This window comes from Amblyomma americanum, chromosome 7 (genome assembly GCF_052857255.1).
Source record: "Amblyomma americanum isolate KBUSLIRL-KWMA chromosome 7, ASM5285725v1, whole genome shotgun sequence".
Taxonomy (NCBI): domain Eukaryota; kingdom Metazoa; phylum Arthropoda; class Arachnida; order Ixodida; family Ixodidae; genus Amblyomma; species Amblyomma americanum.
The window spans coordinates 99,631,304-99,775,482 of record NC_135503.1 but is presented as its reverse complement, the minus strand read 5'-3'; the positions used below and the strand labels follow the sequence as shown (position 1 = coordinate 99,775,482).

The 144,179-nt window shown below is 44.6% G+C and overlaps 1 protein-coding gene and 1 pseudogene across 1 annotated transcript; both read right to left on the bottom strand.

Moving 5' to 3' along the window:
* Nucleotides 1-34,903: 34,903 nt before the first annotated feature.
* Nucleotides 34,904-35,747, bottom strand: LOC144097973 (uncharacterized; annotated as a pseudogene).
* A 3,638-nt stretch (nt 35,748-39,385) lies between these two features.
* Nucleotides 39,386-105,804, bottom strand: LOC144097361 (glutamate receptor ionotropic, kainate 2-like). The gene is made up of 14 exons (XM_077630100.1): nt 104,545-105,804; nt 80,722-80,940; nt 72,345-72,608; nt 68,533-68,717; nt 67,660-67,713; nt 66,340-66,516; nt 65,568-65,732; nt 61,353-61,457; nt 52,141-52,254; nt 51,116-51,319; nt 48,468-48,976; nt 44,640-44,838; nt 42,660-42,873; nt 39,386-39,722 (listed from the first exon to the last, which is right to left on the bottom strand). The coding sequence occupies exons 1-14, from the start codon at nt 104,645-104,647 to the stop codon at nt 39,454-39,456; spliced, it is 2,781 nt and encodes a 926-aa protein (XP_077486226.1). The 5' UTR covers nt 104,648-105,804; the 3' UTR covers nt 39,386-39,453.
* Between the last annotated feature and the right edge of the window lie 38,375 nt (nt 105,805-144,179).

The window sequence follows — 144,179 nt, the reverse complement described above, 5'->3', positions numbered from 1 at the left end:
CTGTCGGCATCTGCGCCTTTGGTGTCCGTTTCTTTTCGCGTTTACAAATTTTTTCAGTCGGGCAGACTAATTCCCGTAACTTTACATTTTCTCTCACGAAAATAGCCTTGTTGTTTCAAGCGGTGCGCAGTGTTTCTCCCGAGTTTTTCTTAATTTATAAAGAATCATTTTGGTTTAGCACCTGTGATAACCCATTAACAAAATCAGCCCGGAAGTATCTGTAAAAAAATATTCGTAGAAGCTTAAAATTTGCGTTTGGCCAGTAGCTGCAAATTTTGGAAGACGCGGCGCTGAAAAGCTAGAGTGTGTTGCCACTAAGAGCCTTACGTGGAGCCCACCTACAGGAATGCATGAAAAGCCTTTCTAAACGACAGTGTTTCCGGTTTATGCATGCAGTGTCGTGCTGAGACATGGAAAAATGCCTTGAAAAACGTATTTCACTTAGATTTACGCGACCAGTGTCATGCAGTGGCATACTTCGAAATTCCTCACTAGCAAATTCGCACTTGAGTTTGCGCTGGCAGTCCCATACAGGGAATTGCACGAATTTTCTGACTACGCTATACCGCTTTTGGATTTATGCAGTCAGTGGCATTCAGAGGTCTTAGTAATCGATAATGCATTTCGGTTTATACGAGCGGAGCCATATAGGGGCATGCATGCCATGACGTACTTAACGATATTGCTTTTGGACCAATGCGGGCAGTCGCAAGTACAGAATGTATAAAATGTCTTACGTAACGCTATTTGACTTGCTTTTATGATGCCACGCCCATATAACACCTTTTATGAACTGCCTTACTAAGCCATATTGCATTTCGCTTTCTGCGGACAGCGCCTTGTTGTGCCATACTGCGTTGGAATTTACCAGCGCTGTGCGATGTAGCTGCGCTGCGATTCCACACTCACTCTGTGATGTAGCTGAGCATCTCGCATAAAAGCACAAATATTTGTATACCGAGCTCTTGTCGAACTCGAGCTCGGGTTCCAGCTCTTATCGCGTCCGCAAAACACCGGTTAGGTTAATACGCTAGCAAAACCTCTCGAAGACTGCGCCATGTATTATAATATACAAAAATTTAGAATACCGTCAGGAAACGTTCGTGGTAGGGAAACTGACGAAGTCTTAAGAGCGAAAGGTTTTGTGTGATTTTCTCTCGAGAAGCAGAACTTGCCAGTGAAGAGAAAATTGACTCTCATGAATGCACTATGTGGAAATTTAAGCTTAAGTTTCGTAAAACCCCTCTTGTTATGTATATTCCTTTGTGACAGGCTTAATGTTCTTTGTGTCGGAAGCCTGGTCCGTGCCTCGACGATTGTAAAATAGCAAGTTTATCATAATATTCATTACAGGGCAAATCCGCATTTTGTTTTTGTGAACTCTGTGCATACATTTGAAAATTTCAGTTTGAATTTCGGTTCATTTTTATAACTTGTGATAGATGCTACAATCAATAATTATATCTCTGGTGAGGGCCCCTGAGTTTTTGCTGGGTTTGACCTTTTTGACCTCTTGAAAAAGGGTTTGTTAGCCGAACGCCATTTTGTTGTAGCTCAAATCAATTTTAAATTTTACTCTTTTGTCACCTCCTTAGGGTTCATTTCTGCAGATAACCTTGCTTGTGTGACGTCACAATCTACACGCACATGATATTCGCTTTGCGCTTGCGGAAAGAAAACGTATTGAGGTTGGTTTGCCCACTGCTGAAAGATAATCAACAGAGCGTCACAGCCGCCAAATTTACAAATCACCAGGCGCTCGAAATATTTTATGTCAGTATGCATGACGTCATGCTTTGGTCTCTCATGTAGTCATATTTGGGTTAACTCCGGTATTGGATTTTTGGCTGTTACAGTTTTATATTTATTTCCATCCTTCTTTTCAAAATCTCTTCAATGACATTAAGACAGGGAAGTCGAAACAATATACGGGACAAGTCAACACACTGAAACATCTTCAAGAATCGTTTCAGCTGCTGGCAATATCCGTGTGATTCAGTGGTGTTCACTTGTAGTACTTTCATCGAGCACTCAGATTTAATCTTTTTTCGATATCACAATAGTCAAATCATGACACAACTGCCTCTTCCAGGCCTTTGCGGGCATAAGTTTTCGTAAAAACTTGTTCTGGCTCTCCAACGCCATGGTTGTAACAAGGAGATCAAACGTTGGTGGAAAATTCAATTTTTACTAGCTTACTCAACTTCTCGAGAAAGTACAGGTCGCTTTTTTATTCGCGTCTAGTGTTTTTCGAGCATACTTCTGTAAGGGCCCATGCCAGACAATAAACTGTAGAAAACATTTGTTTTCAAGATTTGAGGTCACTAAGTCTACTTTATATTCTCTTTGTCTACTTTTTTTTATGTTAGAAGTTGATTTCAAAAATACAAAAAACATTATAAGTGCATAATCTAGTATCAAAACCAAGTGTCCAGAACTTAACGCCATATATACAGAAAGAATATATGCTTTGAACACTTTGCTACCTGAGATGCTTACTACGAAAAGAGAAGACAGTGGCTGATGCTGCATTGTGCAAAGCATCGTAGCACAGCGCTTGGAATTGGAGCGTTCATCTCAGTTATGATCGTATAAGATATACTGCAATCGTTTTCCTTCCTTAACTTTGTATTTTTAAACGCTACTCAGTCGTTGCTCCCTAAGGCACCAAAATAAAGCAAACTAGGCTGTAGCAAACTTCGTTGGTTTGTGTACCTCTGGCACGGACGTAGTGAGCCCTTGTAACCTCTGTTCGCCCAAAACATCTTCATGTCATCCTGGATGACGTCTCCACTGTATCGTTTGTTACATGGACGGTTTTGCCCTTTTCGGGCACTCGGTTTTTAAATTTTTGCTCTTTTTCTTGAACGCTAGTGCTTTGTCGAGCTTTGACGAACAGCTTTGTCTTTTCATTCAAGTATTTTGTTTGGCTCTTTACTTATGTATACTTTTGCGTATTTGTGTCGGCATCTGCACCGGTGCTCTGGCATTTCACGCCTTTGTTTAATCTTTTTTGCACTTCTAATTTTGATTACATGTACCTCTTCACTTCTTTCTTTGTGCTTTTCTCTGGCGGCGATGACCATGAACACACAACCAGGACACTTTTATTGCTCCCTCGAAATATTTTATCTAAAGCTTTAGATATTTTCTTACTCTCATAGCTTTTGCAAACTTGGATGAAGAATGTTAGTCTTACTGCATAACGATCCCTTTCATTAAATTGAGGTTTCTTTATATTGTACGCCCTGTGAAATCTATGGCGTTTTTTCGAGTATGCCCATAGCGAACTTTCTTCTTCCGGCCCCTTCCTTTCCCTTTCTTCGCAGCTCTGCTTCACGTTCTTCTTCAGCGATACTGGTTGCGACAAAAAGAACCGCAAATACGAATTCTTGGTTGTAGATGTTCTGAACGTCTTACATTTTCGACACGCACTCCATTTACCCAGTCTACGCTTCTGCCTCGAAGAAAATTGGAACTAATGAAAGTGATAATGAAATGCGGAAAACAAAGCGCAAGACGAGTACTGAAAAAGCAAAGCTTCGAGAAATCTGACAACAGCTCTGACCCGCATGAACAGCTTCCTTCGTCCTCATGTGTGTTTTTTTGTTATAATATGTTATGTTTTAGCACTCGCTTACTTGAGCTGTATCTGAAAGCGTTTGTGAAAAGGGAAGCACAAAATCGCTGCGTAGGGAAATTTAACCCGTTGTCGCAAAGGACAGGAATGTCAGGAGAGTGAAGGGCAGGTAATACGTACGGTAAGCAATAACGTATGGGGTTTTGTGAAGCCCAATAGTATGTCCGGATGCGATGCTTTTCTGGGTTCAATTGCTCAGCTAGCTCGAAAGAAAAAGCACTTCGGACGGAGCAGAGCAAACAGAAATAAAGACGACCGCCTGCCCATGTTGCTGTCGGGGCGGAAGGAAAACAGGCGGCAGAGGCCTCCCTCAGGGCCAGCGTGCATAGCAGCTAGCGTACAGTTACTCTTTTGCTCCACTGAAAGGGGTACTGGACAAGATGGAAAGCCTTTCTGGAATTTTGCGCTTGTTTTCTACTTTATAGATAATAATGATAATTTATGTTAATCATTGTCCAGAAAGTATGACTAGATAATTTATCATAGTGCAGAAGTAAAGTTGCTAAATGACATATACAAGGAGATGAAGCGGCCCGTGTTGTGGCCACAATGTTAGGTGTTATTTCACAATTCACCTTAGCCATATGATAAGAATTCTCCTCACACTTTCTGGCTTCATATAGGGTCAGTGCAATGCAGTGGTCAAAGACTCTTTGCACATATGTGAAAAATTAATTTGCATCACCATCTTTTCCCGTTTAAATTCTTCTTAGGTGAGGAATCAGGAGAAGTCGTGGAGACCGCCTTATGTGCTGAGGACGACGAGAAGCAGTTGAGAGAGAAGACAAGATGGTGTATGAGGGATGAAATTATGGGATTAGCAATGTACGGCGCGAGGTTCTTCTCTAGACAATCTATTTGTACAGCACTCCATGAGGCTAAGCAGAAGTTTTTGTTGTGGCTAGTACTATGCATGCATGAAACAATCGCTATGCCTCCATTGAAACAGAGCCCATTCTCGTTTTCATTTCACGTGTGTCCTTTAGTGTGAGCGTGACTTAGTTTAATGATGAAGTGTGGCAGGGGCGGTTCCGCGGAAACAAAAGTTTTTGTTGTAAAACAGGGATGCGTTGAAGAGGTTTGGCCATTGTGTCAGGTCAAAAAATAGTACTCATAATGCAGGAATTGGTTTTAAAATCGAATTGGAACGTTCTGACCAGGTCGTAAAAGGCTCGTAACGTAGATCTCCTTTGTAGAAAATGGAAACGCTGTGGTCTGCATGTTGAATTTTAGAAGCGCGTGTTTTATGGATCGCCGAAGAAGCTAATGTTTATTGAAGTGCCAGTGTAGATTTCGATAACGTAATTATTTCAATTACATTTTGACCACCAAAAAATATCTCGCTTCTAGCTGAGTGCCGTTTTGTTTTCATGGCATTCGTAATTGGTGGAACTCCTGCACAGCACGGCAAAACTGTGCAGCTTTTTGGAGGGGCACTATGAAATTAATGTGAATGGAGGGGAAAAGCTTTTGGGAACGCATAGACCTGGTTTTTAGTGTTTCGTGAAAAAAGTTTTCTTCGTACGATTGTATTCTCACCAATAACCGTAAACACCTCATTTGTTTTTTACGCATATATTTTCAGCCACAACTAGAGACCCTTAGAAAAAAAAATGCAATTAAAGATTACCACTGTTTGCCTCATTACTTACCAGGGTTGTTCTCAGGTATGTCCGCGACGATCAATGCTTAAAAGTGCTCCATCGTACACCATAAGCGCTAATGCTTCAAAATAAAAAACAATATTTTCTATATTCACGCTCGTTGTTTGCGCTGAAGAAGTTGCCGCAGTAATCAGTGACTTTAAAGCTCGTTCCACATTGGCGGAAATCTGACCTTGAGGGTTAATGCGAGGAAGCGCCACCTACGTTTACCAGCGCACGGTTAGGCGAACATAATGTTGCTACGTAAGTTTATTTATATACGATGCCGATCTCATGCGAGAATATTGCAAGCAAGACACACAAAGGATAAGTACAAAATTCAAACAGCATATCAAAACAGAGGGTAAAAGCAACAATCTTCGTGTTCACAGAACATTGTTCATCAATCACTTTCTAGATGAGCTAGAAATATAATAAATATCAGTAAAAGCTAGCAAATAATTTATAAAATTTCTTGAAAGCTTCCTGTCTTCCTGATGTATACGGTCTGCTAGAAAAATAAATACATATGTACGTTCATTGCGAACGATAGAGCTAAATTAGGACAATTCGATAAGATAATAACATAGAGAACAAGTGATCATGTTTCGTGCTCAAGCACTCACTTTTTAAAACTAGCCATTTTTCACTTTTGCCCAAAGCTGGCGCCTTGTCCTGCTTTGTCGAACTTGAAAGAAGCGTGTTTTTTATGTGAAGTTTAGAGTATGTTCCAGGTTTACTTCTTTTTGGATCCAAAATTTAATTCTGCTGTTTCACCGTCCGCGTACGCATCCGCATGTAGTTCACATGTAGTTCAGTGGAAGAATATGTTAATATAATGTCTATTGAACCTTTTATTTTAATCCACTACAGACACCTAACATTTAGGTGCGTGTTTACTATTTTGTAATGATGTGAAAGGCAATATCATACCCGAATGAACTCGTGGAATTCGCCTCAACCCTTTAAATAACTTATAATCGATTTTTTTTCTCGTGCTGTCTCGGTTTCGGTTTCAACAGCCGACCGATGATTGACGTCAACGTGTGCTTATAGGCTACGTGAGGCATAGAAAAACTGCAACTATATCGCTGCTTCATCGTTTTAATATAGTACAGTGCTAAAGCCAGCCGGCCTCAAGTGACGGAATGATAATTAGTTTAGAAGAAGCAATTATATTGCAGTTTTTTCATGCCGTACGTGACCTATAAGCATACATTGATGTCAAAGTCATCACTCGGCTTTTGAAACCGAAACGGCATCATAAAAAATTGTATTATAAGTTACTCAGCGGTCGTGGGCGATTACCATGTGGTAATTCAGGCATAGTAGTGTCTCCCGCATCATTGTAGAGAATAAAAACGCAACGAAAGTTAGGTGTCTATGCTTCTTTAAATGAAAAGCGGGGAATGACACATTGCGCTAATATTTCCTTCTTCATTCATTCAGTATCTCTTGAACCTTTGACCTCCAACCTGTGTTGAAAAGAAGTAAGCTCCAGGGTGCACGATTGGCGCTAGAAACTTCAGATGGATGTGCGAATTTGCCGCATTTAAGTTAACATTCCTATTATATTGATTCCGCTTCTTTAACGCTAAATTCTGACAATAACAAGGTCATTCACGGGAATCACATGTCAAATCCGCGTTACTGTATTACCTGTTGCTGAAATTGCAGCGCCAAGTTCGAATCAAACAGAACAGTGCCAGCCCGCCACTCTTTATTTTTATACAAAAATTCAAATAAAAATTGGGTTTGAGCAAAGGAAATGACGCAGTAACTTCCTCACATATCTCGGTGGATACCCGGACCACGCCTTAAAGGGCTGAATAAAGGAGGGAGTGAAAGAAGAAACGAAGAAAGTGGTGCCGTAGTGGAAATCTCCAGAATGATTTCGATCACGTGGGGAGCTTTAACGTGCGCTGACATCGCACAGCGCCCGGGCGCTTTTTGCGTTTCGCCTCTTTCGAAACGTGGCCGCCGCGGTCGGCTTCGTACCCGGGCACTCCGGATCAGTAGCCGAGTGCCTGAACCACTCAGAAACCGCGGCGGGGTTTTGATGCTGCTGATTTCTTGCTGTGAGTGCCTCACAGAAATCTATTTTTCCGGCACTTATTACAGCTGTTGTTTCTTGTCCTCCTAATTGTTTTGTTTGTTTTGGAAGCAAAAAGAAGCTCCAGCTATCCTTAGTTCAGTTTACATTCATAGAATAGCATGTATAGAATATAGAATACTGGTTTGTTCTAGAAGTTTTCACTTTTTTCAAGTATACGCTATACTGGGGAACCTGGCTATATATCTAGCCTTCACGCCTCTACTTTTCTGCTTGCCATGCTTTGCTTTTGTGAAGACCCTTGAGATTGTTGATGGCAGGCGGGCTACATACCTCTCTTACTTAGGGTGACCTTCGTGCCTCGCTCGGCCTCGACCTTCGAGCTCACGTGCAGCTTCCCAGTTGAGCGGGCCGCGGGTTGCCAGCGGTGCGTGTCGTTTACAGGCCGTTAGGCGGGTGCAACACTCTCGGCTGGCTGCGAAAAGCCAGCGGCCCCTGATTAAAGAAAGTGGTTTCCCGATTGGGGCCCATTTCAGAGGAAACAAGCGGAGGCTACCCACTTTATGAGCCAACCATTTAAAAGGCACGGGAAAGCGACGCCCCAGTTCTGGGGCCGCTTCCGCAGGGAAATTAGGGGAGTCTTGGAGGTCGTTGTGGCCGGTAGGCAAGAAGAGGCTGGCCACACTTGCCCAAACAGCGCTTCCCCGCACCAAAAATTCTACCGACCGTTAAACGCCCTGAGCTCGCTGTTATCAGGTAACTAGGCGTAAGAAATGGCGCTTTTTGTAGCTCAATAAATTACTCAAAGTGAGCACCGAGACACTGCTTTTATGTCGGTTTACATCTCTTGTTAATGTGTACTTCGGTAAATTTAGGCATGTCTAGCCATGCAGCCCAACAGTTCTTCTTCAGGAGGCGCTGCATCGCACTTGTTTACTTTGGGAGATTTTTTGTGTGATAATTTTATCCGTTGAACGCTGGCAAATAGATGTGGAGCTGATTCCTGCTATTACAAATCGTGTCGCTTGCAGGTCAGTTGAAACATTCTTTATAACATTAATTTAAACTTTGAGTAGAACATTCAGTTTAAACACGCACGTAATTCGAAGGGCAAAATTTCAAATTAGTATGCAGGTAACCAAGTCACCGGGGTGCAAGCTCACTCTCGGGTAATTAGTGTTTTCCCTATCTGTAAGCCTCCTATAGTAATGCTTTCCAGGCGTAATGTGATTAGTTTTCTTTGCCGAGTGGCCTCGGCCACTCCGACACCAAAGAAACAAAGAAGGGGGAGAAAAAAATTCCTTTCCGCCGTTCGTAAGCAAGCAGTGGCTCCCATATTGGCATAAGGGGCACTCGTGGCAAAGCTCGCGTTATGTACTTTTGACTTAGCGCAGACATGCTTTATGGGCGCAGGCCAGAGAAGTCGGGAGATGCCGTAGAATGCATTCTAGTTCAGCATAGCCCTGCCCGGGGTGGACGAGAAGGTAAGCTCAGTGCGCGTAGAATATAATCTAAGCGAAAAAATATGGCTACCTGTATGGCATGAAGCATTAAACCGCGGCGAAAGTAACGTTATGAAAGAAGCAAAGCTGTTTGTGAAAGAAACAAAAACGAGACAGCAAAACATCTTTCCGCCTACCTGCAGTATACAGAACGGAGACCGGGACTAGAAACCACCGCTGACGGCCAGTTTTATGCATCCAGTAAGATTAGTGTCTCCAGGCCATTCTCAATTTAATCTGGCGTTTACTTCTTGTTTATAGCCGCGATCCCCTCTGAAATAATAGTTGTGATGGAATGTTTTTCATGGACCTTTCTTACCTTATCACCAGTTTTCACTGCAGTAAATATTTGCCCGTGTTTCAGAAACACGAAAACGCCACCAAATACAACTTCCTACCAAACTTACTCGATAAATGAATGCAAATCTACTTATGTGCGCTTTGTGCTTTCTTTATGCGTTGGGGAGACTTGATGTACAACCATTCGTCTAAATTGCCTTGGTCCCTACAGCTTGTTCGGGACCCTCGGCCATATTATTTGGGAGTGCGCACAATCCCCAGGCAGGGCAAATAAAATAGATTTTAGAGACGCCTGGGAGATCTTGCTGCATAGCCCGGATCCTGAGCACCAGCTCCTCTACGTCGAACTGGCTGAAGGGGCAGCCGGGATTCAAGAAATCCGGACCAGCATCTGACGCGGCGACCCTGTCCACCCCAATCTCTCCTGGCCCTCAACACTCGACTGAGAGGGAGAGCCGGAAGGTAGGATGAAGTCGTCGTCTTCAGTGGAAAAACAAAGTCTTGCACTCACTCACTGGATCGCAATAATTTTCTTCCCGTCATTTGCCGTGGCCCAATGCTCGGTCTTGCACTGTTGATACTTCAATGGTATCAAAAGTCGAACGAGGTGTTGCATGAGGAATCCACGCCCTCTTTCCCGAACAAGGCATCTTCTTGCATAGAAATGTAGGCTGTACCTAATACTTTTAGCTATGTTAATTTTTTTCTTAACATTTTACGATGTGGGCGGCGCCCTGAATTATAATGCGAATTGTTTAGGTCACCTCTCAACCCATTTGACTGCACTTAAAGGTCAAATAGGAGCAAGTAATACAAAATCGAGGCCTAAATTGCTTTTGCGCTTCTCGTAACCTTTTTCTGCTGAAGTCTACTGTGAAGCCGCAAATTTTTTACACCAAAAATAAATTCTTAAATTTATCCAAATAGTACGAATTTAATTATATTGCTTTGGGCCGTTTCCACTCTTAAACCTGATAAAATGGTCTTATTGCCCCTAATTCTTTCTAAGTACGAAAGAAGGCCGCGAAGATATTATATACAGCTCTATATCAAACCGCTTGTGCACCATAGCTGCGTTCCGAATTTCAGGGCAGTGGCTCAAACCTGACATCATTTTTTTATTCATACACCCTAAAAACCTTTTTCGGGCTTTACATACCAGAGGGGGGGGGGGGATATTTTGTTACGCAGTAACAAAATATCCACTCTACACTTTGAGATATATTACAAATACATAAACACAATGAAATGCATGCTCAAACTCTGTTTAATAGGAGCAACAAAAATTCAAAATCGGTCTTAAGCAAAAATGAACCCTCTCCTGAGAATTTGCATGAAACAACATTTTAGTTCCTGAGCAAAGGCACCATGATTTAATGTTGAAACGGTGTCTTCTGGTAATATATTCCAGTGATTGAGAGACATGATGTTTAATGCTTGAGAAGGTTTGTACATGCAAACATGTGTTCAATTTTGAAGGATTGCTGTAAGCGCAAAAAGATACCATGGTCTGGGCAGATATAGCATGTAGCCAATGTATATTGACTGTGGTATCACCTGTGAAAATCTAATAACTGTGCTAGCAAACGTTACTAATCACGCGATATTAAGTGCAGTAAGGATTGGTGGCAGCTATGCTGGAAACACGAATTGTTTCTAGTTATAAATTTAGCTTCTTTAGTCTGAACTGATGAAAGGCTCTTATTGCCACGAATTCTTACTAAGTACGGAAGAAGGGCGCACATTTGATGCGGATTCCTAATGAGAGGCACGTATTCTGTTATTGGAAGGACGAAGCTGCGGTATGCGAAAAGTTAAGTCGTCGAGTAAACTTGGTGCACGTGACGCCTGAGGAAACCATGTGCTTTGAATAATTACTAACAAACCATCGATATGGTGGCTCCTTGTTTGTTCAGAAAGAAGTTGAATACCTATGTTCTTAAAAGCGAGAACATATTCAATGGGCGTACTATTAATTAAGTAACAATGATTTTGTGGCTCAGGATTGGTGATAAATGCTATAGTCTCCGTTTTGAAACATTCATTTGTGGGTGCCACTGTTCACATTCATTCACTATTCTGTCGAGTAAGGGCTGCAAGGAATTAGCATCGTCAGTGTTGGTGATCTGTCTATAAATAACACAGTCGTCATTAAACAGTATAATAGTAGAAGCGAGAGTGTTATGTATCTCATTAATCTAGATCAAGAACAGAATCGGTCCAAGTACTTAGCCTTGTAGTACACCAGTTGTTGCTAAGGGTGGAGAAGAACAACGCCCTTTTACAGTAACATATTGATAATGGTTGTCAAGAAAGTCAGTAATCGAAATAATGGTATATTCTGTTTAATTTTGAGACTGTTTATTAATACTAAAAGAGTATGGGGTACGTTATCGAATGTTTTCGCGAAATCAATGAATACAACATCAGTTTATAACCGAATATAAGTGGCATAATGAAGGTGTCTCACAGGAACAACCCTGTAGAAAGCCATTCATGTTTTGGGAAAAGCTATGCTTGGTTCACTTCTTAAGGATGGCAGATGATATGTGTTCTAGTAGTCGGCAAAGTATACTGACTAGGAGATTGCTCTGTAATTTGATAGTACGGATGGGTGACCTAATTTAAAGACAGGAGAAACACTAGCAATCTTCCATGATTCACGTACGCAGCCAGGGTCAGAATATTGGTGAAACAAGGCATCAAAAATGCCATATAAACAGCTTTGTTAATATAAATAGTTTTGGTCATATACCGTCAGGACCAGGCGACGAATTAGTTTCCTGCCGGCCAGCAGCTTTTTCTGTCACTTCACGATTGATGATGACATTATTCCTGGTGGCGCCAAGAGAATTGAAGTTCAGGTAACGGGGGATTGGCATCTCCTTAGTGAATACGAAACAAAGCAATCAGTTAAATTCTGTTGCTGCCTCTGATGGCGAAGGACTTCGCCGCCACTAATGATCGGCACGAAGTTTGTTGAAGAGTGCTTGGGTTTCACTACCATCCAAAACTGCTTAGGATGATTTCTTAGTAGGGCAGATATGTCGCGAATAAAAAGTTTTTCTTTACCCCGTTCAAGTTCTCTCTTGCAAACTCGTGCATGATCCCTATAGAGCTTCCAGACACTATCCGAGGCTGACAATTTTGCTTCAGAGAATATGCTTTTTTTTGGTGCACCTTTTTACATGGGAACTCAACCATGCAGTTTGCGTCGATGAGGTGATGGAGCTTTTTAGAAATAGTTACTTTCAATTCAAGAAACGTATTGTGAACTATCCGCTAATTTTCTCTACTGTCACCGGTAACAAATTTTGCTCAGGAATTCATCAAAAAAGATGAAAGTTTTAGAAAGAAGAGGTTTACATTTGGTTGGTAATAATCGTATGCAAATTTATTTTGCAATTCAGGCTTTTCAATTGCTAAGGCATACTCGCAGTGCAATAAAATGTGGTCCCTTATGAACTCTTACACGTTGGGATGCATATTTACTGGTTTTGGTTTGAAGTACGAGATGTAAAACGGCATTTAAACGTGTGCGCGAAGATACGGTTTCTGTCTTAATAAACAACAAAACAGGTCAAGAAATTCGTGCATTCGCTGTCGCTTGTACATAGCATATTCACCTTTCCTTGAACGTGACGCATCGCGAGCGATCTAGCAACGTGAACCCGGAATACTAAGCAAGGAGAATATATGTAGCAAGAAAAAATGCCTTAGACCTTTTGCAAAAAACACTGGTGAGGAAGCAACCAGAAACGCAACGCGGAAATTTCAAAGGCACTAGCCACTAGAACAACTTGGTGTAAACCGCCACCCACTCTATTCTCAATACGTAATTTTATTATCGTGCATCTATTCCACAGGAATCACTAAGATTCAAAAAAATTAGTTTTCTCACTCTAAAACAGTAAAAAAGTACATTTTCTTGTCAAATATAACCCCGTTAATTACAGATAAGGAATTTTCAACCGATGCTTTTGTGCCCATTAATGGCTGCTTGATATTTCAGGGAAACAGCGAAGTCTCCGCAAGAACCATAACTTTATTGTAATCAACAATTGAGTAATTTAGAAGCGCCATTTTCTTTGGGTTACAATATTCTTCTTTCAAAACTGTTTTTCGGTTCATATGAATTGGAAAAAGCTGTGCGCACATAAGAATCTCAATTTATCTAGTTCAGCCAAATTCGTTTTCTTTTATTACGACGGAACCCGTATTCGCTGTAAGTTGTGACCACTAACGCTGACGTCTCAAATCGCCTCAATTTTACGAGACGTCAAGCGTAAGCCATGCTTCGTAGACCACACGAATATAGTGCAAGATTACAAAAGCACGCTTCTTCGTGGCACACTTCAACTCAACCAAGTACTACGTTTATTTTGTCTTTTTGGTCGTGGCCAAATGATCCCTCCACTCAAAGACTGCACTGAAGAACCAGCGGTGAGAATAAGTTTTCAAGCGTGACCCGATTGCCACTTGCAGCCTCTCGTCACGCGCTTCCGCTTTGCTCATCATCTTTTGCGCCGTCTTCGCGATTAGTTTTTGCCATGGTCCTTAGTATCTGCCCGGTAAAACGGTAAAACAGAAGTTTCAAAAGCGCCTACTTTGTCAGCGGGCACGGCCGTTATTATTGCCGTGTCCTTTGTGCTCTTTGTCGTCGTTTTTTTATTTGTCCGTGGGCGAGAACTTTTCTCCTTAGGGTGACACATTGTACAACCAAGGATTCCCTGTAGACGCACAGCAACGCGATCGTATTTATCATCATTGACAAAGTAAAGAAAAAGACCAAGGAAGTGCGGAAGCTTTCTTGTTTTGCTCCGCGTTTCTTTATTGTTATCGTTGTTTTTCTATGTTTGATGTTCGCTAACGTAGTTACTGAAGAATTTTTTTCGCTCAGTTCATTGTCTGCCAGATTGAAAAGAGGAATGTTTCCATACTCAAACTGGGTTGCTCTAGAAGCAATATCTTCGAAACACTATATATGCGAGACTGTTTTGCGTTTGATCTTTGAGATTTAGAATTCGTGATGGCCTCGAAGTCTTTGATAATATACCCCTTGTCCTCCTCAGCAACCTGACGAAGTGTGGACTTCATTACAACGATGAATTGACACACGGCTCGGTCATGCTTTGTAGGACTAGGGCAATGACGTGCGAAAGGCCAAAAGAAGATGGCCTTTTGGGAAGTCACTGTTTATTAAACACTAGAACTGCCAGATTTCGGAGCTTATCCTAGTAGAAAAAGCAACAGAAATATGCGCAAAATACGTCAAAATGTTTTGTCGTTCTGCCGTAGCGACAGATATCACCTTTAGCATTATGAAATTTTCCTGCAGTATAGTAGTATATTTATCAAGTATTTTTCCTTATTTTTGTCGCTATTACCAGGGACAGGACCTTCTTGATTTATTTATTTATTTATTTATTTATTTATTAATTGATACTGCGATCTTGTGTACAAATTTATAGCAGCGGGAAACAAATTTCAACATACAAAATACCATACTACAGAAAATTCTGCTCCGAGAAATATTACTCTAGGGATTATAGGTTAACGGCCAAAATTGCTCCAAAAAAATTTGTTTTGACGAGAGAAAACTTTCGGTTGTGTTTTTTGCAGGGATGTTTGTATTTTATAGCGTTTATTTTGTGCTCATTCCATTAGGTTCTGAAGTCAATAATGACAGAACCCACAGGAGGAGGAGGAGGAGGAGGAGGAGGAGGAGGAGGAGGAGGAGGAGGAAAGCATGGAGTTTAACCGGGAGTATAACGGGTTTGCTACCCTGCACGGGGGAAATGGGCGAGGGGATAACAAGGTGAAGGAGAAAAGAGAGTAGCAGGAAATTGAAGTCACTATGCAAAGTCAAGCGTTCGGTACACTCACAGCCTATCGTGGAGGCCAGAAGTCCTCAAGAAGTGGGGCAGTGCCTTGGAGGCATTCACCGCCGACGTTCGTCGCAGCCAGTGGCCAAGAATCTTCATTTCCCTCAGTGGGCGCAGATCTAGACGCTCCAGTGCACGGCAGAGAGACTGCCTTTCGGCGCTGCAGGCAGGGCATTCACAAAGAATGTGGGCTAGAGTTGCATCAAACCTGCAGATGGCACATGCAAGGCTAAAAGCCATACCGATTAAAAAAGAGTAATGCTTGGTGAAAGCTACACCAAGCCACAGGCGACACAGCAAAGTTGTTTCACGTCGTGGTAGGCCGGATATAAGCAGGAGCTTCACATCTAAAGAAAAAGGAATGCGGTCACTGACCATGTCATGAAATTCAAAGACGTTTCGGAGCCTCGTACGGGTTCCTTGATCACTGAGCGGGACAAGAAATGGTCGCGACTTATATACGTAACACGTGGCGCAAGGAGCGTGCGTAGATGGGTGGCATGGTTCCTTGCACCCGGTTCACGGTAGCTGGTGTCGATTGTATGATTAGAGATTCCATCAGTCGCCGAAATGATACGTTCCTTTCCTTCGCGATGACAGTGGCGTGGTCCCAGTCATTCGTATGAGTATGCTCTTGCACATGCTCGGCAATGGCGTTGGTCGTGTGATTATTATTTCTGACGTCACGTTTGTGGTCGTTAAGCCTTCTGGGGAACTTTCCTGTTTCGATAACGTAAACCTGGGGGCAATCAGCACATGAGATCTGGTAGATGACACCTGGAAATGCTTCAATCGGCAGTTTATCTTCCACGTTCACGAGCTGGTTACGGAGCTTGCTGGTCGGGATGTGGGCAATGCACATGTCATATTTTGAAAACACGCGGGATAGTGCTTCGCTGATTCCCTGCACGTAAGGAATGGCAGCACGCGCCTGGAATGTCTTGTTGCTTTTTGTTTCCGGCTGTAAGATACGCTTCTGAATATTGTGGACAAAGCGACTAGGGTAACCGTTATTAGTCAGTTCTCGGTGAATCATCCTCAGCTCGTTTTGCAATGAATTTTCATCTGAGCATATGCGTACGGCACGTGTTATTAAAGACGATACCACCGACGTCTTGTGGCCAGCGGGATGACATGACATAAAATTAAGGTAGCTACCTATATGCGTAGGCTTCCTATAGACCGAGAAGGTGAGGGCGCCCTCATCCCTGCTAACCAGTACATCCAGGAATGGCAATGAGCCGTCTTTCTCAAGTTCAAGGGTGAACTGTATATGCGCATTCTGGGCATTTAGGCTGTCCAGGAAGCGTGAGACGTCTTGTTTCTTCAAAATGCAGAAGCAGTCGTCTACGTAGCGGTAGAATACTTTGGGTGCAGTAATGAAAGTGGCTAGCACTTTTTCTTCCAGGGCTTCCATTACTAAATTGGCCGTTGTAACCGATATTGTCGCCCCCATTGCCGTGCCTTGTGTCTGCTGATAGAAACTGCCGCCGTAGGAAAAATAAGTGTTGCCAAGGCAAAACCTCAGCAGCTCGCAAAGTTCCCGAACGTCGAAGGGTGTGCGGCCAGGGAGACCAGTGTCAGCTTCCAGAGCTTTTTCACATATAGCTACTGCTAAATCCACTGGTACGCTAGTAAAAAGCGATGTCACGTCAAACGAAACCATTATGTCGTCTTCACTCAGCGAGATGCCATGTAGCTTAGATGCAAACGTGGACGAATTTCCGACATGCGTTGATGTCTTACCGGCTAGAGGACTCAACACCTGGTGAAGATAGCCTGATAGTCTATAAAGTGGCGATCTGGTGAAGTCGACAATAGGTCGAAGCGGTACCCCAGGCTTGTGGACTTTAGGCAGGCCGTAAATTGCAGGAGCTGAACCGTTTTTGCACAGCAGCCGGTAATAAAGGCTTTTCTAGTGGGGAGGCACCAAACTGAACAGTCTGGCCAGCAGTTGTTGCAGCTTGGTCTGTAGTCTGCTTGTTGGGTCACGGGCTAGAGGAGTGTAAGTCCGATGGTCTGCGAGAAGGGCCAACAATTTCTTGTTGTAGTCGCTCCTGTCAAGCAAGACTGTGGCGTTGCCTTTGTCGGAGGGAAGGATGGCGATGCTACTGTTATTCCGCAGGCTGCGGATGGCTTGTTTTTCTGATACCCACGACCGCGTTCTTGCACTGTGTTTCCGCAAACCGGAGAGCACACCAATGGCACGGGTGCGTGCCTCTTCTCGAACGGCAGAGGGAAGTTGACTAACCGCTCTTTCGACCGCTCACACAACATCACTTGGCCTCGGTGATGCTTGTGTGTTGAAATTGAAACCACGGGACAGCACCACAGTCTCCTTCTCCGTCGGCGTATAGGACGAAAGGTTGATGACGTCTTGTGCGCCTTGGGACACTTCTGGTCGGAGTGCCTGCAGTTTGCTATCCTGTGACGTTTTATGGCGACGTTCCCTCATAGTAGCGGTAAAGTTCGCGTGCAACTGCACTTCTGGAAATTCCTCCGGCATCAGATGCTCCAGCTGCCGACGAGCAAAGAACGTTTGTGTTTCCAAAGTCCGTAGCTTCTGACGGCACTCGAGAACACGCGCCTGCAGTAGCTTCCGCTCGACCTGTCGAATAATCTGGTGACCCCAAGACGTGGCGACCGGTCTTCCTAGCCGCAGACTCTTCAGCGTTAAGTCCTTCCGTTTGCACGTGAGGTTGAAGTCCATGTGCGTCTTGAACGCAGCTACCTTTCAACTCACCGAGACGAATCGGCGTATCTTCGTAACGACGTCTTGTCCATATGTGCTCCGGTAGTTAACATAATCAATGGTTTGACGAAAGTTCGTCTGGTCAGGCATTGTATTAAAAAAAGGAATGTGGTCACTGACCATGTCATGAAATTCAAAGACGTTTCGGAACCACGTACGGATTCCTCGATCACTGAGCGGGACAAGAAATGATCGCGACTTATATAGGTAACACGTGGCGCAAGGAGCGTGCGTAGATGGGTGGAATGATTCCTTGCACCCGGTTCATGGTAGCTGGTGTCGATTGTATTATTAGAGATTCCATCAGTCGCCGAGATGACATGTTCCTTTCCTTCGCGATGACAGTGGCGTGGTCACAGTCATTCGTATGAGTATGCTCTTGCACATGCTCGGCAATGGCGTTGGTCGTGTGATTATTATTTCTGACGTCACGTTTGTGGTCGTTAAGCCTTCTGGGGAACTTTCCTGTTTCGCCAACGTAAACCTGGGGGCAATCAGCACATGGGATCTGGTAGATGACACCTGGAAATGCTTCAATCGGCAGTTTATCTTTCACGTTCACGAGCTGGTTACGGAGCTTGCTGGTCGGGATGTGGGCAGTGCGCACGTCATATTTTGAAAACACGCGGGATAGTGCTTCGCTGATTCCCTGCACGTACAGAATGGCAGCACGCGCCTGGACTGTCTTGTTGCTTTTTGTTTCCGGCTGTAAGATCCGCTTCTGAATATTGTGGACAAAGCGACTAGGGTAACCGTTATTAGTCAGTTCTCGGTGAATCGTCCTCAGCTCGTTTTGCGATGAATTTTCATCTGAGCATATGCGTACGGCACGTGTTATTAAAGACGATACCACCGATGTCTTGTGGCCAGCCGGATGACACGACATAAAATTGAGGTAGCTACCTGTATGCGTAGGCTTCCTATAGACCGAGAAGGTGAGGGCGCCCTCATCCCTGCGAACCAGTACATCCAGGAATGGCAAAGAGCCGTCTTTCTCAAGTTCAAGGGTGAACTGTATATGCGCATTCTGGGCATTTAGGCTGTCCAGGAAGCGTGAGACGTCTTGTTTCTTTAAAATGCAGAACCAGTCGTCTACGTAGCGGTAGAATACTTTGGGTGCAGGAATGAAAGTGGCTAGCACTTTTTCTTCCAGGGCTTCCATTACTAAATTGGCCGTTGTAATTGATATTGACGCCCCCATTGCCGTGCCTTGTGTCTGCTGATAGAAACTGCCGCCGTAGGAAAAATAAGTGTTGCCAAGGCAAAATCTCAGCAGCTCGCAAAGTTCCGGAACGTCGAAGGGTGTGCGGCCAAAGAGACCAGTGTCAGCTTGTATGATCAAACCATTCGTAGGGTAGTGCTGAGCCATTTATGCGTACGGGGTAATGGGACATGCTCTTGCGTGTAAAGGCAACAAGGGAACATTTTTCAGTAGAAATCAGCAGTCTTTCCAGGCAGAGGTAGGCCGTAAGAATGCTTGGCACCTTTTGAAGCCTTGCTCGAACTTGTGGCCGCATAACTACTGATGCCCAGATACAAATATAATCCGTACAGACCGAGACTAGTGCTAACTGTTGTAGTACATCGATAAGGCAGACAAGCGCAAGATTGAAAAGCGCTGGGTTAAGTACTCCACCCTGTGGGACTGTGAAATGTTAACATATTGTGCGTCCTCCGTCTGCATAAATGACCTCTTGGAGAGAAAACTGTGTATCTAGCAGAAAGTGCGGCCACAAACTTATGCAGCCTCCAAAGAGTGCAAAATAGCTTGATGAATGACGTTATAATACACCCCTTTAACATATAGAAACAACGCTGCGGTAAAGCGCTTCAGATGCTTCTGATGTTGAACTGATAACACCAGGTCAATCACGCTATCAATAGATTAACGTACACGCCGAAACCCGGACAATACATCTGGGAATATTTGGTAGCGTTCCGGATACCACTCAGTTCGCGTAAGTACCATTCTTTCAATGACTTTGCCCACGCAAATAACTAATGCGATTGGACGGTACTATGCTAGGTCAAGCGGCGATTTTCCGGGTTTAAAAACTGGAACCAGACTACTTGATTTCCACGCGTCCAGAACTGTACCCGAACACCATGATAGGTTGAAATGGTCTAAAAGAACACGTCAAGCCTCCTCACCAAGGCTTGCAAGTGCTGAGTATATTACGCCATCGGGCTCCGGCGATGAAGACCATCTGAAACCGGCCATGGCGGCGTCTAGTTCTTCCATGGATAAAAGAAGGTCCATTGGCGAATCCCTAGATCTAGGCACTTCGCAGCAATTCAGAGTTGTGAATGGGTTCCTGGGACCTGCTATTCACGCGCAAAAGTCTTCATAAATCTCCGCTTCCCTACGTCCTCGGTCAAGTGCGAGAGATATGAATGGTTGGAGCTGCTGAGGAGAGGGTTTCGAGGATCTAGTAATTAAAAAAAATGCCTTGCAACGGTCAGCCTGCAAGATTTTAATTCTGGGCTGAATTTTCTTCTGTGTGCATCTTGCATCCCTTAAGTCGAGCAGGGACTTTGTACGCCCGTATCTTCTCTTTGCTCTTCGTCGAAGTAATCAGAGGCGCTGCAGCTACAAATCAAAGTATGTGAACTTTCACATTGGAGTGAAGAAGCATCTCACGTTTTCCATAGCCTTCTTCATGCGCTCTTCAATGCCTGTTGTAATGTCTTCGCTGCAGGCATCTTCCATAAGAGCTTTAAACATAGACCAGCCTATGCGCTGCAAACGTTTGGCAGACCTGCATCCGCCGAGACCAGGAATAATATTATATGTGAGGATGTGGTCACATCCTTGAGTTTCTGCATCGGAAAACCACCGGACGCGCCTTGCAAGGCACCGAGACGGAAACGTCAAATCCAGGCAGCTGCTGTAACACAGCCCGCAAAAGTACGTTGGAGAACCTTCGTTAAGTCATTGTAGGTTTTGGTGAGAGGTGAAATAAACAAGACTTCTTGCCTTCGAATTAATTCAGATGCCTCGTCACATTGCGTGATGCGCATTGAAGTCACCGGCGACGATCCAAGGCTCGGGTGTTACAGCCAGCAAGTCCCTCAGTCTGTTGCCGTCAAACCGTGTTGTTGGAAAAAGTACGCGCCCACAAGCATAAACGTCACGGTGCGCCTTTTCACCGTTAGACAGACGTACTGGTTATGGTTGTGAGGGGAACCGTATGGTGCAAATAAGTAAGCTCCCTTCGAAAGTAGACGATGAGCTTCTTGTTTCTCTTATGTGTGGAGGATGCAAACGCTTCATAGCCAGAAATTCGGATTGGCTTTTGAAAATTGGGCTGCAGACCACAAGGTTTGGAAATCTCTATTTATAGACGTATTAGCGAATGTCCGAAATGCGAGAATTGAGTCAACGGGCATTCCACTAGAAAATGGAGGCTTCTCTGACTTGGCTTTCAAATGGTAATTCTAGGAGAGCCATTGTGTCTGCTACTGGAAAGCTGCAAGGACAGTATTTAGTGCTTCCAGTACCTGCAATGCATTCTGTGCTGCTGGCGAGTGAAGCCTAGACATCATCACAAGCCTGGTGTTCATAAGGAACCTCAAGATGGCGACCACCTAAACTTCCTTACTTAGGGCTGGATCTCTGCCTTGGGCTTGCTCAGCTGTAGGCGTAGGACAGTGGGGACGTGGTTCCTGCTCAGATACTGAGGTCGAACGTGGCTGCGGCAGTGGTGGCCATGTCACCTCTGAAGCACTCCTTCCGGCTTTACCAATCACCGGGCTTACAATACTCGGCGGTGGGGGAGGACAAGTAGCAGGAGCGATGGGGGCTTCCCTGCCGTTGTCAGCAGAGTGTCTAGTGGATCGTCGCCGACAAGAACGACGCCGATGCACAGTAGCTGCGGCCTCTCTCTGCGTTGATTGGTCTCGCACCATTTGCTTCAACACCGTCCGTTCTTTCTTCAGGCGGGGACAGACTGGAAGCAGCATCATGAGGGCCACGGCAGTTGGCGCACTTCAAGACAGTAGTGCGCCAACTGTCACCGCTATGAAGCTCAGAGAAGCGCGGGAACGCTATGGTGTTATTACAAACACCACTGACACGCCCAATTTTCATGCACTTCGGACACTGAAGTGGTATTGGGACGAATGGGTGAACTGCATGTCTAAAGTGGCCCGCCTTCAAGTGCGATGGAATACAGTCGCCCTAAAAAGTAAACTTGACGCACCTTGACTCACCGAGGCGCTGAATCTTAGTTATTTCGATCCTGTTCGTGGCTAGTTTAATGAGTATCGACAAGGAGGAGTCAGAGATGGTCGAGTCGATGTCGCAAATGACACCAGCGGTTGTGACATTCTTGTCAAGAACACGAGAGCGGACGGGATGTCTCCAATCTCCTTGATGGTGGCTATACTTTCCAAGACGCTCCGCTCCGTTACATCGATGGCAAGGTTTCACAGATCTCCCCGGAGAACACTCGGACCGAAAGAATGGACTAGGCGACAGGTGTACCCACACCGACGCACATTTAATACACCCTACGTGACACACACACTAGAACACAGAACTAACAAAAACAAAAAAAACAAAGAATAAAAATACACACGACCCGGGAACATTGCTACCAGCGTCTACTATTAGCGTTCTACTGTTCATGGTCGGCGTTGATGCTCACGGTTGGTTCGGTGCAGCTGCGGCGTTGTATGGATCCAGTAGCCGGCGTCGAGGCGGCGTTTGACGTCGTTGGGCTGGTGTCGCTGGCGGCGATAAGCTCCCGGTCCAAGCGGCCGTGGAGGTGAAGCCGGTGTTGTTGGCGTTGGGGGCACCACCCGGAGGGGTGGCAACAGTGCTGGAGACACCCCTGGCCGTAGAAGGTGGTAGCATCCTCAGTTAACTCCCTCGCCCTTTTATAGCCTTGGCGTTAGTCCACGTAAGCCTTGTTGTCTTCTCCTTCTTTTCTCCACCAATTATCTCTCTCCACCAATCATCTCTCTCCACCTCACCGAATGCTTCTTCTTCATCTTCTTTATTCTTCGGTTAATCCACGTCGTCTTGTTCATACCTCTTTCCTTCATAATTCTATTTTAGACTTCTTATTATATGTGACACAAGGTGGTTCCTTCGGCTGTTGATCCTGACGTCCTTGATCTCTCCCGGGACGCGAGCCTCGAAGAACACCGACGTAGCTTGTCTGTTCAGCAGGTTAAGGTTGCCCGTGGGCGTTTTAGGCGCAAACAGGACTGTATGTGCCGAAGAAGACGAAGACCTAGTGGGTGGATACGTGTCTGCTTCTAGGTCTGTGTTTTCGCTTTTCGCTGTCTTCTCGTGTGTGGCGTGGGTCGGACAGTGCCCTCCGTGCGACCGAATGCTGACGACGCCCCTACGGAGAAATTCCCGGCACGGCGGGCGCATTCTCAAGTGAGAAAACCCAACCGGAACCCTCAGGGGCAAGCTAGGCTTAGCTCGGCGCTGCCGAGCGAGGCCGCGCTACGCGTCTGCATGGATTCTGCGTTGTCGACGACGGCTACGCGGATGCCCGCTGTGTTGCCACCTGACGCAGCCTCCACGTCCACGCAATCGTCAGCGCCTCTAGGCCTCCAGCCTGCGCCGTCTTCCGATGCTACGACTTTGGCCTGTGACATGGACTGCTCTACCGCCTCCGTGCCCGTGGCACTGCCTCAAGAAACTGTGCCCGTCGCGCCAGTTCAGTATTCCCACCAAGGGCCGTCACCAGCGTCTGAGCCTCCTCCACAGATGCCTCCCGTGAGTCAAGGCTCTCTTTCTCCTGCTGCGAACTCGTTCCGCGTTACCATCAAGCCTACATTGCGCTTTGATATGACTGCCATCCCTGCCCGGAATGTTCAAGCCACAATTGACCATGCCCTTGGCTCTTCGAACTACTGCGGGTTTGTCGTCCATCGCCCATCGAACACCATCACGGTAAACTTGTCATCCTTGATGGACGCCCAGAAACTTTGCGCAGTTACGCGGATCCCCCTGGATGACAGCAAGCATGTCCCGGTGCAAATATATTTTGCATCTGGTCCTGACACACTCCGCTGCATGGTTTATCATGTCGACAGCACGAGCCCTCCCGAGGAGGTGCGCGCCAATATTCGCTGCTCAACTCATGTTGTACTGAAAGCACGGCCTATGGGTCGCCGGGGCTCATACCTGCTCATCCTGCAAGGCCCGTTGACTCTCCCGAAGTACCTTACCTACTACGGTGCGATCGTCAAACCACAGCCCTTCCGACCTCGTCGTATTTTTTGCTATCACTGCCACAAAGAAGGACATATGCAAAATACCTGCCCTAATCCAGCAGCTGTGGCCGACATGAATGAACCAACAGCTCATTGTGCCCTGTGCAAATCGCCGGACCATGACATTCGCTCCCCCGCTTGTCCAAAGAAGAAGCAAGCGAAGAAGGTTCACAAGTCGCCTGCAAAAATGGATGTCCCTACAAGTAATCGCTTTGCAGCTCTCGCATGTGACGACAACGACTTCCCTAAACTTCCTTTATCTGAGCCTGCTGCTCACCATACGTCTCCTCGCCAGCGTACATATGCACAAGCGGCTCACCTTCCCGGATCAAATGGTACGCCCAAACGTCCAGTGCATCCATCACATGTGGATACTACAGATGAAGACACAGCTTTAGACAATGCAATCGCGGAGGCTCGCCGCCGACTAGACGAACTCACCCAGCGCCGGGAACAGCGTCGTTCTCAATCCTCTCGAAGAATTCTCATAACTCGGGAGCAATCATCAGAGGAATCACCTAGGGTAAGCACTGGCCCACAATCAGGTGCCGACCACCTGTTAGCCGTGACTACCCCGACAGTGGACAAGATATTAGCGCTGATGAAGCAGGTGACATCCCTCATCGTGGAAGCTCTTCGGCCTCGTCATGGATAGCGCATCATCATCGGTGGTGGTGCAGTGGAACTGTCGAGGTTTCGCTAATAAGGCCTCTGAAGTGAACATCCGCCTTCGCGACGGAAAGCTGAGGGCATGGGCGTTCCTACTGCAAGAGCATAATGCACTCCCACGCCTTTCAGCTTTCTGCGCATACCATTCACCATCTATCCCTGATCGCCGTTGCACCGCCTCCTCCCTCAGCCCAGGTAAATCTGCAATTTATATTCACAGTTCAGTTCCGCACACACCGCTCGACCTTTCACGGTGGTGCAACACACGTCAAGAGGTTGTCGCCCTTCTCGTAAAACCTGCACGCACACCCCTTATTCTAGTTTCTTTTTATAGTCGTCCTGGCTCCGCATCTCCCAATCTGGGATGGGTTCGTTTTCTACGTTCTACCAACTCGGGTATCCCTATTCTAGTTGGCGGTGACTTCAACGGCGCACACACTGCGTGGGGTTACCCATCGGATTCCTCAAGGGGTTCACACATCCAAGGGAGCTTTTCAGATCATTCCTTTCAACTTTTAAATCACCCGAATACTTCTACCCGCCCACGAGGTGGCCCGTATTCACCTGATTTGACTTGGTGGTTAGGCCCCGGTAACCCTCGTTGGGCTGTTGATTCTGATACTTGGGGTAGCGATCACAGCCCTATTTTTATCTCCCTCACGCCTACGCGTCTACGGAAAATACGCCGCACTGTACGAATAACATCATGGGATTCTGTACGCGCAGACAATCATTTATCTACATTCAACCCCTCTTCAGCATTGTCTACTCTATCTGATGTTCTCGTTACTCACACTATTACCACTACTGTAAATGAAGATGACCCAAACCCGGACATACATCTCTTGAATCTGTGGGCTCTTCGTCACCAGGCGGATCTTTACGCTACTCGTCACCCCGATGACCCTTCGGCTCTTCCTACTCTTCACCGCGCTACCGCACGGGCGCGGCGCTATGCAAAGCGGCTAGGCAGGCAACGCTGGGCTGCATGGTGTGCCCGCCTGTCCTCTACGCAGGGCAATCGACATCTTTGGAGAGTGTTTCACGCCATGGAGCGCCCTTCTCAGGTTGCAGATTACACAGAGAGCATTCGCCTCCCGCTAAATGTGGATGAGGACACATTTGCACAACAAGCGGCCCGTCAGTTTTTTCCAAACCATGACTGCACCGCTACGTCTCCACCTGACTTATCGGTAACAGAGCCCCCCGATGGGATTACTTCTGACCTCACCATGGCAGAGCTGCTGGCCTCCATTGACCGTTTAAAAACTACTACTACTCCCGGGCACGACGCCATACCTAACTCCTTATTCCGTAACTTGGAAGGGAGGGCTTTGGAAACCCTACTTGATACTTTTAACGAAGTGTGGCTTTCTGGCATCATGCCGGGAGACTGGAAGCATTCTATTGTGGTTCCAATCCCCAAGTCAGGTCAGCCTCCAGTATCTCTCTCGGCCCTTCGTCCAATTTCCCTTACCCCTACCATCTGCAAGCTTTATGAAAACATTCTAGCCGCACGCTTATCATGGTGGCTGGAATCCCATGATTGTTACCCAGATTCCCAAATTGGTTTCCGCCCACATATTGGAACGGAGGACGGCCTTGCTACTTTGGCTGCTGACGTGCTTGACCACTCTCCACAGAGTCACCTTGTACGAACCGTAATCGCTACAGACATAACAAAGGCATATGATAACATCCTTCACTCTGCCATTCTTGCCTCCCTTCAAACTCTTGGTCTCCCTCACCGGTTCCTCCTCTCCATTCACGCCTTTTTAGCAAATCGAACCTTCAGCGTGCGTGTCCACGGAAAGCCCTTTGGTAATTTCACTTCCAATAGAGGAGTGCCGCAGGGCTCCGTTCTCGCCCCCACATTATTTAATGTGGCTTTAATTCCTCTGGTTCGAGCCCTAGAGACCATCCCTTCTATCCGCGTGCTTGCATATGCCGATGATATCACCTTGTGGTGCTGTCATCCAGATGCGTCTATTCATCAGTCGGTCCTTCAACACGCGCTGGATGTATTGACATCTCGCCTCCCACCTTTGGGTCTAACACTCTCTCCTACTAAATCATGTTTCATTCGAATTGGAAATAAAGCCGCCTTACGGAAAGCTCCCCCTTTAAATTTTACGGTACATAATTCTCTGATTCCTCAGGTAGAAACTGTTCGTATTCTTGGTCTTCTCCTCCATACATCTGGGACTGGCACCCCGTGGCTGACAGCCACCCGTAAATCGGCTCACGCTACTCTAGGTCTGATTCGTCGCATAGCTATGCGCTCTGGTGGCGCACGTGCTCATACGGCCCGCCAGCTTGTGCGCTCTATCCTTCAGCCACGGATAGTATATCAGGCTCAATTTCAACGTCTCACCCGCCGACAGTGGGACTCCCTTGAAGCTATCAATCGTGAGGCTATGCGCGTCATAACGCATCTGCCTCGTTTAACACCCATACCTGTGCTACAGGAGTTCGCCCAACTTAATACACTCAGTGAAATCATCGACCAACGGGTGGCAAATAGAGCTCGAAAACAGTCTCTCAAACTTCATCGTTTAAAGACACTTCCACCGTGGTCCTATTGCCAGCTCACTGACAATCACCCCACTGTTTCCCCGTCGGTATCAGCAGCGTATCTGCCTGAAGGGTGCATATTATACACGGATGCATCTCATTCTGCAGAGAGGGGAGTTACTGCTGTGTATAGTCCATCTCATCCGCATCTCAACTCTCGCGCGACGTATACTGCGGATACGTGCACTCCCCTGGCATTGGAACTTCAAGCCATTTACAATGCCATTGCTTCCCTTCCGCTCGTTCCAACATTCAATACAGTTCACATTTACACCGACTCCCGCGCCGCCCTTAAACAGCTGAAGGCTGTTCGACGAACGTTCCAGATTTCACAATCTATTCATGTGCTCTGCGCAAAGTATCCATGTCCTGTGCGCATACACTGGATTCGCGGCCATGCCCAGGATCCACATAACATTCAAGCGGATGCTATGACTCATCTCCATACATTAGACGATCCGCCACCTTCCCCTCTTCCCCCAGATCCGTTCCTGTCCCACGTTTCCGATTCCGAAGTACTGCGCCAGCGAACACGCGCTCTAATTCCTCCGTGTTCGCACCCTCTCCCCCGTAGTCTTACTCGGCAGGAGGAGGTATCCGTGCGCCGGATTCGGGCAGGGGCGGCTCTGACACCATCTGTCCGTCATCGGTGGCGTGCCAAAGATCTGCCACTACCTGACAGGTGCCCTCACTGTGGCGCTGCACCGGACATATGTGATGTGCGGCACTTGTTGTGGACGTGCCCAGCGACGGCTGCTATCAGAAAACGGCTCCTCAGGGAGGTTGGCCTGCGGTGGAACCGCGAAAGTGACTTCGTGAAGTGGACAATGGACAACCGTTTCATTAACAACCTCTGCGACTACCTCAGCGCAACGGTTCTTCACTCCTTCTTTTAACTTTCAATCCCGTGCATCCCTTCCCCCCTTTCCTTTTTCAACTTATGCCTCATGGCACACTTCTCGAATAAAAAAAAAAATGTGCCGATTCACCGTGCGTCGTGATGACGGCAGATGTACTTGATGAGGACAAGTCCTCTCTTTCTCAGTGTTCTCTTGGCTTTCTCATCACTGGGACGAAGCCGTCGTCCACCGAGGAACCTTCGCTTGTAGCTGAGTGCAGCGCGGTGGCCTGGCTGCTTGTCTCGCACGATTGGTAGAAGCTCTTCCTCTGGGCGGTTTCCGCCGACCCACCGGGTTTCAGAGGAGGCCTGTCGTTCTCCACTTCCATCGCCGTCACGTTAAAATTTCTGAGGCACGGAGCTAGCGTTCTGGACTGGAACAACTTCGTCTTTCTCTCCACCACACAGTAAGTGGGCAGGAAAAGGACCAGTCATTGGGACGGGCACTGTGTATGCGCTGCCGCAGCAGGCCTCCCTACCGCTACATCATACAGACCAGCCGCCTCACACGGGCAATGCTGCGGAAATTCGTGCCACAACCGACAAATATTTTTTAATTAAAGAGACGAATAGATACTGCTCTGGAGGTATATAAAACAGGCCGTAGTGCTCCGTCAGTGTACGCGAGTGGCCTGTGGTCTAAATTCATGGCATGCCTTTTTCTTCCCGGAAGTACGCGATGACATCACAGGAGGAGCGCAGAGGTATTTTCTCTGTCTAGATGGCGTTGCAAGAGCACGTTTATGCAAGCAAGTTCTATCCTGGGCGTGTTTGTGCCACTACTGTGCTGACGTCACTCCCCTCATTCGTCACCGTGAAGCAGCGACCATTGGCAGAGGACCAACAAAAACTTTGCACAATACGTTCCAGGCTCACCAGTTTTTTCGTCCTGTTGTTAGCGAACAAGCACTGCACTTAACGAGTCAAGCAGGCTACTTCATTTTTTACCTCTTTGCAGCTCAGCTCATTTCAGTCAGGTGTCAATGCTGCTTTCTTTAAGATGTTTTCTTCATCTGGCGAAACACCCCGTTTTTTCTTCCTTTGTACGATGCACAGGTTGAATGTCAGTGAACGAAAACTTCCGCTTTTTCTCATCAGTGACGGCTGGCGTGGACTAGTGCATAGGTCACCGACGTGTGCCACGGCTACAGCGGCAGAAATTGATAAGTTGCTTACTTGTGAGAAAGGATACCATTCTAATATCTGATGCGAATACAGTATTATGGGATTTCATCGCCAAATAAAGAGCGACTTCCTAGAAAAAAAAACTTGAACAACACTCCTAGTGTTTTAGAATTCACAAGAAAGACTTCCTACTCAAAACGGAATATTCAAGGGTCGAGGGGAGCCTAATTTTGCTAGTCAATGTTTCGACAAAAGGAATTGCCATCGTCATAGCGGAAGGCTTTCCTAGTTTACTCTGCGCTACTACATCGCTCAGAAGGCCTTCTTTTATTTACGCCTGGTTTTTCCTGCAGAACATAATTCTCAATTGACTACGACCTAATTCTCGTTTCAGCGGGGCAGAATAAGCTGATATCTGCGGTACAACTGGAATTTATCGCCCAGTGAGACTTCCATTTACTGTTAAGTAATCGGCATATATGTTTCGTACAGCAAGGCTACCGTGTACGGCGCGCTACTACGCACTATTTCTTTATTCTTTTATTCAGTTCAGTAGCTCTGTCGAGCCCTGTGTACTCCGCACATGCTTAATGATATTGGCTGAGAAACAAAGCTATGCTGCATAAACAGTTTCATAGCTCGTCGGCAGAGATGATAACCTTAAGTTGCCTCTTTGCAAGTAATATGCTATAGGGTACTAATAAATCAAGACGTGTAAATGAATGATGCTTCTTTATCAAGCGATTCGAAAATTTGCGCTATATTGGAAATCGCTAGACAATCCTACAATTAAGGAGCAGATTTATTCTTGAGGAGGTGAGCAACCTGGAATTGGGCTCACTGCCTTCAGAGCACAGAGAAGAACAAGGTCTACCGGTACACTTCGTGCGATATGGGAATGCGGTAGAAACCTGCCGTTTTCTGCCATATGCAATACCAGACACAATTTTGACTACACTTTCTCTAAACAAGATATCCATCATACTGACGTAGAGATATCAGTGAATGAACGTAGTTGTGCCTCGGACACTTCATCTGCTGCCTGACTCTAGTTCCCAGCATCGCATGAGGAAATTTCTGTTGGACATGGATCGTTTAGTCGTATTGATTTATGGTGCTTGAAGAAAAAAATACTTCAAATGTATGGCAGATTTCATGTCACTTGCCGATTGAGAAGTGGTGGTCTCCGTTCAGGAAGTCATTGAGAACGCGATTACGGCTCAGAATAAAGCAGCGAGTCGTAGTACTGTGTACCCTGACTTTGCTGGTTTTATTAAGACAAAACATCATGCGACTGATACTGAGGAGAGCGGCTTCAAAATTACTTCTCAGCATTACTACCCCACGAAGTTCACAACGAAAATTGCCAAGAATTATTCGCTACCGCAAAAAGTTAAGGGCCGACACTTTTCACCTCGCGTTGTAATTTTAGGAATCAGTGAATTTCTCGAAGTAATGTCTTGCAATTTTCGATAAATTTGTATCTTCGCCGAACAAAAATAAAACCAGACGGAAAGAAATGTTGAACTTAGGTGTTAAAACGTTGTTCATTCCAAGAGCCAGGGACCGCTGATACGCATTTGTCGAAAAAGAGCTATATTCAAGAAGAACTCTAGTTTGAGCTAGTGGATTCATGAGTCACAAAGAAAACGGCGCGAAATACAGAGACAAAAGAGAAGGCGCTGGTCCTGTCGTGTTTGTTTGTGCTTTGTCCCCGTACTTGCGCCGTATTTTTTGTGAAAAAGAGCTTGTTTGCCCGCACTTTTATAATGGAAATGCTGTTCCCTCATGAGAACACAAGTTATGCACAAAATGTGGTGATATCGTTGCAGAAATAACGATATCAGGTTCCCAAAATTAATGTCCTTTGAGAAGTAAGCTGTTCAGGAACTTAGAAAAGTGGCGTTTCGAAAGTAAATCAACGCATTGAAACTCGAACATATTTGGTCTCCTCACGGGGCTAACAAGTGGTAGAGATTGTATACTGAGCTTGTCAACTTTCAAAAATTTAACAAATAGCGATTATCGCTTTCGCTTAGAGGGGCCATATGGAAGATTTTGTTCACAGTATTACGTACACAGTTTTGCCAACATCTCGAAAAACGGCTGCGAGTAGGACCGCACACGAATGCTCCGAAAGAACAGCTACAGATTAGAACCCGACCGCGGTGGCTGCGTTTCGATGAAGGTGAAACGCTAAGGCTCCCGTGTGCTGTGCGATGTCAGAGCACGTTAAAGATCCCCAGGTGGTCGAAACTATTCCGGAGCCCTCCACTACAGCACCTCTTCCTTCCATTCTTCTTTCACTCTCTCCTTTATCCCTTCCCTTTCGGCGCGCTCAGGTGTCCGCTGATATGTGCGACAGATACTGCGCCATTTTCTTTCCTCAAAAACCAATTGCTATTATTATTATTTTATTTTTCTTCCTACACCCACCTGCTGCTGCAAATGGATACCTTCGCAGCTGTTTGCACCAATTTAGATTTAGATTAGACAAGAACCTTTCTCATTTTTCAAAGCATCGGCAGAAACTTGGATCCATACGCTACAAGAAGTGCTTGCTCGCTGGTCAGCGAGTAATGCTTCTTCATATCGGTATTGCACGTTACACCAGATAATCCTCGGCTCTTAAGCATAAGCTAGAATGAACGCTACGGGCATACTCTAGTTTGTAGGAATCATAGACATTTCCGGCATATTCCTAATTCAAACCATCAAGATTTGGGTCGAATACATCACCCCTTAACCTCACACACGCCGGAAACAAATAAAGCGATGTTGCAGAAGTTCCTGTTTAATGTGGCTACGCACCCAATCCGCTTATTCATTATAATAAATACACCATGCTCTTTCACAATGAAGAGGCGGAGATGCTGATTTAACTCTCCATGAAAGGATTCCTTTTCTGCGAACTTTCCATCTTCGTCATTTACAAGGAGCGCTCTTTAAAATTGCCTTCGGGGAACAGTTATACGATGTCGGGGCCGCAGGTGCTCCGTGGGCGTGAGCCGTTATAATCCTAAAGCGTCTGATCGGCGATGCTCAGTGCCTGTCATTAGAACTGCTCATTTGAAAAGCATTCCGCCCTCCCTGCGGCACGAATTCGAATTCGCTGAGAAATGAGGCCGCCGCATTTCGCTGAGCAAATCCCTTTCCCTCTCGCCCGCACCTCGCCTTTCTCGGCATCATTCAGAGTAGAGGGCTGCAATCATTAGGCGCTGCGGCTTCACCCTTTATTTAACCACGCCGCTGGTTCAAAACTTGTGAGGGCCTTGAACTGAACAAAAATTACTGATTTATACACTACGCAACAATTACCCCATGGCTGTGGGCTCTGATTAACACTGTCGCTTGATGCCCTCCAAGCTGGTCGCTGGTTTCAAATTTGTTCCAGCCCACGCTCACTGAAATTCATTGACATGCGGCTACATTTTGATAGTACTCTTTCAAAGTGTCTTCCTTCCACTTAAATATAGATCGGTTTCAGTCGCACAGGTAATTTTTACAAGCTTCCATTTGCAGGAGATATTGGTAAATTTTGAATTAAAAGATACCACTTTTAAATGCATACCATGGGAAATAGCAATAATTTCGCTTTATTCAGGTTAGCTAGCTTCATACCACCCATTTGCAATAAGTAATGTATAATTAACGTAATCAATACTGCACCAAAATTTAGACCCTTCTTTTTTTGGTACTAACCGCTTTTTCTGTTTTGAGTAGTTTTCAGAGCTGTGCCTGTTTTTTTTTTATTGAAGAAATTTCAATCTATTCGAGCCAAATTTTTAGATCATGTGACTACGCTGGTACCAGCTCCAGCACAGTCATACAATCTGTCCGAAACAAGCTTCGCACGATATTCTGTTGTGCAGATGGCACCTGGAAATCAAGGGCTAAATTTTCAGCATCGTTCGCATTTTGAGCTCTTCATTATTGACCAGCGCTGCCCGCCGGAGGACCACCTGCGAAATGAAGCGTATCTCACATTGTGAATGCAAAGTTCAAGGCAGCAAAAACAGCCTTATTTATCAGCTGCATCGCGATGAGGCGTGATTAGATGCCCAGCAAATGCTGAAATTTTCTGGATCTTTCTTCGGAAAATTAATTGAATGGACAGTGCTCGCTTGCATACGGTGGTACCTGGATCGCTTCAAGTATAACCAACTTTAATGTACAAATTTAGAACTGGCCTTTCGTTTACTGTCGGCGTGCTTAACCACTCCTCATCCATTAAACAGCAAACCATTTTAGGCGCTTGGCGGAGGCGTTATTTCGTTCTCTCAGAAACGAATACGCCGACGTAACTCAGCCAGCTTTTTTGGACGCTATGAAGCTGTCGAACTTGGTGGTAGTGTGTTCTACTTTGTACGCAGTTATTTGCACGATAGATCTCTTTTTCTACGGACTGAAAATGGGTCAACGCTTTCTCATTTCACTTCCCCTGGAGTGCTAGACGGTGCAGGGCTGAGCACAATGGGTTTCGAACCTGCACTATAGTCGGCCCTGTTGACTTACTAAAACAGTCCGCCCAAGTTTTAATCAATAAGGACAACATCAGTGTCTGCCCATCAGGAGTTACGCGCCTGAAAGTTCAAGCAGGGTGTAAAATACAGCAAATATTTTTAAACATTTTTCGACCAGCAAGGCTTGGAGGTCCCTACTGAAAAGCGCTCCCTTGTTGCCTTTATACGCAAGAGCATGCCACATTACACCTTATGGATAAATTGCATAACTAATATTCTACGAAAGAAGCCATCGCATTTTTACAGTAAGCATCGACTGAAATAAATCACGGAGCCCTGTATATCTCGTACAATGGCAGAGATTGATTGCATTTGCTCATATTTTCTTCATTTTCATGGAAAGGCCTGGAGAGTGTAAGTGTATTTTATTGTACAGCTGTAGAACGCATTATTCATGCTATTCATCCGGTATAGTGTGCCCGTACATGGAAACATCAGGAAAACATATATCCAAGTTCTATATACAAAGCATTCAAGATCAAGATGTCCGACCATGTTTAAGGCAATCTCAATATGCCCTCGTGGTATCCGCGGGCTCTGCGGCCATGTAAGGCGGGCAGTAATCATAGTAAATAAATCTCATCAGACCTCACCAACGGGTACAGAACTTGCTGCACTTTGTACCGCCATTGAGCGTATAAGTAAAGAAAGCCTCTACCAGTGGTCTATTTTTACAGACTCACAAGATGTTGTTCGGCATGGATTTCATGAGCAACTCTCAATGAAATCCCATAGCCACAAAAAATTTCAAGGCACTTAAGGCTTCTTTCTATTTCCCGTTGCGAGCAATAGGAAATTTAGGATTTGCCGACGACACTAAACCTCATTGCCCACCCACAAGATGTATAGAGTATAGCGTTGGAAATTTTTCAACACTGCCGAGCAAATGAAATATTTAATACAAAACATCATGCGATGTCTGGCGCATGAAATCTACGAAAAACTTGTTGCCAAGGCTTCTTTCTCGCACGCAATTAGGCGATCAAAAGTTCAGACAATTTCGTAAAGTCCGGTGCGCCCCTCGCAGGAGTAGATATTGTGCAGCAGAAGTTCACTCGCCTCAATGTCCTGAGCTATCACGTTCGCGGAGTCTCTGCGTCTGTCATTGCACATTGTCGCTCCCAATACGTTTACAAATACGGCAAAGATACTTGCGAAATTTGCACGTAGACACTGCATGCGCTGAGCCGCATCGACATCAATCCGGTTATTTCGTCGCCTTCGCCGCATCGGGCACCGTCCAGCGCAGTGGACGTTTCCCGCTGTCTGGCTTGCCGTGTAGAGCACTGACGGACACTTGCCCCGTGCTGGGCTGAAAATTCTGGCTTTCCTAGCGAGCCAACGCGATACTCCTTGCGATACCGCAGTAGTTTTTAAACGTTAACTTGCTTTTCTTCACCAACTCAGCTTGAGGTTATCTGTCAGAGAGCCCGGCCGCAAAACGGTCGCGAAGTCTCGTGCAGAAACGCCCCTTGCTACAACTCTACGGGGAAAGCTGCCCACCGTTTCACCTTCTTGCTGGAAGCCACGGTTAAATTTATATCGCTCTGCATTTACATAGGGTTTTGGTACATATTGCACTCGAAGCGTATGCACACGCTATGCATGTATCTTGCTTTCCGGATTTTCCCGGTTGGCCGTGTTCGACGATGTGGGGATCGGAGTCGCGTTCTGACGGAGTCACGGTTACAACGACACCCGTTTCCACCGTCACCATTACAGGACTGTCCACGAGTTAAGCAGTTGGGTGATGGGAGGAAAATTATGGGTTGGATTATTTACATTTTTACAAGCGTAAGAGAAAAACGGGAGGTTTTTCAACTGCACCCGCCGACGAGTTTTACAGTGTTCTTCTTCTCTAAATTCCCCAGGCTGAGGACGCCCTCGCCGGGGTGAGAGTGGCCTGAAACTTTCACTTTGGCGCACACACTCACACCGCCGCACATAGGGACACGCCTCCGTCACATGTTGAGCCCGAGACAGAGCAGGATGCCGTCGGAGTAATGTCCTCTGGCCAGTTAAAGGTTCCCAAGCGCTGCCGACACCTCTTCGTCATCAGATGACAACCGACGTGGCTGGATCGCAAGGTCGGGAAGAGACGTCGAAAGCGGTCCATTGACCTCAAAGATGGTTGCGATGGTTGGGGACGATGACTACCAGCCCGCCGTTGTGCTCGCCACGCGGAAGAGCCACCGGCAACGAGGGCCCCTTTTTTTCCCCGACGTAGTCACGGCGATCGGGGAACATAACGTCATCTTGCTCGTCGAAGCGGCGTCGGAGACTTCGGAAAGGGGTCCGGTTGTGCTTTACTTCAGGACTCCGCTCTTTTGGGTCCCTCGCGCCGACCGGGAAAAGCTTGGTAATTGGAACCAGCTGACACCTGGGCCCTCTTCGTGTGGTCCTTGGCGACAGGCCTGGGAGCTATCACCTTCGAGTTGTTCGGAGGCACCCAGCAGAAACAGATGTGCTGGCTGTCGCCGTTGCTAATTACTAGACTTGCTGTCGCCCTTCTCAACAGCCGACCTCTATGTGGCGCCTGTTTTCCCGACAACATTCGTACCATAATTGTGACGCAACCGTTTGTCGCGCCGCGTTCGAGGTTGTATCACACGTTTTCTCGTTGCATATAGGCTCCGTGCGGTGCAGTTTTGCGCGCGCGAGCGGCGCCATCTGGTTAACAGCGGTGGCGAAAGGCGGACGCAGCCAACGTGGAACTCTGGTTGAGCGAGGCGACCGGTAAGGTGTTTCGTCGGAAGGCGAAAAGAGACAGAAAATAATAGGTGGCTCGACCTACTGCTGTGTATACCAATGTCATAACAGCTGTGAAAACATTGCAGTCAAGGTACCTAATATATTTTAAGGCCTTCCTTGTAGGCCGTGCATGCTTGCTCACGCACAGTGGGTCTACTGTAAATGAGTGCATTGTGGAAGTAAAATTCATGAGTGTTAAATGGGATGGGGTTTGCACTGACTGGGGTGTTTTGAAAATGCCACCACTTATAGGAGTCAGGAGTTGCTTTATGTCTATAGACGGAAGAAATGCGCTCAGTGAGTCACAGGAAATTGTCTACGGTGAAGTTTTTGAAGCTAGGATCTGAAGTTTCAGTCTTCGTTTGTTATACTCATCTGTAGTCCTGCGCGTCAATTTGCTTCTATTTTTTTTTGTCGAGCGTCTGTGTATGCTGCGGGTGTGACGTCGTACGTCTGAGCGTGCTTATGTTGCTCTTCACATTGCTTCACCTAAGATCTTTTGTATGTATTTTATCATTTTATAGCCCTCAGTGGTTTAAAATTTCGTGTATTATTTGTTGGATTCCCGAGATCTAAATCAAGTTTTCGATGAATAAGTAGAATAGAGAGTGGTTAAAATTTTCGTATATATTTCTTAGATTTCACAACATCGCTAAACGCTTAATTTCTGGAGTTAACCTTAATTTTATTGGGATTTGTCGTCGCAATGCAACTCAGACTATAACGGGCAGAATAATGAAAGGTTCTAAATAATTTCGACCACCTAGGTTCTTTAACGTGCCCTGACACCGCACAGTACGCGGGCATCTAGCATTTCGCCTCCTTCGAGATGCGAGCGCCGAAGCCAGCAACGAACTCGAGTCACTAGGGTCAGCAGCTGAGCACCATTACCACTGAGCCACCACGGCGGCCTTTCTAGAGTTAAGTATTTACCAAAAGAAAAATACGAACAAAATAACTGATTTAATTGGTGCCTTCATTAAATTCCTGAAATGAAAGTCCACTAACTTTGGAAGATACCCAGATACTTTTTGTATGCTTGGAGCTATGCTCCTCTGAGGGGAATACACAAAGTAAAGCAGTATCAATCTTGCAGGAAATAAATCATTATCATCTGATATGTGTAGTAAGTTTGCGTTTTTCGCAATTCTAGACGACCATTCACATCGTAAATGTCACAGTGGATGTAAGTTACATAGCTGATTTCATTATCTGGGCCAATAAGACACTTATTTCTCAAACTTTACAGGCACTTAATTAATCTCAATAAGTTGGACTGCGCTGCCGGATGTTACAGTACCGACGGGACTGCAACACAATCATGGTTGCTTAAAATCGGTGATCAGCCCAACCTTAAAGCAATTGTAACTAAACGTAGCAGTGGTGGCGTCAAGTATTTCAATGCGTTGAAATCCGCAGAGAAGCAGACGTTTACTCAGAATGGCATCGTGGTCAGTGCGCGTCTGCTATGAGGCCAGGCTGACGCGAACGCACCGGGCATAAAGGAAGGCACAGGGTCACCACGGCTAGACTCGAAAGAAGAAAGAAAAAGCGGGTCAGAGACTGTTCTTCCTAAGGCTAAAACTTTTCACAGTCTAACATGCTCTATATTTATTAAACTTGCCATGAGCAAATAGTCAACAGCTTAGAAGAGATTTATTGCGCATTTCAATTCGCGTAGGCAGCACGAAGCACACTCGAGATAGCACTACAGTGAACCTAGACAGATTCCTAGCTACACTGTTGAACTGCTGATTCATCTGCACGTTTCTCTAGAGCATGTGTATTGTGAAAAGAGCGAGGTTTGAAGGTTAGGCGTCACAGATGTTTTTGTCAGCAGTCAATAAGAAAGCATTGCAGATTTTGATCTACGGGGAATCAGAAAGTATTGATTAAAAGTAATTATTAAGCGTGCGGCTTTCTCGGCGTCAGTGACAGCTGGATTTTAGCGTATAATACGTGGTTATCGGTCAATAAAAAGGACACTCCCATCGTCAGCGAACGCAGTCCATTTCGAATTTTTTTTACCTCAGTTGCACTATTGATAATCATCTTTTTTTTCCGCGGCCCACATCTCAGTATTCGTGAAAAGGAGTATGTGAGATTTCGCTTATTTTGGTTTTAAAAACAGCTAAGCTTACTGCCTTGTGTAAAACAGTGAGCACGTCAATCGCATACATGGCAGGAGGAGTTATTCACGGCTTCCTGCTGGAACCGCCTATGTGAGATCGAAGGTGCTCCGAGAGTCTCTAACTGAAACAGCGTCTGTCAAAATTTGCGAAGAATGATAATGATTGTTAATGAAAAATGTTAAAAAATGCGGCGCAGAGGAAATAGCTGCTCAGAAGGAACATAAAACACTCCCACAAAAATAAGACCGGATGTCTATTTCACAAATTTTATTAGAGGTGTTCCAGTTTACCTTAGAAACAAAACAAGGCTTTGTGAATAGCAGCGAGTGGATATTTCTTCAGCAAATAAATAAGAAATTGCAAATTTAGAAAAGGTCTGTGGCGCCGTGGTTGGTCACCGTTCTTGAACACAAGTATAGATAGTTTGCAACCTGAGGCCTGAAAAAAATATTTCTCGAAGTTCCATTCATAATCTTCTCAGCGATTTATTGTAGTTCTGTGCAATGTTTACACGTGAACAATCACACAGAGGCTGGTGTGTGGTGAGAAGGTCAGCGCAGAGGAACATGCCGCAGAATATTTGCGACCGCCACTTGATGGGAACTCCGTTCAAGGAGGCCGTTAGTCTAGAATTAGCACGCTTATTAAAAGCCGCTGTCTGCCGAAAGCCGAAGTAAAGAAACTCACATACTCATAGGAGTGCAAGAGGTCATATGAACTAATTTTTATTCCTTTCGTTCAGGCACGCACGGAAGATGTAGGCACGTCTTCAACTCCGTGCTGAGCGTGCTTTGCAGAAGAACTCGGCGAAGGCGATCAGGCAGGCCAGTCCGAGGCCAGCGAGCAGGACGACGAAGACACCGCCCAGTTTGGGAAGGCCTAGCTCAAGGGCAGAGCCGGCGCCAGACGGACCGGTCTTCTCGGAGCAGCGCCTCGCTGGGTCCCGCACACTCCACCAACGCGCTTTCAGCAGCTGCAGTTTGCCGCTCTCCTGGAGCCGCAGTATGAATGAAGACAGGGGGCGACGGTAGGGGGATCCTGCACGCACCGTGAACAGCGTGAGCATGAGGCGGAACCTCAACTGTGGGCGATTTTCACTGCCATAGATTTACCTTGGGTTTCATGTTATATATTTTTATAGTGCTGCGGTATATTGTTATGAGATTAATATATTTACCACAGTAGCATTGCGAGGAAAGACAATATCAGCTGTACTGTCTAAGCAATCAATGTTTTCCTTAAATAAAGCACTACAGGAGATGTAAGAAGAATTAGCAGTCAGAGGTGCAGGAGGTATGGTCAAAGCTATTCTCTATTAGCCACCTTATTTTAAAGCGACTAGGATAAAAAACATCAGATCTTCAGCTTTGTGTTTGGGAACATTATTTGTGCGTTAGCGATAAGTTAGAGGACACAGATACATCACAGTGTCCTCTGTTTCTGAATATATTTGTTACTCTTTGGTTAGCTCGCCGTGTTGGGACAAACTAATTGGCATCTGTCCCACGAGCACGCGTTCGCGTATCATATCCTCGCCGGGAAAGCCGAGGAAGCCAAGCGGGAAAGAGGTGAGTATCGTAAGATTTGGTTGCATGTAAAGAGGGTTAGATGCTAAAATTTTAAGTATACTCAAGCACCTAATTTGATTCCTCAGTTTGTTAGGATGCTCTCGAAAAAAATGCAACCCCATGCGTATTGAGTACAGTGCAATATAATGTCGTTTTCAATACTTCATGGTGGCAGCTTTGACATTCACATGTGCATGTAAATTAACGTCAAGTGAAGTGTAATCAAACATAACAGAACTGACATGCGCCTATATTTCCTTCTGCCATCTGGGGTGCTTAATTGTTCTTTATTTTGCTAACTCTCCACATTTATTTTAATCGCTCGTCGAGAAACACTCGCATGAAACCAGACAGGCTGCTTGCAACGGCACAAGGGGAGCACCGGCAGACAACTCCTCCCAGTGTCAGAGACTTTGGTTTCCCCACGGTCACACACGGCACTCAGTCTTGAGAATAACATCATGCACGATCCGTGCACTGGTGATTACGGAAACCGAAAATTATGATGAAGAACGCCTTGTAATCCACCGCGTAGCATTCTACCTTTCCTAGCGCGCTTTCATGTCATTCTGAGTTCATTTTGCCCGTAGGTATGTTTGAAGTACCGAACATCGGCACGCAAGGACTTTCCATTACTGTCTGTTTAAAGTCATGCAGGCACTTGAAATAAATCGATAACCCTACTGTTCTGCCTGCTTTCACGCAGTATAAAGGTTTTCACACGTAAATCTCCTAACCCTAATCATTATTTGTTTTGTTCATTTTTTTGCATGTGAAGCATGTAAAAGAAATTCAGAGTACGTGATAAGTAGGGTACACCAGCTTTACCACCCAAGCTTGCGACCTATATACACATAAAAATGAGAGACAACCCCCCAGAGTTTGAGCTACCGCACATTGTAATGAATCAGAATTTTGATTTTGAACGACAAATTAAAGCAACCGAAGTAGGGATAAAATCTCTGTAGTTACGATGGCGCGTAACAGACGGCGTCACTCACGCTATGGCTGTTCTGGCGCTTATGGCTGTTAAGACTCATAAACTAACGATTTAATTTACAGGAATAAATCTGCAGTGAAGGCGCCAGCCTAGTTCTGACGATGCGGCAGATGATTCTTCCTCTCTTCTGAACCCAAAATTGTAAACGCCTTCGGTAGATTTTTCTCCAATAATCATATACGCGCACAACAATGAACACAGGCTGCAATCATTTTTGTCTGCAAACTCTACCCAGACACCTCAAACTCGACATCGACCCACAGTACCGCGGCCAGAGTGGAAAAAGGATTACGCGGAAGTACCTGGTCAATGAGCGTTAATGTCTTTGCCGAAAACGTGCTTTCGTGCTTTTCGGGCCGTTCCCCACCGACCCCAGTGGAGATCGGGCTGGGGCACGCAAAAAATGAGGATAAATGAGAGACAGTTATTACATTTCCGCGCCCCGAACCCTGTTATTGGACGAGCTGGGACAAAGCGAAGGTCGAGCCCAGTCTTGATGACTTCCGAAAACCCCTAAAGCATATCTACCACGGAGATCAACGCACTGCGGTTGACTTCCGGAAATGAGCGATTTTTTCCACCTGCCTTACCGACAAAGACAAAAAATTTCTTGTACTGGTTCTGAGTTGTTCCTGCTTTATACTAACATTTCATAGATTACTACAGCGGAAAGAATGTGCGTGTCGATTTGGCTTCGAGAGAGATCCTATAAATTGTTCTATGGTGAAGGATCAGTGTTGAGGACTGGTTAGAAAAACATTACCGTCTCCGATGTGTAACAGTATAGAATTATTTCATTTTTAAAAGTTTGAGCGATTACGCATTTTGGAAAGTGCTGCGAATAACACCGACAGAAAGAAAGAGAGGTAAGCATGAGCCCTGGTCCTTGTGTGTCAGCCCGTTTTGTTTGCAGCGCTTCCGGAAATAACGCATATGCACTAGTTAGCCTTTTCGGTAATCTTTATAAACGATTATGCAGTTTTATAACCTCTTAAGCAGCGTTAAACTTGACGAAGGTGATATATTCAAAAAGTTGATGTCTTAATTGCAGCCGGTGTCCTCCTATCTTACAAGGCTCACGATCCTAATGTTTTTCAGAAGTTTAATCTGAAAAACTACCATTGTTTCTTTTATTTAAGGAGACGTGCTTTTATATCATGCTTCCCTGAAAAAGGATCCGCGGTATTAACGGCACTTCAATTGATCAAATACTTAAGCATTTTCTTTTATTTTTCTCACCTTATGCCATTGATGCCCTCTAGATTATATACTGTTCTTAACTTCACTTCTTGCCTTTGAAGGGGAAAGCTGAATGTTGTCATAGGCACGGCGTACTCCGCGCCACCTTCCTGTATTTCTGGGAGCTGCCTCTGCCTGTTGCACGTTAGATCGGCACAAACGACTCACCGTGCGGCATGGCGATGCCGTAGCCCTTGGAGTCCAGAAGGCCACCGACTTGCGTAAGATGACACCGGCGCTGGACAATGTACTCAATGCTGGCGGATTCTGTGAGGAAGGCGTAGCCGCCATTTTCCACCCGTGCCACCCCCTCGGCATCCGACGAGACAAGGTCCTGTTGCATTCCATGCCACATCCTCTCGTATGTCTCGTGCTTCGATTCCTGCGTGGTTGCCAGAGTGCGCCGATGTTTTCATATTGCGGCAGAAGCCGAAGTGCTAGTAAAGTGTTCGATTCTAGCAAGAACTTAGGGCAGGAAAACTACGTATGAGGAATTTATCTCCCAGTCATGTAAGCTCATTAGAGTCACGTATGGCCTACCAAGTGGGGCGATCGTAAAATATACCGAAATGGTTAAAAATTTATCTATTATAATATTTGCTCTGCCTGAGAGCACAATGTTGCACGTTGCTAATGCTCTATTGCTGTGAAACCCCAAATTACAAAATTTACTCCGAAAAATAAACGGCACTAGTAAAACTGCAAGTTTTCGCTCCCCTTCAATCCCCAGGTTTAAAAGCTGAAGTGCCTGAAAGACGCGTTGAATAAATAGAATAGGCAAATGCCTCACACCGTTCCAAGAAAAAGGACAAACAAGTTCTCTACTTTGCCCTGCCCGAAGAATGCTTCTATATAAGCAACACAGCAGATCTTAATATTAAAAGAGGTGGCTATATCCGTTAAAATTACCCGGTACCTAATTTTAAGCTATTTTGGTTCAGCCCCCAGCCATAATGTTGTGGAATGATGACTGGGTGATTTGCAGCGACACCTCCAACGAGTCACTCCGGCCACTAAATATTTGACGTTGTCTACATAGAGATAAACTGTACAGCCGAAGCAGGGTGCATTAAATTCAAAAAGAATTGCGAAATAGTCTTATATACAGGTAATTCGACATACAAAACATGCCTTTTACACAGCATCATATGTAACCAAAGAGCCAGAATACACTGCACCGAATATACCGACGAACTGTGCTCTGTGACGTGGCGCCCTAGGGTATGCTAGGAACCCATCTTTAGCTAAGCGTAGCTAAGCCTAACATGCTTAGGATAGAAGCCGCAGGGACGGCGCCTAATAAGATATCTAATTTGGTTGTGACTGTATTAGAAACAGAATGAGCGCGCATAGAAATTAAGGTCATTGTTGATTTCCGCAGTACCTTCGGCAGCGGACCGCGCCAGGCAGAGTCGCCGCTAGCCTTTTGTCGCTTAGGTTGACTTCACCGCATGCAATGTACTCAGGAGAATGTTGGCCAGTGATCGGAGGGCACCTTCAAGTGCACGCTCCTTTCACCTCGCAGCATCGTGTGAAAACCTCAGCACTGCCAATCCAAGGCAGCCCACGAGACCAGTATCCGCGTGGAAATAGTGATCGAAGAGCGCCGTTAAGAGAAGCGTCACTCGCAAAGGCGCGGCGCTGAATTTTGTATATCGAACGACGTGGTGAATTATTGGTTTATATACTGCACTATGTTCCTATGCTTTTAGACAGGATTTTCAAGGGGTTGATTGTTGTGGTCGATAAGCCCAATAGTTAGAAATATGCGGGCTCCACTGCGCAACATCAAAGGCAATCATTATTTCATGCTTAGGGAATCGCCATTCCTGGAAGTGAACTAAGGTGCAAGCATGCAGAAGCTGTTTCACCCTATCATTCAGTAACAGCTAAAACCTACTAAAAAATTTGTGTGAACTAAGGGAAGAAAAGGAGAAATGATTGGGTAGGAGTGTGGGGAGGAAAATGCGATGCGTTCATGAGTTTTAGGCAACTGTTTTGAAAGGAGTGGTGACCAGTGGGCCAAGACAACCATAATCTGGCAAGATTAATTAGGGTTTTTGTCCTCTGATATCCATAGCATGAGTAGTGACGGAGAGTCTTTTCAGCTGTAACGCGACAAGTGCACGTATTTGTCCTGCGAACTACCTTGAAGAAGGCCTGCGTGGACCCCGAGCGGACGCATCCAAAGCGAACCTCGCTCTGCTTGGCCAGGTCCTCTACGCTCTCCATGGGAGAGTGCAGCCTCTCGCGCGTCAGGAAAGCAGTCAGGTTGGCCGTGTACGACGAGACCAGAACGAAGGAGAACAACCACCAACTGGCAGCGATGATGCGCGTTGGCGCCGACCTGCAAAATAGATGGTACGCCTTTTGCATGGCACATGGTTTTCCCCACACAGAGCATCAGTGGAGGAAAAGAAGAAGTAATTTTATAAGGCCAAGTCAAAGGGATGTTTGGGATACAGTTTGCAATATCAGGGCAATATTTCGGGCTGTTCATTGTTCCCGTCGATGCAGGTTACTTGGGCTGACTAGGCTCACGCGAATCAAATTGAGCGTCTCGCCTTCAAAGTCGTTCATTGTTGCCTATAACGTTTTTCTATTGTGTCATCGATTTTTTTGTTTCACTGCATGTCGGCCGTAAGAATATCATATTGTGGTAATGTCCGGGCGAAATATATATGCGACCTATGAACTCAGTCGAATACAGCAGCCTTTCTCAAACGGAATTATAAGTGCTTGAACTGGACACATGGTCAACACAATTCTTGTTACTTATTACTTATCAGACAGCGGGCTTTGACGTATAGAAATACGACACTTGGTGCACTCTGCATGTCTCCACATGTTCGTGCAGCAAAACAGAATTAAAGGATAATGAATACCTTCTTCCGCAAACGAGAGAAACGGAAATGGGCATGCAAAAACTCGTACAGTGAGAGTAATTATAAAAGTCTTGAAATTTTGCGCGCATCTTCACATTGAGCAGGCACTCGGCAAAAAGAGATGTAGAGATCATAGGAAGGTGAAGTCTTCAAATAACCTTGATTTTAACAGGGAATGTATTAAAGTAATGAGGAGGAGGTACTTCATCGAGTTAGCCGCAAGAGGAAAACAAAATGTCAGGATATCATTGCAGACCAGATACTCCGTTTTAACCGAAGACGATGACTCTATTGTTTAGTAAGCGAGTTATGATCGAACAAGTATCATTATGGTGTGTGCGATAAATGTAGGAAAGTAGGGGGTAGGTTAACTACTTGCAAGCTCTCAAAGGAAACGAAAGTTCTGATTAACGAACGCCAGTGAGCAAAAGTCATTAATTCCAAGCATAACACAGATTCAGCAGAACCGTGAAAGGCGATCTGCTTCCGCACGGTAAACGAAATAAGGAAGTATAAGGGGAAAAGGAGGTTGAATGCTCTAAAAAAAGGAGGTCGCCTAATAGCGCCCGAGGGGAAATTCGTTTTGGGGAAAATAAGATGGCTCCCTCCAGACATAATGAAAGCAATGCAATTTACAATTTGTATCAAATCATTATTGTAGCCGCAGGATTCCACACAGTCCTTTACAGTAGCCGAAGTAAACACGATGCTAACCATGAAGCCACTGGTGTGGACAAATTGTACGTCTTGTCGGCAACGAAAGAGGCAGTAAAGACAGCTCCACATAAAATTGAAAGGGAAAAATGGCTGTTTAGGATATGGTAACCGCAGATTTTTTGCAGGGCGATAGGAACGTTGAGCTGGAAAACCTGCCACTTTACAGGCGCTGTTCCTGACGACCTCGAGACTGCCGGGTTCTTAGAGAACGCTAACAACATTATAACGCATAAGTAGGGGGAGTCAAGTATTTGAAAAATAAAAGACCGTGCAGTCTATGGTGTGCTGTGTATATTTTATTTACGAAGGCAGTAGATTGTAGAAACCGGGAAAAATGTGATTTCTATCAACGAATAAGGCTGGCTTTCAGAAGGGCTACTCGATATGAGATCATATTCAGCTCATCATTGCGGTGATGGAGAAATTCCGTGATTCTAAACAACATCAATACGATCTTCATACCTTGAAAATTGGAAGCAGCGCTTTTGAGAAGACCACAGAGAGAGAACTGCACAACAAAGAAGAACGCTACTAACAACTAACAGCGTTGACAACGCTATTAATAATAATTGGTTTTTTTGGGGAAAGGAAATGGCGCAGTATCTGTCTCATATATCGTTGGACACCTGAACCGCGCCGTAAGGGAAGTGATAAAGGAGGGAGTGAAAGAAGAAAGGAAGAAGAGGTGCCGTAGTGGAGGGCTCCGAAATAATTTCGACCACCTGGGGATCTTTAACGTGCACTGACATCGCACAGCACACGGGCGCCTTAGCGTTTTTCCTCCATAAAAACGCAGCCGCCGCGGTCGGGTTCGAACCCGGGAACTCCGGATCAGCAGTCGAGCGCCCTAACCACTGAGCCACCGCGGCGGGGCAACAACGCTATTAACAGCGAAAAATTAACCAGTTATTAGCTTCCTTCTTTGTTGTGTCGTCCTCTCTGTGTGTTCTTGTTCATAGTGCTGCATCCAATTTTCAAAAAATGAATGACAAACTAGCCGAGAACCAAGTTCCATTGTTGACCATCATAGATAATGAGAAAGCATATGACTGATTTGAAACATCAGCCTTTATGCATGCCTTCCGTAACCAGGATTTTTAAAGAGAAATATGTAAAGGTACTCAAAAATATGTACAGCAGTTGCACAGCGACCACAGTCTTTCGGAGGGAAAGGAATAAAATGCCAATTATGAAGGTTGTCAGGCAGGTAGACAAGATCGCTGCAGCACTATCCACCGGGTGTTTAAGGAGGTGTTCACAGAACTGGTGAAAACCTCCTGTGAACACTTGCTTCGGAAATAGTTGGAGATAAAATCTAAGGCAAAATGGTTTAGCAAATTGGGATTTATATTTTGCCATTACCAATTCATAGGTACAATTAGACAAGAATCTATTTCTTTTAGATAATTCCTTTTTAAATGGGAGCCTGGCGGATGCCTCGATCACCGGCCATCTGTGAAATGCCGGGCTCCGGTCAGCGCCCAAGTTTCGTGATTCAGGTTGCGGTGCCACTTGACGTTTTCTATAGTATTCGCGACGTGGCTCAATATGGCCACTGTTTGTCAAATTATCCTTTTTCTTACAGAAGCGGGTGCACTTGTTCTTCGTTGGTTACGGAAAATGTGGCTCTTCCCGCTGCATGCGCCACGCGGCGAGGAGCGCCGCTAGCTAACGTCATTAGCCTGAGGGCGGTTAGGTACACAAAGCTAGTGAGTGGGCAAGGGCTACACAGAGAGGCAACAAAGGGCTTCTGTCGCTTTCTACGAGTGATATGACAGGCAGCACAGAAAACAGTGAACCGAGTAGTATTTATTTTCAGCAATGCTTGGTTATCCATCCTCTTGCACGCCATAATAGCGCTCATTTATTTAGTCAGCTATTTATAGTGCAGGCAAAAGCCTGGTCCAAGCAGAAGGTGCAATGCAGTGCGAGAGATGACAATGCAAAATAACAAGAAAAACTAGCAAATTGGATGCAGCTAACGACTGCTAGCTTCCCTATATTTTACATGATCGTAAAAACATCAAAAGAGGAAGTACTCCCTCGCATGAATAAAACAATGTCGAAGGAAGTTGACCGCGTGCCCGTATTTCTGTTTCTTCGTCTTTTGAGCCCTTTTTTGATCCAGTAATGGAAAGCTAACTTACTAAGCACCAAAGTCGGGTGGCTCAGATAACGACTGTACATTGCAAGGCCGACAAAACGCCAGTCTGAAGAGTAACGCCCCTAAAACCCCAATCGCGACAGCTTTACTCCAAGGTCAAGCGATTTGTTGCAACTTCCGCTAAGCGTCCTATGAAACTGTACTTTGTTTTAAATCGGATTGTGATCGATAGCTTCACTACAGCACTCTTGCACATGCGCCGCCACTCACCTCGGTGAAGTCTCACATCCCTGCCGCATGATGGCGCTTATTGTGAACCACAGGCTGTTGAGCAACGTGAAGTGGCTGGTTCCCACTGGCTTCTCGCAATCTGTTTTTTCACCACCAAATATCCTTTCTTCGTGCTGCACCTTACTAGTGCCAGACACCATTATAACATCTAGACCGGCCCGACCCCCACCCACACAGCACACACCAGAACGTGTCCTAGTTTCGTTGCCGCAACAGCAGCAACGCCCGGCAGAGGCGCACCTGACGCTCCACCGAAGTGTTTCGACGCGAGACACGCAGCAGAGCAAAATGCTCACGACGACGTAGGCCGTTGCCACGAGCAACCACACGCCCGTGGTGAGGGGACAGAGGAAGAAGAGGAGAGAAGGCTCTTGCTGCGGCTTCGTGTAGAGGATGCTCACTCCCACGGTCATAAAAGGCATGGTGAAGTCCACCACTTGCTCACGGGCGTAGGTAATGGTCAGATCGCCTATAGCAAGGTCCGCCTCCTGCATCGGCATATGAAGACGCCTGGGTCAATTGCACACGTAAAGGCAAAAAAGTGTAAATATGGGCTCTCTCTTGCAAAGGATAAATATGGGAAAATAGTGTAGAGCAAGGAAGAGGAGGCTGCTTGTGAGGCTCGTGGTCTCAGTTTGTTTCCGATATATTTATACATGTTTCGAAATGGCAGTATTTCTCACCCGCAGTACTTGTGCTACGCCTTGAAACGCCCCACATTTTACGTTGCAACGTTCCAAACGAAGAAGTTGTGCCAACAAGGCAGAGAAGGTAATACACTGTTCATGGCGATGTTCACGAGGCCCGGACTCTTCCGAATGTTTAGAGTATTAAGGTCTCAAGGTGTACAGCAGGCACCATCGGAGTGACTACGATAGCTGACACTTTGCGCGCTCTTTATATTGCGTTCTAGATTTGCCCGAGCATAATACACAAAACGGTTTTGTCACGCACACTATGTTTTCACTCACTCATGCCTGCTCGGTTCTCAAACCATGAAATGAGCGAACTTCTGACATTACATTAACGTCTAAATCTTCTACCTGACGTTTAATGATAGGTCATTTGTATTTTGGGCAAAGGCTTTCTCGAACAAGTCATCATGTTTGTAGACTTCGTTGTTTTGGCCTTCTGAGGTTGTTGAGATGCGTCGCTTGACGTTGAGATAAAAGGCGGCATTTATATTTCGTACTTGGTATTGAAGTGAGCATGTAACTTTCGAATTGCACTGCTATACCCTGCTGCGAGCTGTAGCTAATACTGGCCAGCTGTACGTATTTAGGTTAGGCGGAAAAGTCAATTCTAGTCGCTGGATGCCTGAATGAGCACAGGACAGGGACCGAGATATCTCTATAACCTGAAAACAGCGCAAGCGCGCAACCGGACATTTTTAAAACTTGCCGAAGAATATGTGCTTACAATCACAGCTAATTAAAATAAAACTCGGCACTCGTGTAGAAGGAAACCAGAACACGGGATGCTACCGGTGAAGAGTGTTCTTTCGATGGAATAGTATATTAAGGTTGATGACAAATGACACTGGAGGTCAGCCGGAATGCTGTGAAAAGACGGATGAGCAACAGGCTGTTGCAGGAGCAACAAATCCGGCGCCGCTCATTGCAAGCATGAAAGTTCCGACGAATTATTCTTGCAAGATGTGCCCTCTCTATGCGTAATCTGAGGCATACACACAGAGCAAACATAAAAAGGGGTGATGTATCGAAGTTTTGGCATGTCACTCAGGAGTATATTAATCCGCAAGTGCAGCGAAGAACTTGCATATTTCTCTTTGTGCGGTTCCTAAAAGACGCTGCAAAATATCGCCCTCATATCCAGTGATTGCTTTGTTCCCAAACCACCCCGGGCACTGGTGGCAGCTGCTGTTGGCACCGAACGCCCAACTGTGATCGAACTGTTAGCAGCGCCGCCAGTGTGATGCGGAAACTAGTAATGGAACTGTGAGGTGTAGGTATGATAACGTCCGTTCCTTTCGCACCATTTCAATTGTATACAAGAATGAAATTCTACACGAGTCAAATAAAGCGAGAACAAAGAAAACAAAAAATACAATGAAAGTTCAAGAGGTTTAGAAGTGGGTTCATGTCAGTTTTCAAGAAAGTTACCTAAATTTGATGCCCCGGCAAACCAAGCTCATTATTGTTCCACGTGAACCAAAATTTTTGCTGTCAGCGCTTTACGTCATAGTTCTCACTTTAAAATTGCATTTTACTCTCGAGCCTTGCACTGTGTGGCCCAGCGCAAATCTGAAGTTTCAAAGGAACGGAGTAGTTAGTCTAAAAGTTCTCTACACGCCACAAAATAATGAAGAGGTGTGCTGTTTCTGGGTACTCGCAAGTACCATACTATTAGGCTCAGAAGCAAAGCTGGGAGTCTTGACTTCGAATAAATACAGACAAATGTGCAAGTCCTGGTAGAATATTTTTGTAAGCGGTTAAGTAATTATTTCCCTCATGCCGTTTACGGTGTCAAGGTAGTACCAGAATCTTGTACGGAGTTAAAGTGGCTGGGACCAATGAGGAGAAAGCAAACTCCTGGAGTTTAGGATTTAAATTCTTATGATCAGGACGATGCCCAAGATAAATCCACGTACGACAAACAGCACTCACCCTGTCGACGAGCTCTCGTACCATGCCATTCCATTGACCCTTTGAGTCGCGGCTGCCGTGGGCTCCGTCCCTGACAAGCCTCAGTTGGTAGCGAAAGCCCAGCGCCATCGCCATCTCCCTGAGCAAGTCCACGCAGAAACCCTCGAAGCGGTCGTTACCTTCCAACTTGTGCGCAGACTCCTTGAGCATGACATATGGCGCGTTCTGAAAGATGGATGACATGGGCTTTTAGTTCTGAATGGAAGTAAACAATAGGAGCATGCAGAAAGTGATGCCATATTTCGAATGTATTTAAAAAGACTGGTCGAGCTCGTGTTTTTTTTTTCATTGCATTCTCTTCTGTATTTGTGAACAACCCAGTTCATTGCAGGTCAGGGTTACCACAGATACCTTTCGCCCTTTCGCCATAGAAGAAACTGTATACACACTACCATATTTGCTGATAGGCATGTGCACTTTGCGAGTAATGTATGTCATCAGTAGACGCAAATATTACTTCTCTTGTCATCTGCATGTTCATTAAAAGGCCTCGTTAGCTGTTTTCTATGAGAGTGTGCGTAATCATCCATGTAACCAATACGAATGGCACACTCCGCAAACTTTTTTTTCGTTTCGTATAGAGGGAAAGAAATGTTTCCTTTACTTGCAAACAAAAGTTTTTTAAAATAAAGGTGCGATAACTCGGTTATGCCAGCAGTATGGCCTGTGATTTTGTCTTCCCACTAATAACGTCAGTTGCGCACAGCTGATTTTTAAAGTTAACCGACACTTAAAGTAGACATTTATTAATCTAGCCCACCCAATTCTGTTACCAGCAGTACTGTAAGTTGATAATTTCTGGATTCTTGGCGAGGAGGGAAAGACTTTTGCTCCTTTTCACCGGCGAGCTACAAATTCGCAGCTGAGAAAAACTGCGCTTTAAATACCATGCTTTTCAAATCTTCTCTACTTCATCTCTAAAAGAGACAAGTGGCACATATGTACGCCATTACGTTCATGCAAGACATGGAGCGAAATGTACGAACCAGTAATGTGGTAACCAAGAACGTCTTGTTCTTCAGAGTGTTTAGTATTTCCTCCTGGAACATCTTTTCAGTTCGCGTTATACGAAGTCCGGAGGAGGCGCTCCAGGTTCCTACCTGCAGAGCACCAACATAATGCATACATGAACCCCAATAATTATCAGAACAGGTAATAACTTTGCAGCATTTAAAGGAGGGTCTATCATGTCCGCAAAACCGCAAAATAAGTTATCAGCGATGGGCTTCGGAAGCTCCTGTTGTGTGAATTCAACTAATTGTTGATAAACAAAATTTTTTAGCCTTCAAATTTGGTTTTCCTACTGGGAAAACAACGCATTTGTGTAAAGGTGTCGACCCGTAAAGCTTTCTTCGCGGATACTGCATGTCTACTCCGCACCCTGTTCCAGAATTCCACCGTTTCTTTTGTAAATCTCTATGAGAAGCTTTTGCACTGTTTCTGACAATTGATTTGTGAATGAGCAGTGCAGTCTTTTAACTCTTTAAATACGTTCCCGCGTTTATAAGTTTCAAATATCTTTTGCAAATTGCCTCGCACTTCGCGAAAGACGGCGTCAACACGGTGCTCTTCGCAAAAATTTTGCGTCTGCTTCCGAACGAAATGGCCAGGCATCAATAATCATTTTCCGCCGTTTGAGATCCCCTCTGTTTGGGTACAGTTAAAGTGAAAAGAAATATTTCTTTTTCCTCACCGTTGTTAGAAACAAGTGTCCATCACAATGCAAAATTAAAAATACGCACTGCAAGATAAGAGAAAAAATTACGCCAAATGTCGGCTGCATTTTGTAGAGGTACACACCTTTAACGTGCAGAACGGCTGCAGTTTCTTCTGCAGCTATGGTTTTATTATTTTGGCGTAGCACAAAAACAGAGTATGCTATATCTCATTGTTGCTTTGTGAATTTTCAACACTCGGAAAATTATTTGTGTTTATGTGCGGCTCAACTAAATGTTTATATTTTCTTCGCTTTAGCAAGCAGAATATCGTACTCAGTTTTTGTTGTTGTCAGTCATGCCCAGGTCTTGACGTAATATTATAGTATAATACCAAACTGAAATATATATGCGTCTTTGCAGCGCCCCATTGTCGGGCACTCCTGGCAGGCGGCATAAACGCGGGCGGGAACTGAAGAAGCGCCATAAACATTATAATACCAAATACCCCGTTACATACGCAGACTGAACAACCCAAGAAACACCCGCATCTAGACCGCTCAGGAAATAAATACGAGGCCACTCAAAATAAATCGGTCTCTTGACGCAGACCTTTGAGAAATTATCGGTGCGCCCACCTTCATATGCCCTTCGTCTATAAAGAAGCCTACATAATGGCAATGTGCCTGTGAAACGTTTTTGTTTTTATTAATTGCTGGTTAATGTACATAATTCATAATTTCTAGGTGGATTATGCGAGAAGGAGAGACACGAGAAATCGAAATGAGCATTGGAACCTAACGCCAATGCAGATAGCGGCTAGATAAATAGGTATACAGAAGTAATTCACGGAAGAAATCAGCCAAAATACATTATCTACATAATAAGGAAACAGCTCACGTAGAGGAAAGAAGAGCAATGAAAGTATGATCCCGTTTAGTGTGCAGTGAAGGTCAGCGCTAGATGCGCCTAAGCACACAGCATACAGAGATGCTCTTCAAAGGAGCGGATGAGATGCGCTTTTCAGTGAGAGAATGTTAATTCCACTACTCAGCTCTGGTCGTCGTCTGCGGCGGTTGCGCTTCGACGGAGGCGAAACGCAAAAGGCCCCTGCGTGGTGTGCGATGATAGATCCCCAGATGGTCGAAATTATTCAGCAGGCCAGCACTACAACACCCCTTTCTGCCTTTCTTCTTTCACTCCCATCTTCCTCCTTTCCTCCTTTGATCACTTGATCTCCCACCCACAAAGCCAGCGCCTCAATTATCGGGCTGACTTCAGCGTCATCAGATAGGGCTGCGGTTGGAGTGCGACGCCTGGAAACTCTACTATAAAAACATCTTTAAATGATTGCCTGGCGAGTAATTCCGCGTGCTTGCGCAGTATAGACACCGTGCATCCGCCAGGCGCCTCCACCGAAGGCGCTCCGTTCAGCGCCAACTAGGGTTCCGCCGTTCCCGGGTGGAGACAACATAAGCGACGCCGCCATATTGAATCACAACTGGCCTCTCCCATGTACCGCGAAATGCTCGACTGGTAGCCCAATGTAGCTCTCGCTGCAAAAGGCCGTTCAAGTTAAAGCACTTTGAAGCGCACCGAAAGCATGAACGGCGCCGTTACAAACGTAGCGCCGCTGATCCAGTGTGATTCATTATGGTGGCGCCACTGAAGTTGTCTCCACCCCGGCGCTTGCATAGAGGTTCTCTACGCCAACAGCGGCAAGTTATGCGTCCCGACTGAGGTGGCTCCGCGCCGTAGCAGACGATATTCCATGTCTATATGGAAACAGGCCCCTGCGCACCGCTGCTTATAGAAGCAGGATTCCGTCTGGTTTTGGGCTGACAAGTTTTTTTCCGAGGAGGAAACTTGGCTAAAGGCATCAATCCTTTTTAATCCTGCCATGTTCACGGTTTGGAAGACATTTTGGCGCAAACTGGCGTGAACCGTCGGCCCGGTGCATTGCGAAAGCATACGTCTCTGCGCCCTCTAAATCAATCAACTTGAAGGAATATTCGTTTGCTCACTTAGGCAAGATTTTAACGGTTCTTCTTTCTTACACAGATGCCACCGACCAGGCAGCTGGTCGAAGAAAGATATAGCTGCAAGGCAGCTAGTATTCTAGGGAAATGCAAACATGCCGCTGCTTTGGCAGCTTTTTGGAGAGGAGTGACACCCTGTCCAAAACTAGTCACCCTCGAGCATAGGGAATACAAAGCTGCAGGAAAGAGTACTCAAAATCTTTAAAGGTGGCCAAATCAGACAAACTAGAACCTAATAACAGCCCTTATGAAATCTTCTTCTTGCGAACAGTGATAAGCTTTTACATTTCATATTTCATGTGTGTGAGGTTAATTTATCTCATGGTATCGTACATTGCGTGTTACGACAAAAGGCAAATGGCAGTTCTTTTAAGCTATTTTTGTGCGCGGTGCGTTCTATGTTGCTGCTTTCTGGCGACTGCCGCCGGTGATTGTCGAGTATGTGCTCATGCATTTTGGAGGCATTAGGTACGCCGTGAATGAACTCTTGCGAGGCGAAGAATTGGGAGAGTGTAAACACCTTTTTACTAACGAAAACAATCAAGAAGGCAAAATATAACTGTTTAAACGGGACAAGCGATGGTAGCCAGAATGTCGAATGGCGCAATTTTGGTACCGAAGAAACAGGACTTCACGCAAGGTTTGTGTACTTTGTATATGGTTGTGTAATGTATCTGCTGAATATGTCTCAGTCTCTGAGATACAGAAGCAGAAATATATAAAAAAATCTAGCCGTTGTTTAAACTTTGGCTAACCCTGGTGAGAAGCGAAAGCTTCCTTTGCGTCGCACACTGCCGATGGGGCAGTTGCCACCTGCCACGGTGAGTAGATTGAGGTGACGTCACTAGGTCACAGGACCTACCACGTGACTACACTGGCGCTGCCCTCTTGAAAATCTTGCGTAGTGAAGCTTTCGCTTCAAAATTTGTCGCAGTAGCTCCAGAGAACATGGTCGAGCTCTCCGTGAGCACCCAGAGCAAAGTAAATTCAAAAGATGAAAGGATTCCCCCCGTAACTATAACTAAGGTGGGTAGTCAAACTAAGAATTGATCAGAGATGTGGTATGACGTGACGCAATGGCCAGTAGCATGTTGCGTGACTAGAAATATCCCGCGCACCTCTTTCGCCTTTATTTGAAAGGCGAAAATGTAAAGTGCATACACGAAAGTATGCGCTGCTTAAAAAACAGTCAAACAGAGAAAGCATTTCTTGTTCAGCAGCCGCAGAGCAAGAGGCGCATATTGTGCTCGGTAGAGGCGCCTAAATATGATTCATTAGCGAGCGCAGTAGACAATGACTTTTTTTTTTGCAGGCGCACTTTCCAGCTGACCACAAAATTTACAAGAGAGAAAAAGATTTCTTATCTTGCGCGAGATATTTCAAAGGGCCAGCCGTGCGATACGGAATCGCAATGGAAGTAACAGCTCTACTTCCGTTCTAGAATCAAAACAACGTTTCCTTGTCACTTTTCGCTCGGAAAGATGAACGCATGACTTGGTTTTAGGTGAATTGCGGTGAGTGCTCTTGCGGCCAACAGCACAAGAATTTCTTTTATTCTTTACAAAGTTTATTCGTGCCTGAAATAACATCACCGGCGTACCGTGAAACTTCTGCTTTGCTGAATGCCGCTCCGGCGAATTCACTTTGCCGTCTCGCTGAACACTTCTCGCTGTGGACGCGCGCGCCGCCGCTAGTTACGCGCGTGTCGCTCCGGAGTTAGATGCGGCACGGTACCTATCAATCGATGCAGTTATTATAAAGCCACCAGCTTGGAAGTGGCACGTCAGTCTCATCCCGGGGCGCCATGGCTGCAACCGGGTTGGAGCGCCGTGCTCCGACCGCTGCACGTGTCCTGGAGGCCCGAGCCAAAAATGTGCTGCGGCTCCAAATAAAGATGAACGCCCCCGATACGCTGCCCTAACAAGCGCTGCACGACAATATGCTAAAGTCGGTGGGAACACGTTGCTCTTACTTTACTGTACAGCACTCGCTGACACCCTCTTAGATATAAAACACAATCGTCACACACTGTTGCGCCTCAGCAGCATTCTTCAAAGCAAATGCAACAATTGCAGATGAAGCTGATGAACTTACTCGAGCTAATCATGACCATTAAAAGGGGTGTAGTCAACCTTTAGGTTTTCTATGTCACCTTTATTGTTTTCGGAAATTAGACATCTTCCCAATGTTCCGCTTAGTTTCTAATGTGTGCTTATCCCGTGATGATTCTCACGAGATTACAGGAGTAGTTTCCTCTTTTTTAACCTTATTGCTTACCTATTCTGATCTACATTTCCCTTCGCAAGTGTGCCACTCCGCTAGGCATTTTTTTTCGATTTGTTGTCGGTTCTAGAGCATCAAAGACCCCATTTCTACGTCGCCGCACCTGCGCCGCTTTCATTTGCTTCTGACATTCGCCAAGTACCTCTCGCTCAATGAAAGCGCGAATACAAGTATATGCAAAATGAGAAGTTGATGTTACAGCGAGAAAAAAAGGAAACATTGCTGTTTTTTCTCTCACTTTCTTGGCAAGAAGCTTTCATGCACTAGGGGGTACCTCTTTTCGCGTGCCTTTCGCCACTTGGCCGACGGGCTTCGGGAACGCAGCTTGCGTCGAAACGACGTGCCGTTCTAGAACACTTGCTTCTCAAACGCAAAAGGAAGCCACATAGGCAGAAAGAGAAGTGAGAAGCCACGGTATGAAGAACGCGGGCGCGTTGAAGGAGCCATCTATTCTAAGCACGTCTCTCCACTCTAATACACCCCATCCGACGGCACATTGCGACAAGGGGTAAGATTTAGCACGAAAGAAAAACAATCTAGGCCAGAAAGAAGAAATTCCCCTTTTTAGATATCCACTTCGCTGCACACACTTCATCATCACGGCACTCTCCAGAAAAAAAAAGTTTATTATTCTGAAGTGAACTTAGATGCGTGTTCCAAAAGGAAACCATATTGAGAAGAAAATCTTACAGCGCGTTTAGCCGCAGTTCGTCAGAAAAAAAAATTAAACGTAGGATTTGAGAGCTGTAAAGATAGGTTTCGTAGAGTTTAAAAAAATTTTAGGTGTGCATAAAAAAACTGGTGAATTATGCTCTCTAGTGAGTTGGTAACCAAATTGTATTCTTCTGAAATATTAGAATAAGACTCCTGGTGGCTGGTAAAGGTTTGTAATGGCTTTTATAGTACCCTTGTAAGTTTTTTCTTTAAATTTCAAAAACGCTATTACGCTTCACGCTATGATTTAACAAAGTTTGGTCTCTGTCCACCTTTGGAAAAGAGCGCGTGTTTGGGGCAGGCATATTAGTGTTACCATCACATGTCACTCTTATGGCGCAAATGCTAAAAAGCGTTCCGCGACACGTGCGGCGTGAAGTGGGGCAAAATAGTGAACGTTCCCAAGCGCGCGTCATGGACGCCAGGTTTTAAGGCGATAGCGTTAAAGGCCCTGTTATCCAGAAAATCCGATGTCGTCGGCGGTGCGAGAGAAAATGACGAGTATGTATCCGGCAGGTTGTACCCAGAGAGCAACCAAGGAGGCAAGCCTTTTACCTAGGTGACGTGAGCTTGCGGCGTTGTCAGAAGCTGCCCAATGGATCGAGAACAAACTGGCCAACACGGTAGCGATGTGCCACTACCTGCCATCGCAGGATAGTCGCACATCGCTTAACCGCTGCAACACTGCGCCAGGAGGCTTATGAGGACTCCCAAGCATCTGTGGCGACACACTGCGCATGTTTTCGCCTCGCCTCCGCCTTGTTATCATTCGGCCCAGCGTAACACGACCACTCACTGGACTGCGTTAAGGATAAAATACAGCGCCACCGCTGCTTCACCCGAGGCATGCGTCACAGACGGCGGCTACAAAAAAAGGCTGCCCGGCTGGGAAGAGCGGCTGTTTTCCTTCCGCTACCGATACGAGCGTAGCGTGGGTACGCTCGTCAGCAGCCTTGGCAAATCAAATAAACAGTTATTACGTTTTATGTTGAGATTCTTCCTTCAGCAGAAACGACCTCCCACACATCCATGAATGTAAAATAAAGAATGGCGTTCTGCATATATGGAAATAATGCCATTACGCTATCGCGGCATACACTAAAGGCGGAGCTTAAGTGTCCCCTTCAATTTTTTTTAAATTGTGCACGAGGTGAGGAAAGTTTGTTTGGCCAAAGAGCCCAGAGTTGCGGCTTTTTCGACATTCAAATACTGATATGCCTATTATTAAGGCCGAGTGCAAAAATCTGGTTGGAATAATGCACTGAGCAAAAATAATTACAATATCTGTATAGTAATTAGTCATTTACTTAGTTGGTGTTGCTTTCAAACATCGTTATTCGCCCCGAATGAAAAAAATATTATGCATGAAAATATTACGCGCCAAACCGATCTTGAAAACACGTATTCCCAAAAATCAGTAGCAGATGAGGAGGCGGAAAAATTTTTGTTCTAAATGAATACTGGAGCTTGACGAAAAAAAGCAGTTGTACCGCTAATACCTGTTTGTCAGTACGCGAGTAGTAGTGAAGCCGAGCACTCCGGGCCAAACGGGAAAGGTAGTAGGAATCACGGGGTCTAACGGCACCGTTACATAGGTACACAACGTGCTCTCTGCCTGCCATAACTTGGCAATCCGAAGTAGCAGAGCATTAGTGCTTTAAGGGGGGGGTGTTAGTGAAAGCTTAGCAGAAGATACGTACTTTTTCTGTTGTGCGCTGCTTGCGGTTGAGGGAGTTTGCAAAGTTTTCTGTGATGTTGTACCCTTCGGATATTTGCTATGTCTATGTTAAAAAGTCTTGCACTCGTGCGGCATTGGGCCATAGGATCGAAGTCGTTTGGGTGTAATTTCGGTGGTAAAACAACTCATCTTCCCTCAACCCCCATGACCAGGTGTTCAACGCGGAGTAACTGCAATCTTTTTATTGCGCTTATGATACTCAAACTGAATGTCTCATATGTGAGCTTTCCTGAAACATCCCGCATAATTTTGCCCGGTCCCTCATTAGACTTTCGTGTTCGTCACTGGGAGCACAGAGAAATGAGGCCATGTGTGCGGATGGTTGGTAGTCTTATAAAGGTATCCGATTTCTACAAAACCCTGTGAATTGCAGCTTGCGGCTGATGACTTGAAATGATAGTATGAAAATTAAAATTTGAATATGGATAAAAAAGAAAGTTTACGCGTGCAATTGAATTCACATTCAGATCAGCGGCTTAGGTAAAGAAAACAGACCTTATGCAATAGCTTAGATTGCAATCACCATGGTGTGAGTAAATGTTTTATGCGGCAAGCTCTTAAACATCATTTTAAGAGATAAGATCTATGAAACCCAAAGCGATTTTGGAGCGAATGAGGATGCAAATTTTCTTACATTTGAAGGATTTCCTTTCATATGCTTACTACATATCTCTCACTCGCCAGTGCGGAAGGAAATCTACCTGACAACCACTGCCCAAAAATTTATAACATAGAGAATTTATGCATCATATGATCAAGAGAGCCGCTCACTGAAGTCGTATACCTTACCGTTTGACAAAGAGAAAAAAAGACGTGTGCGCCGGAATCCGCAGGAATTATAATCACAAAGTGTAATTGGCATTGAAGCTAATATCTTATTCAGCGATAAGAGCGGATCTAATGATCCTCGAGTCCAGAGGTGAAAGTATCCGTGCGTCTTGGGGAGTTTCGTTAACCTATAATAGCATTAATGCTGAAAATTGTGAAATTTCGCAGCCTGCCACATTTGGACCAACCAAATGACACGTCGTGTGTTTTTTTTTTGCGAAATTGAAGAGAATGAAATTTTGAAACAAAGTGCAGTGTGCCGGTTTATGTTTCTGATATTTGAGGCAGTGTGATCTGTTGCATTACTGCGGTCAACAAAAAATACCATTATCCGAATAGAAAGTCAGGTTGCGCTATTAGTAGAAGATATTCCGGAAATATTCTCACAAGAAAACCAGAGAAATTACCGCAGCTACAAAAACGCGTTTTTCTGTGTGGTTGTACTATTATAGCGCTGTTCTTTAATTCAAGCGATGTTACATAAACCAACGCAACTCTCCAGCACCCACTTGCATAGCATTAAAACAGTAATCAAAAGCTTCATACTCGTCTGGAGTATTGAAAGAATGTGCTACAAACTGTGTTCAGTAGGTTATTGCGCCTGAATACAACACCCTAAAATCCTCGCTGCCCATGCACACATTTTATCTTGTCCCCAAAAACGACACGTCAAGCAAAGAATAAAACCGACTGTGGGATCCGATAAACCCGCGTGCTTCGCAAGCAAAAGAAGGGCCGGTCAATATGCCGCAAGTAGTACACATTGTAAAGGTGTGAAGACAAGAAAGCGTACTCGCGACGCCCACATATTGGGAAAAAGACATAGGCACACTCAGAAGGCTTTGTCTGGACTCGAGTAGACACAGATTCACACCAACGCATGCACAAGCCAGCAAGAAAACGTTAGCATGCATAAAAAAAAACAACCAAGAGGAACCGACCGAGGCAAGTCCAGATCGTTTCAGCTGCACAACGTGAAGGGACAGGTTGTGTCGTCTTCCCGATGAGTCCAGCCAAATTGATCCCGTAAGACCCGAAAAAGGAGTCTGCGAAAATACGGACAATGAAAACGCTCTGACAGTAATGCGCATTTTGAGCATCTCATTGTTGTCTCCTTTTTTCATACCTGCACGACAGCACATACACCACTGAACGCTCTCGCGAACAGCAGAGTTGGTCTTGTTGCTGAAACACTATCACTTCCATGTGCCGCAGTCCCTCAACAAACAAAAATAAACACCAAAATGCCGCGCCTTCGAGAAATTATATCAAGGTGTATGTCTCCCCTTCTTGAGAAATAAGCAGCAGCTAGTACGCAAGCGTGCCGCAGATTCAACAAACAAGAATAAAACAATGGCATTTCCAAGAAAAAATAGAAATGGCAGTATTCCGATTTCATAGCTCACAACAATTAAAAAAAGGGTTGTATCTTTTTCCACTAAGACCACCTCGTAAGATATGCTACAGGCAGGTGAGCTCATATTAGGGTAAAAGAAAGTGCCACTCTCTACACATCCGCTTCTAACATTGCTCAGCCTCAGAAGCTAAAACACATTCTGAAGCGTCATATCGCACATCCATCAACTTTTTGTTCTCTTTCGGTAAACTCGCTAAATTGGATTGCACATTTTTACGGTTGCCTGGACTCTGGACCAGCCTCATGGAGAATTTAATCCTTACAACTTATGTACACCGAACGCAAGGCAGCTACTGAGATGTCACATCGTAAAAGTGGGCAGTCCCCCACGAGTTGCTTACACTCGGGCCCAAATGGAGGCATTATGAACGCAATTGAATGTGTGAGCGTTTTTGCGCAGCATGAATTTAATCCATTCGTTCAGAGTTTCTTTTGCATAGAAGCGTAAATTAGAAGAGCTACACTTATATTTCTGAGAGGAGTAGCTAAAATTGTCCATTTAAATAAGCCGATTGTTAATGTGCAAATAACTGCACTGTATTCCTATTAGAGCTTCATTCACGCTGAGAGTTTTCGTCCCCTTCAGTATTTTCATAACTGAGTGCATGTTATTCTTTACTCCTGGGGGCGACTACAGGTTCTAAAATATGCTAGAGGAGCATTTGAAATAGCGAAAAAGGCGGCTATGAGCTCTAAATTTCAATACGTGCCTAAACTGTACTAAGCTGGCGTCATGAGCTGTACCACGGACGCCTTCACGACCGCTCCTGTCGTCAGTTATTTCGCGCACCAGCGAATTTCACAGATTGAGTTGCAAGACCTTCCTTTTATACTGCTTTTCATCCACCAATCGCCTAAGCAGGAAACTTTTTTTGAAAAATTTCAGCACGAAAGCTAAACATGCAGCTTACAGCTTCCTTTTAAAGCAGTGAAGTGAAATCGATGACATCCACCAATTGTTGAACCAAGAAATTTACCAGCGATGATCCCTACCAGTTGTTGAATCAAGAACTTAAACAGCGATGAAAGAAATGGAAGAACTCCGTAGTTCTTGGTTTTTAGTCGCGGAGACACAAAACGCGCAACTTTGCATTTGCTCTATTACAGAGTTCCACGTTCAATGCCCGACAGCTCGAAATGCATTCATCCCACACCTTATTAGAGCACGCTGCCATCCCGCTAGACAGCAGGCTGACGTTAACAGGCATAACGCCGAGCTTAACTAAACCCGCTCAGCATGCACCGCAAACGCATCGTATGCCCGGTTGGTCGCTTGATTTTCTGATAATAATAGCAGATGCACACTTCTTTTATCTTCATATGGAGATACCAGCCCCTCGGCAGCTCTCAGAATTTTGCGGAGAATGCAACGTCGAGGACCGTAATTATAAATCAGATAGACAAAGAACCTAAAGAATTACGAGAGGTCACCGAAGAACCATATGCTCCCAGTGGCCTGCCATTGTTCACGTGGACTGTTCACCTTGCTAAACTTCCCTTCTCACTTTTCAGCTGCGTCAGTGCTCTCAACGGCTTCGAATTCAGTTGTTTAAATTAATTTTTGCATTGATGACAGTACTGCCACTGTAGAAACCGACAATCCTGACTCATAGAACTATTTCAGTAATATAAGAGTAGAGGTAATACCGAGGTCTGAGGGGTGCTCATAAATATACCCGCAGAAGGATTCGCACGGAAGCACACAAATACGCATTAGGATCGCAGCAAGCAGCGCTAGTTGATGTCAGAATTGCAGAATCAGAGATAACAGACAACATTTTGCGGAAGGTGCAGTAAATTTCCTAATCATGTATAAAATACTAAGAGGTATTAGAAATCAACGGTATAATCATTCTGGTATAAATTAACACTCTGTTAATAAAATTTTTCGGGCTTTCTCAGATGTTCACTCATATCTTTGGCATGTTAAACGTAGAAGCGATTCCACTCATTATCATTTTTAAATCCTGGTAGTTCCACTTAAAACACTGAAACAAGTATTCAGTCATAGGTTTCACATCAGATATGAAGCAGAGGCTAACACTCTATTCCCTTTAGATCTGATTTTTGTGGTGAGCAAATAAGAACCTTCAATAAGAGTCTGACGACAGCACAGCCAGTAGCTGTAACGCAAAACAGCACATATATACCAGTTTTCACCTTCCTATGCGGCTGATCACAAAACAAGCCCTCCCTCTGACTATGACCAAGACAGTTTTTTAATTGCTTTTAATCTACATTACACTTTAAAGTTTATTCTCGAACCAAATAGTGGAACTGACAGCGTGATGCCTTTAAGTCAGGTCTAATTCTTTCAGCTGTGAAATTTCCTATGCGGTCCATATATCGAAATCTAGCGCTGTCATGGTCTCAACACAACGCTTACATCATCAATAGTTTGTGAGTAGCGGTCTGGGAGCATATATCAGAGATGTCAAACCTTCAACTCGCATTCCCATGACGTCTCTCTCTCTCTCTCTCTCTCTCTCTCTCTCTCTCTCTCTCTCTCTCTCTCTCTATATATATATATATATATATATATATATATATATATATATATATATATATATATATATATATATATATATATATATATTAAGGATTTTTTTCCTATTACCGTTAGTCTCCTTAATATATATATATATATATATATATATATATATTAAGGAGACTAACGGTAATAGGAAAAAAATACTATTCATTATTAGTTAAGCGCTCTTCTCACTCCAAAAGCCTATTTTTAAATGTTGTCTAAATTCTTAGGAGAAACACACTGTATATAGCGTCAACATATTTCCGTTTAAGTCACTCTGAAAGCAAAAGAAGCAAATAACAAAATGCTGCAAAAAAAGTAGCCCTCGAAAAAGAGAATGCACCAGTCCCAAAAACCGATGTTCGCCAAGTAAACGAAAGAGCCTGGTGCTCATCACATGCGGGTCAGCAAGCTTCGGCGCATTGGCCGCAGCCGAGAGGCTGCGAGAGGCAGCCGGCCTCTGTCGGGATTCCGCTTATTCTGAGCACGTCATCCGCTCCTCGGAAAGCCCGCGCTCGGAAAGCCCGCGCTCGGAAAGCCCGTGGTGCAGGACACGGGGTCACGCGGAGTGAGGACTTGTGCAGCTGGGGCACTAACAATGCGGCTGCTCCCTCGGGTACAATGTTTCCTTACGTACCTCGACTTCGGCCGTAGTTCCAACGTCAGCGGCACGAGGCGCTTTGATCTGGTTCATAACGTCTTCCTAAGCCTGTGGCGTACTTTGTGCAACGGTTAGCAATGCTTTCAATAATGACTACTAGTGGCAATTAGTCTTGGCATATCAAAGAAAACTAAGGGTTAACCACTCGCGAAACTATTTATTTACATTGCAAAATCGCGTAGCGCATATTACCTGAGAGAGAAAGCACCTCATATTCATTAAACATGACTGAGACACAGAAGCTCTTTTATTAGGCTTATTATGACAATTAACCATTTTAACTCTCTAGCCAAGTACACCGTAGGCATAAGGTTTATTTTTACTTCACAAAATCGCCACTTTCTGCTGGGGTATCCACATGTGTGCTTTCTTCACTTTATAAAACAACGAACGCAAGAGTCAATGTCGTGCCAGTAGGCCGAGACCTAATGCTTTGGGAGAACAAGTTGCAAAAGGATCGTTAACTAGGTGCATCTTTTGTCCACGTCTGTTTCCGCAGCATTTTAAACATACGTTTCACTCTTGGGGCCTCTAAAGTAGCTTACCTCTCTAGCGGCTTGAACGAGAGTGTTAGATTGTGTCCAGGCTCTGGATGCGAGTTCACCTCGGCAGCGAACGCTGGGTGGCCTACCAAGATCCCTGGCATTGGCGAGGCTCTGCACAGCCCGCACGAGAAGATTCAGGGCATCTTCGGCTAGTGCTGCTGCTACCTGGGAAGCAGAATGAGTGTTCGACGCCCTCTCAAAAAGTGTTCAAGTAAGAAATAAATGTTAACTCAAAACGTCTGGACGCCAAAGTTTTTCCCATCTGGACTTCTCTTTGTTTACGAAATCGTAGCCGGGCTTACTCTGCACCAAAAACGTTAAACACCACCTAAATTGATTTATATGAAGCGCGGAATTGATATATATGTTTAGCGGAATCCACAGACACACATGATGAGAGTAAAAAGCGGCACTTCAAGAAGAACAGCGAGTTATTTCGGGTTTGGAAAAGCATGATATACACGATTCGTGGTGCTGAATATACTGCTGGAACCTAGCCTATCAGCACACAGTGCGCTATGAACTCAAGGACATTCGAGATGTGCTTTTCGAAAGTGAGTTTTAATGAATTAAAATGGCGAAGTTCTAACATCTATACACTCTGCACCATTAAGCTAACTGTTATGAAAAATTGTCAAAGAAAACTTATTCAAAAGGCAATCAGTTCAAGAACAACTTATGAGTAAATGCATGTTAACGTTTGTGGAGATCTAAATATACCAGATGTTGTTTAGGCACAAGTTGCTTCCTTTATTCAGCGGCGCCGACTCACTCTTAAGGGCCTTCTGGGAGCCCTGTGTCCGAGGAACACTGGGTAGACCCCTGTGCGAGCGTACGCCTCTCGGACAGCGCCAATGTCTTGCTCCCAGAGCTCTTTGTTGAGCAGTTGGAACCCGCTCAGGTTGGTCCCGGAGTTCTGGAAGCCAGAGAGCTCCACCGTGTGCAGGTCCTGCTTTGCAAAACGATAACAACATAAATGCTGGAAGTTCTTAAATAATATAACAACGTCCACGGTTGAGAGTATTTTAAATACACAATTCGCAACCACAGTTCCCGGCTCATCCTAATTTAAGCTCCTGGCAGCACTCACCTTCATTGGCGGTAACAATGCATTTATCGTGCTGAGTTCTTAAGGCTAATCATTGAACAATTTCGCTAAATATTGTTTATTCATTTATTGCATTGTGCACATTATCTTACAGATCCAAGCATAAAAGCAACAAAAAGATTCAACAGCAAAGAAAGGCAGCAACGTTACTTTGCACTACATAACAATTACTCTAACGAAAAACTGCAAGCACTTATCGAAAAAGCAAAGAAAGAAAATTTGAATAGTACAGTGCGAGAAAATCGCGTGGTTTCTAACCAGTATTATGATGACGGGTGTCTCGTGTCTTCGAAGGGGACAAATATGTGCCAGGATCACACTGCAGTTATTCGTCAGCTATAAATAACTTCACCCAAACGCTTTTAAGAGCGCGGATCTTTTGCTCCCGCCCCTGCCTTCCGCGCCGCAGTAGACGTCGGCGTCGCCATCAGCGTAGACGTTGTCGGCGTAACCGGTTGTCCAAGCACCAGAGCAAAACGTCACCTGTAAGGCGGCTGCCACGGAATATCCCGCATGGTGGCTAGCAGCGTAGCAGCCTACCTGACAGGTGGCGTGTTACGCACATACAGACACACCACCTGAATCCCGCGTAATCACATGCGTTCAGGGTTCGTATTACTGAGTCTTTTAATCATCTGTCAAATTTCCGGCTTTCCGCAAGGGTTTCGATGCTGTTAAACTTGTGTCTTTAAATATAGATTAATTATATAACGGAATTATCTCAGGGAAACTGGCTTTTATCGGCTTCGTAGACAAAAGAACAGACAGTCGAAAGGAGTTTGCGGTGCTGAGGAAGAATAAAAAACATTTTTGAAGCATGCAAGTTTTGTGAATCTCTTCAAAGTCCAGGGTTCGCGATCTTGATGCAGGCAGCACACCTGCATAAAAACTGCCCTACAATGTGGAGGGAAAGCGTGTGGTGCGCAGCATTTGTGAAAAGCAGTGACGAAGATTTACGGAGTGAACGAACGCTTAACTACTCACCAGTGTCGTGACGATGTAGTTGTGGTATTCAGTGATGATGCCAATTTTCTGCGCCTGAAATCAAATTAAAGTGCTTTTGCGTACACGCACGCGCTAATATAACAGAAGAAAACAGGTGTTCACTAAATTTTTCAATCTCTTCTTACTACAGTGTGCCATAAAGCAAGTATTTTGCAGCTCTGTTAAGATATATTCATCTCCAGTTTTGACGTGTCTCAAGAATAACCACATCTCTGCTGTCAAGGCGAAGTCGAATAATGGTTGCTGCTAAAGCTTTTCTCGTATGCATATCTGAACTTCTGTTACTGTTAGGTACCGTCTATATTTGAATATGAACGCTTGAACTTGAGCTCAAAGTTCATGAACCATTCGACCTACAAAAGACCAGCAACAGCAAACACGAAAGCCCACTTTCTGCAAAGGTTTTCATTCTGTACGTGACAACCTCTAAAGAACCACTGTCCGCATCTTCCACAGCGATATATTCGTGCATTTCAATGTCTAAAATTTTTTTTTGATTGAGCGACATTGTTATATAGATCACTTTGCGAAAACCTTGGTGTGGCTTTCTACCGCAGCACTTTGAATGAGGAGCGCAATAGGAAACGAAAAACGAAGACAGAAACGTATCTACTATAGAATGTGTGCAAGTGAGGAGGGAAAGTACGCTGACGTTGCTGCTTAGTTGTCTATCTACTTCCCTTGCCTATCGTAACGTGCTGGGATCACCAGTAGGTATAAATTGTAGTAGGTCTCCTCTGATTGGGCCGCTGTTTTCAAACACCGAAATGCAGGCCAAAGCTTGGCGAACTACTGCTAGTAGCATGTCGCGTAAAAAACTACGAAGTTCGTTCAGGGCGAAAGACCACGTACGTGTCTGAGCACATCCGTGAGCCTCTGGGCGGTCAGGTCGAGCACGAAGTTGATCTCTCCCCCCTTAGCCATGTCCCGTAGAAGTGGTCGCGGATCGGCCTCGTATGGCAGCAGGCGCAGTGACACAGGCACCGCATGTCCTCCGGGCAAGGACAACTGTAGGAGGCCACGAAGTCGCGCCAGGGCTGGGAAACAGAAAGATGGAGCGTTTGCGGATAGCCACTACCCTCTGGCCAACTCGACTGGGATGCAGAACATCATTGACGTCAAAATATTCCTTAGAACACTTTGGATGATACTATGCAACGTCATCTCAGGCCTCGAGTGTTGTCTATTAAAGCATTGAATAGAAACTGTGCCGTAAAACTGAGTCGCATGATAGTCATATAATTGCACTCACAAGCGCAAAACAAAATGAACATTTAAGCTCAGGACCTATGACCACCGCAAAGGGAGCTGATGGACTGCATGTAAAGCAACGTGTAGCACACGATGTGCGACCTAACTTTAGATCATTTTTTGTGTTACTCGCTTAAGTTCGAAACTATCAAAAGTATTTCCATACAAATGTGATCGAGGCTAACACAAAAGTGACTCTAGCGATAAATAGAGCGTCGATTTATTCTCTTTTTCTTGTTTTCGCAATTTCTGTTTTTTCTGGTCTCTTGCATCGTTTTCTTATAGCATTTTTTTTTTTTACTTACGCGCTTGCACTCACCCGACTAGAAAAACTTTATGTATCTGTCTTACGAGAACATGTCTCGCAAAAAACTTTTGCGCCGTTTGCTCTTTCTGCCGTAGCCACGGCTGCGTGTATAAATTATTAAACCATTTACCCAGCCACAGCGTAGCCCCGTTGCTCAAGACAATCAGGTAGCACAGCTAAATCATCATACTAGCAGCATTCTCACCTGGGCTCCTAAACTACAGTGCGTGACCTCAGCGAGAGGCGAATACAAAGCACCCAGTGGCTAGTTCCAAAAAAGAACACTGTGCACTGCAGTCTTGGTGACTAAGTCGCCGCCGTAACGTGCCACGGACGCTTTGCGCGCCAGCATCATTGCTCCATACCCGTGAATGCACTGCCACTCCCCTCTATGTCGCGTAGTGTTGGCCGTAGCCTGTAACTAGAACACTATATTGTTAGTCCGGTGTATCCCCATCCTCAGCCTAGAACAACTACTCGCGTTAAGACCGCGGTGCGTTTCGCACCAATTCTTATTTTTCTCGCTAGACTATACCTGATTTCATTTTCTTTATTCATGGTAGATATATAAGCTAATTTGCTCCAGTCATGGCATTTTTATGTCCGACAATCAAAGGTCACAAAAAATTGTGCACTCAGCAGGCGCGCTCCTACTTTGAACCATACCGAGCGTGCATATAGTGCTTCCTCGCAGTAAATAACACGCGAAGTGCAAACAAACAGTTCGTGCACAGCACAACTAAGGACGCGCTCACTTAAGCAGCGAGCAGTGATGATACGGCCCCGTTGGAGACCGACTTTGGCAGTATGTCGTATTCTGCAACCAACGTTGCACTGATTCGCTTGCATCTTGCTCCACCGATTTCATGCCATTTCTTAGAAATGTCGGCACTATGCGTACACCTTAACATACGGCGAGATATCACTAAGACTGATATAGTCATCGCGAATGGCTACAATATCTCTAAGAAACGAAGCAACAACGAGGACGGCAAGGTGCTAAAGATATGGACAATGTTCAGTCTTCGACATTGTGCAGTGGTTCCGAGTACGTTTAGCCCTTTTAAAGCAGCAAAATTAAGGCTCCTGTTTCGCATATAATCCAGAACGGACGTGGTCGCTATTTTCAGCGAAAAAATGGTTGGGGTAGGGTAGGCCACATGGCAACCCAATCCACCCTGGGTGGCCACTCTAGGCAAGCCTGGGCCACAAGGTTGAGCTCGGCCTTTCGCAACATGCCATGGTCGAAAAAATGGGCTGATGACGTCACCTTGTCACGCCATCCTACGTCACGTAATCTTGTGGTGTCATCACAACTTGCCCACCGTGGCAGTTGGCAGTTATATTAATAACTAGTCAAGGCAGGTTGCTCGGAAAGAGCAACTTGAGTGTCGCAAGCTCCACCGATGGCAGCACCTGCCTCCGCAGGGCAGTGACGTATCGCTTAACATGGCACAGTGGTATGGGGTCTTCCAAGGATCTATGAATGTAAAGTAGATAATTACAAATATGGCGTATGTGGGCATTAACCCACTAACGCTATCGCGTCATATCCTTAGGGCAGTGCTTAAGTGTCGCCTGAAGTTTTTGTCTGGCAAAAGATAGTACGGTGCTACTCCCTGCTTCACCCCAGAATTCCGGGCAACAGTCATTGTCAGGACACGTTCATTTACTGTGAAGCCGCTACAAGCATAAAAGGATGACATCTGAGAACTAACGTGGTGTCTTTGAAGAAAAGTGAGGGGCATGTATCACAAAAGCAAATTAGAAAGTAACTGACGCTTCTCGGCTATCGCTGCAAAAGGGAGCACTTACATGAACTGGAGTAGGTTAGCGTTTTATGTACAGCCTAGATTTAGAACTGCATCTGAAGACTCCAACGTTTGCTAGAACTTTTTACAAGTACTGGTAAACTTGCCCAGACAAATGGCGAGAAATAACATCCACATAAAAGCAGCCACATCTGCAGAAAGTAGAGACTTAAAGCGGTCTGGAAGATACATAGCTGAGATGAAACGTGTGCTAGTAACAGGTGGGAATCCGAGACTGCTTCCTCATCAATGGCTGTCACTGTGGCTAATGTGTTTCCAAATATTCAGCGAAAATATGTCAGCAAGACCTGTGTGTGAAAAACGGATACGAATACTAGTGAACCATCATTTGACAGCGTTTAGTAATCCACTGAAAAAGAGCCAAGCATCCTTCATAACTTTCTCGAATAAAGCCCCTTGTATGTGTGATAAACGCCTAAGAAATTTACTGGGCAGATAAATACGACATACCTCACACAGAAAAGCCACAAATGAACTCTTATCTGCAGCTCCGCGAGTAGGGTCTTTAACTTGGCAATTCCTATGCTTATTGTTTCGAAAGCACTATTCCGATTTCTTATCACCGAGAAAAATATTGCGATGTTTGTGGGTTTGCGAGTTTTGTGCGTTTCTGACAAGAGACAAAAATAAATCCAATAAATATTCGCGACACGGATTCGTACCCGTGGCGTTGCGGACAGATCAGCTTCGCTGGCCACTCCGCGAGAGCACCAGGCTGTCGCCGCAGCCGAACACGTCTCGTGTTAAACTGCAACGCTCTGTCGCTGGGCATTGTACATCATCGTCTCCGTCAATTAGTAGAACTATAAAACTATTATTCGCGTCTGAGATATGTGGCGGCAGCAACCGTGAGAATTGCACTACATGCGTTTGCGTGGACAACGTTGCGGCAGAAACACGGCACTACAGCAATACGTGTTAGCGTTGACAATATTGCTGAAGAAACGCGGTACTGTAGCATAGGCCGCCGGAGTACATTGGGTACATTGGCACTGAAGATGAAGAATTTGAAGACGCCCCTAACTGGCTCCTTGGGTCAGTGGAGCGCTCGATTTCTTCCAGGTACTCAGTGGTGGCGCCCCGCCCTCCCCCAAAACACTCTGCTTTCGCACAATCTTTCATGCTCAGCAGTGCTAAGCCACCACCCATTTTTTTTAGAAGCAGCAGGTAGCTCTCGTTGTGTGTGTAAAAGGGATTCAGCACTTTATCTTGGAGATTCGTGGATGCATCCCAAAGTGTTTCTGCAGTAAAATTATCTAGACAGCGCCGCTCACCGTCCGGCCTTTCGTAGATGATGGTGAAGTGCGTCCAGCGCTGTGCCTCCACAAGGTCCCGCAGCGCGCCTCCCAGTTCTTCGGGTGAAGGGGTCAACGTGAGCGATACCGAGTCGGCAGGAAGGCCCCGATTGCCATCAACACCCCGGTACAGGTACACGTGCGGTATGCGGTGCCTGGCGCAGGCGCTGCGTACCAAGCAAGCCGTATCCGGCTGCTCGGGCCCCAGCACTGCTAGAACGCCTTGCTCCAGGAGTCCACAGACTGAAAATGCAGCATAAAAAAAGATACATGTCCACATTGTGTTCCACCCAAGAGTGTAAGAGAGGTTAAAAATTATTAAATGTAGACATCTTTTTATTAACAACAGACCTTCAACTTACCATGGTCTGCGATATTATTATCAGAGTACAGTTGTGACGTGTTAAGGAACAGGTCCTACAACTAATCACAAATATTTAGTTGTTCAACTATCACACTTAGGCTTCTTATTTATACAGAAGTTTGTAGCACACCGTAAGTAATGCCAATATTATTTTTTATATTTATGAACATGCCAATCGTGTCGCCGCTTCAGCGCGAAGACTTTTAAGGCCGCACACGGACGCAACTGCAGCCGCGCGGCCGGAGAGAGCGCTAACTACGCCTATGAGAGAGCATCGCATTGTGGCGCGCCTGTTACGTCCTCCCTGCCCGCTCGCCACTCCTGCCTGGCATCTGCGGAAACCTCTGCGTAACGCATATTATTTCTTAATAACTATCATCAGGTTCAACTACTGCTCGAAATAAGACCTCACGTTCCTTATCGCGAGCCTTTGGCGAGAAATTGCAAAACGCCTGCAAGTATGAACGGCTTGTAACGCCAAATGCAATCCCACGTATGCTGTAACATAAATGACGAAGAGAAATCAAACACCGATGTGTTGACTGACACAAACGTGCTCGAGCACGAGGAGAAAATGGAATGGAGGCGAGGGTGGAGGAAATGAATGCGCAGAAGATGCTTGCAGATTCCGGAGGACGCATTATATCTAATTAAGAGATGATTACCTCCTGTCATGCAGCCTAGCCTTGTTCATCATCAAGGTAGTACAAATTTCTTGCTTTTAAATGCTTTCTTTCTTTGTGCTTCTTGCTTTCTTTGTGCCCAGAGAAAGAACCAGAGGTCCCGAAATCATCTTTCTGATGCACCAGAGATTGAAAGACGGTCATTACAGAAAAAAATAAAAAGGTGTAAATAAAGGCGGGGCTTATAGCACGGATTCGTGGCACATTATCGCATTTTTCTTATCCTTGAGCCGACGATAAACTTCAGTTATCAATATCTTTTGCGCGGCCATGCCAGGATGAACGCAGTCGCAGTTCCCTGTAACTAGACACCGTCACCAACACCAATGAAATTCCACTATTTTTAGTGCCTGGAATGAGCTTGCGTGTCTTTCAAGTAGCTGTCTCCTGTCAGACTAATGTGAGTCTCAGTACGAGGTTCCGGTCACCGTTATCAATTTTCAACAAGTACCGACGGTCGTCAGCACAAGTAATGCGACAGTATTAAAAAGTAGAGCATTTGTTTTCTGCAACAGTTCTGGTGCATAAAACCTGATATGAGGTTTCACAAAACTACGTAGTTCATAGAGATGCAAGTAAGAGGCACATAAAGCACTCATAAATAATTTCGTTCACACGGGCCACATCCGTTCCAAAGCTTGAGAGTTCGTGCCGCAGAATTGGCGACAGAAGTTTTCGGAACGCATAAATTACGAGGAACCTTATTTTTCTTGTTGTTGAGAACACTGGTCACTTATTCAATTGTGAAGTGTGCAGGTAGCACAGGGAAATAAAAAACACACCCTTCCTTTCATTTTTGCTGGCTTAAACTACGAAAACAGGAATCATTTGCTTTTTAGTGCACTGCCATTAAGGCTTTCAATCTCAAAATAACCCGTTGTCTCTATGTCTGAAGCCGGCTAGACCCGCAGAAAAGAAAAGACATCGCCCACCCAGTCACGGCGATTAGCTTCGCTGCCACTGCGCAACAGCACTATGCTTTCGCCGCAACGAATCATCTCTAGTGCTTAACTGCCATTGTTGTTGTTGTTGCCTCAGAAGCGATGGCTCATACCCATGGTCAGGGATTGGCTAAGTACTGGTGCAGGCCCAAAGAGAAGAAAAATTCTCCCAGTCTTATCTCAAGTGGCTCATAAATAAAAATTGAGGATTCTGGGAAAACGAATAATGAATTTTGAGAGATTTTGGGCAGATTAGAATGAAATTCGAGTGAAAAAAGGGGAGAGTTAATATAAATTACGAAAAGGTAATAATCATCAATGAATAAATTTTGAGAGAAAGGTAACGGGAAAGAAGAATTAACTGCCACTCTCTCGTGCTCTGAATTGCATGCCATCGTCTTTATCAACTTCCATCCGTGCGGAATAGACCCAGAATACACTGCGATTGCAGTGCCCTCTTAAGATGCGTTAAGCAATCTAAAAATTGTACAGCTCCCTACCACTAAGGTGCCTGTCACCGATTTATCCTGATACTCGCATTTGCCTGAAGCGCGAAATTGAAACTCTAATCTCTAACCGAAAGTTGAATTTGATCTGATTTTGAGCTTTTTGCGCTCCGAAAGCATCCCCGGCCTTTCACAGTAAGTAGCTTTTTGTTACTCTATACTGCGACAATCTTTTAACCGGCTGGTAACAAAATTTTAGGTGTGTTTAAGTTCCGGAATTGTTCACTCTTTCACAAAGCGTTTGAATTGCCGCCAAGAATGGATGCCGGATATGAACGCACAACTTTGTGCCACTGCTGTAATGAACTTCCTGCGCCCACACGCAAACCAGTGTATTCCGTGGCGTCTGTCTCGCGATGAGGAAGGAAAAGAGCACTGGTTTTCTAGCTTATGCACAGTGGATGAGCTGAGCAGCAATAAACGACAATAAATTTACTCGAATGGTTTCAAGACCGACTTTATTGTGCTGAATGGTTGTTAGCGCAACTGACATGTGGGCATCTCCACTCATTACATATGCATACTAAGGGAGCAAACACCAAACCACAGACATGCTGCAGCTCGTAAAGTGTTAGCCCCGAGTGTTGTTAGTGGATGCGGCAGCTCTGCATAAGTATTACCACCCATTATGACATGCGAAGCACACAGGCTTGATATATGTAGCTTTGGCAACATTGTGAAAATTTTATAATTATATGGGTTTAAGAGTGCGCAAGGGAAGTGAAACTACAATGGTGAGCCCGGCGACCTTTTTCTTCCGACACGAGCCACGCTGTATCCATAAGCCCCAAAAGAACGAGATTTGTCGACAGGCCGTCGCGCATAAGTTGGTAGCGCTGCCGAGATAAACGACGCCCTCTTAGCGGCGCCCGCCCAAATGTCCGCCCTAATGAATGCATGCTTCTGAGGGCCACGCTCGCGAACGCGACGAGGAACACTTCCGCCCAATGTCGCTATATTAGTACAACGATGCATGTGAAGCTGGAAATGCGCCCTCCCCCATCCCCCTTGTACTTCTCCTGCTTGTTGTGGCAATCACGCGAAAATTGCCAGATACCTTGGTGTGTATGTGCACGCTTAGAAGGTGGGCCCTTAAAAAGGTCGAAAATACAGCACAATAAAGCGCACACTTCTGAAGGCTGTAAGCAGCGGCTGCTTAGTGGGTCTCCCAGCGTTTGTTCCCTAACGATAGACAACTGGGGCCTCTGCAAGCACTTCAGCATTGCATAGAGTTAACTGAGTTTTAGCGTGCCATTCTCATCGTCACTGCCGCCAGCAACGAGGGGGATTAAAGTGCGCGGCGGTCGTGCCTACGCACTGTCCTCTGTACGCCCACTTTGCCGTTTTCCTTCCCATGGCGCGTACATAAGCTCCCTGCGCTTGCACCAACTGGTAGGCCTTTGTCAACGTTACGACATTTACAGTGCATACAGGCACTGAGACAGCTTTATTTTTTCTCGTTCTGTCTTTCAGTGGCCGTGAAAGGTCAGTGAAGCACGCATTGGAACGTGCACTTGGCGTAGGCGTGGTCGCCACAGCGTCGATTTGATTGTAGAGAACAAGTTTAATGCCAAAAACTACTATCTGCAAACCTCTGCGCCCTGGATAGATTTTATACAAAACGGGTTCAGCCTTATTGCGGGCCGGAATTCACCTTCCGTAATATGTTGCTCGCCACTTACAGTTAATGTATAGTTAATGCAGAAGATTGGTCCAATTGGTGTTTTTGCATTGTGGAACAGTGTTGTTCGTGCCATTTCTTATTATGTTTTTCCTCTTTTTTGTGCACGGTTTTTACACGATGGAAAAATACCGTGGCATGCCATGCGCAAACCATCACACACACAATAAAAGTTTCCGTCTGATTCCTTCAGTTCTTGAATGGTTATTATAAAGCCCTTTTTCCAGTTTCAAGCCGCAGCGTGGCTTTAATGCACCATCATCTCACACAGTATCTTCTATAATCAAGGATTTCAAACCAGATACCACACGGTCCTTTATTGTTAGCATGGTTTATTAAGCGCCTCGTCATAGCAAGGAGTCCTTATGTTCTAACGCCATTTGCATTCTAAATATCACCACTGACGTTGTCAAGAACTTCTCAGCGGGAATTGTTCGTGAAAAATTGAAAGTAACAGATGAAAAACACGGAACGCTAAGCCGCCCGTGGGCTGTGCGATGTCAGTGCACATTAAAGATCCCCAGGTGGCCGAAATTATTCCGGAGCCCTCCACTACAGCACCTCTCTCTTCCTTTCTTCTTTCACTCCCTCCTTTATCCCTTCCCTTGCGTCGCGGTTCAGGTGTCCAACGATATATGAGACAGATGCTGCATCATTTCCTTTCCCCCAAAACCAATTATTATTATTATTATTATTATTATTATTATTATTATTATTATTATTATTATTATTATTATTATTATTATTATTATTATTATTATTATTATTATTATTATTATTATTATTATTATTATTATTATTACAGGTGAAATGGTAGCGGTCAACACTAAGCGCAGCAGCCGTAAGCTGTAGTGTTCGAAGTGAGCAGAATGGACGACCGACGCACGGAGGTCGCACGATGAGAGCCCGGGTTCGGACGAGAAGGCACGACGGCTGGAGCTGGCGGCAGAGGAAGAAACCAGAGCTCCAAGAAGAACACAGCAGCAGGAAGCAGGAACAGAACAAAAATTATATGACTGCAGATGCAGTAACTTCCTCACTTCTGCATGGACACCTCAAGAGCTCCAAGGGGGGGGGGGGGGGTATGGAGGAGGGACTTGTTGAACAAGGAATAGAGAAAGAGGCACCGCATGGAGGCCCCCGGATTAGTTTTGACCACATCGCTACCCTTAAGTTGCACTGACATGGCACAGAATACGAGCGTCTTTAGCGTCCCGATGAAAGCAGGCATGCTCTAAACGGCGACCCGGTGAGGCTGGTGCTCCTGCAATAAGATTCACGCGAACACAGCAGCTAAGCGATCTGCCCGGGATTCTGTCAACCGAAAAAAAAAGTATGTTTACTCGTAGCAGCAACACGAAAGCATTCAGCGCATTTTTACGCTTTAGAACGTTACACCGCTCTGGATTTCTACCCGTCTTCTCAATTCGGGTGACAGGGTGCACTGCGTCTGCTTTAACGAGCTTGGTGGTCTGTGGCAGCGCTGTCATAGAAACGTCGCTGACGTTTTGAGTTGAACCCAGCCGAAAACATCTACAAAGTAACATTTTGTGCTACCCTATGTTATTACAAGAGTTTTTCTTAAAGATTTCAGCGGTTTCTCTCAGCGGACAAGTCCAGTTTTGTCGTAGTACTTCCAGAAATGATACTAGAATACCTGTTTTTTGTTTTCGGTTTCGGTGAGAACTAGTGACGAGAGCCCAGCTCGAAAGATAACACGCCGGAGTTATCAATGCGTGGAGGCCACCACAAGCAACAAATTTTGGCATCAGGGAAAAAAAAAAGCGAGAAACCAGAAGAGCCAAATCACATAGGCGGGAGCCTTGTGAACGCCATCTTTTGGTATTGTGCTGAAGCGATATTAGGCTCCATCAGAAGAAGGAGCAACCGCTGAGAAGAATAATTTGTAAGAGCACTAAAGTTATTCAATTATATTCTATTTCGTTCCAATAGTGCACAAAACGAATGTTGAAGACGGCGGTACCTACCTTTTTGCCGAAATAACCAACCAATGGTGTCTTTTTCTTTATCGTGCGCATGGAACATTTGGCACACATTATACTTTATATCTGTTTAATGTACGATAGGTCTGTACCGTTACCTTTCAATACATTGTGGCATATAACGGTCCTGTAAGTCATCCGCTGCAAGGCTGCACAGCAAACACTGTTTCTTCATTTTTTTTGTCAAACACAATACTTTCCACTAAGAAAGAGAAACAGGAAACGTTTATTGCACGGACTATGTCCGGCTCGTGCAATTAACTTACACAAATTTCAGTGCGGTCTACTTATGTATGCTAAGAGCTAAAACCCCAGTTAATTATTCTGGGAATCGCAGTAAAGTCCTCCCGACTCCGATCCATTTTATTACAATAAACTTTGGCCACTTCGCAGAGGAGCATCATTTCCCTGGGCTCAGAGTCCCGCCACAGCCTTAAAAGCTTCGCTGCCTTCTTTTCGAGTGTTTGAAATCAAATCAAATCTTTTTTTTTATTTATTTATTATCAGGTGCTACAGATGGAGGGGCTACGGAAAAAAAGCTGCCATTTGGCAGCTTGACGAGTCCGCAGACCCATATATAAGGCAGCGTCTAGACAGCACCAGAACATAAACAAGCGATAAATAAATCAAGACACTTGAACAAAGCAAAATAATACTAATGCATAACCTGCCTAAGTTATTCCCTGAGCCTCTAATTACTACCCCTAATTACAGCGATAGTTGGTCGCTATGCATCGTTCAGTGGGGTAACGGTAGGGCACCTCATGAAAAAATGTCAGCACCCCCATATGTAAAAACCTCTGCATTATTAGTGCTTGCTCCTCCCCTGTAATGTTCGATTCGAGGACGTTTGAGTATTAAAATGATCGGGCAGTTTGTATGTCGACAGTATTGGTTTAATTTTGACCAATGTGTAGAAGCATCGGCCTTGAGGTGGTAAATAACAGTTCTCTTGCTCGGACTAGAAGATTGGTATTCGAGAATTTAAGCTATCGTTTCTAAAAACCATAAATTTCAGTCAGTCTGGCTCCCATTTCCGTGAGAAGAGTAGCGGCGCCGCCGCATGCTCAAAGACCCGAGCATGTTCAAAATAAATGGTATACGCCACAGACAGATTATCAGCAGCACAGACAGCATTCTTTGCATCTATGTTCGTTGCTTTGGTTTCTAATAAAGTTGGAAGCGCCACTGAGTGCTATTAATCGGTGGCAAATCACGGTATACCAAAATGGGGTTGGACCCAGTCAGTCACAATTCCACCACCCGTCGAATAAGTAAACGAATTAGTTCTCCGCGTGCATAAGGAGGCAAACATCCCCTACCCCTCCAATACCTCATGAAAGGTATTGGCTTCGGATGCATGTGTATTTTGGAATTACAAAACACCCATTTTTAACCTATGTAGCAGTTGTAACGAAGTGTCGAAATTCGGCACAATGTGTGCCTCTTTGCTGCCAATATCAATTCTATTTTATATTTGAACTCACCATGCATTGTATGCTTAAGCTGCTAACCAACACAATTCAAATACAAGGAAAATAAACAAAATTAAAGAAACCCCAAGAATTCCGCTGTACACGAGAAAAATGTTGCTTATATCTCCGAAAAAGAAACATGCGATCTCAAACGAGCTAATCCGCCTGCCATGTGCGGAGAACATCTCAAGGCATGTGCCACAGTAAGCAGTCTTGTTTCTGTTTCATCGATCGACAGTGGAGAGGCAGAGAAACTATCTGAAGTGCAAGCATTGCAACGACAATAGCTTGCATGGCTCGGTGCATCTGGCTGGCCGTACGCTAGAAGGGTATTTTCTGTGAATAATGCTAACATCCTGGCATTCCAGTGCTCGTCTAGGACGAATATGTCTTCTTATTATTTATGGTCATTACGAAAACATGCTAAACTCTTCAAACTACCAAAAATATCGAAGGCAACCCGCTGCTACCTGAGGAAGTGAGTTCACACTTTATTAGGAATATAAATAATGAATAAAAAAGTGTCCCTCGAAAAGCAGTGATCGAGAGTTAAGTGAACGACACCTTGCGAGCTTAGCTTATCAGATGCGTTTTCAATCCACTTTAACTCCTAATAAAAATATTACGCTGACCAATTACAGTGTACGATGATGACATGCTTCAAAGAGTAGGTTTAGTTCACACTACAGATCCTCAATCTTACCTTTCTTTGACGACCGGAAGATATCTTCTGGTTCCAGTCTCACAACTGAAAGGCTCAGGTGAGGAGTCCTCGGCACTGCACTCTTGGGCTGCGCTCCGCTACCTCCGTTGGGAAGCGAAGGCGCCTCCCCGGCATCACTGGCGTTCAGGTTAGCGCGGTCCAACGCCTGCGATAGCAGCTTCTCTTCGTCCGAGGATCGCGCATGGTCGTACACCACACCTGCAGGCAGAGGAGAAAGGAAAAGCCGTTAGTCCCGGAAAGGAGAGAAATACAAAAAACACAAAAAACGCTTCGGACACGAGATGTACTCTTAATCTATTTTATTTTATGCTTCCCTGATTATATTTTGCAACGGGGCCACTGATCGCTACCAACCGCGTCTTCACGACAGGCAACTTGCAAGCAATGTATCAAGTCGTCCACTCTTGAACACAGCTCGGCGCGTGTGATTAAATTAAAACATAAGTGAACACGCGAAATAATAGTGCGCATGAAACAAGCGCCGCCGCTGTCTACTCTGTCAGTGCCTGCTCGTTAGTGCGCAAGTAGTGATGCGCTGGCGTGTTCACGTTAGAAGTGGCAGACCCTGTACATGTGGCTCCAATGTGAAAGCGAACATACAGACTTCGCACAAAAGCTGTGGTTACGGCTGCATTGGGGTTTAAATTGTCTTCTGGGCATTATCTGTTCTGTGGGAAGCTTCGTAGAAAAAAGGAAGAAGCATGCTTGCGACGCATGATTACGGAGTAGTCACTGATTCAATGCACATAACGTGTTTCCTTTCACATTGTAGCTACCTGGACTGGAACGATAAACATAAATACGAGCAGCGGAGCGTATAGGTGCATGCCTGCTCGCATGTTTTTCTATTCCGGTGTACATCGTACATTGAAACACACACTGGAAATAGCAAAACAACGAGCACAATGGTTATTAAGAAACGAAATCCTCACATAGCACGATCTTAAAATCACGTTTCTTAAGGCCTTGCGAAGCTGTAAAAACTAAGCAAAAGCGCAGGTTAACTTTTCGAGAAAAAAAAACAGATCTTGACAAAACTCAGAGCCTCAAGAAGGGGATTCTTAACATTCAGCCTGTGTGGGACTATATAGAGTGATGGTAGGGGTATTAAAAGCTCCAAAGCTGTCCCTGGGTCACGTTCGTGCACATATTTGCGCAGAATAATTGGAAGAAATTTTTATCACCAGATCTTGTTTATGTGTATTTAGATACGAGTGTTTTTTTTTACTGTTGCCTCATTCAACACGTGGCCCTCGCTAACTGAATCTGATCCCGTAGCTATGCTTGGGAAAAGAACGCCGCTGCCATTCAATCACAACGATGGGAAGCACTAGCACTACAAAGTGAACATCAGCATATGATGAAAACATATCCCACTGTGGCTTCCATATTTCGAAGAGGATCCGGCACACGAGAACAAAAAATTAATCGGTGTGCTTTGAGAAGACTGTTATGCGCAACCTCCATTGTTTTTAAGGTGCTTCATGGAACTCCTTAACCTCAGTCTGCACCATCGATACACCGATACCCAAAGAACAAAAAGAATTCTCAAACAGAGCCGGAGAAACCGAAATGTTAGCTTTCGCTGCTTGCCATGCTAATGCATTTTTGTGAAGTGTACGGAATGCTGCTGCGAACGTGGGACATAGGATCAACGTTTTTTATTGGCCGCCGAATTCCATTCAATGATGGATGCAAGCAATTAGCTTCTTTAGGGCTTGAACGAACGACTCGTGCTCTAAAAAATTTTCTAGGGCCGCCGCAAGGAATAGACAGTGCCATGTGCATGCACAATAAACAGAAGAAAAAAGGCAATCAGTTCTATAAACGCGTGAAGCCACTGGGAGCTCGCTCTGCTATTGCTACTTTGAGATGAAACTCATTTTATGCCTGATGCAGCAGCAAGAAAGAAAATTTTATTGAACCGTATGCGCACGGACTGCCACCTGTATTGGTACATTACGAAAACGAATGACCTCAAATACAGACGAGAGGGCGCTGAAATAGACCACAAGAAAAGAAATTGATTAGGTCATTGGAAAGTAGAGAAAGTATCTATTACACAACGTCGCTTACTATTAAATGTACCTGGTGAGCTCCTATTATACGTTCCGGACACTTTGAGTCAACAAAGGTGCTCTTCGCGTAAAATGGTGCAGTGCATAAATTAAAGTACTTCTGATTATGCTTATCTGTAAATTATTTCTCTGCTGATCATTATAATAAATACATTTACTTTTTGGGAGTGCAATAAATTGTGCGGTTAATTTTACAATTTTTATGCAGGCTACGTGTCTCGTAATTTATGCTGCTATTACAGTCTCCTAGACAATTCGTAAAAATCTTTTACAGAGTCGTCAATTTTTTTGCAGTGCATTGAAATTAAAACAAATTTGATTAACTAAAGAACTTAAAAATCGGCGTGATACACTGGTCAATTGCCTTCTGAAAGTCTGTCTTTTCTGATCTGCAAGCTGTTTCCTAGAGGGGAATGACAGACTTCGAATTGTCATAAAAAGCAATGTGAAAATTTTGAACTTTGGAATAAATTGTAGGAGAATATTTAGAAACCTTTTTACGAGTAACGAGAATATGTTTCATCTACAAAGCTCCAAATAACTGTATATTCAATTTCAATTACGGTTTGTCCTGCACTGTAAAAGCTGTGACGAATCAGTGCAGAATCAAAGCTGCAGATTTTTACCATGCTTATACTGAGAAGGCATAAGAAAATTCATATCGTCGTGCCAACATCCCAAACGTATTCTTTCTTCCTAGAACGATGGCATACAGTGCATCTTGTCTATATGCAAATAGTTTCGAAATGGTTAAACTTCCTAAGAGCATGGTGCGCTGTGCTGAAAAACATTTTCATGCTCCCTGAGAGAAGTGAAAACATTGCTTTATATTTAAGGAGCAGCATCTGTTAACTTTTCACTCTTGAAGTCCTTTATTCCTTCCCTTACGGCGCAGTTCAGGTGGCCGCCGATATGTGAGACAGATACTTTGCCATTTTCTTATCCCAAAAACTAACCAACCAAACATCTGAAGCCTATCAGGATTTCCTAGAGATGACTGGAATGCTAATATCAGAACAGAATGAGCATTAGTTACTTCTATCTGCTCATGAAAGTCAAGTGATTAAAGAAATATTGACTAAATCATGCACACATTCAATCGCCATTCAACCTGCGCACTTTCTTCAAAAGAAATTCAAAAATTTCTTTAGGGAAGTATTAAAATTGTTTCCTTCATCATGATGGCTGCGAGGCAGCTCCAATATTTTCATTTGCTGCATGAAATTGCACAATCCCCCCTTGTCATGACGGAATGCTCTCATAAGCAGCTTAGAAGGATATGATAGCCACCGCTCTTGTCCTAAAACCCACTGTACTTGATATGACACCTTTCACTGATGTGACATATTACATGCAACCGCAAACACAAGAGCGGTTCTATTTACCACTCCAAAGATGTAACTGCTCGCGGGCTAAGAATGGAACACTAACCATGTGTGTTTCATTTTTTAGACCGTCATCCGCATTGAAACCTTAAATTTCCTTGTTTTAGTTTTGTAATCCAAACCGAGCCCACTATTAAGAATATATATATATATATATATATATATATATATATATATATATATATATATATATATATATATATATATATATATATATATATATATATATATATATATATATGTAGAACTGAGCACGCAAGAAATTGTGCAATATGACAAGATGCGTTGTAGTTACTTTGCGGACATGACCATATTAATGCGATCACATTATCTTTCCGCCGACTCGCCCTAATGAAGCTTCAAAGGCGCATAGTTTCATGCTACATCTGAATTTTATTAACACACATAAAAAAATCTTTTCGCAACTTCTGTATCTTTCATTCACCTTCAAACTGAGCGATTGAATCAACGGCTGGTGCCGTAAGGCTCGCAAACATGGGCTGCTTTCGTCCGCGTCGTGCTTCCCACTCTTTCAAAAGAACACGTCGTGCCCGGGGTCAGTATGCCCGTCCGTTTTATGCGAGCATTTCTGAAGGCGATGCCAGCGCTCAAAGTTGCGTTTGCAGTTCAAGATTGATATGGCGAGGCCTTCTGGTCCCTTCTGCGTGCGGCGTTGGTTTAGCCCATTCTGAAAAAAAACAACAACTAGACATTCCTGCCGTGCCGGGAAGCTCTGGCCAGCTGTGACCAGGAAGGCTCCTTTGGACGATTTTGATAAATACGGGGTGCTGCCAACGTTCGGTATACGCAGAAGTTGCCGAAACAATTTCAACGCACGGAGTCGGATTTTCATTGAAATGAGCTGCATAGTTAGTCGTCCGCAATAGTCAAAAGAAAGAAAAAGAACTCATTGCTAAACTGACGGCATATTTTTCAAAGAAAATTAAATAACGCAGGCGCCGAGTTCTCGCTTCACAACACATGTCCGAAAACCAAGCAATATCGGAGTCAGTATAAAAACCATATCAACAGCGAAACACAACTGAAATAGGTCATCACAGCATAATTGAGCATAAAAACTGAACTACCAAATAACCAGAAAAAACAACCAAACCGGAGCAATAGCCGTTATATGGCACTTAGAAAATTCACCACCTTCTTTAGGAATGCAAGTCATGCCTTACTCAAGCAAGAATTGCAGCCAGTCTTTGGAAGTATAATGGTTTTCGCTAATTTCCAAGTCAGCCTATCTTAATCGCGCCCAATAACAACAGTACAACCAAGCAAATGATGAGGCTTAATTTGTGTGTTCTGCAAAGCAGAGAGAAATTCAAGCCAGAGTAATAGCCCAGGGTTCTAGTAAGGTCTCTGAGACCGTGATTCAGACCACTCCCTGTCCGGTCTTTGTGACCAGCCACACAACTAATAGGTATCTTACATCCTATACCTACAGTGGATGGAGGAAAATTTAGTTTCGTGTTTGATATCAAATTTTTGTTGTCTTGGGGCCTGCTGGTCAGGGCACACAGAAGGGACAGTTACAAACAGGCTCTAAAGGTACTGTCAAAGCCGAACTCCTTAGCCACCCTCTTAACATTATGTGATAATTTATTCACCTATGGGAGGACTTCGAACCACCATTTTTTTACCCTGCATTAGAGAAGAAGGAAATGCACATGAACCGAATATAAAATGAAACAAATACATAGAGAGGCCGCTTGTTTAGGCACGGATGATCGTGAAATTTCTACTATCGTTTTACAGCTTTTACCTGGACATGTTAGATCAAGTCTGTCAATACAAAGATATTCCTAAGCGGTGTGAAAATTCCAGCAACTTTCCTAAAATGTTCCCTCGGTATTCCGTATATAAAGCAAAATCCGAACACACAAAATCTATTCTCTTTTATCGGCCTTCTCTGCAAAGCATGTCTGTGTGGCACGTAACTCTCACAATTATGTAATCTCACAAGCATAATAAATCTTTTTGGAATGCTCAGAAACATTGTGGTCCACGACGCACCGAGTTGAAATTTAGTCTCACGTAACAACATTCATTACATATACCACTGGACTTTGTACTCTTTATTCAAGGCACGCGCAAAGGATTTACATGAAGCGTTATGTTTTGCAGCCCTTGCGAATAAGTGATCGAATTCATCAACATAAGTTTGGTCCTGCATATACACATCTTTAGTAAAACCTTCCTCAGGGCTAGCTGATGCCTATTTTTTTCCGGTAACAAGTGAGATCTTGACCTCTGAGCCTGTGAGCAATCCTGCATGCATCCCTTCTGAACATTTTATGTTGCTCTAATTTGTTACCAAAGGGAGTCATACATCGTTCATTTATCTGCGTAGACCGAATACTTCCTGAAGCCGATTAGAGTCCATGGTAGAGAGAGGTTAGTCAGATGGTTGCTGGGCACTCAGAAAGTGAACAAGGGAGGGGAAAGCCTCAGACTGCTTGCCATTCTTTCGACAAGAGGACTTGTCTTCACAGGCAAGCACCGTGAGGTTTTACTCTCCGTTCTTCACTTTTTGAGAGTTACTGAGGCTGACTACTGCCTACGCCTTTCATCCCGTCGGGTCTTCTGCTACGTTCAGAGCTGGTTGTTTAATATAGTATTTATTCCTTTTTCAGCTACGTGATTAGAGTTCAAAAATATCCCCTCGCTCATCACCTTCGCAATCAGAATACACAAGAAGCGGTTCCAGCATCAACGCAGCCAATGGGCTTATACTGGCACAGGTAGTGTCCAAATTGAGCCGCAAGCAACAAAAAACATCATCTTGGATTTGTGTATGTTTCCGAGAAGCTATGACGTGATTTCTGTACGTACGAAAATGATGCTGCGTTTGGTCCTACTATGCTTGAAAGCCATAGGGACAGAAAACACCATGCGCCCTTTACAAACCTGCTAAAGTCTGCTGTGGCAGTTGATAAATGTAGCCAGTGCTACGCGGCCTCGTGATGGCGACGCGATGCTTCTATCATGTGTTTGATTTCTTTGGGCTCCGCAGTATTCCGTTTACTTGCTTCGAGTTTTGAAATCTCGAAGCCCGCCAGCTATTTTCGACAACAGTCAAAACCTGGGACTGAGCTGATTAAGTATTACATTATGATTTATTTTCCTTTCTCTCACTACTATCGTGATTCAAAGTTTCTACACTACTGCTTTTGAAGCGCTTCATTCCTTAAAAAGTACATTTATTTTCAAAAATACAAAAACAACATTCTCGTAGCGTTAGAAGTGAAGAAGCAGTCAGTTTACATAAAGCAAAGGTTTCTTTCAAGGAATTATTGTTCTTCTACCTGACATTGAAATATTCCAGTTGGACATTTTAGCGGTTCCCAACTTTTAAGCGACCGCCTACCGAAATTTTCTGATAATAATTCACGTGGTAATATGAATGAAACACTCATTGCTTCTCTGCCCTTGTATCGCTGATAAGCCAAATATTTTTTCTCGAAGTTATGTTCCTTCTCATTTTCAGCTATCACCTGCTTTTCATAACTCATCTTCGCGCCGTTTATGAAGTTATTCCAATCCGGCGTGCTGGACAAAGAGCCATTATCTCTAATTTTCGTCTTCCTGCTACGGTCGCAATGCTAAACAGGAACTGCATTTTTTTGTTCTCCGCTGCCATTGTCTTCATGATTCCTTTTGTTGTAAGACAGCACAATATCAACATTTAGAGCTTGCAAAGGTATGCAGCGCTCCATATGGACCTAAGTGCAAGTAATTAAACTAGTATAGAATCACGATTCCAACATGTTGGACTCCTTCCGACTCCTGAGGGCTCTTTCAGTAGCGGTTACTTTCGGACAAGCAATTACACCACGCTGTCGCTTGTTCGGGCACCCGCAACGAAGCAGACCCCATTAGCGGACGCGTGCCCGCTCGATTGGCACCCTAGATTAAACCGAAATTGTGCCTTCTGCAAATACCCTTGGCGCTTCTCGAGGCAAAATGGGGCTTTTATTATTTCACGGTAGTGCTTCGGCTTTGAAGAAGGCAGGGAGTGGGAGAGAATCGCACCTTTTTCTATGAGTTCCGAAACGCGCGAAGCGCCAATTAGCTCGCATTGTCCAGTCTTTTCGTGTGAGCTACCGGTGATTTTGGTATCTAATGAGGTCGCGCTCACATTTCGTACCGTAGAATCTCGGCGCATTAGTGCCGTACCGCATGGATCGAGAGGCATTCGGATAGAAACTTCGCTAGAGTAATGAGCTATTCTCATTTTTCTCTTACATTTACGCGGGAAATTTAAATACTCAGGAGCTTGCTTCACAGGGAGGCGCAGAAATTAGGCTCGACACGTTTTCCGAACGCGTTGTAATGATCTAATAACTTGATTTTTTTAGAACGCAGCTCTTGAGCACGCGTTCAGGGGTTGAGCAGCGTCACCGCCGTTGGTTTAATCGAGCAACAAAATAAATAAACTTGGTAAAAATTAGTTTTGCCATGACCGGAATACGAACCCGCGGCGCAGCGAACAGATCAACTTCGCTGGCCAATCCACGAGTGCCGCAGGCAGTCACGCCTGTGCTAAACTGGAACACCCTCTCGCGCTGTGCATTGCAGATTGTCTTATTCAACTATCATTGCTATAGGACTAATATAGACATTTTCGGACGCTGTGCGTCGCACATCGTCGTCTTCGTCAACTAATTATTACTACTATCGAACGAATATTCGCCAGGTGTGACGATGCTCCAGTAAAGCAAAACAATCAGCCTACAGAGCGTGAGACAGCTACATAGCTTTGATATAGTTTTTGAAATAAGAGAGCATCGTAATCCTCCTTAGAATTGTTTTTCCTTCACGTTAGGAGAGGAGTAATGTTCCTGTTGATATTAATGAGAATTATAACTATTTTGAAAACGAAAATCCTGTTTGTCACAGTAAGGAGCACTGTGCCACTCTACACAGGCTTGGCATGTCCTGGTTTGCAATTTATGTAAAAGACAGTGAAAAATAAAATGTGCACCTGCGCCTGTTTTCTTCGTAGTACAGAATAAAAAACTACGATGTTTAGTGCATACAATGATTACGTCACTACAGAACTTTCGACCTGCCGGACTAGGATAAACCTTCATCATGACCGATGCTTTTAGTTAGTTAAGCTGTATCGTGTTTGTTTCTGTAATGCAGTGCCACACGAATAATGGCTGCTATAATTGGAGCTCAATAATTGAAAGCTAGGCTTCTGAAAGCCCCGATATCGAAAGCCATGTTGCGTCCCTTCGTGAGAATTATGGAAAAATTGTCCAGGACATCACGCAATTTTAAATACCTCAATAATTTTGCATTCATTATAAACGCACATTTTCTGACCACTGATATTCCTGCCTAGGCTGTCACCTTCCACCTAATTAAGGAACGTTGTTCCACATGGAACGGATTTAGGCAAACGTCTAGGCAAGTTCTTTCAGAAGTCTGTTGTTAAGCTGAGCAATTATTGATAGCACAAAGCTTCAATTATCCAAATTTGCAGTGCGTAATAATTTTTAAAACAGCTCTCGCTTTTTCGGGTAGCTTTTAGTTAGGTGTCTGAAAGTTGTAGTGCTTAATTATCGTAATGAAGACGCCATTGACATCAGTTGCCTCGTTCTCTTACACCTGAACTGCAACCCCCCCCCCCCCCCATAACTCTTCGCGCTTTCACATTTACTATTGCGGCATAAAGTAGTATCATGCATATTTTGCTTTCAGTACAGTGTGCTTTCAGCAGAGTTTTTTTTGACCTCCTTTAATAACCTCTGGTATTCAGACAGTCTCATGAGACACATTCGCAATAACCTTTTAACTCTCCCAAATAGCTACGGTGCTATGGAAAATAACGCACACATTTATAGCTTTCGGTCAAGCTGTATTGCATGCCCTAACACAAACGAAAAAAGGTGTTCGTAGTGTATATAACAAATGCGCGCCCTGCTCTTTCCGGTGTAATTAACGTATGGAGTGCCAATTGGTTCCGCCTTTCAAGTTTTAGCTCCTGCGCATGACTGTGGATGTTGCAACGATAGAGTACTACACGCCTCAACCTCCGAAACATGTGTTACATGATTCCGCAAAGAACTCTTCGAGGTATAAATACCCTCTTTCGGGATACGCCGACGGCAGGCAATCGCGCTGACTTTTACTGCGTTTTTACGACGGTTTACTCGCACCTCTTGTCAAAAAAGGCACAGGAATTTCCTTCATCATTCGATTCATCAGGCAGTCATCACACAGCACATGGTATTGTGAGCAGTGCTGTGCGGCTTCTTTTTTTCTGGTACTTTCTGAATGGTTAGTATGACAGAACGTAAAAAAATGGTATCGCGAAGTAGTGAGTTAAAACGCAAATGACCGGCTGTCAGTGTCAATTCTTCACACGGTTTCCTGCAAAACAACTAAAACAGCCTTTCTGTGAAACCAATTTTCGGACGTTACTTTGTAAATATACCGGGTCTTGTTCTCTTTCCTTTTTTACGATCTGCGTTCTAAGCAGGGGAACTTCCTCTTGGAGCTCCGGAGCCGATCTGCGTCCGCCACAAGCACGCGTCCAGTGTATTTACAGCGAATCGAATTGTTTTGCTTTCCATCGTTGGCATCAGTATGTATCACTGCACAACCATCTACGTGGTGCTTATTACCGGTCGTCAGTCTGCATCTGCTAATAATTTCTCAATAATCTCTACTGATCGCTGCCGAAGAGACATATATGCACATGAGTTTAAGAACTCGTTTTTGGGTAACATAATTAAGCGTCGTGTATCCTAAATACGCAACATGCTCGAGAAACATGTACAAGGAAGAATATCTGATGATCGTTGAGGGTAACAGCTTGGATTCGAAGAGATCAGAAGCGTAGCAGCGGCGGCAGGAAGTCAGGTGAGCGAACGAGATTAGCAAGTCTGCGGGAATAAGGTGACCGCACCTGGCACAAGACCGGGTTAATAGGAGAGATATCGGAAAGGCCCCTGCCCTGCACTGGGCGTAGCAAGGCTGATGATGATGCTGATACCGACTAGCCGCCGTGCCAGAGTTGGAAAGCAGCTTAGTGTTCGACGACCGAAGCCTGATATTAAACATCTGTTATGAGCGATTAATAGGCAACTGTTTCTTCAGAAATGAGCTACCGTTGTCATGACAAGACTGCAAATGTTTTAGGAGACTCTTAGGAGCCGCCACTTCCTTGGCCATTAGGGAGACTACAAAGACAGTTATTTACTTCAACAAAGAAGTCAATGTTGAAATGCAGAGACTCAACTACGACAAGCTTGCAAAAGGAAAAGATTTATGGGCTTTCGATTTAAAAGTGCTTAGGGGGGTGGAAGTCTCATCGATTTCCATCAGACTTCCGGCGGCGTCTCGGCGAGCAGCAGAACATGAACAGAGGGTACCCTATCGCGGCAGCAGTAACAAGGCCGCACAGCGGCTTGCGATGTCCTCTGTGTTCGTTGCTTTTACGTACAACGGTCTTCGCATCTGTCTTCTCCGTTTTCTCTTTGTGGAGCGCTTTCAGTCATATATTCCTTCCGGCTGTTTGACCCGCTCGTCTAAGGTCCGCCCGCTCGTAGACAAGAGAACGGCGCTGTGGCGAATGGGAGGCCCTCGAAACAAGGCTTCGGTGAAGGACCCAGTTCTCCTCGGAGTGACAAAGTAAGAAGCGAAGGAGCCGGTTCGTGTCCGCAAACGAGTAGGCCTGCTGCGTCTTTCACACCCGGGCCGTCAGGACCAGGCTTTTGTCTCCCATATTGTTTTTGTTCAGAGCGCGCGCAAGAACATGGTGCTGAGGACGCTTTCAGAAGCGATGACTTGCTGACAATTTTTTTCTGTTTCAAGTGCCTCAAAAAAGTCTTTTCTCAGCTTCATGAAAAACTACGTTCGTTCCCGCCTGTTGTCCTATCTACATTACATTGTGCAGCCGCGCTTAGGAGAATGATGGTTGGAATGAGAGCATTACTGCATTGAATAATATTTGCTTAGCTCGACAATGTAAATATTAGTATGAACCAATTGCGCGAAAAAAACGTATAGATACCAGGACCGGAATTTTCAGGCACGTATATGCGTATAAGGAAAAAAAAGCGTTATCCCGAGTACTATACGAGTAGAATAAAGTACAGCATTCTGGGACAAAAATTTCTAAAATTAGAAAATTGCAACACTGGTAAAAAAAATATTGAAGGTAACAATCCATTCTTCTGATTCGTGCAAAAGCTTTCTTTTAAACTGTTTCCACCGATCGCATCGAACATTTAAGGTTGCCACAGAAAACCAATAGGGAACGCGATTGGCGACAGCAAAATTGTTAATAAAAAAAAATAGAAGACTGCCATCAGGTGATCTCTGGGTATATTGATTGTGGTAGTGAAACCTTCCTTTAAAGATAAAAAATGCGTTTCTAAACGGTTCCCAGCTTTAAAATGCATTGTCAAGGACTGCTGGGTATTAAAGTGCTGTCTTATTATTAACCGGTAAGAACAATGTTGAATGACGTATTTTAGGAGCTGCAGAAAAATTACGCCGACGTCATCTACCGGGTAAGTATTATACACAGCTTGTAAGACTACCGCTGTACTTGCTACGTTATTACTCCGTTGGGAAAGGCAAAATGATTTTGATCTCTTCCGTTGTGCGGGATCACATGGCGTCCGGCGTTATTTTTCTCAGTGCAAATTCCGCACAAGTGGAAGATGTCTTCTAATTGCTCAAGAGCAGCTCAGTTTTAGATCTACATGCCACAAGGTGTTTTTTTTTTCTCTAGACACGGTGGGATCAAGGACCAGTTTTCCTAGCAATTTACACAAGGCAAGATGAGCACCAGACAAGCGAAAGGTTTATTCACTGCATCACAGATGCACTTGCATCACAGATGATATGTGCATCACAGATGCACAGATGCACATCAGGGAAGCCGAGCAGAAGGCTAGGGGAAGCTTGCAATCGTTGTACCGCAAGAGCATTTCGCAAACGGAAAGTTTGTACTCACTGTAGCACCGATAGATACCCGATAGCACTGGGGTTCAGAACCACACCTCCTACATGCGGAGGAGGTACCAACTTCGTTTTACGTATATTACTCAGGCTCTTTTTTTCTCATTTATATAAACGCGAAATGTTACCTGGTGTACGACGCGGTTTTTGGGCAAGGTTCCGTTATTTTTTTATTCCTATTTCATTGCGGCCAACTTAAGTCATGAAGTCAATATAAAAATTCAATAGTTTGCTTCACTAAAATAATCAATCCTTGAAATAAAAATGTTGTTTGTAATTAACATCTTTCCGTAGATATACGGCCGAAGTTTTAAGTTCCTAAAACTAAAATTTCGCCAGCAAACTAATTCCCAATTTTTTTCGATGTTACGTATTTTTTTTCGTGATTTTCATTTCAAAGTAATAATAATTGTCTCCTTAGATATGCTGATTATTCTCATTCTATAAATAAAAGGCTCACAAGAAGTACACACGACTTTTCGAGTACATCGGTTGTTTATGTAAGCCTACCAACACCCAGGATTGCTTTCTATGACATCGTGTGTACTAGAACAGATACGCTAGACATTCAGAAGCACACGTGGATCAAACCTGCTCAGCACAGATTGTCAGCTTGAGTTGGCAGCGACCAATAGAGTTTCTATAAATCCAGCTGTCAGTGTACGAATGCCGGAATAAGGGAGAGAAAAGAAAAGCGAGCTGCCACATACACAAAAGCAGTAAATGCAAGAATAAGGATGAGCAGGTCTACAAATATGGTTCATCTGAACTTTCCTAGATATTTTTTAGGAATTTTCAGTTATAACCAGTCTTCTTACGCAAATATGCATAACTCTATTATGTTAAAATATTTTAATGAAACATTGTAGACTTATTTCTTACATGTGTAGCGTTCCAAAAAACACAATAAGTAAAACTGTGCAAGTATTGTAGTTATTTCTGAACGAATGGTACCCATATTAGGATTCTAATTATAAAGTACAATTCATGAAATCACATCTATTTTGGTTCAACGCACAGCTCAAGTCTTTATGCATAAGCACAAACGTAATATAAATTGTGATCCACTGCATTGAAGTTAAGACTCCTGTAATCAGAAGTATATTTAGCACAATTTTGACGCTAAATATATAATAAATTTTATTAATTCTTTATTAATGTTTTCAATACAATAAGGCAATGTGCTTAATAAAATAGAAAATTTATTTGCTGCTTCTACCTGAAATAAAAAATCGGTCTCCAAGATTTGGTCTCAAAAAAAAAGTAAGACAACTTGTTCACCAGCCAAATACACTTGGGTTGTTGAGATTGGGTGCAGCAACAACGAATCTGGCGACAATCATAGACGGCCTCAGAGATATATTTGTAACAGCCTATTGCGAAATATCTCATTTCTCTGACGTCTAAAAAAAGGTTTCACATCGCCGCTCAGGCACAGGGGTTCAAGACGCCGAGCGGTGGTGGAGACGACGAAAATGCGCGAGAAGGAAAAAAAAACAATGCGCGTTACGCGCCGCAGCCGTTATGAGAAAAAGGTTTCATCGTTAACGATTCCCTTGCTTCGCTGTTATTGCGATACGTTTTAATCGATTTCGTAAAGCTTGCACTGTGTGCTTTCTGTGAGGCGATTTCTTTAGCCACTCCGTCGGCTGAAATCATGCGTGTACAAAAGAGAGCCAGCATCTTATATCAGCTTGTGCACGCTATCCAGGGAAACATTTTCTTTAATACTTGTGTTTCAGCTAATCAGGACTTAACACGTACCCTCCGACCGTCTTGATCGTCGGAGGGTCAGCACCAGGTATGCTGGTTAGGGCGCTCGGCTACTGATTCGGAGTTCCCAGGTTCGAACCCGACCACGGCGGCTGAGTTTTTGTGAAGGCAAAACGCCAAGGCGCCCGTGTACTGTGCGATGTCAGTGCACGTTGAAGATTCCCAGGTGGTCGAAATTATTCCGGAGCCCTCCACTACGGCACCTCTTTCATCCTATCTTCTTTCACTCCTTCCTTTATCCCTTCCCTTACGGCGCGGTTAAGTGTCCAACGATGTATGAGACAGATACTGCGTCATTTCTTTTCCCCCAAAACAATTATTATTATTATTAATATTATTATTATTATTATTTTTAATGCTTGTGGAAGAGATAGACATCTGTCAGTGGCATGCGATTATTTCGTTGGAGAGTTTTGCTTTCTAATGAAGCAAAAACTTTGTATAGCGTCCCACAACTTCTCGGCTCATATCTCGACGCAGAACTGACAGTACTGCGCAAGGTGTGCCGTAGCTAGCTGCAGGCTGGTTGTTGTGATTGTATAAGTTTCTTCTCGTTTTATTTTGGGAACACAGTACTGATCAGCCAGCCGGCCGTGTCCGACTGATTCTTTCTGTACTTATTACCTGTCCACTAAACTCGGATTCTTGCTACGTTATTGTTATGAAAGAGCAAAATAGCAACAGACAATCGATTTGCTGCATTCCCGTATTGCGGAACAGAATGTGATAGCCGCACTTCCTACTAGACGGAGCCTCGTTACCTTTAGTTGAGAAAATGGAAGCTGCGCGTGGTCTCTCTTCAAGCACTTAATTTGTCACATTGTTGACAGATTCGCAGAGAAGCAAAGAACAAGGGGCCTATTCAAGCTTTCCTGGCCCTAACAAGAGCAACTTATTTTGCACTTGCAGAGCAAAAAATTGTTGGGAACAGCCGTCCAGTTGGTATACAATGCTGATTTCTCAGAACTGCAAGTATCTGAGGTTGGAAGCTTAGCATAAGACAGAGAAAACTCAGTTTTATAAAGCCTTGCCGCTTTCCGCTTTAACAGCATCGTAGCGAAGCATGCGAAAACTATTTATACGCGCAGGTCTGAAGAGCTCGGTAGCGGGCGATCAAGTATTTCTGTGGATAAATTACACTTTCATGATAAAGAAAGGGGATCAATAACAGTTTCATCTGATTTTCTTCCATTTGCCATGTTGTGTCCTAATTTGTTGCCACTTTTACTCTGATATAATCGTCCTACGACCAAAGCGGAACAAAGAGCAAGTACTCTCATCTCACTGTAAGGCATCCTGAATCGGTTCCGGCGACTGTGATCCACCGACACAACCAACATGCCTTCTTTATCATGTTTATTAGCGACACTTTTTCTGTGTTCTTTTGTACGGGCATAATGAACAAACTTAACGAGGAGGGCTGTCCCTCAAAACCTCCAGGCCAAAAGGAAACTTACTTCAGCGTGACAGCACAGCTGCGACTTTATTCCAGGTTTCTCTCTACTCGCAAGAACATTTGGTCACAGTTTGCTGAGCTGGGGACCATGATTCGCGAGCAATTAACCAGCCTGCGTCGGAGATGCACTGTTCCGGACTTCCTCGCTCCCCTGGCTCCCCAGCTCGATATTTTTCTTCCAGTCTGGCTCTATGCTGAAGCCTGTGCGAGCCAGCGCGGGGTCACGGAGGTGGTTTCCGCTGCTGCAATCGCATCAACCAAAGCACCTTCTTTCGCGGCATGCTCTCTTTCTCTCTTCTCTCGTCTTTTACCGGACCATTCCCGGATTTTTTTTTCGCGAACCTCAGAAAAAAAGTGAGCCGTGGACAGATGGCCATCAAGAGGGCAGGGCTGTTGTGGCTATCTTCAAGGAATTCCCCGTTCTTCCTGCACTCCTTCTCGCGTGATATCCTCGGACGCTCTTTTTCGACAGAGCGTCCTTACCGACAGCATTTAGTTTTGTTCTTTTTCCCCCTGGAGTCACCCATGATCGCCTCTTGAGAAAGCTTTTTGTTCTATATTTGTGTGACTGGAGTGCGGACTTTGGAAGCCGCGTTTCCTCGCTTTGTTCAGCATGTCTTCAGCTTTTACTTCCTTTTTTCGCATCTTTTTTATCCCTCCTCTCGTTTGAAGGGTGTAGTTTTTTCTTATTTCTGTTCTTAGACGACGTGTTGCTATGTCTGCCCGGTCCTTTCGTAGAGAGGCGTTTGCGTTATATACTTCTCTTGCGCAAGGGTACATGCTTTGACTTGCCGTGCGCACATTATTTGCTTCCCGGTCCTTGTGTCGCGCCTTTATATTTCTTGCCCGTTCGCGTCTATGCGGTTGGTTTCAATTGGGTGAAGTCTCGCGAAAAGTTCTGTCTGGCGGGAAACATAGTGCGGCGCAGCGCTGTGGATTCCTCTTTTCAGAATCCTTGCGCGTAACCAGGGCCGCCCACTACCGACACACAATGCCCTCCATAAAAGCGGAGCGCGTGCGGTCATGCTACGCTAGCAGAGCACGAATAGTGGGGCAAAAGGCGTGGCTGAGAACCTCTCTATCTTTTAGTTGCTTTAAAGCGAGAAAAAAAAACAAGCGGTACGAAAGGTTCAAGGGGCTATACCAAACGAAACGGCACAGCGTACAGGTCAATAAAAATCCTTATTTCATGAATGCTTCGCACTATTGACGTTGATATGACAGCCGTAAACACTACGCTTCAAAGAAAGTAAGCTATTTTGCGTTTTTTCACTTGTTAGAATCACAATAAAATGCAGGAAGCATGGAGCTCCAGAGCTCGATGATGGAGATATCGAGATGGATGGGAGTAGCCTGAGAGCGCCGTCTCGTCAGAGCCACCTGCGTTACCGCTGAAATATACGAAAATACGCAGCGCAAGGAAAGCCGCAGCGTTCAGCCGTGAAATTATCGATTCTTTTAGAGGGCAATTTTGAAATTTGTAGAAAAATGACAAACCGCAAATAAATTTATGCTCGATTGGTGATGGAGGAGGCACAGGACATCGGCAGTGGTGGGAAGCAATGGCCAATTTGTTATAAATAAACCTGATTATTAATATATGTAGTTGTTCTCTGCGCGGAATGCAATGAATTGCAAAATTCGCGCACCGTATCGCACGCAAAAAGGTAGGGGCGTTCCTTATTATAGGCTTTCTGTTAAGTGCTCGACTAGTGTCCTTTTTATCCGGTGCTACAATTTCATGGTATAATCACATGCCACGTGTAGGTGTAAAGAAAGAGCGCATGATTAACTGCCTAAATAGCCTCCATGCTGCTGATTAGCAACAGAAGTGCTTGAAAGCCTTGGATAGCATATGATGAGTGTTTCGATAGCAGGAGGTGCTGGTCGCATACAAGTGTAACCAACTGACGAACAAGAACAGACTGTGAACTCATATTTCTTCCTCAGATATTTAGAGACGAATTTATCAAAATAGCGATACAATACTAGGGCAAGAAGAAAACGAATGCAAGTGCTTATTTTTTCTTGCTTTACTTTATATTGTTTGCGCTGTTCTATAAAAATAGCCTGCACCAATTCGTTCCACTTTCAGTTTTCAAAGCTATAATTATTTATTCTGCAGCTTGCGGAGGCCTCGAGCTGAAATTTTCAGAGGAACAGTAGCCCGACTGACATTTCGCAAGAGTTCATGGCGTCCATTATTGTTTGGCTTTCATGGCAACGCTCTTTGAGCGAGAGATACGGAGATGGTGGCAAACTTTTCAAGACACCGCCAGCGCCGCGTTCTGGCTCCGAAGGAGTTTTAGATAAAGCCACAGTAGTAAGCGTCTAGAACTAAAGGACATAAAAGGGGTGAAATGCATTCAAGCGACAAATCAAGAAAACGGAACGATTCACACGCCTTAAAAATTAAACCTGCAGAGGACTTAGACATAGGCATCAATGTGAACGAAGTAGCTTCGGCTACTCTTTTCAGGCGGCCATAATTCGACAGCTGGCGTATTGTTCGTACATTTCTTACAGAAAACAAACCAGAACATTGAACAAGAGATGCATATTCCTGTGTAAATAAGCGCAACAGAGGCTTTAGATCTCTTTAAAAATTTTAGACCAACTAGGCATGCTACACACAGCATTAGGTGCACGAACATTGTAAGTCAAACAGATTCGCTTGTTTTCGCTAGGTGAGCTCTTTCTTTTTATTAATGATGCTCCTATCACCCGTTCCAGTGCAGGCTTTTTTCATACCAAGATCTTTGGTCGAGTATTCAAGGCATAACATTCAATTCATTTCGAGATAGTTCAATTAGCGTCACGCCTTCATTTCACTGCGATCTTACACCACTTTCTCTCACCGCTACCCCTCTCAAAACGTGATATTTATGCTGGTCTCTGCTAGAACAGTATTCACTTCGAAATGTTTTCATGCGGTGTTCGAAAAAGGGGCCTTCATTTCCACTCCGACAATATAAAATGTCCTCAGAGTACCTTCGCTTTAATTTCCTCGACAACATTTCACTTTCTAGAAACCTAGCAAAGAAAAAACTCAAAACAACTTTTCTCGTAACCTTAGTTGCCCTTACTGCATATTGGTCCTTCACTCCCAAAAATAAAGGAAGAAGAGGAATTAAGTCAAAAGCGCAATATCATAATAAACGTCCGCACAAAACAAATAGGACGCCAGAAGAAAAAGTCAAGAGGCGGTCTATTATCTCCCGCTTTTCGTACAAGCCTCAAGCACTGCTTCAGCTCAGAGCCACTTGCACGGCGCTGCGCCAATTGAGAGCGAGAACTTGACTTCGGACAAAAGGAGCTATTGTCAGAATAATCAGGCTGGCATTGTAAAGAGTGGGGAAATACCCCCAGCACCTCCTACAACCTCCATTTGTTAGTCACATTAGCTGGGCGAATGTTCCACTTGGTTCCCTGATTCTCAAAGCGGTTGTCGGAACGCTAGTTTCAATTTATACGAGCAGGCGCTGCTGAAAGAGAAACGAGGCGATGAAATGCAAACAACCGCTTAGTACTTTCCGGTCTTTGCATCCCCTGCGTAACGGCTTCGGCTTTCTTTCGCATTTTGCCCCATTACTTCTTTGTAACCTCGCACTCTAAATCGAAGCTTTTCTAGAGCACTTCCAAAAAACGCTTCTTCCCTTAATTTTATTTCAAGCTTTTTTTCTGAAACTTCATCAAAGGGGCAATGCGCTTTAGCCCAATGTTTTGATAAGCTTTTTGTTCTGTTCTTATTTACTACTGCTTGTTTAGTACTTTCTTCTTTGTAGAGAATGATGTGTCCGGATGAAAAAAAAAATGTGGCTTTTATTTCTTTTGCGCCATAGGAAGCAAACAACAGGTTTTATTCTCCTTTGCTTTGCCGCGTGTGGGTGAACCCTTTGATGGCCTCCTTTTGTCGGCTGGTTTGAAATCTTAAAAATGTTAACGCTGTAAGGCCTTACATCATGAAAAGGTTGTTTGTTTTTGCTGCACGAAAGGATCACACGTGGATGTATGGTATTAATGCGAAGGTGTTTGGGATCCAAATTTGTTTTATCCTCGGGCCAAGGTTTCCACACAATACCTGATTGTTAGTTCAGTTGTTATTTCACTATTTCCAGTAAGCACAGCTCAATGCGTCCGCCGGCGGTGATGTTGAATTAATCGTTCACTGAATGTTAGGAATGAATTTTGAAGCAATTTCCCAGTCGAGTGATGTGAACGTAACTATAGAGTAAAATTGTAAAATTTTAGCCTTCCATGTACAAGCGAGCTGGTCTTAGTAGATTTTAGTGGTATATATATATATATATATATATATATATATATATATATATATATATATATATATATATATATATATATATATATATATATATATATATATATATATATATATATATGCACATTAAAACCCCGCTGGAACGAAATTCACTGGATGCGCGAAAAATTTTGTTGACGCGGAAATTTTATTCTGGCAAAATCAGCCCAAAAAAATCTAAGATCTGACGGCACTGTTCAAAAATATCATTTATTTCCGAAAAATTCTGTCATCTTGGCTTGCGTCCTTTTAGTGGACATGAGCGTCGTGGTGCGAGTTTCACACTCGGACAACAACAGCATCGCGAAATTGTGGTCATGCGCACCAATGAAAGCACGAAAGGTTCCATCACATGGTTCCATCACATGCAATACAAACGATGTCACCTTTCTTCCTCCAGCTTTAGGCCTCTCGAATTATGCGTGCTTCATCCTCCAAAGAAAGGAACTTGCACTTTCTGCACGGCGCTGCTATGCTGGCGTCGAGTCTAGCACACTAACACAAATGAAACACCGGATAATCGCAATGTGTAGGGCCGGCTCCGCTGCTTTTCTCTGTCGATATGGCGGACGATATCGCACGATATGACGGACGACGGACGATATGGCGGACGATATCGAATGGAGCCACCCATTCGCACTCGACGCACTATGGGGCACACATCGATTCCAGCAAGTGTTTTCGGTGAAATAAACGCTTGAACGTACGGACGGGTAGCGTTATGCTTGTTTTATCGTAGGATAAATGTTAAGCCCATCTCCACTGAACAAAAATTTCGTTGAAGCGGAAACGCACCGGAAAAGATAATTCGCTGTGGCGAGAACTATCATGCATTGTTTTCTATGGCTATCTGAGAGGGAATCTGAAAGAGGTCGTTGAAGCGAAAATGTCGCTGAAGCGCGGTTCGACTATATATATATATATATATATATATATATATATATATATATATATATATATATATATATATATATATATATATATATATATATATATATATATATATATATATATATTATGTGTGTGTGTGTGCGCGTGCGTGTGTGTATGTGTGTGTGTGTCTTAGATAATTACGTATGGTGACAACCTTAAGCCATCGACTATTAATTACAAGGTAGCTTTTTTCGCATTGACAGTGACTAGGACGGTGTTTGAAACGCATCGTACATCTGAACTATGCATAACGTTGACAAAAAACCAGAGCTTCAAAGAATTATTAAAATCAGCTGTAAACTTTGGTCTCCATCAAATTTTTCGGATACGTGACGGGCATTGGTGTAGAAGAAAACTAGCACGGCCTTCAGTATATAAAACGAAGAATGTAAGGCTAAGGAGAAATAGGGAGTAAGTATTACACTTTATTGTCACGGTGAGCTTATGGACGGGTGCCTATATAATGAAGCCCCAATGCAGAGTTAAACGATGGCTGTGTTGGATGGATCCGATTCAATTCATAGCTATGACGTAGTTAATTATTAAGTGAACTGAAGAAATTGAGTATAATAAATGCAGTAAGGATTAAAATAAAAATAAATCTTATAATAGGGTCTCGAAACTCGTCTCACTGGAGCATTGGCCGCCTTTTACATCTGCAAGTAGAAAGCACATCACGTTTAATATACTGTTCAGCTATTATTTCTAAACAGATTTTGTTAATGGAAGACGTCAGCATTTCACTATCGGCCCGCACTTTAATGCTGCAGAGTTCGCTGGAAATGCCGGTCGGCGCCTTCGCGACGCGTCGATTAGGCTGCGACAGAGAATCTGCTTTCGCGGTGACCGCAGCACATACGACCTCCGCATCGATTAACGTTCAGTCAGCCTCTTCAGCCCTGTTATGCCACACCATGCTGCCACAGAACACGGTCGTTAGCCAAGCGGCAGATACCGCAGAAACATTTTTTTTTGCATGCTAATACGCCTTCCAACACAAAGATAAAAATAGACACGGAAATAACTATCGGAACAATTGGCCTCCATTTTTATACGACGCTCTCTGTGTTTACAACATAAGGGTTGTTTAGAAAAAAGGAAGGATATACTGATCTTTCAAATGCATCTTCCAGTAGTCTGCACCCCTTTTCAGGGTTACGGCTAATAATAATAATTGGTTTTTGGGGCGGAAAGGAAATGGCGCAGTATCTGTCTCATTTATCGTTGGACACCTGAACCGCGCCGTAAGGGAAGGGATAAAGGAGAGAGTGAAAGAAGAAAGGAAGAGAGAGGTGCCGTAGTGGAGGGCTCCGGAATAATTTCGACCATCTGGGGATCTTTAACGTGCACTGACATCGCACAGCACACGGGCGCCTTACCGTTTTTCCTCCATAAAAACGCAGCTGCTGCGGTCGGGTTCGAACCCGGGAACTCCGGATCAGTAGTCGAGGGCCCTAACCACTGAGCCACCGCGGCGGGGCGTTACGGCTCTGCAGAATCGGTTTCAAGAGGGTATACATATGGCTCGGTTACGGCTCTGCAGAATCGGTTTCAAGCACATCAGCATTTGGAATAAGCGAGCCATATGTATATCCTCGTCAGACTCAACGTACTTTACAAAGAACTGAATTAAAAATAATGAATCCACCACCTCTGCAGCCAAGTGCCATTGAGAATGAAAGAAATCTCACCTGCTCTGACAAAACCGGAATTTCAAAGAAGTTTTTAACAATAGGGCGCCCTAAGCAGCCTTCTAAGCTCGATGATTTGTCATCAGCATCCAAATTGCTCCTAATTTTTTCTGATTTACCACGAGATTATCTGTGATGATCATTAATATGCCCGATTTTCAGCTTATGTGTTTATACAAATGCGCACTATAAGACATTGTTTGCATTTTTCTTGTGGAAACCCGTGAAGAAATGCCCCACCTGCGACTGAGAAATTGTGTAGCGCACGTGTATTGATTGGAACATCTAAGTATGAGAAATGTACTTAGTATACGCTGACATGCGGAAGTTTTGCTCGGATTTTACAAAGATAAGGTGCTGCAGACTTACGCTAAGAGGAAAAGAAAGAGGCATCTTACCGACATACGTGATGTATAACACCATCTGCAGGGCTAGTTGGCTGCGATCGATACGCATCAGCTGCGCGAACACAAAAAAGGAAGAAGAAGAGCTCTGTCCTATCTTCTTCTTCCTGTTTTGTGTTCGCGCTCCTGACACATATACGTGATGTGTAGCGATATTGCAGTTGTGATGCCTTACTACGCACAGAAAAGAGCCGCACAAGCACATTACCAGTATGAGCTTCCTAGGAGGCGTTCCTATGATATTGATTTTTTTCGCTTTGGTCTCACGGGATAGAAGCCAAGCAGACTGAGGCCGCTCGAGGTGCGGGACTTTTGTCAACTAACAATAGAAACCTATATTTCTATTATATGTATCGAAACCAAAATTGTGGGTCCGTGGCGTGGTCGTATGATCGGACGTTCACCGTAAAAACTACACCTGCGCAGGTGCTTTTGATGAAAGTTGTCCTTAGATAATATGCCTTGTGTTTGCTTGTTCTGTACAGTACTGTGTTCCTTCTACTGCTTCTTATTTTTCGGTAATTCCATACTTCTGCTTCATGTCTCATATTTGCTTGAGAACCGTTTTTCTCTGGAGGGCTCTAGAGCCTTATAAGCTTCAGGGAACAATCCTTTTCTCCATCTTTTTGCTCGTAAAAGGCTCACTAAATAAAGAACATGCAATTTCACTGCAAAAATAAATCGAGAATACCACAACTGACACTTCAAAGTTATCTAAGCATTTTATCCAGGCAACAAACTCGGTTATTATAGCACTCCAAAAGCCCACTCACCGATGCGAATGACGTCCGGAAGGCCTCCCACAAAGCCTCGTTCCGTTGCTTGTAGGGCTACGACGACTGCGGCAAACAGCATAAGACGGATACCGGGCAGCATTGTTCCTGCTGCAGCTGAGCTGGCCAGTTTGTCCGGGACGGGGTTACGTTAGCGAAGAGGGACCAGCGGGGCTGTGCGCTGTTTGCTGGAATCACAGCTGGCAGCAATAATCCAAACACACGGGCCTAGCGCGGAAATACGCGACCCGCTTTCGCGAGCGTCTGCGACTAATATAGACAGTTTTGAGCCTGCACGGTTACAGCGGTAATATCTGATCTATTATATAGGCATGTCAAACGCGACTTCGAAACATCAGTTTTCTGAGCGACGCCTAATGAGCCGCGTGCGCAAATATAAAAACATTTAAGTGACTACTCTCAAACTCACCCCTCAGTTTTATATCCACGAAGGGAACAATAACATCACGGCAACCATTCTCTTCTTTTTTTTTTTAGAAAGACATGTGTGTATGGCTGCTATTTAGAGAACTATTGGTTTAGCTGTACTAAAACATTGCTAAGTGACGAGCTAGCTGGCAGTTACAAAATACCGCTGACCTTACCTTGATCGAACCGAAGCTAGGAGATGTCGCACACTTTATATTAACTGGGATTGTTTTTCATAAGCGAAACAACTTCCTACATGGATCGTAGCAGTGAAGACGCCCACCTGAACAGCGCATATATTGTTTTATGTGACAGTGCCACGCCACATCCTTGTGCGAAGTAGTGTGCATTGAAACATGGGCGCCTGTCTACCGGCGTCCCGACCACGCACTTCCACATCACAGCCTTAGCCCTTCATGCAGATGTCAGGCACTGGCCTTGCTGGAAAAAGTACACCAGAGGCAGATAAGCGCTATACTACTAACACCACATCACAACATGCACGAACACAAGCGTCAGAAGGTCGTCTTCAACCAGGCTTCTCCGTATCTAGCCGGATGGCTCCAATGGAACGTGTAGCAAATCGCTGCACATAGCGGAAGCAGAACCGTCGGGTCAAATCCTCATGTTCACTAAAAAATCAGTGCTGAAATGTAATGTTAAATTGGCAAAAAAAAATGAGCACAAGACTTTCGATGATATCTGTTTAGCGACGCTTATTAACACCTGCCGGTTTTTTTTCCCGGCTGTGCAAACGCACTCCCGTGAGGCCACTTCTTGAGAGCGCGCACGACCTCGTGGACATCTCGCGCGGCGCGTCCCGCGTCGACTGAGTCCCGGGCTGATTGCGGGAGTCGCAGCGCGGGCGAGCGCACCCTGCTTGCGAGCAGCGCGGGATGAGGGAAAACGTGGGGAAAGAGATGCAGACCAGATCCCGAAAACGCTGCTCCGTGGGCGTGGTTTGATGAGAAGGCGCGGAGTAGAGGGAAGGGAAAATATCTGGTGTGAGAGGAAGGGCAGCGCACCACAGTGCATCGGCCCGTATGCGAGTAGCAGTCCGAGGGATCTTGGCCGATTCGCGTGGCGCCATCTGTGAGCGCCTCCGCGCCTTTGGAGACCATATCCTAGAATTTTGACGGCTTTTGAAGTGACCTCGACGGGCTCTTTTACACTTGCCTTAACAGAAGCTGCCTTATGCAGAGAGGGCGTTTAAATTTCAGTTGTGGTAATTTTAGAGATGTTCATTGCATGAAGTATTGTTTTAATTGGAGGTGAAATTCCAGACCATTAAAGTTATCTTTTCTCAGCAATGCCACTAGCATGAACCGCAGAAGCATTGTGGTAATTTAAATAGCACTAAGGTTAAAAACCGCTGATAAATTTGAATGGACGTCATTTACCCTGGCTAAGTCGCTGAGCACATGAAGGCAAACGAGTCGTCCTCTCTAAAACTTGCTTAGCCGCTGTATGCTATATGTTAGTGGGCTTTCTTGATAGCGGGACAGTCATCAATTGGTTTTAAGCCTATCTAAATGGTCGACGTCAGTATGTACGGTTTGCAAACAGCCATTCAGATTTGACGGAAGTGTTACCTGGGGCGCTGAAGGGCCCGGCGTCAACGCTAGTTCTTTTCATTCTTGTTATTAATGATCATGAACAGAGAATTGACGCAGCAGTATTCATTTTCGCGGATAACTGTGTTATCTGCAAAGAAATTAATAGCCCTGCCTACGAAAGGGCATTAGGTAACTCGCTGCAGTGCATGTCAAAATGGTGTGACAAACGGGAGATCGCTCTGAACCTGGAAAAAATTATCTGCATGACTGCCGCTTGAAAGAAAAATTCAGAAGCTTCCCTTATCAAATGGAAAAAAAGGGCACGAAAGTAGAACAGTTTGAGTGCATTGGTGTGATCATCGCCTCGGTCTTAAGTAAACAAACACCTAACACATTACCACAAAACGACATTAAGTTCTATCATGTCCAACATTCTTGGACACTTTTTTAATATTGAGAACTGTAAGGAATCTGCAAAAAAATATTAAATGTAATCGTCGATCCTTACTATATGCAGCAAAATTTTTCTTTTATGATATTTCCATCGCTCGTATCGAGCTGTTAAGACTGCCTTAGAAAATCAGTGAGCAATACTTTGGACGGTAGCAAAAGCGTTCAGAACAAAAGAATTCAAACCTGCAGACGGGAGATATGCGGGTATAGTGATTGTTGTGGTGAAATCTTAGAACATGTCAAAAATTTCGCTCATGAACTCTCTCTAGCTGAAAAATTCTGATGTCCATAATTGTTGTGTATGGCACGGTAAGAAGTTCGTTTCGAATTGCTTCACGAGAAACAAAACTGCTAGCGTAACTTAGCTTGCCTGTTCTGTATTAGAAAAAAGTATAATTAGCTGGATGTGCCACACCAAAAATACATCAATAGATTACAAAGTGTCCAGCAGAAAGCTGTCATGTTTATCTTAAAGAAATATAGGTGCCATAAATCACCCACACTGTTTCTCCAAAAACCTGCCTACCTGCGATGCACGCTGGGTTTACCTTCGACAATCCACGCCCGAACCAGATTGCTTCGACTTATGCTTCTTTTCCTGCTCTTCGATGAAAGCAGAAAAATTGATATAACTAGATACCTGGTCTAGCCGAAAATCGACCATCACATGGACGAAACACAAAACATCTAACCAAACACAGATTCCTAGGTGACACATTTCACTTTTTTTTTCCCGCATGTGATTCGAGAGTTAAGTTGTTTGCCTTCTGAAATAGCAAACCGGATGTCACCTGAAGCATTTTTTCCCACTTGCCGAGACACTTTGGTAATACCTTACGACTAAGCGTGCTTCTTCTCTGCTGTTTAATTTTTCTGTGCTGTTTCAATCCCATGTGAACACGATCTTGTTATGGCCTCTAAGTGAGGCCTGCTAATAGTATGTATTAAAGAAATAAATGTGTTCTTCACTCTGCTACTTACTTCCCTGCTTTTTTTCGTACTTAGAGGCGAAAACATCACCCAGGACAGTGCGGATTTTGCGTAACCTGGTGCGTTTTCACACTTGTCAGCGCTGCGCTGAGCAGTACTTTTACAAGATATACTACAGAGAAAAAAAGTGAAGCCGCCCATGTGAGTGTCCCCTTCTTTGAAACTCATGTACTAGAAGTACGTTAGAATTGCCAGAAAATCCCAGTCTCCAGGGTATTTCTTAAAAAATTTGAGGCTCTAACGCAATGCTACTATTCACATAACCTAAATAAATTAGTGCATATGACAAATCGACGCTAATGACGAGTTGCCGTCCACAACACAAGAACTGAGAGCAGTGCCCTGTCATTCTTTTATACTGCTTGCATATTCATGGAGCGCTTGTATTCATGCTGGTATACGGTTCGTCAAAAAATGGCACGGGAAAATTTCAGCGCGAATCTACAAATGCCCACACAGCACTTCCTTGCTTTTGTATATTGCGAGAAGGTTTAGTTTGACCAACGTGTTTTTATATGCAATTTTTTGGTATTTAAAGCGTCTTTGCTCGTTTGCGAACGGGAAATAATATAACGAAATTGTCGGCTAACGCGTGGACACTTCAAGAGAGTGATAAAGGAGCTGTTTTCCTGCACAGAAGTATATAAAAATAAGAAATTTATGTTTTATCAATAGCACAAATAATTCTGTTTGTTTCGCTTACACTATTACTGCCGATCACTTTGTTATTTTTGCCCTTAAAATCATGTTTAAAGAAACTTACTGGATCGTTGCCAGTAAGACCGACTTTCTCCTGCACCTAGGTGTCGTGATTCGCATTCTTACCACTCAGTCAGGGTACTGAAATAACTTTTAAAAAAGAAAACCAAACAAGTTGGCGGGAGGCCTTCCCTTTATCACATTGACATATTAAACGGTTCGGAATGAACGATCAATCGTTGCGACGGCGACTCGAAAGCTGCTGCAGTCACAACTCGATGACCCATTCATTTATCATTCTGCTACGACATTTCAGAGCTCGTGTCCACTTTCCAATATCTTTTTCTTTTTCTGGGCTCGAGACCATTTCTGAGAAAGCGCGAAAGTATTGATGTCGACGGAAGTTCTGTAACTATGCGGTGAAAGTTTTTTGATCATCGCAACGTAGACCTGCATTACCGTGCAATCATGTGCCTACTATTTCGAGTCCAATAGAATGTGAGAATATAAAACGATTTTACATCTAAGTCAATGGAAAGAACCCGCGTTGTACCGTGTAGTTTAAATCTATAGTGTAGGTCTCAGTGCTGAAACGACGATGCGAGTCCAGGCAGGCATTGGTCCTTGAGTCGATCATCACTATTGTGCTTTAAGCGGAGAGCCTGCGCTCAGCAAAAGCATCACACAGAGCGCTTTCATCAACAAGGAACGCTCCCCACTCTCTGGCTCTTAAAGCTCATTCATCAAGTTTAGATTTAGCTTAAACAAAATACGCAAATACCCATTGACCAGAATTACACCAAAAGTTGCAGCGTTGGCACTAAGCGAAAACCTCATTTAAAGTAGATCAAGAAAGCGATGGCTTGCCTGGTCACAAAAGAGACTAATGGTCTCCCAAAATAAGTCCTTGTTTATATTTTGCGCTTGCATTTCCGCGACCAGCTTCCCCAGCATGCATTAAAAAGTGTCTGTTTCGCACCAAGACAAAAAGAGGAAAATATTTCTTTGGGGTATTTTCTTCCTGGAAGCACATTTTTCTCTAACCCACGCGTGCTAGAAAACTAACAGGCAACTTTTATGGTTCAAACTTAGGTAGAGACGGTTTTCAGGGCTAAAGAATAAATTTTCTTTAACGTTCTAAGCTACCTGGTATTAATTCCAAACTAGTGCTCGGTTGGCTCAACGCATTAAAGAGCACTTTCGCTAGATTAGACTATAATCTGTTGCTAAACCAGCCCAGAAGCGGAGCACTCGGTGCTAATTACTTAACGATGGCCACATTTGGGAATCTGAACTACATGACGCAGAGCTAAGAGAAAAAAATAGCCTTGTGGGATACCGCAAAAAGTTTGTTATGGCGATATCGATCTTTGCACTGGCTTTGGTGAAAGGTGTAACAAATTATCAGCGTGGGCTAAGTATACAACGGTCACGGAAAATGACAGGTACGCACATATTCTGTGCTAGATGGATGTATCGAAACTGGGGCACAGTGTGCACGATTCATTTCGTGTACTTCAAATTTCTTGCTTTGCAGAAACTAACAGTATTTAGGTGGCGTTGTATGGCAGCGCGGAGTTACACGGCATTGTAAAACCGCGGTATTTGGTTATCTTTGTAATGAAGTTTCCTTTTATAGCCCGTGAAACCCGACGCCCTGAGTGGTCCTTATGAGATTGGGCCTTATGAGGTATCGGATTCCTCACCTTTGGATGGGTAGCCGAACACCCAAGACTTGCGCTTTTCTTTCACTGAGTTCTCTGAGCGCTGGTATGTTATATATATATATATATATATATATATATATATAACATACCAGCGCTCAGAGAACTCAGTGAAAGAAAACCGCAAGTCTTGGGTGTTCGGCTACCCATATATATATATATATATATATATATATATATATATATATATATATATATAATATATATATATATATATATATATATATATATATATATATATATATATATATATATATATATATATATATATAATTGCATAACTTAAAATTACCAGTTTTTGTTTATCGAATTTTTCATCTTGAGATAGAATTTGAAGCCTTCCCCAACAACTATTTTTTACAATGTTAATGAAACTACGTATTATGAGTGTCTTAACCATCTCCTTCCGAAAGTTCGAAGTAATCGTGAAAAATTCTCCGCAATATTTGCTGGTATAACAATATGGAACGCTCTACCACAAGAAGTAAATCATCACTCAAGATTTATTTTTTGCATCGTATTAAAAGCTTTTTAAAATTGCAAATTATGGACTAACTCTGTGCACCCTGATGTATTTTTTTCTGTTTCTTGATCCCCTTTGTTTGTTTAATGCTCCTTGCTTTCGTTTGTACGTACAAGATCTTATGTTTGTCTTTTATCGTTGTTTGTAACTTGTAACCACTGTCTTAGTATTTGTTGAAACTATCTATTTTGTGTTAGGAGGTACTCCTGAGGTTTTTCAACGATGGGACATCCTAGAATACTAACTTCAAACAATAATTTTGCTTGTATTATTGTTGTTCAATAAACTTGACTTGACTTGACCGGAATAATATGTTTCCTGCTTTTTACTTTGCTCTTCAATACCGTCAGTTCGCATGTGATGTTGGGTATGGGATGCAGCACCAGAACACGCTGAAACGCACAAAGAACGTTTTTCTCACTGGCAAAGAAGACAGTAACAAAGTCGATGGAAACCCACCCAGAAGCTGGCGGGGACGTGAACTGCTTAACTTTTCTTTTTATTATCTTACGTCCACTTCAGTGCCAACAGAGCTCTTCAGTGAAGCACCCGTAAGCGGCCTGCTCATTCTCCACAGTGGTCTTCCTTCGTCACTTTTGGCGTTCCTTCTTTTTCGCTCCATCTTGACCTGACAAAAGCAAGTCCGAGACCGTCCTGGTTCAGACAACCGAAAGTAATTTATGGCTGAAACAGTGAAGGCGGAAGGCACTCCAAAGAGGACTAGCACGAAGAAAGGTGTGGCAAAACCGACAAACACAGACGACATTGCAAACAGGCGCGAAACAATGTTATAGCTGCTGCTCTGGAATCTCTTCTATTGATGTTCAGATGTCCAGGCACTCTGACACGTTCGCGCCCGAAACTAATGACGCTTCAGCTCGCCTATTACAGGAAAGCGCATAAATATTTGTCTCTTTATCGATAGCCCAACTATGGTTATATCTATCCATTTTTTTTATATTGACACCTTGGTTGTTGTCTACCGAGGCGAAATCATCTTGACTCTAGGGGTTCGTCTGCGTCCTAAAGTCTTTACTGGGGCTTTAAGAAGCTGTATACTCCTTGGGCACATTTAAGCGTAGATGTCGGGCGTGATTCGGAATTCATTTGATACATGGGTTTTTTCATTAACAAAGGAATGACTACTGATTCTCATCAACTCAAGCGCAGCCATACGGTTACAAAGTAAAGCTATGCGGCTTTCACAGAAATGCCATAGTTGAAGAAAATTTCTTCGTGATCCGGGGTTCCAAACCGGACAACCGCCTCACCAGAGCTGTCGCTGTACGAACCGAGCAACTCAACAATGCTAGGACGTGGTATGAAGAGAGGTAATTGAACAATAACTCGTAGTGCTAATATTGTTGGCCCAAAGTTTATTCATCTTTGATCAACACTAAAATGTGGCAACGTTGTAGATCCGCTTTTCTTTCTTGACGTGAATTATCAGTCGACAACTTGCCTATTAACTTTTACGCCATAAATAAAAAATGCAGCCCTAGAGATGACTGCAAAAGAGGGCACAAACTTAACGTCTGCCGTAATGAACTCTTGACATCGCGCGTCTGAACGAGCCTTCGCCGCTTTTTTTTTTGCATTTCTACGCCTTTGAACTGCAGCCTCCGCTGCAGTAATGGAATCTTGAACCCGCGAGCTCAGCGATTCCGGCATGCGCCTACTGAGCTCACTGGCTAAATGTTTCATTTCCGACTCAGCTTAGTATGCGTACGCCAAAGCAACTCAGCCAATTTGACGGATTTTACGTGTATGATTACGTTTTACGGTGACCTGGAGCGCGTACCGTTCTGCCAATGGATTTCCCGTCAGCATGAGGTGGCATTTTGGCGAACTAATGCTCTGCGCCTGTGAAATCTTTGGTTTGTTGATATGACACCTGTCATCCGAACACATGTAAACAGCGCGCGAAAACACACGCACAAAACTAAGCCAAAGCAAACCATAGTTCGCATAGTCTTAGTACTGATATTTTACTTTTGCGCACTCTTTACTGGAAATATAGAGAGCAGTTTTCTTTTTCTCCTTGACTAACTGTGTGCTCATTGCGCGCGAGGCAGCCTCAGCTATACCGGTAAGGACGCTGTTACTTGTGGTATATCGATATTACGTGGTAAATTATTTATAGCTAAAACCATTCCTTTAACATGACTTAGATATATACTGCTTTCCTTGCAGATTGATAAAGTATAGGGCAAAATAAGATGACAATCTTCCACTAATAAAGTGCTTGAAGTACGTGGTATTGAGATGGGTACCGCTCATTTGATGATCCGCCCCCCCCCCCCCCCCCCCCCCCCACACCCTCCCGAAGTGGATCAGAGAATGTGTTACGTCCGCGGTTGACTTCAAAGAATACGTTTGCGGACAACAAAACTATTAATTCGCGCTCGACTTAGTGGCACAAGGTTTGCGAATGATCGGCGGAACGGCTCCAAAATTATCTCTTCTTTAGACATGGGTGGCGGCGTAGACAGGAAAAGGGGGAGAGGGAAGATGATTTATGGTTTATGGGGGTTTAACGCCCCTAGGCGACTCAGGCTATAAGGAAAGCTGTAGTGAAGGGCTCCGGAAATTTCGACCACCTGGGGTTCTTTAACGTGCAGTGAGATCACACAGTACACGGGCCTCAAAAATTTTGTCTCCATAGGAATCGGACAGCCACAACAGGAATCTAATGCGCGTCTTTCGCGTCAGTAGCCGAGTGCCGCAACCACTGACCCACAGAGAGGGAAGATGCTCCACCCAGGTGGAAAGGAGGAAAGCGTGCTCCCGTCGGGACGTTCGGTTCGGGAGACGACGTGAGCGATGTGCCCATTGTCCCCTCGCTCACAAGCACACACTGCCGTACGCAACAGCACACAACCCTAGGCAAAAATAACAAAAGTGAAATGCCCTCTCGTATGCGTGGTCTATCGGGTAGTCTTGCAACTGATCAGGAAGAGACTACTGGCACAGACGAAATGCCGGTAAATCTCTGCGAGCTGATGCTTGTGCTCTCGGATTTCGCCAGAATGATATCATAACGAGCACTTTCTCCCTGAATTGACTTGCAGAGAGAGAGAGAGAGATTTTCTGTATAATTACTCGTCGCGCACAGAAAAGAAACGGACAGAAAGAAGCACGACACAAGTGCTGACATCAAATAATTTTTATTTCAGCGCTCTGTATGTCCAATTATACACCTACATTTATACACGTCAGTGCGTAGGCCGACAAAAGCAGGAACCCACAAACATCGGTGACGTATCGCACCTCGTTGATAGCGACGCCGAGCAAAGTATCACAAAAAATCTCATCACTCTCAAAGGAACAAATATCTGCCCTCCTAGACGACACAGCTGACCATGACACTTGAACCAGACCCGATACTTGCAGTATGCTCGTGTAATCCTACGGAGATCTGCCCACTTCGTGGCTCATTATCAGTGATATTATCACTATAAGGAGAAGGTTTCACTGTGGAATCTTTGCAAGAAAATTAACAGTGCTGTTAGTGAGCAAAGCTTTTGGGTTTACAGGTGCGTATGCTTTATGTATTTGAAAATGGTGCGCAGAACCATCTAAGGAATACGGCGGTCACAGCTGTTCTTTGTGATAGGACTAATTGAGTGAAGAAACACTGGAACCATACCGCTTTTCTGGTAACCGCCTTGAACCACCCGCGCTTTTTGAAAATGGGATAAGTTCAGAAAAGCTTCAGCTGCAGTGGAGTTCTCACCAGGATGTGTTCGAGCTTTGTGTACACTGCCAACCCAAATTACGTTACCCATTGCTTAGATTGCTTCTCTAGGAATGTTTGTTTATCCTGGCTGCGGAAAGGTTCAGTACCAAAACGACTCGGCGCAACTGGATAATATCAAAGGCGCGTCTAAACACTGAAACACCCAGTTGCATTCTCGAGCCTACAGACACGGCCAGGCAAGCGGGCAAGATGACCCTCTTTTCGTGAGGTGCAGCCGTGGACTGTCTCCGTTGCTTTCTGTGCAGCGGAGTCGGACGCAAGATTTGAAACTTTTCGTGCAACAGACCAAAGTGCGGCTAACCACTGCCTATGTATTACGAAAAGAATCGATATGCTTTATCATTGTTGAACACACAAGCCCGTAGGCATTCACAAAAAAAAAACAAAGTACCAAAGGTTACACATGCGCTTAGGACGCAATTAGCTTTTGAGGCCCATAGTGTTTTTATTGCTCCGTTCGCGATCTTGCTTCTTTTTTTAGTGCAAAGGCCCCTCACGGGCACCATACAGGTCATGGAATGTTTTCCTTTTGCAGAAAAAAGTAACAACATCTTATTGTTGTTTTCACTTTGGTAGTAAAGGTGCAACCTAATGCCTAGATGACGGTAGGTAGGTAGGTAGGTAGGTAGGTAGGTAGGTAGGTAGGCAGGCAGGCAGGCAGGCAGGCAGGCAGGCAGGCAGGCCGGCAGGCCGGCAGGCCGGCAGGCCGGCAGGCCGGCAGGCCGGCAGGCAGGCAGGTAGGTAGGTAGGTAGGTAGATGGATAGATGGATAGATGGATAGATGGATAGATGGATGGATAGATGGATAGATGGATAGATGGATAGATAGATAGATAGATAGATAGATAGATAGATAGATAGATAGATAGATAGATAGATAGATAGATAGATAGATAGATAGATAGATAGATAGATAGATAGATAGATAGATAGATAGATAGATAGATAGATAGATAGATAGATAGATAGATAGATAGATAGATAGATAGATAGATAGATAGATAGATAGATAGATAGATAGATAGATAGATAGATAGATAGATAGATAGATAGATAGATAGATAGATAGATAGATAGATAGATAGATAGATAGATAGATAGATAGATAGATAGATAGATAGATAGATAGATAGATAGATAGATAGATAGATAGATAGATAGATAGATAGATAGATAGATAGATAGATAGATAGATAGATAGATAGATAGATAGATAGATAGATAGATAGATAGATAGATAGATAGATAGATAGATAGATAGATAGATAGATAGATAGATAGATAGATAGATAGATAGATAGATAGATAGATAGATAGATAGATAGATAGATAGATAGATAGATAGATAGATAGATAGATAGATAGATAGATAGATAGATAGATAGATAGATAGATAGATAGATAGATAGATAGATAGATAGATAGATAGATAGATAGATAGATAGATAGATAGATAGATAGATAGATAGATAGATAGATAGATAGATAGATAGATAGATAGATAGATAGATAGATAGATAGATAGATAGATAGATAGATAGATAGATAGATAGATAGATAGATAGATAGATAGATAGATAGATAGATAGATAGATAGATAGATAGATAGATAGATAGATAGATAGATAGATAGATAGATAGATAGATAGATAGATAGATAGATAGATAGATAGATAGATAGATAGATAGATAGATAGATAGATAGATAGATAGATAGATAGATAGATAGATAGATAGATAGATAGATAGATAGATAGATAGATAGATAGATAGATAGATAGATAGATAGATAGATAGATAGATAGATAGATAGATAGATAGATAGATAGATAGATAGATAGATAGATAGATAGATAGATAGATAGATAGATAGATAGATAGATAGATAGATAGATAAAGAGGAGGAGGGAAAGGCAGGGATGTTAACCAGAAAGGGGTTCCGGTTGCCTAACCTGCACTAGGGAAGAGGGATTAGGGGACTAAAAGGAGGAAGAGAGAAGGAGAAAAAGGCATAACACACACACACGCACAACGCTGTCACAATTTGTCACTCAATCCAGTCGCTCTCAAGTAGGCAAAGAGTGCCTTGTATGCCTTGAGGGCAGTCGACTGCTGTGGCAACGGACCGAGGATCTTTTGCTCTGTTAATGGGCGAGGATCGATGCGGTCCAGGGCAAAACACAGTGTATGTCTTGCACTCGCAAATGCAGGGCACTCACAAAGATGAGCGATAGCCTCCTCACAACCACAGCTTTCACAGGCAGGGCTGTCGGCCATCCCCATTCGGAAAACATAGTGGTTAGTAAAAGCAACACCGATCAATAAACGGCATAACAATGTTGCTTTGCAACGTGCTAAGTTACGTGGAAGACGAAGGCGCAGTCCAGGGTCCGGTGCCTTAGTGCGGAGGTTGCAAATCTCTCCCGTGTTCCACGCTGAAAGTATGAGCTCCAGTGCCAAAGGCCGAAGCCCACACGCAGCGTCAGGTCTTGATATTGAGATTCTCACAGGAAGTCCGTCGTTGTGAGCAGAACGCGCAGCCGCATCGGCCTGGTGATTACCGTTAATACCACAGTGTCCTGGCAGACATTGAAACATGATGTCATGACATTTGGATACGGTGCCATAGTACAGTAGACGGATCTCAGCAACAAGTTGTTCCTGCGACCCGCGGCGTATCGCAGCTTGCAGGGCTTGAAGGGCTGCTTCAGAGTCGGTGAAAACCGTCCAGCCATGTGGAGGTTCTTGACTGATGAATTGAACCGCAGCCCGTAAGGCTGCGAGTTCCGCACCAGTTGAAGATGTTGGATAGGTCGTCTTCACTTTCATGAAGACGGATCTGGCCGGTATCACCACAGACCCCGCAGAACTGGTCGAGCGAACTCATCCATCTGTGTAAACATGTAGGCAGTGACTGTGGTAAGAATGCAGGTGATTCAATGTCAGTTGTTTGAGAGCGGGCAGTGATACAACAGCTTTGTTCGTAATGCCATGAATATAGAGGTGAACCCAAGGTTCATGAAGACTCCATAAGGGTGAGCACGGTCTTGATGAAGGGGTGAACTCCGATGGGAGATATGCGAGATGGGCTTCAATGACTTTGGCGAATGCAGTACGCGGCCTAATTATTGGGAGTGTTGCGACGTGATGACCGGGAACCCGTGTGAGATACCGATTACGTGTTCTCATTGTGTCAACAGCAACGTATGTAGTAACAGGATGTTCCCGGGCAACAAGAACAGTTGCTGCTGTTGATGCACATTTAGGCAGTCCAAGGCAGATACGGAGAGCTTGCGCTTGCAAACTTTGAAGAGTCTTGGTATTTGTCTTCCTAATGGAACCGAATATCGTAAGACTGTACCGCATGTAGCCCAGAATTAGGGAACGGTACAGTTGTTGCATCGAGCGCACTGATGCGCCCCAGGACTTTCCCCCGAGGAAGGAGAGGACGTGGACAATCGCAATTAGTCTCTTTCTCACGTCGTAGATATGTGGACTCCACGAGAGGTTCCTGTCGATGACAACACCAAGGAATCTGTGGCTTCTCTCATAGGTAATGGCTTCGCCATTGATGCGAATGGTGTAACGTGACATTTTTGTGCGTGCGAACGCCACAAGTGAACACTTTTTGGTCAAAATGTTCAGGCCCTGCAAGCGAAGATAAGATTTCAATATCGACGCCGCCTTATGAAGTCTTGCGCGAACTTGAGGACGGGTCACCCGTGATGCCAAAATACAGATATCATTTGCATAAGTAGAGATATGAGCAGATTGTGGTAATACGTCGACCAGGACGATGAGATCAAAGTTGAGAACTGGGCTCAGCACTCCACCCTGAGGCACTCCACGCTAATTTCGGTGTAAGGACGTTGGTCCGTCCGCAGTCAGGACAAAAAACGACCTCTCTGATAAATAGCTGCGTTTCCAGCTGAACGTGCGGCCTCCGATCTCAGCAGCTTCCATTGCGTCCAAAATGGTCTGATGCTTTCCGTTGTCGTACGCGCCCTTGATATCCAAAAACAATGCCACGGTCGATCTTTTCAAACTTTTGCTGTGTTGCGCCGACGTTACAAGGTCAACCACGTTGTCGATAGAAGAGCGGCCCCGTCGGAACCCAGACAATAAGTTTGGATAAATCTGATATCGCTCCAAGTATCATTCCACGCGTGTGAGCAGCATTCTTTCCATGACTTTGCCGACGCAGCTGGCGAGTGCAATTGGACGGTATGATGAAAGGTCGAGCGGTGATTTCCCTGGTTTAAGAAGTGGAACCAGACGACTGGTCTTCCAATCATGAGAAACTATGCCAGCCGTCCATGACTTGTTATAAGTGTCCAAAAGAGCCCGTCGAGCTCCTTGGCGAAGGTTCGCAAGTGCGGAGTACGTCACACCATCAGGCCCTGGTCATGATGACCTTCTACAACAAGCCAGCGCAGCATCAAGTTCTTCCATGGAGAATAGTACATCCATCCGAGAATCCCGTGAGGGTGAAACATTGTTGCAGTGCAGCGTTGCGCCTGGATGCGGAGGGCCTGTTATTCTTGCGCAGAAATCTTCAGCTACCTCAACCATACTACGTCATTGGTGGAGCGCGACGAATTTGAACGGGTAGTGCTGATGAGGGGACGTGCGAAGACCCCGAAGTACACTCCAAACGCGTGACAAAGGCTTCCATGTATCAAGTGTTTGGCAAAATGTCCTCCAGCGTTGTGTTTGCAGTGCCTGAATTCTGCGCTGAATCTTCTTCTGGATGCGCCTAGCAACTCTTAGGTCTAGGCGCGACTTTGAGCGTCGGTATCTGCGCTCTGCGCTGCGATGTTGGGATCGCAGTCGCTGCAATTCTAGGTCAAAATTGGTCTAGTTACCGACAGGGTAAAGGGGCAGGTGGCGTGTTCCATGGCTTTCTTAATTTTTTGTTCAAGACAGGTAGAGAAGCCCTCTGTGCAAGCAGCCTCAATAAGTAATTTAAAAACTGTCCAGTCAATGCGCTGCCTACACGTGGCTGGGGAAAATGTGAAATGGCCGGTAATAATCGGATAGGTTGGGATATGGTCGCTGCCATGGGTTTCTACATCCGAAAACCACCGGACGCTCTTGTTAAGGCACTGTGAAACGAAAGTCAAGTCCAAGCAGCTGCTATAAGTCACCCCTCGAGTATAGGTCGGGCTTCCTTCATTAAGGCACTCGAGGTCATGGTCAGAGGCGAAGGACACAAGCTGTTTTCCCCTAACGTCCATCCTAACGCCTCCCCACATGGTGTGATAAGCATTGAAGTCACCCATAATGACCCACAGAGCAGGTGTAGCTGCCATCAAACCACTCAACCTTCTGGCGTCGAAACGACTTGATGGCGCTAAGTGCACTGCCAGTAGCGTAAACAACAGGTCTCGGCTCTTCACTGTAAGGCAAATAATAATAATAATAATAATAATAATAATAATATGAATAATAATAATAATAATAATAATAATTGTTTTTTTGGGGAAAGGAAATGGCGCAGTATCTGTCTCATATATCATTGGACACCTGAACCGCGCCATAAGAGAAGGGGAAAGGAGGGAGTGAAAGAAGAAAGGAAGAAAAAGATGCCGTAAGACAAACGTACTGATTGTCTTCATTCGGAAGAACCGAATGTTGCACATATGTAAGTTCACTTCGAATGAAGACGATCCCTTTGCTGGATCTGTTGCGCGTGGGTGATGCAAATGCCTCGTAACCGGCTATTCGCAAAATTGCCGGGATCTTTGGTTCAAAAATCACAACAATGGGGAAGTTATTCTCGTAGAAGTAGTGCCGTAAATCGGAAATCCGGGACTGGAGTCCACGAGCATTCCATTGGAAAATGAATGCTTGCTTGACCTTCGGTTGAAAAGATAGGTCTGAAGGAGCCATGATGCCTTCTACTGTACAGCCGTAAGAACTGGATGTAGCGCGTCCAGCACTTGAAGTGCGCTATTTGCTGCTGGCGTGCGTAGGCTGGAAAGCAGAGCCCGCATGGCATTCATTAGTGACGTTAGCCTTGCAATCACTTGCATTTCTGGGCCATGGCCTTGATCGTGCCTGTTGGCTGGATCAGTCGTAGGCGCTGCACACTGCCCTGAGTGCGCCAACATCCCTGACGCAGTAGGCGTAGAAGGCTTTGGCAGTGGTGGCCAAGTAGCATCTGAGGCAGCAGGTCCAGCCTCACCAAGCGCCGGGCTCCCTTGATTTGGTGCGGTTTTTGCTGGAGGCGGACAAGCTGCAGTTGCGTTTTGGGCATTCTTCTCAAATGTGACTGCTTTCTTTGACGACCTTCGGCGGCGCGAACGACACCGTCGCACCTTTGCGGCGGCTTCTGTGTGCGTAGAATGGTCTCGCACCATTTGCTTCAGTACCGGTCGCTCGGTCTTTAGACGGGGGCAGTCTTTCGAGGAAGAGTCATGAGGGCCGTGGCAGTTGGCGCACTTCAAGGTAGTCGCGCAGCAAACGTCACCGCTGTGTGACTCGGAGCATCGCGGGCACACGATGGAGTTGATGCAGACGCCGCTCACGTGGCCGATCCCCATGCACTTCCTGCATTGAAGTTGCTTAGGCACCAAAGGTCGAACTGGATGACGACAGTATCCAGCCTTCACTTACGATGGTATGCAGTCACCCTTGAAGGTCAGCTTGATGCATGTAGGTCTTCCTAACCGCTGAACTTGAATGGTGGAAATGCCGTTGGTTGCCGGCTTGATCAACATGGGCAAATCTGCGTCATAGATGGCGATGTCGACGTTGTAGATTACGCCAGCAGTAGTGCCTGGAGAATAATGGGGCGTGCACTGATGTTGCCGAGTTTGGTGATCGCGGTTAAACTCTCTAGTGCAGTTCGCTCCACCACATCAATGGCAATGACGTTTTTGAACGGGTTTATTCTGACATCTTTAATGCCTCCCGGTACGAGGCTCTCCAGATAAATAGAGATGGCTTGCCTGTTCAGTTGTCCGTTGGGTTCAACAGCACAAACAAGTATGTATGCGCAGTGGAACTTCGCGCCGCGATGATCGTTGGCGTGCTTGATGAGGACAGCGTTGGCGTGCTCGATGAGGACGATTCGGCTTGTCTACGCAGTCTGCGCTTGGCCTTCTTGCCAACAACCATTATGAAACCGTCGTCGGCCGAGGACGAGGAGTCTTCACTTGGCACCGAGTACACAACAGTGCCCTGGCTGCTCGAGTCACTCTGGCGGTGCAGGCGCTTCCTCTGGGCGGCTGCTGCCGACCCACCGGGTTCCAATACAGGCCCAGCAGCCTCCTGTTTCATCGCCGTGGCGAAAAGGGAGCGGCGCTTCCCTGATTATTGCACCAATTACCAAAAAACTCTATAGACGTGAAGGCAGCGTCCTGATACAGAACAACTTCGTCGTTTTCCCAATTTCTGTTGCAACAACAGAATATTCTCTAGTTCCTAAAGAAAAGTACGGCAGAACTGCAGACTGCCGAAAAGTGTACTACTGGAAAAGCTGCAATACTGCAAAAAATATATTGTAAAGTAGAGTAAAAACTGTTCTTATGACAAAACATGCATTTTTGACAGGGAGCTGTTGTTTTTTTTTTTACCTGAGTGAAGATTTATGAGGATGAGGAGTTGTGCTCGGAATGGAGCCCTAATTAGACGTTACTCATCTATGACTGGCATTTAGAGCCCTTTATCAGCTTCTACACTAAGCTTGAGTTTTTATCTTTTCTTTATTTCTTGGGGGGCAGGGTAGGGAAAATATTCTGGAAAGCAGGTCGATTCGACGCTTGTTGCGTTCCCGAAACTACTTAGATGTCGACATTGGAGAACTGTGGGCAGTTCACTCTCCTGCTTGCTGAAGCATATTTTTTATATTTAAGTGTAAAAACCCTCTCTTCATATTCATTTTGAACTATGCTCGAAGTGACATGTACGCACTTAGTTCTTTCGTGGTGTTCAATGCTTTTCGATTGTTTTTGGCAATTTAATCCACGTGAACAAAATAAAAAGCAAGATTAAGTGCAGTGATACTACTTGATGGCAATTAACCGTTTATAATAGACGTATGGGGATCAGTGTGCTCACGCAGAGGCTTAATCCTTGAGCGAATTTATCTTTTTGTACCAAAAAAGGATTACCAATAATCCCAAAGGAATACATAACAGAAACTGGACACCAAAGGGGAAATGCTTCATTTGAGCCATTGGAATAAGACGTTATTTCGTTCCTTGAAAGGCAGCCTCAAAAAGGTTGGTTAGGCAGCTCAATTATACGGCAAGCTTTCATGACAACAGTGAAAACTTTTGGAGTGCGACATAATAAAGTGTAGCTGTTGTCGAGCAGTGGGGACCTCCATTATTTGTACTTCAGACTGGAACGCAGGGCGATCAGTCGCTCTTCTAAAGATGGGCTTTTCTTTTCCGCGCTTTACATAGGCTGCACAGGATGTGCAAGGCTAGTTCTAAGGAAAGAGCCTCTATGAGCGGGCTGGCGGTTCTCGTTTTATAGGCAGTAACGCCAGGAGATAAAAACTACCGTTCTTTCTTGGAGAGTGCGTCAAACAAAAACATTTTAGAAAGAATATTGAAGAAACAACTTCATCTCAATTCCGTCGGGTCTAGATTTGTACGGCTACCTAAAGACGACGGTGTCTCTTTAGATATTGCCTGGTTTATTGCGCAGCATACTTAGCGGTTTATTAACACAGTAGGATTAGAACGGGCGTTCAGAGGAAAAACTTTGCGCTTTGCCACACTAAACCAGGATGGGCCGGCAGTCGTAGTGACATCACTTCAAGATCAACCAATGGCAGGGAGACGCCGCTCACCAGACATCTAGGAAGACGAGAAATGAGGGGTTTGCGAGCAGCCAGAGCGCATGGAAAGTTTCCACTAATCTGTGGTGGATGCGTCTAGTCACATAACAGGCGTGCGTGACATGGCTAGAGGGTTAGCAAGTGGCGAAGGAGCGATTCTCAGTCGTGTCAGCTGTGTTTGAAAATGGACGCTGTGCCTTCGACGAATGCCGAAGTTTTGGTGAGCAAAGAGCCGGTTCCTTCGCGGCGTCGTCGTAGACCGCGCAGCGAAGGGCCTGAAAAGAGGGCGGCGAAGCATAAACATGCGTCGCGCGCTGATCAAGGTGAGTACGGAGAAGCACTTGAGGCTGCAGCAGTGCAGCGTTAATGCCAGGGCGATGCAGAACTACGAAGGAGAAAGGATGAATGAAAGCGGAGAAAGCTAGAGGACGCGGAGTTGAGAAAGAGGGCTCGAGCTCGTGAGAGAAAGCGAGCTCGTGAGAACTTAGCGAATGCGAAAAAAAAGACGCTTGTAGCGGCGGCTTCTAACGCTATCGCATTCGGCTTCCTAAGGTTGGTTAGGAGTATGCAAATTTTATAGCGGAGTTCAAAGCTTGGGAATGCGCCTTTCCAGAGGACGCTTACCCAGCGCTTTATCGTAGTTAAGAACCCAATGCGCCGGTGACGCCGACGTTTATGTCCGAGAAATGTTTAAGCATTTTCTCGTCTGGTTACTGCTTTGTGTCTAGAAGGAGCGTAATAAAGGCACCTTGCTTCCAAATAGTTCACTCACTATTTTTACTAATATATTTAAAAATTTACTCTCAACGTGTGAGCGTTTAGCAATTAGATATGCCAGATCCTACCATTATGTATATTATGGCCTTTTTTAACAGTACGATATACAAGCAGGCAATGAAAGAAAGAGCCCGTAGTAAATATAAATATTCTGCGCTATTGACGCGGCAGGCACCAGTCGCTTAGCTATTGTTAATCTTTTGGTTTCCTGTTTGCGTTCAAAGCTAATAGAATGCCAAGTGTTTGCGGTTTTCTCTGGGTAGGCGTTACTTTTTAAATGAAATGTTTAAATTCTTATGAGCATGCATCATCTTCTCAAGACGTGTGAGCCGCAATAAGAAGTTTTCGTGTTATGCCTTTGAGGGAATAGCTGTAGGCTTGAAAATCCGATACCCATGCGTGCTCATACAAGAAAGCACATCACTCGGTAAAAGTTTCCGCGGGTTTAGGAAAAAAAAAGCAACAAAAAAAAAACAGCTGGCCGTTCAGCATGCTAAGCACGAAATATCGTGAGAAAGCATAGTTTTTTGCAGGTGGACACCACAGTCACTCTACTGACCAAGGGAGCCATTTATGCGCGTCTTAAACTTATTTACCGTCAGTGCCCATTTCTCCAGTATGCGCCGGCGGCCTATGCTCGAGGGTCACGTTTCAGTGGCAACGATGCTATCGCCAACGCATGCTGCCCACAGCTCTCTCTGTCACTACCGCCACATAGCTCAAAGCGTGAATATTAGTTTTATAGTAGTTTGATAGATTTACTGATAGAGCAATGGGCTCCCAGCGTTCATTGGGAAATTGGCGTTGGCGTTGAAAATGTTGCAGAGTGCGTTAATCTTGAGGAAAGGAAAGGCGCGTAACTGGCTCATTATTCAGTGGACACCTCAATCGCGCTTTAGCAGTGCTAGACTCCAGCGATTTTTTCCACTGCGGTCTGAGAAATTTTTAAAAGGTTTTTAAATGCCAGCGGTTGACAAATGTTTAAAAGATTTTGGCTATGCCTCGAAAGAATGGGCCATCCCATCTAATGTTTCCATCGTCACCTTACCTTATACTAATATACAGTTACCTCACAATTAAAGTTGATGTTCAAAAATTCTAGACTTAGGTGATCAACCAGATCTCCTGCGAATCATTACAAAATTTTCAATTCGAATGGTATCGAGGAATTTAACATAACGATTTTCAGCCATGTAACTCAACTAAATAGCACTGTTCACTATAGAAGACCCTTCGATACTATTTTAGCAAATTGGCTTTTTAATGTGGAATTATTTGCAAATTGATCAAGGCCTTCGATTAAGTGAATTATTCAGTATTACTAAAAAATGAATATTTATGTGAGTTTTCAAGCAGGAGTTGCAGTATTGGGGACATTTAACTGCTCAGAGACAGTACCATTAACAAGAGTACATCATGCAAAATCTAAATTAAATTTGGTGAATTTTGATGTTCCTCAGGGTTTAATTTTGGTACCTCTTTGTTCACTGCATGCTTTCTTGACATCGTCAGAGTCAGATTACCACATCAAATTGGGTTGAATGATGACGATAATAATGTCTTCCTCTCTAGCTTTAATTTTCAAAAATTTTTGTACAGCCGTCAAATGCCTGGCTACCAGGTTAACGATTTCGCTGTCAGTCAGTGCTCTTGAAATAAATGTTCACGGAACAATGTTTATATTTTCAATTAAAAAACAATAAATCATCCCTTTCTCGCATTAACTAACAATTTAACATTCGAGGAATAGCTCTGCAGGACTTTTGAATAAAGTTGTTACCAACCAACCAACTTTAGGGTACGACACTCTAGCGTTAATAGGTCCTCTCGTCGGCCTGGGAATCTCTTTATATATGACTTCGCAGACATGGACACTGTTCTTTTATTTTTGCGTGAATGCACCACTTAACAAGCAATCTTGAAAAAAGCCGACGGGTCTCTGAAGCCTCGATCTTTGACCTTTGTTCTTTGATCCTTGCCTCTTCATATTTGACAACTCAAATGAATTGACCTGGGTAGGGCGTGGGTAGGGGAAGTTCACCTGGCATGAAAGTTTAAAAGAAATTGTGTTGAGGGACATTGTAAGGCAATGTCTGAAAGATTCAAGCAAATGCGAAGGACAAGTTGCAGCAATGTTTACGCGAAGGTGAGTTTAGTTCCTAAGCAACTGCTTTGGCACGTCGCACTCTATTTAATGGCGTTAATGGTGTGTCATTTTTATTTCTGTTTGTTTTTATTTTTAGTTGCCACAAGACACGCAAGGCCTTCCTATAACCAAGTCCATTGAACGTTTCTCAGTGGTCAAAAGGTAGAGCGCCTGGCTCACAACGGAAAGAGAAAGGAGACTAGGCTCGACCATTTTTCATTTCAGCGCAATTGCTTTGCTGTCTTCAGAGCTGCTAAATATTAATGGTGAGAGAGAGAGAGAGAGAGAATGAAAAGGAAACGCAGGGAGGTTAACCAGATGTGAGTCTCCGGTTTACTACCCTACACTGGGGATGGGGGATAGGGGTTAGAAAGATGACAGAGAGGAAAACGCAAAAAAGGAACGTGCACACATGGAAACACACACACACAAGGCGTTCCAGTTAAAGTCTTTCACACAGGCCGGTAGATTGTAAGAAGCGCAAAAGCGCTTGCACTGCATTCTTCTGCGACGGTAGGTCCTTTCGATGTTTTAGAATTCTTTTTTCGGATAGCGGTTGGTCGTCCAGTTGGTCAAGTTCGTGACTAAGGCATGCCCTCTGTGGACTGTACTGCGGGCAGGAGCACAGTATATGGCCAATTGATTCTTCATGGCCGTAGTGGTCACAGGTTGGGGTGTCGGTCATCCCTATGCGGAAGGCATAGGCTTTAGTAAAGGCAACACCCAACCAAAGTCGATTTAAAAGCGTGGCGTCTCTACGGCGAAGCTGTGATGGCGCTCGAAGACTTAATGCTCGATCAAGTGAGTACAGTCGCGTATTTCTTAAATGTGGCTCATTCCATTGCGATTCGGTGCACTGCCGAGCAAGTAGGTGGAGCTTCCGTGCCGCGTCAGTTCTAGAAAGAGGAATTGGGACGTGGCGCTCCTCAGTATGGTGAAATACCCTAAGCACCCTGTAGAACAATAAGGAATCGAGCATTGACGTGACCACTGTTGTACTTTGTCATTGTTGTGGGGTGTTTCGATTGCACGGACGAAGCCATGTGAATGTGACCTCACCACCTTCTCGACGAATACCGATCGTCTGAGATCGACAACGCCAATGCCAATTACGGCGGTTTTTCCACTGAACCGGACCCTGAACGCTTAAGCTTTAAAATTTGAAAAATTCAGCAACAAGTGAATAGTTGCCGGCTTCTTGGTGTGCATATGGGCAGTGATTGTGCATATGTGTGCATTAGGGTTGTGTTGTTGCGGTGTGTATCTAAATAATATCGTCTTGGCACGTTTATTTCCTGATAAAGTGCCAAGATTTATTACCGAAAGCGTTTGTTTCTTAATAAACAGTTGTGTACATGCTTGGCAGCTTTGACTGTTCAGCCTTTACATCTGTTGTTGCAGCTTCGGAGTTTTACGAACTTTATCTCTGTTCAATTTGGGGAATATATTTTGTTACTAAACATATATCAAATTTCATAGCTTTGGATCCACCGGTGTGCTGACGTGTAAGTCAGGGTGTAGGCTTCGTCCGGATATGCTTAGTATGCTTTATTTTGCATCTTTTCGGATGCATATTTTAAAATATGGCCAAATAAAATATTACTACTACGGCAACTACCATATGATATGTGCGAACGGAAGTCTAGCCAAAATCGACGTAAAGAGAGCATATTCGACTTCCGATACCTTATGTCATAACCGCATAGTTAACGGTAGCATCATTGTTGGAACGTGAACCGAAACTCTTTTTTTCATTGATTGGTGAGCTATTCGAGGCATGGATCAGGTTCTGTTCACTCCGCAGCAGTTCGTCCCTACTTGCGCCATTAAAACTAGAGCCGGTGCAAGCACCCTCAGCCCGGGTTCATGTAATAACCTATTTGAAGAATAACGGCATGCCTCACTGCCTTAGCAGCCAACTCACTGTGCGAGCACTCTCGACAACTCTGTAGACATCTATAATTGTAATCGCATGGTGCCGTTATGAATGAAACCTAGCGCATTGATGATTTTGCGCCGATAAGTCTACGGTGTAGTTTTTAAGCTTGCCGGTTTTTCGCAGCTTCTCATTTTGATGCTGCTTGCAGTGGTATAATCTGTACTATGCCCCACGTTTTATTTTGAGTCTATCCGTATATAACGAATAGATTTAATAGAATTATATTATAATTAACACTTTTTATGAAGGGAAGCTAACCCAAGATGGAATTGTGCCACATATGTACGTAAATTTCTGGTGAGGTACAGCGTGGGCAGTTTCCTGTAAGCTCTAACTTCTTTCGTTTCCTTTATAGTCCGCCGCGGTGGCTCAATGGTTATGACCCTCGGCTGCTGACCCGAAAGACGCAGGTTCGGTTCTGGTTGCCGCTGTGGAATAATGATAATAATAATTGGTTTTTTGGGGAGAGGAAATGGCGCAGTATCTGTCTAGTATATCGTTGGACACCTGAACTAAAGCCCCTCCATGACGCTACCGCTTTTTTAAGTACCGCCAAGCTTTGAAGTGTGCCGCCGCCTTTTTTCCGTATCCGCATAAGGCTTTTCCGGTTCCGGTTTTCGTTTTTTTGCCGGAAGTTGGCGTCCATTTTGTATCTGCTCGCGCGGAGGAAAAACAAATGGCGGTTCGTACTTCAACGTTCGGACATCGCGCACATCGTTTTTCCGAGACGTTGATCTAGTGAATATAAATCTGTGATGCAAGCACATAATTCGAGAGCACCGGTGTTTGCGAGGTGCGAAAGCGTCCCACGGCATCAACAAGCAGCGGCTCCGATCCCTGTCCCTCAGCGTCGGTCAACTTCGTGGCTTGAACGCTCAGAAATTTCGACGCTCTTCCCACAGTGTAATCATCGTATGCGGACACAAACCACTAGCGCGATGTGCCTCTTTTTCCGACACTGTTTAAAAAAATAGCACCAAAACAGCAATACGACGATGGATGAAAACAGCAGCGATGCAACGCAGCCACAGCCTCCAAGCACAACACGCACCGAGAACCGAAAAACAAAATGGCAGCGCTTCCGTTCTAGACCGGAAGTCGGAAGGCTGTGTGAGAAGGAAGAGCCGTGGGGGAGGGGAAGTTGGCGGTACTTAAACTGGTCGGAAAAAAACGTCATGGAGGGGCTTTAACCTGAACCACGCCGTAAGGGAAGGGATAAAGGAGGGAGTGAAAGAAGAAAGGAAGGAAGGGGTGCCGTAGTGGAGGGCTCCGGAATAATTTCGACCTGCTGGGGATCTTTAACGTGCACTGACATCGCACAGCACACGGGCGCCTTAGCGTTTTTCCTCCATAAAAACGCAGCCACCGCGGTCGGGTTCGAACCCGGGAACTCCGGATCAGTAGTCGAGCGCCCTAACCACTGAGCCACCGCGGCGGGTGGGTGGAATTTCTAGGAGGCGAAATTCTAGAGGCCCGTGTACTGTGCGATGTAAGTGCAAATTAAAGAACACCAGGTGGTCGAAATTTCCGGGGCCCCTCTCTATGGCGTCTCTCATATGCTGACTCGCTTTGGAGTGTTAAACACCCATAAACCATCGTTTCCTTTATATGCATAAGATGCAGTGCGAGTCGCAATATTTTTTGTATTTGTCATATGCATGTGCTACCTAAGTTGTCTTTCGAATTAATTTGTGTTTATGTAAGTCATTATGTTCAAGCGGTTAAGGCCTGCTTTAGGTGGTATTCCTCTCCGAATTTTATTTTAAAACAAACGCCACAAACGACTGCCAGCAGGAAATTTACCTTCATTCAATTCCTGCACAACATGGAAACAAACAGTTTACTTAAGTGATGTATTTATTCCTGAACCAGATTCTTTTATTTTCAAGAACTGAAATGCATTGAAGATAGAGATCACTGAAATATGGGCGCTGGATTGTTGCTAAAGGTCACTCTCTGACAAACAAATGAACTGCCACATTCTCAAGGCTCTTGTCATGGAAAAGTACTTTCTTACAGGCCCGCACCAGCCACCTGGCAACGGAGCAGTGGGGGTCGGTTTACGGCCGGCAAATATCTGAAGCCAGCCGTGGGTTCCGCAGCGCTGCCGGATTTAGCGGACAGACAAGGGAGCCCGGTATTCTGCAGAAAACATTATCAAGGTTTTGTTGCTTCAAAAAAGCGCCAAAAAATTTCAGGACGCTTAACCTTCACCTTTAAGAGTGGGACGCGACAACGTGTTGCAGCACTGCCAGGGAGTCCACGGAAATCCATCGCCCGTTCGGCGCTACGCCTTGCCCGTTAGACAAATCGCTCTGCTACGTGCGGTGAAACAGACGCGCGGAGGGCCAACCACGTAGAAGCGCTGCCAGGCGCCTTGCCGAAACGCGCAGGACTAAAGTACCAGTCGTAGTTCGTCGGCACATCGTTCTCGACAAACCCGATGCCACGAACGCCAGCATAGCTTCCGAGCCGAACGCAGGGGCAGTAAGCCTCAAGCTTTGTGGTGAACGCGCTTTGGATGTGCGCTTCGTTGTTTGCCGCTCACCGCGTGATTACTGCGTGCCCGCATGGCCCCACTGCGCCCGAACGAGACCAGCGGGAGGCGCTGCCATCGCGCGTTATCTGCTCGGGCAGTGGCGTACATTGCGCGGAGGACGTGTAGGAGGAATTTTTCGCTCACGACGAACGCCGCCGACGGCGGCGACACCGGCTTTTCTGCGACACGGGGCCTTAAGGCTGTCGCGTCGCGTTAAAACGACGATCTCCCGGTGGCTTTCACTTTTAAACTGACGTGTGTTTGGACTAGTGAAAACACAAAACTCATGCAAGGAAGAATAAGAAGGTGAGCAAGGAGAGTATATCGAAGGGTTCTTGATATTAGGGAGAAAGAGAAAGAGCCACTTGTGGCCTTTGTCAGGCCCGGCTCATGGGTGGGCGTCGCGTTGTCGGCTCGCGGCGCTAGATCCTCGTCCTGGTGGCTCCATTCCGTCCCTCCGCGATCGTCTCCTCTTTTCCCCAGCGACGATGCAACATTTCGTCATGCAGCGTTCCGTGTACAATAATACGTCTGTGTGTGGTTGGTTGGTTTAGGTTCGTTTATGGGGTTTGACGTCCCAAAGTAGCTCGGACTATGAGGGACGCCGTAGTACAGAGCTCCGGAAAATTTCGACCACCTGGGGATCTTTCACGTGCGCTGACGTCGCACAGCACAGGGGCGCCTTTTGCGTTTCGCCTCCGAAGAAATCACGGCGCGAACACGACGGAAATGAACAGAGTATGCGGCTTCCCTGGTTAGAATCGAGCCTGCTTCTTCCTTGTGATCGAGCGCTTTGAACAGGCTGCACGTACTGATATTATTGCGCACCAACACGATCACGTTACTGATGGGAGGGCAGGTTCACCGATAAGTGGCATTGTTATATGAATCACATCAGACGCATAAGTTTCATTGTTATGTGCAGCACATTAGACATCATATGCGTGTGATTTACAAACTCACGACCTGGTATGTGACACGGGAACAAGAAGACCGTGTACGCATTCTGTGCGCCTCGGCTATCGGCGCAGCTTTTACACCCCTCAGCCACCGATGGCCGCGCCCTCTGCGTCTCGCGCATTTCTCGTCACGTGACACCTCAGGCGCAGTACGTTTCTGCGGGCCCTCGTTGCACTGCTCCAGGCGGAGCAGTAAGAGCACAAACAGGAATATGCGTGAACTAATGGTTCTTGCTGACTAATGCTCTGCCGCTTCTTCCGCGCCCAGGCAGCAATGTTTCTCTTTAACAGAATGAGCTCTTCATTTCGAATCGTCAGCTCCTCTCTATGCTATATCCATCTGGTCCAATTTCTAAGTCTCGTTTTCGTGCAATAAGCGCTTCGTTCTGTACGTTTTCCAGCAACTTCAGATCAGTCGGAGTGTCGGAACTCTCATTAGCCAGCGCTTCTCCGAGCGTTCGCCAAGTGGCAGTTGACTATATAGTCTAAAAGTTCCATGTACTTTGGTCTTATTTTGGTGGAGTGCAACAAAAAAAATGCAGGACGCTTAAGCTTCGTCTTTAAGAGTGAGACGTGACAGCGTTGCCGAGGAGTACACGGAATGCCATCGCCCGTTCGGCGCGAAGCGTGGCCCATTGGAAAATTTAAGGAAAGGACGCCTGTCTCAAATATCTCGGCGGACACCCGAAACGGGCTAGAAGGGAAGGAAAATGAAATGAACAATTGCTTTTAAGGAAAGGAAATGACGCCTGTCTCACATTTCTCGCTGGACACCCGGATCGCGCCGTAAGGGAATGAAAAATAGAACGATAAATCAAACAGTTATTTAAATAATAAGTCAATTATTATTTATTCGACCAAAGAGTCAATCGATCGACGATCAATCAATCGATCAATGAATCAAAAAATTATCGATCGATCGATCAATCGATCAATCATTCAATCACTCCATCAATCATTCAATCAATCAATCAGTCGATCCTTAGAGCTGTCGCGTTAAAACCCCCTTCCTTTCGGCGCGGTTCAGGTGTCTACCAAGATGCGCCATTTTTCCTTCACGGCCAAAGAAGGCCACGCCGACGACACCGGCTTTTCTGCGACACGAGCTCCTTAACGCTCTCGCGTTAAAAAAACAGGAAACAAGCGGATAAAGCTAGGACTTCTTTCTTGAAACAGGTAGAAATTTTGCAGTAAGTAATGCATGCCGAAGATACGGTATAAACTTGTGACAGAAAAATTTTTGTGTTATCTTCTTGCGGCTCTTACACGTGTTCAGCCGTAATTGCGTTCTGAAAGAATGCCCAAATACCCGTATTGTATTCTGAATTGTATTCTGAAATAGTATTGAATTGAAATTCATATTTGTATTCTGAAAGAATACCCGCTGCGGTGGCTCAGTGGTTAGGGCGCTCAGCTACTGATCCGGAGTTCCCGGGTTCGAACCCGACCACGGCGGCTGCGTTTTTACGGAGGAAAAATGCTAAGGTGCCCGTGTGCTGTGCGATGTCAGTGCACGTTAAAGATCCCGAGGTGGTCGAAATTATTCCAGAAGCCCTCCACTACGGCACCTCTTTCTTCCTTCACTCTCTCCTTTCCCCCTTCTCTTACGGCGCGGTTCAGGTGTCCAACGATATATGGGACAGATACTGCGCCATTTCCTTTCCCCTAAAACCAATTATTATTATTAACACACTTCGATACCTTAGTATATGATACCAACGCCAGCATTCCATATTTGAGCCACTTAAAAGCAAGCGTGTGAAACCTCGTCGGCAGCAGCTCGCTCGAGGATTAATATAGGAAGGCGTTCCTACAAAGTTGCCATACTATGAGGTAGCACTAAACGGCATCTTTAAGGATGACGCAAAGGCATTCTGCAAAAATAAAGCCGCAACTTTCAGTTTCCTTCCTTTCTTATAGCTATAACGTTTGCAGGCTTAAAACTAGCCTCTTATTTACTTAAAGGTGTATGCCCGCCGCACCGTCGAGTGACCGCAACTTAACATAGAGCGAAACAGAATATGGTGCGAACGAACCGCCTAGATCCGTCGAACAGCGTCAATTTTGAACAACATCGGATTCGGCTTGTCAGCTCGGAGGGAATATTGTGCATAAAAGCGTCTCTCGTGAAGGCCGCGGATTAGAGAGGTGCCGTCTCATGCGAAGATATCTAATAGCAAAAGCAGCACAACGGCTCTCACGGCATCAAAACTACTCAGCAGAGTGCAGACACACCGGCAGGTTTTTATACGTGGCGAGGATCGATGGATCACTGGAAGGATGTCCGTTTAGCAATTTCCATGGCTTAGCGTTTTCACGACCAAGCCTTAGAACAGCTGCATATCTTTCGCCCGTTAGGTGCGTTATGATAGAGGGCGAAAACTGCATGCGAGAGGTGAACGTCCAAGTCGTTAGGACGTTTTTCCGTGCAGATCCAAGGAGAGCCGCTTCCACACGAAGGATCAGCCACTATGCAGCAATGCTTCAGCTCTTCTGAGTTATCCTTGCGTTGTGTGCGCTTGCACGCGAAGATATAAGAAAAAACGCTATCACAACGTTCAAATGCTGCGCAAAAACTCGGATGAGGTGCACCCATGTTGGTGGTATGGTTTCCAGCAGGCACACGTCTCCCCGTCTGATCGCATGGAGACAGCACTCCGGCAGTGAGCCGCTTGCTCGGTGCTTGTATAAGGTTCACGTTGTCGGCATCGAAGCCGCCGCGGAAGGTTCATAGATAACCTCCGCTTACTCTAAGAAGCCTGACCCTGTCAGCTGTCTAACAGCAACCCAACGACCTTAAATTAACATGCAGGTGCAACCCATTTCCGCAACATCTGTGGCATTGAAGTAAGGGGCCGCCGCAGTTAACCGACGGCCGCGGGTTACCAAGCCCTTTTCCAAAACGTCGTCCAGACCATCATTAGAGCCAAGCGTCAAATTACATCACTATATTAATAGCCCGGCGCTTTATTGTAGTTTGGAATTACTTGTGGTGACGAGAACTAGGCGACAAAATTAGCCTAGTAGCCTTTTTTTATTTGCAGCAGTTCCCGCTAGTCACCGTTCTATCTAGACCTTCGATAATTTCCGCCAATAAAGCGTCTAAAATGCCCGCACGAGTTCATCTAAAAATCCAGGTTGTCACGAAAACGGGGTACGCGTGAGAAGAGTTCCATTGTGGCTGGATAAACAAAGTTGGGAAATGCTACCTTCATGTGAAGGCCGAAAGTCCTACATATTCCTGTAGAAAGTGCGAAATCTTATCAAGTGTACACACTGTATCATTCGATATGCTGAAGTGCACGTATGCTTGTGTCGTCAAAGTACAAACCAACTGCTCACAAACCTGGGAAACATTAGATAGGCTTATAGTTAAATTCTGGATCACGCAATGGCCTATGCAAAGGGAAATTTAGAGTTATGACGTTGATATAAAGAAAGCACACAAAATGAGTTATGGAGAAAATACGTGTTTAGAATTTCATTTCAATTCATTTATTTACCCTCAGGGCCGTTAGGCGTTCCAGAGGGGAGTGGGAATAACATAAAAAAATTACAAAAAACGAAAATAGCGGCTAAAAAATTTGAATATACTTAAAGCACACACGGGTTTAAGATCAACAAGAGCACTAGCATAAGGCAGAATTACACAAAACGAACCACAAAAGAAAATAGGAGCTAATAAAATAAAATATAGATATAGACAGAGACTTGTATAAAATTAGTAACAGCGTTACGAAAGGCAACAGTATCAGTCATTTCAGCAATATCATAGGGAAGGTGATTCCTGCCGACACAAGCTCTGGGTATGAATGAATCGTGAAAACATCTCGTGCGACAAGGAGGGATCCAAACTTTGTTGCGGTGATCAATGCGTGCTGAAATATACGATGGCCTTTTTAACCACCTCACTTTAAGATAAGGATTATGATAAATTTTGTGAAAAGTACATAATGAAGCTATTGACCTGCGATGGGAAAGAAGCGGTAGGGAAAGGTTAGCTTTCATGGCAGTTACACTACTAGTACTATGATAGTTGGTAATTATGAAAGGACAACCGCGGTTTTTAACTGATTCTAAGTCAGAAATGAGAGATTAGACCGCAGGGTTCCACACCGATGAAGCATATTTGAATTTAGAGCGGACCAAAGTTTTGTAAAGTAGTAGTTTTATTGAACTCGGTGCACATGAAAAATTTCTGCGAAGGTATCCAGGGATGCGGCTAGCGTTATTTATAATGTAGTCAACATGAGGTTTTCAAGACAGGTTAGAAGAGACATGAACACCGAGATATTTATAAGACGACACAGTTTCAAGAGCAATGCCCTTAATGCACTAGGTAGAATGTGTAGTAAACAGACGAGAAATGGGCAAATGCTTGCATTTAGTAATGTTTAGCTTCATATTCCACAGGTTACACCAATCCAGTACCTTGTTAATATCTGACTGAAGACCAGATGCATCATTATCGTCTATAATTTCGCGGTAAATAACACAGTCATCGGCAAAATGGCAAACTGAAGATGATATAGTAGTTTGTAAGTCGTTTATATAAATGAGAAAGAGGAGGGGCCCAAGAACGGACCCCTGAGGCACATCAGAGCCAACGGGCGAGGAATCTGAATTTACGTTATTTGCGGTTACGAGCTGACTTCGGTTTGGAAGAAAACAATACAACCATGCAAGAAATGTGGAATCGATGTTAAGGCTGTTTAGTTTAAGAAAAAGAAGCTCATGTGAAACCTTGTCAAATGCTTTAGAAAAATCCATAAATATAGAATCAGCACGGAACCCGCGATCTAGAATGCAATGCAAGTCATTTTTGAAGCATATGAGTTGCGTTTCGCATGAAAATGATTTACGGAAGCCGTGTTGGGCATTACTGAAAAAGCAAATGGATTCCAAAAAGGTAGCAAGATGAGAGTAGATGACATGTTCCATGATTTTACATGGAATGCTGGTGAGCGACACAGGGCGAAATTTATCAGTGCAATGTTTATCGCCAGACTTGTGCAGCGGAATCACCCTCCCAACCTTCCAGTCATTGGGAATACAGCCTGTTTCCAGAGACCGTCAGAAGATGTAAGTAGTATTGACGAACTATCTTTCTGGTTCACAGTGTTCCAAAACTGTCTAGGGCTATTAATCAGCAGAGCAGGCAAAGTACTGTTAAAGAAGGAGTCCTTAGCATTTTTCAGAGCTAATTTGTACTCAGCGGCCGCAGAAAGGTAACCGTCCCATCGTTGTTGCGAATTCGATGATTTGGCCGAGCGAAACAAACGTTGTTTCTTATTGGATAGCCTTTTTAAAATGTTATTGAACCACGGTGATTGGCTATTACACCGCAAAAGTCTTAGTGGCACAAATGTATTAGTGAGACGTTCAACAGTGTCCCTAAACAATTCCCAATTATTTTGGACAGAACGCTGTGAAAATTCTGGTAAATAACTGTTTAGGAAAAGAGCTAATTCACGATTAATGGCATCATAGTCCGCCCGTTTGTAATCTCTAATAGACTTGAATATGCTCCGGCGATTGGGAATTTTAATTTTTACATCGAAATGAAGCAAGGAGTGATCACTAAGACCAGGTAAGTACGAGATTGAAGGGATAAGATCCGGCGCGTTGGTTAACACAAGGTCTAATACACTGGAACATGATGGCGTGACTCGAGTTGGCTTAGTAACTAGCTGCGAAAGGTTGAAATCCAAACAGGTGCGCAAAAAGTTATTGCATTCGGTAGAAAAGGGGCGAGGATGCGGTGATGTATTAGCCCACATGATGCTGGGATAATTGAAGTCACCAGAAGGAGGGATTGCCGCACCAGGATAACGTACTGAGATCATGTTAAGAGCATCATGCAAATCTTCAACGAATGTTGCACACGAAGACGGGGAACGGTAGCATATGCCCAGAATAAGTTTTCTTACATGAACACACGAAGTTCAACCCAAACCAACTCTAAGGTGTCAGACTAATGGGTGAAGACAATATTATCGGCGATGGCTATTAAAACATCTCCACTTCTGTGACCTCTATCGGAACGATAAACATTGTAGCGCTTCTTGCAATCGAACAGTTTCTTGCTCTCTATCTTTGCAGAGGGCCACGTTTTGGTCAGCAATACAACATGCGCATCACATGAGTCGATGACAGAGTTTAGATCTTCCCGCTTTGGTATTATGCTTCTGATGTTTGTGAAAAGAATTGAAAGCGCTGGCTTATCTCGAGTCGCCCGTCCACTGCCCCTCCCGTATCTCTATGGCGAAGCATGTGGCAAGCTAGAAGCAGAAGCAGTGCGATAAGGGCCACTAAAGATCCCGGTTTGCCAGCTAGCTCGAAAATGCTATCGCGAATGGGGTCAAAGGCGTAGGATTAGTTGTTACAATACAGTTTGTTATTCCTCAGCTTATACTTAAAGTCAGCATCCTTCGCGAACTGCACAAGCTTCATTCTAGCGACATGTGTCTGCAAAGAATAATCTTCACTTACAGTGACCTTTTTATTTATAAGTTTGGCAGACTGCACTAGGATTTGTTGTTTTGTTTTGAAAGACCGGAACTTCACAACAATCGGACGACGCTTTTCATCCGAGAACGCACCAATCCTGTGTGTTCGTTCAAACATGTCATTCGTAAGAGCAGGATCAAACCAGCCTGAAACAAGGTTCAATAATTTTTCTTTCGTTTCATTCCACGTTTCGGACAAACTGCCGGGTACGCCGAAGAACAGAAGATTGTCCCTGCGCTGCCGGTCTTCCAGCTCAGTCTGTCCAACACGTAACTTATTTTCATTGACAAGCTGATCGATCGGTTAGCTCATGCAAAATCCGCAATTCCCCATGCGCCGCATCACTGGCGGATGATTTAGATCCGACTGCCGAGAGCCTCGCGTCAATATGGGTAATGTTTCTAATCATAGATTCCTGATTTAGTTTCATTTCACTTATAGAGGGTATTAAGTGTGATTGCTCTAACTCCATTTCAGCGGTCCTTGAATTAACGCCTTCTAACAGAGTCAACATGTAGTTAAGGTGTTTCTACACAGAAATATCAAGAGCGCTTTCTTTGGACCGCATGGCAGCGCCCGAGCCCTCCCCAGGGCCAGGGTTAAGCTCAACATCCCCCGACACCAAAAGTAGTTGACGAGAAAATTCGAAGCACTGGGCGAGCAAAATCAGCAGCACTCCCGGGCGTGGGAACAGGAGCAGGCACATATTGCATCGATTCCTTATTACCAACCTGCATGAAGAAACGCATTCCGTGTAGCAGCCGCATGACGACGCTGTCCCCACGCCCGCTGAAAGGCGCAGGCCGCTGCAGCCCGTTTTTATCCAGATGGAAAGGTGCTGTCGTGGACGATGCGCAGGACTTGTACGATGGAGACATAGTCTAGCAGGGTTGCCAGAGTTCTCCAATTTCCACGCTGTCAACTTGAACGTCGACAGTCACAGGCGTAGCCTGAATGGCATCAGCTGGTGCAATAGGTCCTGCGCTGAGTTGAAGCATTGCCGTTATCTGCATGAAGAAACGCATTCCTTGAAGCAGCCGCATGACGACGCTGCCCCGCGCCCCATAATCGAAATCAGAATAATCTTAATATAACTTGGAAGAAAAGGGGGCATGTGGAAGGCGTGATCATGTTAAGCAGAGTCTGCCATTGTGCAACCTACATTCTACATCTGGCCAAGAAAACATACATACACACTGTTAAAATGAGCCAGCTCTCTTTTCTGTCTTGGCAACCCTAGTGTGATGTTTCGGTTGTAGCGGAGTCTGCACTTGTGTAACTAACCATATGCCGCTTGCAAAAAGGAACGTATATACGCATTATCAAAATAAAGGCAGCTTTTTTTTCCATCTTCGCAGCCGAAGTGTGACGTTGCTCTTATTCGTTGAGCCCGCATGGCTGTAGAAGATAGATTGGAAGTGTTGACTGCTTGGTACAATGGAATATATGCAGAAAGAAGAAAAATCAGAAGAGGTAAGAATAAGCACCGATGCTTAGATAAGATTAAAAATTATTCGGGGAAAAGTGGGAAGAAGTGGCCGGAGAATAATTTTATTGAAGGTCAGTGCCACAGGCCCGTGTCCAGCCGTGAACGTAAAACAGCTTACATTGATGATTAAGTGAATTTTCAAAAATGACAGCAAAAGAAAACAGAAAATTCGCTGCGGTCGACGTATGCTGCCATCAACTGAATGGAACATGTAGTGCTTACTTCTCTGCACGACCTACAGAGTCGCCTCTGAAGTTTTGCCCTTCGCAGGTGAAAAGCAAGGAAATGTTTTTCTAGCAGTTGTTGTGTTTAGAACAAAATGATAGAAAGAGGTGCATGTATACGTTTCACTTAAGCACAACGGGCTTTGTGAACATTGTGTATACAATATCTTGATTTTTGCGGGCTGACTTCAGCGTAGGCTTGGATTATGAAAAAGAAAAGAGAGTTGTAGAATTACTTGTGACGAAACTCATTTTCTCGCTTTATAGATATTTTCGTTGCTTACAGTTTTATTGAGCGCACATGCGTTCTTGGCCTGTGCTGGGCAACATTGCTGCTGGGCAACATGGACAACATCTAACTACTGGGCAACATGGCTGTGCCCGAGAATGGTAAATTTGAAAGAAGCTTTGTGGAAGAAGAAATTGATCGCATTGGCCGATGGTAAAAGCAGTGCGAGAGCCTTACTGAGCAAACTTCGATACGGAGCAAAGCATTGATGCACGTTGACTAAGAATAGAAAGGAGAAGCTACAGTACTTCAACTCTGACAACAGCGAAGCGGGCATGCGGTAAAGATTTTTTTGCCTGACGAATTATATGCATGGCTTCATCATCACCATCATCATCATCATTATCAGCCTGATTACGCCCACTGAAGGAAAAGGCCTCTCCCATGTCTCTCCAATTAACCCGGTCCTTTGCCAGTTGTGGCCACCGCATCCCCGAAAACTTCCTAATCACATCCTCCAACCTAACTTTCTGCCTCCCTATGCTTCACTTGCCTTCTCTTCAAATCAACTCTGTTATTGTCAAAAACCAGCGGTTATCTTCTCTTCGCACTACATGCGCTACACAAGCCCATTTCTGCCTCTTGATTTCGACTAGGATGTCATTTACCCGCGTTTGTGTCCTCACCCATTCAACCCGCTTCCGGTCTCTTGACGTCATACCTATCATTTTTCTTTCCACACCTCGCTGCATTGTCCTTAACTTAAGTTGAACCCCTTTCGTTAGGCTCCACGTCTGTGTCTCATAGGTGACGTTCGGTAAGACACAACTGTTGTATACTTTTCTTTATAGGGATATTGGAGAACTGCCGTTCATGATCTGAGAGAAGCTGCCATATGCGCTCCAGCCCATTCTTATTCTTCTAGCTATTTCTCTCCCCTAATCCGGATCAGCGGTCACTACCTGCCCTACGTACATATTTTCATACCACTTGCTGCACCTCGCCAACAATTGTGAACTGCTGTTCTCTTGCGAGACTGATGAACAGTACTTTGGTTCCCTGCATTTTAATTTTTAAGCCCACCGTTCTGCTCTGCCTAACTCATTGATCATGCTTTGCAGTTCATCTCCTGAGTGACTTCGCAAGGCTATGTCACCAGCGAATCGCAGATTGCCTAGGTACTCTCAATTATATCTTATCCCCAACTTTTCTTAATCCAGGCAAACACCACTTTCTTGCGGGAGTTTACCATAAAAAACGTCTCTCATATAGCTCTAAATATACCAAAGAAAAACGATCTTTCTCACTTTGTCGTCATTTTTTGCCTTTTATATAGCTGGGTACCTGTCCGTACACACAAATAGACGAGCGGAGATTTTCTGCGCCTACGCCTGAAACAAAAAAAAATATTTGTCTTCTGTGTGCACAGAGCTTTCGCTCATCACTGCCTCTTCATAATGACGTCAGCCACCTGGTGTTGATGGGAGTCAGCGGGATGCCTTGGCGATTCGGCTCCTTTCGTACTGCACGTATAGGCTGAGCAAACAGTGCATTAGATGAGCGTGCCCCGGAACACTCATTATGTGTATGGCAAGCTGCTTCTGACATGAAGGAAAGGAGCGACGCCTCCTCTCTACTGTTGCTCTGACGTGGCCGCGAGCATTTCCTGTGTGATTGGACACACCGAAAATCAACATAAGGGTCCCAAAGCACATACGAATGGGGCTGTTCGAAATATAACGTGTCCGCCCAGACACCGGTTGCTGAATTAAGAATAGCCTGTATTGCTCGAAGATGATGTGAGCCACTCACTTTGCTAAAGGCTTCTTGAATCTGCGTCAGTAAATCAAAGATGTGGCAGATATGATTTTCCCTTTTGCTTGCATAAGTGTGCCGCTTCCACTGGGCGAACACCAGTGAAATAATTCAACACTCTCCTGTTTCTTTAGAGCAAAATCGAGATTTGTTTGCATGAAAGCTGTAAACTTCTTCAATATGTTCGCTATTAGAGTAAATCATAAACGCCCTGATGTCCTCGCATACTTAGGAGAAAATTACCTCTGTTTGTAAAAGTATTATGCACATTGTTAACCTGATGAAGTAATATTAAAATGAGCATTCCTATAAAACTATTCTGTTGTTTGGCTTAGTCCCTTTCTCGAAGAAAAATGATAGTGATCGCCAATTCCTTGGCCGCTATATTGAGCAGCGTCGAAGCAAAGCGGTTTGTCGCCTTACAAAAGCAGGCAGTTTTACATGGTCGCCGTAGTCACTGCAACGTGCCAGAAGTGGACGTTTCGTTTGCACTCCGCCTTTTGCACGTCACTTGTGCTCAGTATAATGTTTTTTGCGGACAAATGCCCCAGTTTTTGTTCTTGTTGGCCTTTTGTAGAGTGGTTCATGCCCACGGTGAGACATTGGTCACGGTGCGCTGAAAATTAAAACAGGAAATATACCTGGACGTTGTTAAGTCCTCTAGTCATTAGTGAAATTTTCTGAGTTAAGTATAAATATTTTATAATATAATAACTAATAAACGAATCTTAGTGAAGCAATATTGTAATCATGAAGATAATGACACACTGCTTTAGGACATACACCCGGCACTTCTGGCTCAAAACGACACGACCATCGGAATAGAAAGAAGATGCCCGAATTGTGCGATGGGGATCTTCAAATAAGCTTCTTGCAGAGATGCGAACAACCGTTAGGAGAGTAAAAAGTGGTCAAGTGATTCAACTTCACAAAGGTTCGGCAGAGAGCACCCCGATCGGCACAAATACAGATTCAAGCGTGGTATTATGCAATGCAAAAAGGTCATGGACACCTTTTATTGCAGTGAAATGCGTAAGAGGACACTGCAAGAAATACAAAACGCTGAAAATCCGCTGTACCAATGAAACACTGATGACTCACTGAGTGCAGATGCAGGAAATGTTGAAAGTGGGCTGTTGTAAAGAGCACAGTATTTGGAATCAACCGGAGTCCGCAAAGGGCAGGCTTTTATAAAAACAACCAACCATCGCGTTATCAGCAAAACCACAGTGTCTATGCTGAACATATGGTTGAATGAAGATACGAGGGGACGGTTCAGAACAGCCTCTTTGAAGCCCTCAAGCACTGTCAGGACAGAAAGGCTATCGGCAAGTATAATGACTTCTGAACCATTGTAAGGTATCTTTTGAAAGGCTTACGCACTCGCTAGAATTTTGAAACCGAATATATGCGCATAATCGGGGGCATAAAATGAGTAACTCCAACCAAGAGCTCTGGTATAAATGCCAATAGCAGCCTTTTCGTTTTGCTGGGAGGCATATGTGAAAGCTGCAGTATGGGTAGGAACACTTTCCATATAATCCTCTACAAGCACGTTTAACACACTGGCAGGCGATTGCTTTCCATTTCTTTGGAAGTTGAGTAAAAGTGCACTGCACCATCAGTTCTCAGATTGTGAACCTGTACTAAAGAACTGGTCGTGACTGAAATTTTCGAAAGTAGAGAGTTTGTGAAAAAGTCTGTGGTAACTTATACCTAAGCCAAAAATACCAGAGAATAGACGTTGGTTCGTCGCAAATATGGGGCTAGTCAATCGAGGTATAAGCTTTCAACCTCTTAAGATGGTTCACGCGGTTAGAGCAGAAACCGCGAATTCAAATTAGATAAACGCGCATCGAAGAGCAACCAGCATTAGCCTTTGTTTTTCTTAGTCGAAGGCAAAACGGCAGATTGCGTTTCTCCAAATGAAAGAAAGATTGAAGCTTGTACCTTGAACAAGCTGAAAAGAGAACGCAGCCAAATTCAAGTACCGGCCTTACACAAAGTTTGTAAAAAATATCAAAGTGTCATTATGCATGCTGAATTTTTTTGCGCCTGGTTCTCACCAACCTGCCCAGAG

Excerpts from the sequence above, each read along its gene's own strand:
- LOC144097361 (XM_077630100.1), bottom strand. The coding sequence starts at position 104,647 with ATGCTGCCCGGTATCCGTCTTATGCTGTTTGCCGCAGTCGTCGTAGCC. Across the intron at positions 72,609-80,721 it reads CTTCCGGTCGTCAAAGAAAG|TCTGTGGACTCCTGGAGCAA; the intron begins GTAAGATTGAGG and ends CTGCATTTTCAG. Across the intron at positions 61,458-65,567 it reads TCGTTCAAGCCGCTAGAGAG|ACTCCTTTTTCGGGTCTTAC; the intron begins GTAAGCTACTTT and ends GTATTTTCGCAG.